At 51.9% G+C, this 140,733-nt stretch overlaps 3 protein-coding genes across 5 annotated transcripts in view; 1 reads left to right on the top strand and 2 right to left on the bottom strand.

The window, feature by feature from the left end:
* Window positions 1-6,278, top strand: part of TNNT2 (troponin T2, cardiac type) — a 9,835-nt gene extending 3,557 nt beyond the window's left edge. For 2 of the 3 annotated variants that reach the window (XM_054290674.1, XM_054290673.1), the window contains 13 exons: window positions 35-91; window positions 630-662; window positions 1,163-1,198; window positions 1,410-1,431; window positions 2,291-2,351; window positions 2,455-2,571; window positions 3,164-3,241; window positions 3,324-3,434; window positions 3,823-3,932; window positions 4,463-4,553; window positions 4,968-5,008; window positions 5,670-5,675; window positions 6,230-6,278. In XM_054290674.1, coding sequence (XP_054146649.1) covers window positions 35-91; window positions 630-662; window positions 1,163-1,198; window positions 1,410-1,431; window positions 2,291-2,351; window positions 2,455-2,571; window positions 3,164-3,241; window positions 3,324-3,434; window positions 3,823-3,932; window positions 4,463-4,553; window positions 4,968-5,008; window positions 5,670-5,675; window positions 6,230-6,278 — 812 coding nt within the window. The remainder of the gene's footprint in view (window positions 1-34; window positions 92-629; window positions 663-1,162; window positions 1,199-1,409; window positions 1,432-2,290; window positions 2,352-2,454; window positions 2,572-3,163; window positions 3,242-3,323; window positions 3,435-3,822; window positions 3,933-4,462; window positions 4,554-4,967; window positions 5,009-5,669; window positions 5,676-6,229) is intronic. The other variant, XM_054290675.1, reaches the window with a different exon arrangement.
* A 26,461-nt stretch (window positions 6,279-32,739) lies between these two features.
* On the bottom strand, window positions 32,740-79,941 carry PKP1 (plakophilin 1). The gene is made up of 14 exons (XM_054290666.1): window positions 79,740-79,941; window positions 72,045-72,145; window positions 59,613-60,034; window positions 50,437-50,581; window positions 48,217-48,424; window positions 47,367-47,544; window positions 45,203-45,317; window positions 43,892-44,047; window positions 43,611-43,787; window positions 41,128-41,281; window positions 40,495-40,681; window positions 35,385-35,469; window positions 33,963-34,062; window positions 32,740-32,986 (listed from the first exon to the last, which is right to left on the bottom strand). Exons 1-13 carry the CDS (start codon window positions 79,939-79,941, stop codon window positions 33,991-33,993), a joined length of 2,202 nt encoding a protein of 733 aa, XP_054146641.1. The 3' UTR covers window positions 32,740-32,986; window positions 33,963-33,990.
* Window positions 79,942-98,693: 18,752 nt separating this feature from the next.
* IGFN1 (immunoglobulin like and fibronectin type III domain containing 1) lies at window positions 98,694-125,691 on the bottom strand. Its single transcript, XM_054290685.1, has 23 exons — window positions 125,673-125,691; window positions 125,090-125,212; window positions 122,768-122,907; window positions 122,129-122,228; window positions 121,295-121,342; window positions 120,716-120,761; window positions 119,115-119,289; window positions 118,448-118,561; window positions 117,104-117,275; window positions 115,978-116,250; window positions 113,599-114,273; window positions 110,464-113,523; window positions 109,116-109,240; window positions 108,542-108,683; window positions 107,776-108,072; window positions 106,855-107,154; window positions 105,817-105,990; window positions 105,263-105,391; window positions 104,529-104,834; window positions 102,709-102,797; window positions 101,440-101,635; window positions 99,567-99,866; window positions 98,694-99,109 (listed from the first exon to the last, which is right to left on the bottom strand). The coding sequence occupies exons 1-23, from the start codon at window positions 125,689-125,691 to the stop codon at window positions 98,694-98,696; spliced, it is 7,419 nt and encodes a 2,472-aa protein (XP_054146660.1).
* Between the last annotated feature and the right edge of the window lie 15,042 nt (window positions 125,692-140,733).

Raw genomic sequence — 140,733 nt, 5'->3', positions numbered from 1 at the left:
ACACTGCTGTGCTCACTCTGCCCTCCCTGCACAGGTCAGGAGGAGCAGGTAGAGGAGGTGGAGGAGGAGACCACAGAAGCCAAGGCAGAAGGTGAGTGGGGACCATGCCAGGCTGGACCATGGTGGCTTGGCTGGGCCATGCTCAGCTCCAAGGCTGCCAACTGGGGGCTGGGATGTCCCAGCAGGGCTGTGACAGGGGCACATCACCCAGATGGGCTGTGCAGTAAGGGGGTGTCAAACTGAGATGCCCTTCCCTGCTCTGTCTGGGCCCTACAAACATGAAATTGTAATGAAATCCATGAAATACAAATGGTGTTTGCTGCTGGTGGCTGTGTCCAGCCCTCTGAAATAATGCCTAAAATGGGCCAAGCCTGGGTCACCTAGGGGTCCATTGCCTTAGAGGGGGTATCCCGAGCTGGGATTGAGCTCTGATGTGTCTGATCACCAAAAGAGCTCTGGGTTTCATGAGGTGGCTTTGGGGCATGGTGTGTGACCCTGTGCTGTCCCCTCTGCTGGGGCAGGCTCAGACCCTGGCTGTGGCCCCAAGTCAGGGTGCTGGGGCCCCTCTGTGCTGGGGTGTGGCTGCCCTCACCCAGGGGTGCTCATCTTCTCCCATTGCTTTTAAACAGAGCAAGAAGATGAAACGAAAGCAGCAGGAGAAGGTAAAGCAGGAGCAGAGGAGAGATGGGTTTGGCCATTCCAGTCCTGATCCCATTCCCCTCAGACACTGGGCCCTTGTAATGAGGTTTTGGTGCTGAATTTATTTGCTACCAAAGGGACAATCTGTGGTAAAAGGGGCAGAGCTGCCATGGCCACATCCCCCAGCAGGACAGGGGCAGCAGGAGGGATGGATTTGTGCTGCCTCTGCAGAAATTCACCCAAAATACAGCAGGAGAGGGAGGCACTGCTGCTTTTCCAGCCTGAGCTTCTGCAAAACTTGTCTGGATTCCTCCTGAGAGCACCTGGGGCTCTCCTGGTTCCCCTGTGAGTGAGGGGTGTGAGTGAGGGGTGTCCCTCAGGGGCTGCTGTCCCTCCCTTCATCCTGCAGGGATGGAGCTGGGGTTTGCAGTGGGGACAAGCACAGGAAAGAAGGGGACAGCCCCCCACAGTGTCCCTGGGCAGGACTGGCCACGGGGACACAAAGCATCATGTATCTCCACAGGTGGAGAGGGAGAGCGGGAGCAGGAGCCCGGGGAAGGTGAAGTATCACCCTTGTTCCTCTGCATGGGGTTCCAGCTGTGCCCTGCTCAGCCAGCAGCACCTGGGGCACACCTGGGGCACACTGGGGGCACAGGGCTGGCCCCTCGCTGGGGGGGTTCCCTGGGCAGAGGGAGGGCTGGGCTCAGGGTGTGACAGGAACCCTCGGTGACACTGACCTTGTCTTTCTGTGCTGCTCCCGGGACCTGCAGGGGAATCGAAGCCAAAACCCAAGTAAGTGTGGCAGGGTTTCCCCGTGGCAAGGTCTGAGCTGTGCCAGGGCAGAGGCTGTGTGTGACAGAGCCTGGTCCATAAGGGACAGGGCACAGGGAGCCTCCAGGGCAGGGTGGGACTGGGGCATGAAGAGAAAAGGGAGAGAAACGACAGCAAAACACAGCCCGTGAAGGACACCCTGAGAACGAGGTCTTTAGGCAGTTCTGAAGCATTTTGTGTGTTCGTTGGAGAAGCTCAGCTGCCCTGTGACCCTGCAGGTGGCAGAAGTATGGGTGTGGGTGTGGGTGTGTGTGTGTGTGAGAGCACCCCAGCGTGGGACACAGAGCCCAGGATATGGCTGGCATGAGGCACATGTGTCCAGGAGTGCCAGGGACTGACCCCAAGGGAGCAGGACTGTGAACCATTGCAGGAAGCCTGGGGGGTCCTCCTGGGCCCCTGGGACTCTGCAGTGTGAGAGGCAGATCTGCCTTCAGCCACCATCATCCCTTCATCCCTTTGTGCCCCTGCTGGGCATCTCCTGCCCTCCCTCATGCCCCACAGGAGGAAGGATCCAGCTGTGCCAGGTCACACAGAGCCCACAGTGCCCTTTGAGGGGACAGGGGGTGGCTGCCAGCTCAGGGGACTGCAGCTTGCAGGGTTATTCCAGCCATGCAGGCACCTGGGAGCATTTCCAGGGAATGCCACAGCTCTTCCTCTGTGGCTGCCCAGCTGGCACCTCCAGCAGGATGCACTGCACTCCCTCACCTCCAGCTGTGCCCACTCTGCACCCCGGGGGCTCAGGGGGTGGGATGGGTGAGGGGCACGGGCTGTCCCAGACCTGCTGCAGCCCCCTCGTGCTCTGGCTCCCCCTCCTCTGCAGAGTCTTCATGCCCAACCTGGTGCCCCCCAAGATCCCAGATGGCGAGAGACTGGATTTTGATGTAAGTTATGGCCCAGTTCCCACCCCTGGGGGTGCTGCCCTCCCTCTGCTCCCCCTCAGTGCCCAGCAGCTGCTGGAGCCCTGGCTGTCTGTGCCTGCTGCAGGACATTCACCGCAAGCGCATGGAGAAGGACCTGAATGAGCTGCAGGCCCTCATTGAAGCCCACTTTGAGAGCAGGAAGAAGGAGGAAGAGGAGCTGCTGTCCCTCAAGGACAGGATTGTACGTGTTCAGCCTTCCCCTTTCTGGCTATTGCCACCCGGTCCTGTGGGCACTCAGCCACTGTCCCCTCCCCACAGTGCTGGCACACCTGGGACACCCCTGACCCTGCAGGACAGCGCCTGAGGGTTGAACCAGATTTTTATTAACCCCAGTGCCTGCACACCATAAAATTCCCTGAGCTGGAAGGGACCCACAGGGACCATCCAGTCCAACCCCTAGCCCTGCACAGACCTCCTAACCATCCCACCCCATCCCTGGCAATGCTGCCCAAACACTCCTGGAGCTCTGGCAGCCTCGGGGCTGTGCCCATTCCCTGGGCAGCCTGGGCAGTGCCAGCACCCTCTGGGGAAGAGCCTTTCCTGCTCTCCAGCCTGACCCTGCCCTGGCCCAGCTCCAGCCATTCCTTGGATCCTGTCCCTGCTTGCTGGGATGCCCCCGGTGGTGCTGCGGTGCCTGGGGCTGATGCACCTCTCCCCGGGTCACTGTGCCCAGGCTCCCCTGGGGCTCTCGGGGCTCTCGGGGTCAGGTCCCTGGGAGCAGAGAGGGTGCCGATTCCCAGCGGTGTCCAAGCCCAGGTCCCCTCTCCGTGCAGGAGCAGCGGCGAGCGGAGCGGGCGGAGCAGCAGCGGATCCGCAGCGAGCGGGAGAAGGAGCGCCAGGCCCGCATGGCCGTGAGTGCCCTCTGGAAATGGGGCCTGGGACACGAGCTGTGTGTCCATCCATCCACTGCTGACCGCCCTCTGACCCTGGCAGGAGGAAAGAGCCCGCAAGGAGGAGGAGGAGGCACGGAAGAGGGCGGAGGAGGAAGCGCGGAAGAAGAAGGCGTTCTCCAACATGCTGCACTTTGGGGGATACATGCAGAAGGTGGGACCCTCCCCAAGGGGCTGGGATGGAGCCACTGCTGCCCCTGGGGAGGGCTTGGCCATGGGCTGGCCTCATCCATGTGACACTGGGGGTTTAGAGGCAGGTGGGACAGGGAACTGTGCTTGGGTCAGGAGTAACCAGGCCAAAGTGAGCTCAGAGCGGCCCCGAGCTCAGCCCTGCTCTGCAGATGTGCAGCTCCAGCCTCGCCTCAGGGACAGGGATGGGGACAAGGACAAGGTGGCTTGTCCACTGTTGCCAAAATGTCCTCAAGGACTTCATGAGCTTCGGGAGTCCCAAAAGCTGAGGGTGTCGGGTGCAGAACTGGGGATGGGCAAGAGCAAAGGCTGGGCAGACTTCCTTCTCTCCAGTGGATTGATGGTTTCCTCAGTCAGAGAAAAAGGGTGGCAAGAAGCAAACAGAGCGGGAAAAGAAGAAGAAGATCCTCAGTGAGCGACGGAAGCCCCTGAACATCGACCACCTCAGTGAGGACAAGCTGAGGTGAGCACAGGCTGCAGGAGGGACGGCCAGGGGAGGATCCCGGGCTGGGGACAGCTCCTGGGCAGGAACCCGGGCTGGGGACAGCTCCTGGGCTGGGGACAGCTTCTGGGGCTTCCAGCTGAGGAGATGGTACAGCTGGGGATGGGCTGTGACATCCCGTGGGGGCACGGGTGCCAAGGCTGTGCAGGGCTACCATGGCCAGGCTGCAACTGATGGCACCAGCCATGAGAGGGAGCCAGGGTCACACGGGTGGCACAGGGGTGTCCTGGGGAGCCAGGGTCACACAAATGGGACAGGGGTGTCCTGGGGAGCCAGGGTCACATGGGTGGGATGTGTGTCCCCATATGTACTGACCTCCCCCGTGGCTCTTGTCCTGAACTCACTGCCTGGATAACACATCCCTGTCTCGGAGCCTCCTGAGCCCCATCCCCTGGAGCAGATGAGGGGTTGGCACCAGTGCCCCATCCCTGCTGAGCTCCTTGGGAGCCACAGCCCTTCCCTGCACTGTCCCCAGCTGGCTCTTCCTACAGGGACAAGGCCAAGGAGCTGTGGCAGAACATCCATGACCTGGAGGCTGAGAAATTTGACCTGCAGGAGAAGTTCAAGCGGCAGAAATACGAGGTGAGCCCCAGGGCCTCTGTGATTTGTCCACCCTCTGTGTTCCTGACTGCTCCCCAGCAAGGGGATGAGCTGGGCTGTGCAAGTGATCTCCCAGCTCCTGGGGACGTGTACCTGGCACCACCACAGGGCAAATACATCATAGGCCAGGCAGGATGGAGCCCTGAGCAACCTGGGACAGTGGAAGGTGTCCCTGCTCATTGCAGGAGGTGGAATGAGATGGGCTTGGAGGTCCCTTCCAACCCCAGCCATCTTGGTATTCTGGGATTCTAAACCCCACAGAAAAACTGCTGGGGAAAAGAGAGCAGTGATGCATCTTCAGCCAGCCTTGCCCCCACCTGGGGCTTCTTGTCAGACCTCACTGTCCACCTGCAGCTTTTTCTTGCCAGACCTCACCACCCACCATTTTTCTTGCAGATCAATGTTCTTCGAAACCGCATCAGTGACCACCAGAAAGTGTAAGTGGCTGCCCACCCCTCCTCAATCTCCTGCCCTTCCAGCTCCCCAGTTCCCTCCCTGTGGATCTCCCTTGCTAAACCACCTCCTCCCCTTCCCCCTCCTGCCTCTGCTCTTGCTGGTGCCCGGCATTCCTGGACCTGCAGGTCTGTCCCAGGATCTCAGTCCCTGCCCCTCTGCTCCTGATGGACCTCCATGGTCCCACTGTCACCAGCTCCCCCCTCCCCAGAGACCTTGGCAGGGGATGGACCCCAGGGAGAACCCACCTCTGCAGGGGAAGCTTTGTGTCCTCTGGGGTCCTTCCAGTCTCCAGCCACCCCCTCCCTGCAGGGGCTCTGCCCAGCACCTCAGGAAGCTGCTGGAGATCCCAGCTTGTCCAGCAGGGGAAGTCCCACGGGCTGTGGGATTTGTGCAGGCCCACAAGGCCAGGGGAACCTTGCCCATGCCCATGGCCCCTGCAGGTGGCTGGGGAGCCCTTCATAGGAGGATGGGAGGGGCTGTTTGACCCCTACTCCCAGGAGCACCCTGGTGCTCTCACATCCCCATCCCACTTCCCCCTCATGTGGGAGGTGCTCAGCCCACCCATGTGTCAGGGGCAGCAGCTCCCAACCACTTACACCAGATCTCTCTTCTCTCCTGCCCCACCACGGTGTGATCCTGCAGCAAAGGGTGAGTACAGACATTTCTGAGGGCTGTGTGTGTCCCTGCACAGGAGCTCTGTGTGTCCCACTCCATGTGTGTGGCAGGCACACCAGGACCCCAGGGCAGAAGCAGGGCTCAGGGATGAGGCAATCCCAAGGATTGGTATGCCCTTCACTGCCCTTCACTGCCCTTCAGTGCCCTTCACTGCCCACCCAAACTCCTCCTCTGTGCTCCCCTGTGCTGGTTAAGGTGAGCCATGGGCTGGGTCCTGAAGGATCCTGCAGCTGCTTTTATCCCTCTGCAGCCACAGATGCAGCTTGTCAGTTCTTCTTGGAACGATTCCTGGGGGGTAGAAACAAGGGAGGGAAATGGTGGGTCCTTAGAATCACCTGGCCACTGCATGAGCTTGTTCCCAGGGGGTCCCAAGGCTCTTTGGCTCAGGTCCCAAGGTTTAGCTGGGGCCAGTGGAGACCCCAGGGCAGTTTCCAACGGGAAAAGGCTGCAGGACCCCTGACAGCACCTCCTCCTCTCTGTGTGGTCACTGATGCCTTTTTGCACGTGCTGTTCCTCTTCCCTTGCAGATCCAAGGGTGCCCGTGGGAAGACCATGGTGGGCAGCCGAAGGAAGTAGAAGCTCAGGGAGAGAGGAGCCTCAGGAGCTGCAGGGGCTGCACAGAGCCCTGGCTGCAGGAGTGGGGGTTCCAGGGGGCAGAGGCCTCAGGAGTGTCCCATTGCCACCCCCCAGTGTTGTTGTGTCTGTAAATAAAGAGGTGCTGAGGGGTGCAGGTGTGCTCTCCATCCTGAGGCTCTGATCCAGGCTCAGCACAGCTCCAGGAGTTGCCCACCTGCTGCCCAGGCTGTGAGAGGTCACAGCAACCACCCAAGACCCCCTAAGCCCTGTCCCTGTGCCTCCCAGCATCAGCTCAGCTACAGGCCTTGGCAGTTTGGTGGCACACCTCAGTGCTCTGAGCTGCTTTTCCTGCTGCACCTTGGGGCAATCCTCGACATGGCCACTTCTGTACCAGAGCCCCACTGGCTCCTCTCTGGTCCCCTGTGGGACATCATGGACAGGGCACTGCTTCCAAGCCTCTTGGCCCATGGAACAGTCACTAACTCACCTTCCAGGCTATTTCCAGCTCTTGCTAAAGGCTCTGACCAGCTGTGTTTGCCTCCTCTGCATGTTCCTGACAGCATGCAAGGAAGCCTTGAGATAAAGCTGTGTGGGGAGGCCACTGCTCTGTGCTTCAGGGGCAGATCTCTTCCATTTGGCTGGGAATCCATAGCATGTCACACGTGTGCTGTCCCTGGGGACACATCATCTGCAGACCCCCCAGTGTTCCTGGTGGATCTGGATCTGGTTTTGGATCTGGATCTGGACCTGAACCTGGGCTGGCAGCCAGCCCAAGGCGCCAGAGGCCTGGAGGGCTGTTTGCTGCCCTGTTATGTTATGACAGCCTGTCCCATGCTGTTGATAAAGCAAAATCCAGCATCCAAGGAGGCTTTCCTAGAGCAGTGGGGATGGGAGGATGCACAGGGTGGTGAATCTTGTCCCTTGGTGAGATGTTTTATGTCCCCCTTGCTGGAGCTGCCTGTCCTCCCCATCCCTTGCCTGGTGATGTGGGGGTGCCCTGCAGGTTTCTCCCGTGTGTTCCTGTTGGATGAGGATTTATTTTCCCTCCTTCAACACACACCACCAGGTTTTGGGGAATAAGGCTCTGGGAGGCTCAGAATCAGTGAGGCACAAGTGGAGGACAACCAGCTCCCCACCACCTCCCTCCTCAGAACCGAGGTGTGGAGGGCAAAGGGGAGAGCTGGGTGGGGTGCCACTGCTGGGACACTGGGAAACATCCAGAGGGTGGCTGGGTGATGGTCCAGCAAGGGACATTTCCAGCCTGCCTGGTGCATGGCAACAAGAGACAGGAGCACTGAGGGGAAATCAGCTGTGTGTGCCTTGGAAACACCTCCCTTGTGCAGGCCCTGAGATCCATTCTCCATTCTCCCAGGCCCTAAAATCCATTCTCCCAGCCCTGCAGATCCATTCTCCCAGCCCTGGAGATCCATCCAGGCCCTGCAGATCCATTCTCCCAGGTTCTGCGGATCCATCCAGGCCCTGCAGATCCATTCTCCCAAAGCCCTGCAGATTCATTCTTTCTCCCAGGCTCTGCAGATCCGTTCTCCTGGGCCCTGCAGATCAATTCTCCCTGCAGATCCATTCTCCTGGGCCCTCCCTGCAGATCCATTCTTTCTCCCAGGCTCTGCAGATCCATCCAGGCCCCACAGCTCCATTCTCCCAGACCCTGCAGCTCCATTCTCCCAGACCCTGCAGCTCCATTCTCCCAGCCCTGCAGACCCATTCTCCAGACCCTGCAGACCCATTCTCCCAGGCCCTGCAGATCCATTTTCCCAGCCCTGCAGCTCCATTCTCCCAGACCCTGCAGCTCCATTCTCCCAGCCCTGCAGACCCATTCTCCAGACCCTGCAGATCCATTCTCCCAGGCCCTGCAGATCCATTCTCCCAGCCCTGCAGATCCATTCTCCCGGGCCCTGCAGACCCATGCTCGCAGTTTTGCGGCAGGCGGAGGCAGGGCCGTAGCTCAGCCCAGCCCCGGCCCTGCTTTGCCCGTCCCTGCGGCTGGCAGCGCCCAAGGCGGCGGTGCCCGGGCACTCCCTGCTTCCCACAGCGCTGCCTGTCCCGGCAGCTCCCGGCCCTGCTCCAGCGCGATCCCGGCACCTCCCGGTGCAGCAGCGCTGGGGACCGGCCTGAGTCAGCGCCCGGCCCGGCCCAGCCTGGTTCAACTCGGCCCGGGCATCCCACTCTGAGCGCGCTGCTGCTGCCGGGCTCGGGAGAGGCAGAGCAGGAGCAGGAGCAGGGTGCTGCAGTCCCAGAGCAGGAGCACGGTGCTGGAATCCCTAGGACACCAGGCAGGGCAGAGCAGGGTGCTGCAGTACCCAGGACATGGCAGAGTAGGAGCAGGGTGCTGCAGTACCCAGGACATGGCAGAGCAGCCTGTGGTGCTCACTGGGGGCTCCCAGGGTGCTGGAAATGCCCCAGGTGCTGCACTGGCAGGGGTGGCTGCTGTGTCTCGGAGGTTGTGCCGGGGCTGGCTGGAGCTGGCTCGGGGCTTGTGCTGGTGCTGGGGAGCAGCTCTGCCCCCGACCCCTCTCCAGGGGCTGCAGCTCCTCCCGAAGGCAACTCCAATCTCTGCTCTCTGTGGGCAGCCACCAGAGCCGAGGGCAGGGTCAGGCTGGATTTCAGGAAAGGCTCTTCCCCAGAGGGTGCTGGCACTGCCCAGGCTCCCCAGGGAATGGGCACGGCCCCGAGGCTGCCAGAGCTCCAGGAGTGTTTGGGCAGCGCTGCCAGGGATGCCCAGGGTGGGATTGTTGGGGTGTCTGTGCAGGGCAGGGGCTGGACTGGATGGTTCTTGTGGGTCCTTCCAGCTCAGGACGTGCCAGGACTCTGTGCTGTGCTGCTGTCCCCACGTGCCAGTGGAGCACATGGTGAGTCTGGGGTAGCAGAGCAGGGCTGAGCTCAGAGTGATCCCAGGAGCAGCCTGGGGAGGGTCGTGCAGAGCATTCACAGCCTCAAAGTGCTTCATTGTGGAGATCTGAGCAGCCTGGCCTGTGAAGGTGTCCCTGCCCATGACAGGGGGTAGAACAGGATGAGTTCTGAGACCCCTTCCAGCCCAAAGCATTCAGGGATTCTGTGTTTGCAGGGCTCTGCTGTCCTCCAGCTCTGCTGTGTGCTCTCACTGTCCCCGTGGGCAGCAGCACCTCTGGCTGCCAGATTCAGGCACTGCCTGGTGCCAGGAGTAGGGAGCTCTGCCCTTCCCTAGCAGGGCACCCTCCCGGGAGCTGTGAGGTGAAACCTTCCCTGACAGGCTGCAGAGGAGCAGCATCTGCCACAGGACATGGAGCTGGGGTCGTGGAATTCCCTGCCTTGGAAGGGACCCAAGGATCACCCAGTCCAGCTCCAGTTCCAGCTCCATGCTGTGGCCCTTTGAGGAGCCCCTTGTGCAGCACCTCTCTGGAGCTCATGGGAACCATGTCAGCCTGGGCACGGCAGTCAGGCTGTGTCCCAGGGAGCCTGAGCAGAGCAGGCAGCCAGGAGCTGCTCAGTGACACTGCAGAGGGCAGAGTGTGTGTGCTCTGTGCACTGCAGGGCTCCTGTGGCTCTGCCCTCCCGGGGTGGTGCCAGTGTCCTGGCAGGAGCTCAAAGCTCCAGAGGCTGCTGCCAGCCCAGGGTCCAAATCCTTCTCCACAGTGTCCAGCACAGGTGTCCCAGCCCTGCTGAGGAGCCCAGCCTGCAGCAGACTCGTGCCAGGGCTCACAGCAGCTCGTGGTCTGTCCATGCATTCCCATGCCAGGGCAATCCCTGAGGTGCCACTGTCCCCATGGGGTGAGATGGATGTGAGGGAGGATGCATGTGGTACTGAGAAGGTGCTGATAAATGCTGGGGCAGTGTTTGGGGCTGTCCTGGTGCTAAAGCAGTGCTGGGAGTGAGGCAGCCTCGTGCTCTTCTCTGCCTGCTCGAGACCCAGAAGCAAAGACATGGTGAAATATTGAAGAGCTTGGTGCTGCCCCTGCATCCATGCAGGAACTGCCTGCTCATGGCTTTGGCCAGCTCCCCTTATCCAGGGCTGTTCTGGAGATGTGTTTAGATCTCTGGGACATATTGGGATTGATGTCCTGGGGCCATCTGGCCAATGCATGTCCCAGGGAACCAGGCTCAGGCCAGTGCCCACAGCATTACGGGCCAGGATGGGGCTGCAGGGGCTCACACACCCCCTGGGACAATGGAGCGGAAGCTCTTGGGGCTGGAATCCAGCCAGGGCCCCAGGGTTTCAGCAGAGGGGATGTGGAGCCTCTCATTGGGGCCATCAGCTGGGGCACAGAGTGAGGGATCCCCTCACCCCAGCTCAGAGATGGCAGATGGTGGAATGGGGATGCTGGGAGGCGCCAGGGGAGGTTTGCTAGGATGCAGCTGTGCCAGGGCAGGGTCAGGCTGGGTATCAGGAAAGGTTCTTCCCCCAGAGGGTGCTGGCACTGCCCAGGCTGCCCAGGGAATGGGCACGGCCCCGAGGCTGCCAGAGCTCCAGGAGTGTTTGGGCAGCGCTGCCAGGGATGCCCAGGGTGGGATTGTTGGGGGGTCTGTGCAGGACAGGGATTGGACTGGATGGTCCTTGTGGGTCCTCCCAGCTCAGGACATTCCACAATTCTGTGATTCTGTGATCCAGCCCCCCCTTTCTGCTCAAGCAGGGAGGTGTTGAGGAATTGTTTCCTGCTCAGGCCCATCCTGGGTGGGTGGGCTGCTCTGCCTCTCCTGCCTGTCTCCTTGGGGAGCCCATCAGCCCCATTCCTGCTGCAGGATGGGGAATTGGGTCCTGTGGGGCTGGAGAGGGGGAGGGCACTGCAGGATAACCCACCCTGACCCTGTGCCCATGGTGGGCTGGGGCCAGCACAGCCCCCACTGCCCAGGTCGGGGTTTTGGTGCCATTCAGGGTGTGCAGGGCAGCATGGGGCAGGTGGCACTGGATGCCACCACTGTGGGCAGCCAGCAATGCCTGTCATTTGGTGTGTCCTGTGGAATTCACAGCTTCCAGCACCCGTGAATTCATGTCCAGGGTGCCTGTGTTGCCCTGCTCCACAGTGCCGCTGTCCCCACATAGGCAATGGGTGCCCAGCCTCTAGCTCTAACCAAGGCCAAATGACAACCAAAAACTGCAGAAAATGGAGAAGTACAACCTTGGATTTCTTGCAGGTCAGGTCCAACAACCACCTGTAGATTAAAAGACAGGAAAAAGAACATAAATGCTGAACTTTGCAGCACCTTCCAGATGTGGAGCCCTGACCCTCAGAGTCCCAAGTCCTGGTATTGCTGTGCCATGTCCTCCTCACACAGCCCCTGCAGGGCAGCTCTGTTTGTTCCTGCAAACATCTGAGTTTGCAAGTTTCTCATTATTGTTTTTAAATGCCTTATAAAACTTCCAGTTTCATTGAGTGTTAGCCCTGTAAATCACTGCCCCTAGCAGCTCATTCACAGGTCTCAATTAATAGCCTTTAATTGGGTAAAGTCACCCATGGTTTCTGCTGATTCCACAGATGTGTTAAGTCACCAACGAAGTCTTTAATGCACCCCAAGCGAGGTTTGGGTTTGGCACTGACACAATGCCTGTGTCCACAGCCCAGCCCCGCTGACACAGCAGGCAGTGATGCTCTGGGATGGAAGGAAGAGGCTTTGGCTGCTGTCTAGAGCAGCATTTTATTGGCACTCGGTGGAAGGAAAATGAGCTTCCTGGTGATGTGTGAATCACTGCTTTGCGTGTGCTCTCATGCCCTGGTTTCAGTGTGGGGCCTGGGTGTAAACTCTGTTCCTGAGCACAGGCAGCAGCCCCTGGCAGGAGCACAGAGGGGTTGGGTCCTGCCTGGAGCTGGGACTGCCCTGTGCCCAGCACTGGATCCCTGAGCATCACCTTGAGAGGTGAAGGTGGTGCTGCCCTGTGGGCCCGACCTGGAGCTGAGCCCCAAGGGATCCCTGCAGTGGCAGGCACAGGCAAGAGATGGCACATCTGGAGCACTGCAGGGAACTGGTCCTGCTCAGCACAGCCCCCAACCCACCCCAGCCAAGGGCACACGGAGATGGGACTCACCCCATGGATCTGGGACTCACCCCGTGGGGATGGGACTCACCCCATGGATCTGGGACTCACCCCGTGGGGATGGGACTCACCCCATGGATCTGGGACTCACCCCGTGGGGATGGGACTCACCCCATGGATCTGGGACTCACCCCATGGATCTGGGACTCTCCCTGGCTGAGCTGCTCCCAGGGCTCTGCAGGAGCAGTGAGTGTGAGGCAGGAGCCTTTAGCAGGGTCCCCCTGGTGCCACCTCTGGCAAACCCCTCAGGGACAGGTCCCAGAACCCACCCCTGCAGTTCTGAGACCACGGACCTTCAGAACACAGACACACAGATACAGACACAGACTCACAGACACACACACAGACACACAGACACACACAGATACACACACAGACACACAGACACACACACAGACACACACAGACACACACACAGACACACACACACACACACAGACACACCGACAGACACACAGACACAGACACACACACACACACAGACACACACACGCACACAGACACACAGACACACACAGACACACACACACAGACACACACACTGACAGACACACACACACACACAGACACACAGACACACAGACACACAGACGTGTGCTGTCCCAGGTGTGCACACACACAGAGCAGCCTCCACACTCCCAGCACCAGTCCCTGTGGAGCCCCTCCAGAGGGAGGTGGAACAGCAGCACTGGGGAGAGGGGGCACAGGGGGCACAGGGACACAGGGGGTGCAGGGGATACAGGGGGCACGGGAGGGGCACAGGGGATACAGGGGGTGCAGGGGGTGCAGAGGGTGCAGGGGGGGCACAGGGGGCACAAGGAGCACAGGGGGCACAGGGGCACAGGGGGCTGTTCCCCTGGCATTGCCAGGCCCTGCTGGTGGCTGGGCTGTCCCAGAGCCCGGGATGAGGCTTTGGGTGTCCCCCACTCCCAGACCTCCGTTCAGAGCTGGGGCTGTGCTGGCAGAGGGGGGCCCGGGGGCACAGGGCAGGCAGAGGGGCACAGGGGCTGTGTTGGAGGCTTGGGGCCATGCTCAGAGTCAGTTTGGGTTTCTCTGGGGAAGCTCTCGGGTCCCAGCCCTGCTGGTGGCCCAAGGCCCCTCCATGAGCACGGTGAGGGGAGGATGGGGTTTCAGAGACCAAGAGCAAGGTCCCACACCCAGGGCTGTCACCGCAGGAGCTGCGAGCCCAGCTCCACAGCTGGGGGAGATGGAAATGCAGGTGTGAGCTCACAGGCTTTCCCTTCGGGCCTGAAGTGACCCAAGCCTGGGAAAATCCTCATTCCACAGCAATTCCCTTTGGATGTCTGGCTGTGAGAAATGAACATGGGAGCAGCTGCTCTGGTGCAGGTGATGGAAGGGCCTGACCCCGAAGTGCTAGCACACCTCCCTCAGCCCTGCCTGCTCTCTGGGGCTGCTGCAGCCTCAGCACCCGCACAGAGCACTGGGCTTTATCCCAGTTTGCCTCCGAGCTGAGCCTTAAACCATAAACAAAGAGGAGGAGGGAAGAGCAGAGGAAGGGAAAGCATCCCTTATCTGACAGCTCAGAGGGTGCAGCACTTGCTGATGGGGTGGAAAATGCGAGTTCATGTCCTTGTCTGACACAAACATGGCTTTGAGCTCTGGTTTTTAACCCAGCTGAGGTGGGGTTAAAAACTGCCGCACTCAGTCCTGGCTTTGTGAGGTGCTGGTTTATCACAGAATCCCAGAGTGGTTTGGGTTGGACCTCAGATCCCATCCTGTCCCACCCCTGCCATGGCAGGGACATCTCCCACTGTCCCAGGTTGCTCCAAGCCCTGCCCAGCCTGGCCTTGGGCACTGCCAGGGATGGGACAGCAACACCTGCTCTGGGCACCGGTGCCAGGGCCTGCCCACCCTCACCGGTGTCAGGAAAATTAATCCACAAACACCAGATGTTTATGCCCAAAAAGGAGACAGAGGAGTCCTTTCTGGCTTTATTCCAATAAAGGGAGAGGCCATGGGGCATCCCCTGAGGTCTCTCACATTTTTGGAGGATGAAGCCTCCTTTTTATCCCAATTTCTCGGCTGCATTTCCCTTCTCTCTTTCCCCATTGGCTGAGGTACTTGAGAGGTTCACACTTCCCAGAACACCTGATACCAAAGATTTCCTGTAATGTACAACCCTCCCTTTTAATTTTTAATTCTTATGGAATTTAGGGGTTTTCCTTCCTCATTGTTCATTTCATCTTTCAATGTCTAATTTCGTTAATTAGCAAACCTACAGTTTATTTGTAAAAGCAAATATCTTCTTCCATTCATCAATCAGTGGAATCCTTCCCATTGTTTCTTTTATCTCTCAGTGCTAGTTTTATCCACCAGCAGACCCAGAGGTTGTTTGGAAAGACAAATCTGCTATACCTCTCCCAGGGGAGATTTTCCAATAGCCAATCCAGATCTCTCCCTGTCACTGTCTGGGTTAGAAGCTGCTCTTTTTGAGCCCCCTGTAGGTCCCAAAAGGCCCTGAGGTGCCCCCGGTGGGTAAATCAGCGCTCCAGGCTCACGGGCACGCTGGGATGTGGCACCCCGGGATGGGATGGGATGGGATGGGATGGGATGGGATGGGATGGGAAGGGCTCCATCCCTCTGCAGCTCCGGGCTGGGAAGGGCTGGGAGCCGCTCACACCTTTTATCTGCCTGAAAACAAACACGGCAGTGCCTCGGCAGAGCAATAGATGCGGCTCTGATAGCATGACAAAGAGGGAACACTTTGATCCAGGGCAAGGCTTTGATCTCCGCTGTGAGTCAGATGCTGCTGATTAGCTGTAAAAATAGAGCAATTATGGGCACTCTTCACGGGGGGTGGCAGCGGCTGTGCCACGGGGGTTGTCCCTGTCCCCTGTCCCTGCCACACCTCGGGGAAAAGCGACAGGACACGGAATTCAACAGAATGTCAAGTCCAACTGAATATTAAAATCAACTAAGTCCTGTCATTCTCAATTTTTGGACCAGCATATCTGGAAAAGGAAAGTTTGACTTTGAGAGGTTTCCACCTCAGGGTTTTTGTTTTGTTTCAGACCCGTTGGTGTAATTATAACCTGGCAAAGACTCAGAAGCATCTCTGGGCTGGACGAGGACAGGTCTGGTCCCTCAGGCTGAGTATCTCCAGGATGTCCCTCCTCACTGCACATCCCCAGGGCTGCCACCGTGGGTTGGCTGCACCAGGCTCGGTGTGGAGCAGCTCTGAGCCCTCCTGGCTCCGGATGTCCCCGCTGGAACCCAGCCCTGGATACCCCCAGGGCTCAGCCTGACTCCTGCAGCCGCTCAGAGAGGATCAGGCACAGGAGGGTCAGATTGATCCCAGCTCTCTCAGAGCACGGCCTGATTGCAGCTCCAGGTCTCTCCCAGCAGTGGATACAGATAAACATCTCCAGAGGTGATTCAGTGCTGTGTGACTGGCAGGGCAGAGCCAGCACAGGGTCCTGGCTGGGATGGGAACCAGCTCCTGAGTGTTTGCTGGATGGGGCAATCAGTGCTGGATGTTCCTGAGCCCTGTGATTAACTGCAGCCTCCAAACAGCATCATTGAGGAAACCAACTAAAGGATTCTGGAGATTGCTGGAATTTCTTGAACCCCATTTGCAGCCTGACGGCCTTTGGGACACAAACACACAAACAGCTTGGAAGGAAGGAAGAGCTTCTCTTTTGAGAAGAAGGAAAATCAATGCAAATGCCCCCAAGGCTTCTGCCCACGAACCAGGGGAGAACCAGGGTAGCTCCAGGCAGGTGGGTACAGCATGAAACCCATCCCTGGATAGTTCCTGAAGAACCAGGTTCCCTCAGGCACAAAACCCCTCTGCAGTTACAGACCCCATTGTCTGGGACAGGTATTTTGGAAATCTGCCTCAGTGCTCCATGGAAAAGCACTGGGCCCATAGGTTCTGCCTCAGGGTGTGAGGGTGACAGGTGCAGAAATGTTCCTCTGGCTCCTCCAGGGGAAGCTGCAGCTCTGGCTGGGGCTTTGCAGCCCTCAGAGAGCAGAGAGGGACAGCAAGAGCACGGTGGCAGCATCCTCAGCATCCTGCTGTTAGAAACAGGACCACACTCCCAGTGCTAAAAGTGATTTCAGCGTGAAAGGAATGAGGGATTTGTCTTTACAAATGAGCTGTGGGTCTGCTGGTAGATAAAACCAGCACTGGTAGATAAAAGAAACAATGGGAAGGATTCCACAGATTGATAAATAGAACAAGATATTTGCTTTTACAAATAAACTTTAGATTTGCTGATAAATGAAATTAGACATTGAAACATGAAAGAAACAATGAGGAAGAAAAACCTCTAAATTCCATAAGAATTGAAAATTAAAAGGGAGGGTTATACATTACAGGGAAATCTTTGGTATCAGGTGTTCTGGGAAGTCTGGACCTCTCAAGTACCTCAGAAATGGGGAAAGAGAGAAGGGAAATGTGGCTGGAAATTGGGATAAAAAAGGAGGCTGCATCCTCCAAAAATGTGAGAGACCCCAGGGGATGCCCCATGGCCTCTCCCTTTATTGGAATAAAGTAAAAAGACTCCTCTGTCTCCTTTTTGGGCATAAACCTCTGGTGTTTGTGGATTACTTTTCCTAAAAAGCATTTATTATAATAAAAAGAAAGGCCCAAAGCAAGAGGGCCCAGGGCCTGAGTAGGAGCTCCCATTGAGGATGGAGCCGTGCTAGTGCTGGGGCTGCTCAGCAGGGACAGCCCCAGTGATGTCCCCAGTGAGGTCCCCAATGATGTCCCCAGTGATGTCCCCAGTGATGGCCCCGCTGTTCCAGTGGAGTGGCACGGATTCAGTGAGTCAGATCCCCCTTTTTAGCCTGTGTTTTCTCCCTCTGGGCTGGTTTCTGTTTGGATCCCTCCTTTGCATGAAGATTTAAGGCACTCAATGGGCCCATGACAGTTCTGCCCAGGCTGGCTCGTTTTGTTAGGGGTGGTGACTTTGCTCAGGTGTGTTATGGTACATTGAGTATTCTTATAACTACCCTTTTAACCCCTTTTACAATAACCAAACTAACAGTACATGCTTAACAATTATCAGCTATTTTACAGAGGTTTCTAACCTGTTTTTGACACTGCATCCAGGTGGGGTGGGAGCCCATCCAGCACCCCTGGGACTGGGGTGGTGAGATGGGGCCTGGCATGCCTGAAAGGGGTCCTGGAACTGGGCACCTCCCTTGGAAAGGCCCCTGCTCTTGAGCAAGCCCCACAGTTGTGTTCCCTCCCCACCGATCCCCCATAATCTGTGGGCTGGAATTTGCTGTGGATCTGGGGAAATTTGGTTTAATTTGAACTGAGGTTTCAAGGTTCTGCCTCAGAGACAGAGCAGGGATGTTTTCTGGTGGAAATACACACAGCTGGGCAGGAATCTCCAAGACAAAATTCTTGGCCTGAAATCTCTAAATTCTTCTGTAGGGCTGAGGCTCTGACTTCATTTATCCATGTTAAAAAACAATGTTCTCATCTTTATTTTGCCCAGGTAAATGTGACCCACGTTCCCCCAAAGCCAAGGACCTGCAAGAGAAGTAACATTCTTGTGGCATTTAAAAATTTGCCCAAAGCAAGGAATAAGAGCTGGGACTTAACAGAGCTCCTCCAGCTGGAGGAGCATGGACTTTGTAGCACCCAGAGTTATGTTAAGAAAAGCTAATTCTACACTAACAGACAGTGGAATAGAGTTCATTTGTGTCAGGAAAATTAATCCACAAACACCAGAGGTATATGTCCAAAAAGGAGACAGAGGAGCCCTTTTTTGGCTTTATTCCAATAAAGGGAGAGGCCATGGGGCATTCCCCTGGGATCTCTCACATTTTTGGAGGATGCAGCCTCCTTTTTATCCCAATTTCCTGCTGCATTTCCCTTCTCTCTTTTCACATTGGCTGAGGTACTTGAGAGGTTCAGACTTCCCAGAACACCTGATACCAAAGATTTCCCTCTAATGTTCAACCCTCCCTTTTAATTTTCAATTCTTATGGAATTTGGGGGTTTTTCTCCCATTGTTTCTTTCATCTTTCAATATCCAATTTCATTTATCAGCAAACCTACAGTTTATTTGTGAAAGCAAATATCTTTTTCCATTCATCAATCAGTGGAACCCTTCCCATTGTTTCTTTTACCTCCCAGTGCTGGTTTTATCTACCAGCAGATCCAGAGCTGGTTTGTAAAGACAAATCTGCTATTCCTCTCATTTAAATCCACAGTCCTGGGAAGGGGCTGTGTGCAGGCAGAGCCTCCCTGTGTGCAGCCCCCTCCCCAGCCCAGCTGAGCCCTGGGTGTGAGCTCAGCAGTTTCACCCAGAGCCTGCAGATTGAAAGGAGGAGCCCCACGTTGGGTTTGGGGCATTCCTGCCCAGGTGCTGCTCTTTTGAAGTTGCTTCTCCCGGGTCTGTCCCTGGAATGTGGATTGGGGTGACCAGTTGGGCCAGTAAAGCCCTTCCTCCAAAATGAGTTTTTACTGAAAACTGCAAGGAGCTGTCGTAAGCACATTGACTCACTTGGTTTCTCAGCTCTTAGTTATGAGCTTGTGCTCTGGACAATTAATTATTTGTTCTGTGGAGGCTTTGAAGATGCAAAGCAGGTTGGGAGAGTGGAGTGTTATTAGCTCATCTGCAATCCTTTTTATGTGACAGAGCAATGAAGTCCAGGCTCAGCCTGAGATGCTGAACAGCCCTAAAATCTGAATTGTCCTCACACCCAGCTCTCTGATTTCTCTCTGTCTCATTCAAGGCTCAGTGGATCCTCAGTCTAAAGCTCTTTAACACAACCCAGGCAGAACTGGAGGGCTCAGCATCCCAGCCCTGGCAATCAGCAACAGCTCCAGGATTGACCTTACCCCGACAGAACACCTGGAAATTTGGAACTTGGGCCATTAATTTAAATCTTCTTTCTACTTATTTCCACTCAGACACAAAAGGGGAGATTAAAGACAGTTTGGGGTTTTTACAATTTTCGCCCTGATGTGGGTGTGTTCAGGGTCAAGTTCAGCATCTGAGAACCTGAGATTTTTATAGAGGAGTAAAATGAAGCAGTCCAGAAAGCCATGAATGAGCAGCTGGGGCTGACTGAGGGGTTCTGACCAGCTCTGTCCACAGGAAGCAGCTCCTGTATGTCTGGCTCAAAGAACAGAACTTGTATTGGCAGTTTTGTTTGTGTTTCTGCCAAGGAGAACTGGCCAGGTCCCTGCCCTGGGCGCAGCAGCTCCAACAGCTCTGTCATAGCTCTGTCATCCACCTGCTCTGGCAATTTGGGATCTCACCAGAGGCACCTCAAAAGCTGGAAGGTGCAGGGATTTGGGCTGCTCCAAGGAATTGTGTGTCAGAATTGGTGCTTCACCTCTGCTGGCCCCATTGCAGTGGTCTCACAAGCAGAATGAGCTTCTTGCTGAATTCCAGACCATCCCTGAGCAGAAATATCCATGTGTTTCTCATGTGGGCTGTGCTGGTCACCCTGCAGAGCCCAGCCTGAGGCTGCAGCTCCAGGAGCAGCCCAAGCCCAGCCTGTGGGAAAAGGCTCTGCTGAGTGTGAGCCTCAGCCCTGGGCATGTGCAAGGGCCTGAACATAAATGGGAATTCAATCATGAGCTGCTCCCAGGGCTCACTCCTCACTGCAGGTTTCACTGATACCATCTCATGAGCACTCCTGAGACCTTCCCAGAGTCTGCTATGAATTTTGTTTCTTGGTGTTGCTGGACAGAAATGATTAATTCCTCTTATCCCTTGATACTAGGATGAATTAATGGTATTCCTTGTTTGAGGAACAAAATGTTTCCTTTTCACTGCCTTTTGTGGCTACTGGCACCAGTTCCCAATTTCCAGCTCCCATTTCAGTGCTGGCTCAGAGCCCCACGAGGGCAGGGCTGGACCATCAGGTGAAGCTTCCTTGGCTACCCAGCCTCCCTTTGCACTGCTGTGTCCGACCAGAGATAGGGAAAGCAGCCACAAATTGCCAAGGAAATGCAGGCAGAAGGGTTTCCACAGATGCTGAGCACAATGAACATGAGTCAGAGCACTCAGGATTTACAGAGAAATCTCTTAATCCTGGCCATAAAGATGCATTGCCCTGCAGCACAAGGGTGGTGCTGAGTGTGCCAAGCTTTTCTCTGAAGACTTCTGCTTGCAAAGAAAAGAAAGCAAATGTCCTGGGTAGCGTAATGGCTGCAGGAGGAGGGGATTTCAGAGGAATGGGGATGGCAAGGCAGGAGCTGCCAGCATTGCAGTGCTGGGAGCCCCTCAGGTGCAGCAGGAGCTGCAGAGCTGCTGTGGTTTCACCTCTTTGTTGGGCTGGCAGTAGTTTCAGCTCCTGCCATAGACACAAGGAATGTGCTGTTTGCCATCCCAGCCTGCCAGAGCTGGTGTGGCTACCTGGAAAGGAGATTGTTCCTCTGCAGGGAACACAGGCTGCCTGTGCTATAGTAGGAGTCCTAGTAAAATATATGTATTGTATAAGGATTGGCCTTGCCCCAGTCCTAGTTGTTCTAAATGGGCTGCAGCTGTGATGTCCTTAACTGGGTGGCAGCTGTGGCTAGTGAAGATAACTGGGATAAAAGGGGGTGGGCTGGTTGGGCAGGGAGAGCCTTTGAGGAGCCCTGCTGAAGAAGTAAGAATAACACTGCTGTGAAGAGGTGCTTGTGAGAAAACTGCTCAGAAGGTATGGGACTCTAGAAATATGAATACAACAATATGAATACAACAAGTGGTGACCCCAACGTGATAGAAGATAGGACAGCCGAGAACTGTGGTGAAACATGGCCTTTGAGCAAGGAGCTGTGGTGAAACATGGCTTTTGAGTAATGGGGAAATGTATGTATTGTACTTAAATATCTATATTGTATTTGAATATCTGTAAGTAAAAGAAAAGGGGGAAATATAGTAGGAATCCTAGTAAAATATATACATTGTATAAGTGGCCTTGCCCCAGTCCTAGTTGTTCTAAATGGGCTGCAGCTGTGATGTCCTTAATTGGGTGGCAGCTGTGGCTAGTGAAGATAACTGGGATAAAAGGGGGTGGGTTGGCTGGTCAGGGAGAGCTTTGGAGGAGCTCTGATGAAGAAGCAGGGACAACACTGCTGTGAAGAGCTGCTTGTGAGAAAGCCGCTCAGAAGGTATGGGACTCTAGAAATAGGAATACAACAATATGAATACAACACTGTGCCTGTGCTCTCCCAGCAGATAAAGGGTCAGGTTCCAGCCCTCCCGTGCCTGACCTCTGCTTCTCTTGATCTGCACTTCCTCAACCAGCAGCGGAAATAGAAAACTGCTCATTTGCCCCTCCATCCACCTGTGCCTGGCTATGAGGTGAAGCACATGCTGGGCAGTTTATTTCTCCCCACTGGCTATGAAGGGAACCCAGAACAACCATCTCAGACTTCAGTGTCTCATTTTAAGCTGTCCAAGTGTGGGTGCATTGACCCTTGGAGATTCCTCCTAACAAGGAAAGACCAATGAAGGCCAGGAAGGTGGGGAAACCTTCCTAGATGTGGTTGTTGAGCTCAGTTTGTGGACAGGCGTTGGTGACACCTTAAAAAAAACAACCAAAGAAGCTGCCAATGCTGCAACTCCATCCACAGGGGTGCGAGGGCAGGTGCTGTGGGCATCCTCTGCTCCCACACCTGGCACGGCTGCCCTGCCCTGCACCAGCACTGCTGGCACATTTATCCTGAATAAATTATGCTTGGAGACACCCCCAAGCTCAAAAATACAGAATCAAAGAACCACAGAACAATTTGGGTCAGAAAGGACATCAAGGATCATCGGTTCCAACACCCTGCCATGGTCAAGGACACATTCCATGAGTCCAGTTTGCTCAAGCCAGGTGTCTGAGGGTATCACAGAGCACCTGAGGTTATGTGAGGAGTTTTCTGCCAGGATTTCCAGGAAGGAGGAGGCACAGGGAACTCTGTGGGACGCCTGAGCTGCCTTTTCTGCAGGGATTTGTGGAGGCAGCTCAGGACCAAAACCCCTCCATGTTAATGGCCTGGGACTTTCCCAAACCAGCAGAACTGACACCCTGGGGCCAACCAGGCACCTGAAAGGAGAGAAACCCACTCCTGGCTGGGCCTTGAATGCTGAAGGAAAGAGGCTGTCATGGTGCCAGCCCCTCTGTGGCCCAGGGAAGGGTGACAGGGTGGTGGCAACACCTGGGCCTGGGAACCTCGTGCTCCTGGCCCTCCTGGGAAGGAGGAGCAGCCCAGTGGCACATCCATTACCATGGACAGAAACAGCCACAGTGCTCTCACATGGGGATTGTCCTGCAGCATCCACCCAAGCACAGCTGGACACACCAATGGTTTGGGCCTGGTTCCTCCTCAGGGCTTGGCCTTGGGCTGTGCCCCACTGGCGCTCCTGTGGTGAGAGCCCAGTTCTGCATGGGAGGGTGTGGAGGGGCTGCCCTTGAACAATTCTGGACATTCTGCATTCCCCTTTGGATAGTTCATGGTGGGTGCCTCTGGGTCTGCTGCTGCTGGATCACGGTCACCACCCTGTCCTTGGCACAGTCATGGGGCTGCAGGACACTGCACGTGTCCCCTGCCACAATCTGCTCCTGTCCCCCAGCTCAGGTGGAGGGGAAAAGGGTCCTTCCCAATGCCAAAGTCCAGGAGATGTGTGGGACAAACCCCAGCCCCAGAAATCTGCTGGCACTTCCCCCTGCAGGGATGGTCTGTGGCAGGGGACACTCATGGGGAAGATATTCCCACATCCCTTTCTCTTGGCTCTGTTAGCACTGGGCTCTGCTTGACCTGTCCCAGGGCAAAGCTGAGCACTCCTGCCCACAGGTAAAGGTGTCTGCCCATCCCATCCCATCCCCTTCCTGGAGACCTGAAAGTCACAATCAGCCTATCACTGTCTCAATCACTGGAGGAAAAGCTCATTCATCATCCATCCATCCATCCCTCCATCCCTCCCTCAGCACACGGCTCTGTCCCTGCTGCGGCCGCACTCTTGGGCAGAGGGATGGGATCGGGTTGGCTGTGCCCCGGCAGTGGGATGGGATGAGGTTGTTTCTGCCCCTCTCTGCTCAGCCTTTCCTGGATCCCCCTGGGCTCTGCCTCCTGCAGTCCCCACAGGGCAGGGCAGTGACTCAGCCCCAGCTGGGCTCACAGTGGCTCTGTCTGTGCTGCTGCTGCTGCTCTTGGGTGCTGGGTGTGGGATCTGCTCCCTTACCAGGCAGCCACCACTGCAAACATCATAAACATTCCCTGAGACATCTCCTGCTGCTCCCTCTCTCCTGGCTCCTCTTCTACTTTGGCACGTCCTACAGGAAATCATTGTGTGACTTCTGGCTTACCCTTGGGAAAAAAAAGAAAAATATTTGGGATAGGCACAGCCAGTTTCTCATTGCACAGCCAAGGATGACAGAAGCCATTTAAGAGATGTGCTGCTGCCTGGGAAATCCAGGGTCCCACTGAAATCCAGCCAGTGACCCTACTCCAATGATCCTTTCCAGTGTCTTTCTCCCTCCTGGCTGCATCTCCTCCCCTGGAGGGAAACAGGAATCAATTTTCTACTCAAAGGCTCCCAGATAATCTCCAATTCTTTCCTTTACATGTTTTTGAGCATTTCTTTCAGCCCTGGGAAAATCAGTGGGACAGATTTTCCTGTTCTGCTGGGAGAGATCCTCGTTGGTTGAAGCAGGAGTTACCTGCGCTTGGAGGGAAGGAGGCTTCCTGAAGAAAGAGGAAACAACTTTGGGAAGAAGGCACTGAGATGCACAAAGCAAATCTCTGCTGCCCTTCCCTGGACAGCAAAGGCTGGGGCGTCTACCACACCAAAACTTGGCCTGGAGACCCAAAGCAGGGACAGGGACTGCCTGAGCTCAGCTCTCAGTGAGATCCTTACCTTGTGAGGCTCTTTATGAGACAACTGCCAGGGAAAGGCCGGAACAACTCTCCTTCTCTGGGAAAGTATTTGGGTTTTGTAGTACCGGGAACAGCCAATAAGTTTATGACCTTTGAAAATTTCCACCTGCTTTTTTTCCCATGGCATTCCCTTGGGAAGCCAGACCCACCCTGGACATGAGGGGATTTTTCCCTGCTGCCCAGCCTGGGGGTTTGGCTGCTTTGCTCCTCATCTGCAGAAATGCAGCAATGCAGAGCCCCTGCAGGCTCTGCACACACACAGTGCTGAGCTCTGGGACTGCTGCAGGAACTGTACTCAGTTCTGGCCACCTCTGTCTTGGTTTGAAAGCCAGGTGTCTGCTAAGGGTAGGCAGGAGCCTCCCCTGAAATGGAAAATGTAAACCTCCCCCCCCCCTCCAAATTGCCATAAAATTTAAATTAGGGGGCTCTCATGCAAAAAATATGTGAGCAGGAATAACAGTTCTTTACTAGGGAAGAAAATAAAAGGATAAAATAAACAATGCAGTGCACCAGAACAACACTGCCAGAGTCAGAACCCAACCTGACACCCTGTGGGTCAGGGTGCTGGCAGCAGTCCCATTGGAATTGTGGCTTAGCCCTCCTGCAGTGTCAGGGCTGGTTCTGCTGGAGCAGGGATCCTGGAGAAAGGTGCAGTCTCTGCCTCTGAAGATGCAGTGGAAGAAGAGGCAGCTGCTGTTCCTCTGGGCAATCCAGTGGAGAAGCTGTGCTGGTGTTCCAGAATCTCCAGATTATATCCGGGTAGGAATGCTTGGCTCCTCCCTCTGGGCTCACATCTCCCAATGGGATGCTGTAGCTCTTATCAGCCATGCAGGGACATTCAATGGCCTCTTATCAGCAGATGTCTCCCCAGCTGTGGAAGAGATAAGGAAAACTGCCCACTGAACTGAATACAACTGCCATACAGATGGTAAATAGAATACAATTTGCTTGACAATCCAGGACAACCTCCCACCTTGGGGATACCCAAGGTCTCATTCAGGAGCTGAAATATTGGCCAAAGTGTTGATCAAGACCGGATCTGCTTCCTAAAAATGCCTGTTCCTCCTTCCCAATGGCATTCCCTGGTATCCTGCAAGGATTCCTGCTGTGCTCTTTTTGTGCTGGAACTCTTTCTTGGTCTCCATCAGCTGGGATGATGACGCTAGGAGCACCAGGGATCTCATTTCATTTCTGCCACCACATCCAGGAGGGGTAAGAGGGAGGAAATTACATCAGAACCTCTCATCAAAGCCTTTTCTGCATGAGAGGATCAAGCTGCAGAGAGCTGGGATGGGAGAAGCATTCCTGGGGCTTGGGAGTAGATGCCACATCCTGACAAAATGCTCTCAGTTTTCTTTGTATGGGAAATGTTGCTCTGGGTGTCACTGCCTCACATCCACTCTGATGGAGACTCAGGCTCAGTTTTCTGCATCCCAGCAGTGCAGAGGAAAAATTTCCTGGTGCTGGATGCAAGGGACATGGCCCTGTGCTTGGGATGCTTCCTGGGGGTCCCTCAAAAGGCTCTCCTGAGACAAAGACAAGGTTAGGAAATACTGAAAAAGGGCCCAAGAGCAATGTGGGATCTGCAACACCTTCTGTGCAAGATCCAGTCTTCAAGGCTGGGTAACTGTGGGATGGGAGAGGCACAACTGGGGGTGTGCAGGAGCCCAAAGCCCTGCCTGTTCCAGGGCAGGCAGGCAGGGACTGAGTCCCTGTGGGACCACAGGAGCTGCCCAGGGCTGGGGGTTCTGGGTGCCAGTGCCAAGCTCTGCCCTGGGGCGGTGGCAGTGCCAGCAGCAGTGTCTGTGCCTGGCCATGGGGCCACAGCACAGCCTGAGCTCAGGATGATCCCTCCCAGCAGGAGGAAACGCAGGCAGAGGGGCTTTGCTGAGCCAGCCTGTCCCATCAGGAGCTCTGTGTGTCCCAGCAGGGGCTCTGTGTGTCTGTGTGTCCCAGCAGGGGCTGCTGATGCTGGGGCTCCTCGGGGCTGCTCAGGTTCCTGCCCTGGGCTTGGTGCTGCCTGCACAGTTCAGGCTGGAGCCTGGGCCATGGAATTCTCTTGCATGGGAAGCCTGGGAAAGTCAGGCAGTTCTGGTGCCTGGATGGGATGGAATCCCACGGACCTGAAAATGCAGAGTGGGGTCTGTGATGCTCTGAAGCATCACAGGCAGAGAAAAGGATTCAGACTTTGTGCTGTGGGATGGGAAGGGGCTGTGCCAGGGGCTGCCTGGCTGTGGGATGAGGCTTTGCTGGTGGAGCCCCATGGATTATTGGGGATCCTGGGGCTGTAGGACCTGTATGTTTTCCACGGATTTGGTGCCTGCTCTCTTTGGGACACCGAGTGCTCTGTGGGTGCTCTGCACCCTGTAGTATCCATTTTCTCCCCTGGATCCTGCTGCAAGTCCCATTACACGTGAGCTAAATCAGTGCTGTGTGACTGTCAGCACAGCTGAGCCCCACCTTGCACCCTCCCTGTGCTCTCTGTGTGTCCACAGACTTCCCTATCCAAAACTGGGCTTTTGTCTCATGTCCACACACAGGATGCAGACCCCCAAAAGACCCAGTGGTTTCTTGGGATTCATTTCACTGGCTGCACATGGACAGAGATCCAAGCACGTGGTTGTGTGTTGGCTCCAAACGTGAGCAAGAATTCATTTCCCAGCTGGAGATGTGTTCTGAGCTACATTGTCATGTCCTGCCCTTCTCAGTGTCCAGGGAGCTACTCAGGACTGGGCAGCAGGACTCGCCTGCACTCCTTGTAGACACTCCAGACTGGGTACAAGGCAGCTCCCAGCCTGTCCTTGATCTGACCTTTCTTAGATGTGACTTCAGGTGGGATTCATGCCTGAAGAAGCTGCCTGCACACTGGACATCCCCAGCTGGTGATGTTTGTGATGTCAAATTTAATCCTCCTAAGGCTTGATGGATGTGCTGCTCCCTAATGGGCTTTTATAAAACAATTATTATGTACCACACTCAAGGCCAGTGACAAACACTGCTGCAGTGCCAGGGCCCAGGAACATCTGAGTGATCACAGCTGAAATGCAATCAGGTTTTGAAGGGCTGTTGGGTCCACCCAAAGCTGATTTAGACATTTGAGTTTGGATGCTTTGCCTTTGTGCTTAATCCTTTAGTGCTCACCCACCCTGAGCAGCCCGAGCAGAGCAGCAGAGGGTGCTCCTGGAAAGCAGCTCTGAGCCACGTGCAGGGAGTGGCACCTGTCCCTTGTCCCCTGCATGGCTCACAGAGTGAGCCCAGCCTGTCTGATGGGCTGCAAATCCTCTGTTCATGAGATCCTGGCAGTGGCAGAGGATATTCCTCAGCCTTGCCTTGAGTAAATGCCAAACACACTCAGAGCTGAGCTCATTCTCCTTTGCCAGGGGTCTGCTTTGAAAAGTCTCTGAAGGAGATCAAGAGGAGCTGTTCCTTATCCCCTGTGTGAGGCTGCTCCTGTGCTTGCCCACCCCAGCCCTGGGAGTACAGAGTCCTTTGTTCATCCTGCTCTGGGCTCTGGTTCCTGCAGGTCTGATGGAAAGACCAAATCCTTTGATGTTGTCACCAGCAATTCCATGGAGCAGGCTGGGGGTCCCCAAGGGGTGCAGGTGCAGCTTCCAGTTTGGTCCTGAGTAGCAGGAAAAGTCTGGGCTCAACAAAATCCCCTTCATATCCACCAGCACAGGCAATCCTCCAAAACAGGAACTCAGAGGGAGCTGCTTTTAAAGGGAAAAAGGAAAGGGAGAGTTAAAGTTTCCAGGCAATGTGGGCTGCATTCATCATCCTGAGGCTCAGCCCAGCACATCCCAGCAGTGAGGAACTCCCTGAGGAGCAGGAGATGGCAGCTGGCCTGGGTGAGCAGCAGGAGGAGGAAGTACCAGCAGGTGCTTTTCAAACAGCTGAAGACAAAAATAGGAAAGGCTTCACAACCTCTTCCAAGTTCAACATAAACTACACTAAACCTGCCAAAAGCAGTTGAAGGAACAACCAGCTGGGGTCAGAAGAATGAGCCAAAAATTCAGAGCATCTCTCAATAGAGGGGAAGGCCCTGCCAGGAGATTGGGGGGTCAGTGGGGATCACACAAAGGAGAAGCCAGGAAGGAGAGGAGCAGAGAGGAGCAGCTATTTACCTTTTCCAGTTTGTGATGCCTGTGAAAAATGGGGAGGATTCCTACAAGCTGCTCTGCCTGATACATCAGTGACATTCCTGAGGATGGAGAAATGTCTGTGGAATTTTGGGGAGGTAGATGACAGACAAACATCAGCACAGTGAAATGTTGATACATATGGGGTGAAATAATCTTTTCTTTTGTGAGATGGGTGTGGAGGTGACTCCATGGACCATTCATGGCCAGCCCATCCCAGTGACAGCTCAACAAAAGCTCAACCTGATATTCCAAGGGAATATTCCAAGGGGATATTCCAAGGGAATATCAGCTATTGTGGGAAGGGGCTAACAGCAATCCTGTTAGCTAAAGGAGTGAGAAGAAGCTGAGAGGCAAGAAGAAGCTGATAAAGAGCTCTCTCCAAGGCTGTAACCAAGAGAAGACACCAAGAGAAGTGAAGAATTGAAGAAAGATAAGAGAACTTTGCAGCTGGACGAAGCATTTTTAGAAAGTTAGTTGAAGTCACTGTAGCTTTTCACCAATAGTGTTATGTTGATTTATTGTAGCCAATAGTTAAGGTAGAAGAAGTATAAACAATTAGAAAGTGTATAAAAAGTCAGCTGTGTTTGATAATAGAGAGTTGCCATCTGAGACTGGCAGATGTGGTCTCTGTGTTGTGACCCCCCCAACAATGAGAAGGCAAGGGCAGGGATGGAGCAGAGATCAGATCTGTGATGTCCAGCACAGGCCTGGCCTCACTGCCCCTGTGCCCTGTGCCCTGTGCTGGCTCCTGGGCCCAGGAAGGAGCCATTCCATGGGGCAGGGCCCCGAGGAGGGCACTGAGTGCCAGGAGCTGCTGCGTCTGAGTGAGGAACTCTGAGCTGGGCCTGCCCAGCCTGGCCCAGAGGGAAACTGGGGAGGATCCCCTTGCCCTCACCTCACCTTTGAAATGTCAGAACCACAGAGCTTCAAACGCAGCTCAGGTGGGGCAGGTCTAGAGAAAGCTGAGGGGTTTTTCCTGCTACAGCCTTTGGATCCTTTCAGCAATGGCACAAATGACACCCATGGTAATTAACTTTTCCATGGACTGAAGTCATGGCTGTGAAAGCTCTTGGGAGAGAAATCCACTGAGGATGAAATCATGGAATCACTGAAATCCACTGAGGATGAAATCATGGAATCATTGAAATCCTGGGCTGGCAGGGACCCACAGGGATTGCTGAGTCCAACCCCTGCCCTGCACAGACCCCCCAACAATCCCACCCTGGGCATCCCTGAGAGCATTGTCCAAACCCTCCTGGAGCTCTGGCAGCCTCGGGGCTGTGCCCATTCCCTGGGGAGCCTGGGCAGTGCCAGGCTGGAGGAAATTGGATTTACAGCTTCCCTGCTCCTGTTGGCTAAGACAGATCAGTCCAAGCTGATTCCTGCTGCAGGGTAACAGGGTTTTTTCCAGACCTTTCAGACCTTTCTTCTTTCCTAACACTGGCAAAACAACCCAAATAAAACCATCCAAACCAGAAAGCTTGAAGAAATTTCAGCAATTTTTATTGATTTCAGCTTTTCCAATGAAGCAAATACATACAGTACAGCCAAAACAAAACTCTGAGACATTTTTCTCACATACCTATATCTTACAGAATACACTGTAGAGCTATGGACTGGTAAGGCTGAGTTGGTTTCACACTGGTGTGTGTTCAGAAAGGAATGAAACTGCCTTTGACTTGTCCATGAGGCTTCTGAAATGCTGGGGTGGGATTGTACACACACAAAATAAGCAAAGCATTTAGAAGGAAATAGACCAAAAAAGCTCTGCTGCGCCCAGGGCAGTGAGGGTGGTGTTTATTTACATGGCTGGGTGTCCAAGTGCTCCTGCTGCCCACACTCCTTCCTCCTCCTCAGGAATCCTCCATCCCTGTCTCTGTGCCCTGGCCCTGTCCTGGGGTGTGCCCTACCCTGGCTCTTCAAGGAGCAACGAACAGGAAACCAGCTCAGAGAGAGGATGTCACAGCTAAAATCATGCCTTAAAAAAAATACCTCCTCAGAATGAAAAGAATTATACTGGAGGTGAAAACAGCATTAATTTATGTTGGAGAGAACCTCACTGGGCTCCCAGAATAGCTGGTTATGAGCAACAGCAGTTACTCCAATGTCTGAATTTCCCTTCACTTCTCAGAGTTGGGCATCAAAGTCACTTCACTGACTTGGGTGTCCAGATTTTAGGGAGACTGGGAGGAAAACAGAGGGTATCAGAGAATTTCCCAGGGGAGATCCAGCCGCAGAACAGCCCTGGAACGGCAGGATGGTTGTGATTTCTGCAGCCCACAGCTCTCCTGAGTGGGCTCTGCCCTGAGGTTTGCAAGCAGTGACAAACAGCATCCTAAAACCAGCTCAGGGGGAGGAACCTCTCTGGTGTGCCCAGCTCAGGGCAGGGACAACATCCCAGCCAGGTGAGGCTGCTCAGGGCTGTGCCCAGCCACATTTGGAAGAGCTTTGAGCATGGAGACAGATTTTATTTTTAGCTTTAAAAAACCCTGTAATAAAAACAAATGTAACAATGTTTTTTGTAATAAAATGTATGTGAATGATGAATCTGCCTCCTGGAGTCCAATACTCACTAATGTGATCTCCAGCACCTGTAAATTTAATTGTGAGTTGATGATCATAATGCTGTGGCTCTTTGTGCCTTGTACAGTGACTCAGTAACTGCATTAGGGGAGAAAGCAGCTGCACTGTTTTAAAATAAATCCTAAATCACAGCCAATTAGAGTGAATTTCCTCAATATTCCATCATTCAATTTTGTAGTTGTTTCCCTAATTAGTTTTCCAGAGGAAAATATCTGCTCCCAGCACTTGTGTTGGATGTGTCATTACAGATCAAACCTGAATGCAAAATTGCACAGAACACTTCACACCCAAACTGAACCAACCCTGTGGATGCTGCAGCCCTTGGGGACATCCACAGATGGGTCTTGCCCAAAGCATTTCCAACATTTTGCATCTGGGAATCCACATGGAGCAAGGGAACTGCTGGAAGGGCTTTGCCCACAGTCTGGGGCTCTGTGCTCTGTTTGAACCCTTCTGGAACACTTCTGTCCCACTGGATCCTCCTGGTTCTGCCTCTCCACTTCAAAGGGGCTTTTTTCCCTTTCTCATTTGGCTGCAGCTCAGCACAGAAAGCTCCTGACTGAGAAGGGTGGCTGCTCAGTAAAGTGCACGAGATGAAGCCACTCTTTGAGGCCCAAGAGGAAAAGCAGCTGGAAATGACCTCTCCCTATGGGCAGGAGCTCCCTGTGCTCCAGAGGGGAACCAGCAAGAGACACCTGGAACTGCAGCAGAGCAAACCCAAACCTCACAGGGGGCTCTGTAGTGGACACAGATCACCCCATGGATGTGAACTGAATATCCTGAGTCCCACCAATTAATGAGCCTGACACTTAAAATGAGACTGCTTTTCTATTTCCAGGCTCATAATCCAACCTTCCCAAGCACCTCCTGTGCCCCTGATGTTTGAGAAACAGGGCCCTGTGGCCCTGCAGCCTTTGAGGAATAATAACCAGCACAGGCAGCAAAGACAGCCTCAGCTGCTCCTTCCCTGTGGGTCTGAGCTGTGTCCCCTCCATGGGAAGGATATTTTTCTTCTGGAGAGAGGAAGGTTGTGAGAATTGAGATGCTCTGAAATGAGCTCAGCAGTCCCTCAGCACAGGCTCAGCATCACAGGCAGATGAATGCAATTCAAGATCCCGAGAAATAAAACATTTCCAAACCTGACATCACACAAGTGCTCACATTCCTTTGCACATCAGTACCAGTTCTTTACATTGATCAATAAAAACAAAGTATGATTAAAGAGGACACATCCCTCCCCTCTTTCATTCCTGTGGCAGTCATTGATTCCAGGGGGAAAACACTTGGCCTGTCCTGCTCAGCTTCTCACATGCCACCTTTGTCCAGGCACAGTCAGGAACTGGAATTGCTTTGGTGCCCAGACAGGACCTGGGAATGTTCAAGCTCTGCAGCTGTTTCCCAACTGTCCTCTCACAAACAGCTTCAGGGAAGGGTGATGGAGGCCTGGGAGAGAATCTGCAGGTGTCAATTTGCTTCTTGAGATAAAGAGGTCATGTGACAGGAAAGAAAATGTTAACAATTATCAGAGAAAAATCCTAAGCAGAGAAGAAGCCCTTGTTCATAACTGTGAGGAATAACCAGCCTTGGAAAGAAGAGAATCCTTGTGTGTATCTGTTAATAATGGACAGATGCAAAGGGGGAACTTGACCTAAAATTGACTTTTTATGTGTTTGTGGACAAAACCACGTTGTGACAAAATTTTAGCATGGCAGTATTTGGTGCATGGATAGGGTGAAGTTGGAATAAAATCCTGCAAGGGGCTAAACTGCACAATCACCCTGACTTTGGGTGGAAAACAGGGGACTAAGCTGGAGGAAGATCCTGCTCCCCACGTGTGCTCTGTGTGCTGCCTGCACACACCTCTACATCACACCCAGAGTTACACAGACACACTCTTGGCAAAAAAATAATTATTGACATTGAGAAAGTATATAAAAGTCCCTTCTCCCCCCTAAAAAGAAGAAAATGCTTAAAAATATCAGTGTCATCCACATGAAATCCACATGTTTGGTTTGCTTTACAGTTGAGTTGAACTCAGAAACTCTCTACATCTTTAACATCCTCAGGAATCATGGAAGTGTTGCTCTTCCTGGACATGAACCAACTCCAAATTCTGAAATGGAAAATAAATAAAACAAAGAAAAAGCAAAACCCCAGATAATTAAAGCATTCAAGAGATCTTTTCATTACAGCAAACCCCAACTTTTAATCTTTTCTCTGAGCCTGGCTGCAGTTTTTCAGCTGCACAAACCTTTTCACCCTGGACTTCCACCCTCCTCAGAGTCCCAGTGCAAACACCCCAACAGAGCAGGAAGGGAAATCCATTCCTGGGCAGAGGGAGGGAAGGGGCTTTGGCACTGTTTTCCCTTGGTTTGATCACAAGGAAAATGCTGGGGAAGGCAGCAAATAATTCCCTCTGCATAATCTCAGACACTATCCAAGAGACCTCTGCTATTTTCAAAGTCCTTATAGCTTTTCCCTTCAGTGGGAATCATGAGTGAAAAGTGCCTGATGGGTTAAATCCTCATTTCTCACTGAATATAAACCCATAACAATGCCCTGGAAATTCTGCCCATGGTTTCTCTTCCCTGATTCTCTATTGGGATTTTCAGCTGACAGAATGTGGTTCTCCACTCTGACCTGAGGTTGGCAGGCAGATGAAGGGCTCAAACAATTAGTTAAGGCTAATGAAGCCATGGATGTGCTGGAATTCACTGCACATCACTGGCACTGTCTGGGTAACACTGCTCAAAGCTCAGCAATGAGGGCAGTGCCAGGGGGAATCCCAGAAGAGCCTCACCTGTGAGGGTTTGGAAAATGCACAAAATCAGTGATTGCTTGGCAAAGGAAGGGAGAAGCACAGCCAAGCTTTGTCTGTCTTGTGACATCTGTGCTGAGCATCTCCAAAATGCACAGCTGGGCAGTGGGGGCAACATCTGCCCTGGGCCCAGAGACAGCACAGCCTCTGACCTCTCATAGAAACAGACTGGGATGGAAATCTCACAAACACACTTCTGGGGTGATCAAAAGTAGCAACAATCTCAAAGGATTCCTGTGTCCCAAATCCACCACAAGGGCCATGTTCTCACCTGCAGCCTGAATGTGCATGGAGAGGCTCTAAAATCTGGAGGAGAGGGTCCTGAAGGTCGTTCCAGCTAAAGATCCCATCATGTTCTTATCAAACCCTTGCTAAAAAAGCAGAAACATAAAGTGCATATCAATTTCTACACTGAGAGCAAGAATTGAGCAAAGTGTGCTTCATCCTGAGCCAACCTCCTCTGTCAGCCCTCTGGGTACTCCTGTCACCCTCACTGATGAACTCCACAGAACCACAGAACCATGGGATGGTTTGGGTTGAAAGGACCTCAAAGCTCATCTCATCCTCCCCTGTGCCATGGGCAGGGACATCTTCCCCTAGACCAGGTGGCTTTTCCTTGCATTGCCTTCCACCAACCCAGAGCTGGACCCCTCCAGGTTTTTGGAGGGAACTTGTATTGACTCATTCACTGAGTATTGTTTCATTTAGTTCCTCATCCTGCAAAAAGAGCAGAAGCCTTCACATGGTGCATGCACCCCTGCAGACTCCCATCCTCCTCCCTGACAGGCACCTCTGCAATAAACCTGTGTGTGAACACCAGAGTGACTCAGTCACACCAAAATGAGCTGGGCTGTGAGCAGAGCCTGGCACAGCACCACCCCAGCTCCTGTGCAGAAAGGCCTCACTGTCAATGTGGGAACAGACTCTGGGTGCTCTGCTTTTGCCTCCAGGTGCTCCCCTTTGTAGGGATCCCTCCTTCTCTTTACTTTGGCCCTGTACTCCCTGCAGGTGCTGCTGCTTTTGAGTTGGAAAAACCCAAACTTGTTTAAAGAAAGCCACTGGGAGCTGGAGCTGGGAATTGGGAGCAGCTGGAGCTGGGGGCTGGAAATTGGGAATTGGGAGCAGCTGGAGCTGGGGGCTGGAAATTGGGAATTGGGAGCAGCTGGAGCTGGGGCAGGGAGCTGGAGCTGGCTCAGTGCCTGTTTGGCTCTGCACTTTCCCAGCTTCTGTTGCAGGGAGTAAAACAAATCCCAAGTACTCCTCTCCTCTTGGTCTGAAAGTTACTCTGACTGCAGGGGGGTGTAACCACAGGGCAGGGCTATGGACACAGAAGAAATAGAGGGGAAAGAGAGGAGGGACCTTGCCAGGCACCAGCTGGGACCCGATGGGCTGCAGTGAAGGAATCCCCTAAATGAGGGTGGAACAGCCCAGAGTGGGGAAGCTGTGCTGGGGACCATTCCAGCACCCAACCCAGGGAGGAAGGTGTCTGACACAGGCATGAAACCCTCTGCTTTGTGCCCAGAGTGAGTCCCAGCAGTGTCCCCTGCCACCTGCTCAGATGCCAAGTGCCCCAGGCTCCTCCTGGGCCCTGCCCTCCTGGCTGCTGGATCAGGGCCTTCACCAGCTCCCCACCTGAGCAGGGGAACAGCCCAGGGCTGCTCCTGACCCCCAGAAGCAGGAGTGCTGTCCTTACCTGCTTCAGCACACTCTGCAGCTCCCTGTTGGACCAAAGGTCTGTCAGGAGAAGTCGAGCAGCTTCAGCTGCTTTTGGACAGGAGCTGGGAAGGTGAAAGCAACAGGAGGATTATGGCAGGCACAGAGCAGCACCCACAGACACTGCTGAGCACTGGGACAAACCCCACAGACACTGCTGAGCACTGGGACCAACCCAGGCACTGCTGAGCACTGGGACAAACCCTACAGACACTGCTGAGCACTGGGACAAACCCAGCTCCAGCTGGCCATGAACAGGGCTGTCAGTAACACCCTCCTGCTCTCTCAGCAATGTTGTGTGACAATTGTCACCAGAGCAGGGCAAATGAAAGAGAGAGGAGGATCTGAGTGGGAAAATGAGCATAAAACTGAGCGGAGTCTGAAATTTGAGAGAGGGAAAGAGAAGGGAAATAGTGCCAGCCCTTTGCTGGAGTGTGCAGGGACTGCCAGCGTGGGTGGATCTCCTGGGATGGGGCAGAGGAGCGGGCTTGGAGCTGCCTGGAGAGGACAAGGGATGGGAGCCTTTGCAATAACAACATCTGCAAGCAGCCCAGAGCCCTTACTCAGCACAAGGGAACAGATACCTGCTCACGTAACAGCTCGAAACCGTGAGTCATCGCAGGACCTTTTATAATTTTGGAACATTTCATACCCAGATATGCCCTCCCTGCTGGCTCCCATGGCTGCTCCTCATCTCCTGGGCCTTCTTCTGGCTGTGGGAGACTCCTGCTCTGGGCTCAGGGCAGCAGTCCCAGCCTGTCCCACCCAGGATGATGGAGAGGAACAGGGCCAAGCTCAGGATCCTCTCTGTCTGATACAGCTCCATAAAACCTTGTGCCCTCAAAAACATTCCTCAAAACAGTCCCCTAAAGCCTACAAGAAATGGGACCAAAAGATCATGAGGAACCTGAGACATCAACTCCACACTTGGAGTGTGGCAGGACAGGGATGGAACCACATCCAGTAAATTTTGAGGCATTTCTCTGATATACACAGCAGCTGTTACCAAAGAAATGATTGAGTTTAACTTGGTCATAAACTTCAAAGGTGTTGTGCAGCTCCTAGTGTTGTGTGGAGGGCTGGAGGACAGCCAGAAATTCCTGAGCAATGCTTTGGGACAGAAAAAACAGGTTTTATTGCCAAATCTCTTCTGTAGTTATAAGCACACTATGCTCTGTCACCAGAATGACAACGTTTTAAAACATTTTTTGCCTGAAATGTTGTCTATGGCCGAAAAGCCATTAAATCCCTACAAACCCAAAGGTACCTGTGATCAGACAGGCAGAGCATGAACTGAACTCTCAAGAATTTGTAGTTTCTAGTTGTTTCTCTCTTCCTAAGCCAGAGTAATTCTCTCTTATTTTTGAAAAAAATTACTTCTAATGATGCTAAATATGTGCTTTTTGCCACTGTGTCTCCAGAGAACACCTCAGAAGCTTTGTATTTTCAAGCCAAAATTACCAGCATCAGTACCTGAGTCATTTATGAATTCAGGCAGAAGTTCTGAACTCTTCATTTAAACAACTGGCACTGACTGTTTCTTCCAGCATTGACTGCTACAATTTAGGTATAAAAAGCTCAATATGGGCTGGTGGAGCTGTGATGCCAACTTCAGTAGGTAAAGCAGCATACCCCAAACAAAACAGTGTGAATATAGTAGTGGGTAACACAGAGCAGAATATCAAGGACAGCTGATTTGGAGGGGAAATTCCTTAATAACAAATTGCCTGAAAATCAAAGTTGATTTTAATACCATCTGTCTTTTACAAATAGAATTATTCATGAAAAATTGTGGAAAGCCAATGAGGGAGATGTCCCCTCGTGGCAGTGGCAGGAGTCCTCCAAAAAGCTACAGATTTAAGAAAACATAAACAAGACACAATCAGAAGGAGATGGTGGGGAATGGGGAAAAACAGAATGGGGGCAACAAAGACAAGAATCTTGTCCACAGATATCAAATAATGGGGAGAAATAATCCTTCCTCAAAGGACAAATGTACAAAGAACTTAAGGTGTGTCACTGAGAATGCCAAGGAATTCCCAGAACAAGCAAGAGATTATGAAATTGATATCAAGGTGAAATCTTTGGCAGAAATAGGAAATTGGAAATCTGTGGGTAAGAACTCTCTGGCACAGGGAATAATCAAGGGAAGACCTGAGGCTCTTGAAAGGTTAATTTTGGTGAAATGCTGTGGTGCAATTGAACTGCAAAATAAAACTGCAATAGCAGAAGTGTGAAAAGTGAAGGAACAAAGAGAAACAGAAATAAGTCCATGGTAAAGGGATAAACTGCAAATGTTACACTCTAAAGCACAAGGAAAGATTTTGGGAAAAGCTTTGAATGCAGCCAGTAGAATTAATGAGGGGAATTTCAATTTAATTAGTGAAATAATGTTGCTTGAAAATGAGCAGAGAAATGTTTTTCAGACAGCTGGAGAAGAAAAATGAAAAGGAAACCAAACACCCTAATAAATCTGGTCCAGTGGCTTGATTTTCAGAAACACCATCAGAAATTGGAGGAAATATTCAATATTTTGGCAACTTCAATTAAAAATAATGAAGAGTGAAGGAACCCCATTTGACCATGAACTCCATGTCATAGAGGAGAGCATCTGCTCTATGACAATTACTTAATTGGGATGCTCCAGGAAGAAGAAGAAACCACATCCATCAGATAAACTGCTGAACTCTTTCTGCCTTTCTGTCAGAACCCAGCTATGAGAAACATGAGGAGAAAGAAACATGGGAAGGGAGGAGAACATGGGAAAGGACAAATGCATAACTCACTGGTCTGGAACCTGGAGTCTCTTTCTAAGCTATGCCCCTGAAGCTGTTTGAGCAGGTGGAGCTCCTGGTTTGCAGCTGGCAATGCAGTGAGAGCCCAGCTCAGAAGCACAGGGCAGGATCTGTGGGCGGCACAGGAGACACAGGGAGGGAGCACCCAGACACCAACCCCAGCCTGGGGCTCAGGGAATGTCCACAGGGCCCTGAGGCAGATTAACAGAGAAAGCTGCAAAGTCCTGACAGGGTGCAGGGCGTCCCTGGGTCCCCCCTGGTAATCAGGAACCCCTGAGCCCTCGTGCCCCCATCCCTGCTGCCTGCAGTGCTGGCAAGCGGCAGGTTGATGATGTGGGACTCACCACATTCAGAACCACAGTGGGGACCTGGGGGCTTCAGCCAGCCCCCAGGAGAGGTGGAAATTTATTGATTTCCAGTGGGGAGGGGAAGGCTCTTTCTGATGTAGGACTGGACAAATCCCACCCTAATTTTTCTTGTTTATCTTCACAGGTAGCATGTGACCCTGGGAAAATTTCACCTTGGACCCAGCAAGAGTCAAAAATCTCTCCAACATCTGCTCTGTTGGGACAGCCTGAAATAATACAGCCTGGACAAGTAAGATTAGTCCTGGCTGGAAATTGTTCTCTTTTTCTTTTTCCCTAAGAAGTGAACAGCATAAAAATCTTTGAGGACAAAAATGAATAATGGAGGCAAAGGAACAACTCAAGTTTTGGACATTGTAAGAACTGGGGAGTTTCTCAGAGGACTTTGTGATCCAGGCAGGACTGGAGACATCTCCAGAGTTTGGTAACTCCTCACAGCTCAGTGACTCACCTCCAAGAAAGCTCATCCCCAGCAGCCAAGGCAATTAAAGTGTTCCCAGCCCGGGTTGTGCAAGGCTGTGCTGGAGCAGCAAATTACTGAGCACTGCTCTGAGGAGCCACAGCAGGACTTCAGCACGAGTAAATAGCATTCAAAACAAGGAGGGCTTAGGAGAGGGCTGGGTTTCATGGTAATTGGGCTCATTGGAGAGTGGAAGCAAGCAAAAGCAGCAAATAGAGCAATGCTCCTTGGCCCAGGCCCAACCCAAACAAGGAGGCCCCGTGTAATGACAGAGAGTGTCTCTGCCATGGAACAAGAGGTGGATTGGAATAACTTTATCAAAGGATGATGAAGGCATGCAAATGGATTTTCACAACAGAAAACAATGGGTTACTTGTCTAAGGCATTTTAAAACAAAGACAGATGGCAGGAGAGATGAAAGACTAGGAAGGAGAGAACATGGTTGAAGATAATAGAAGTTTAACACCAGTTTGGCCAGAAATGAACACAGAACTTGGCAAGGCTTGACAGGCTTGTGCTGCAGGGAATACGGATAACAAACAGGACAGAATTCCTACCACCAAACCCCAAACCAAGTCCTAAAATAGAAAGAGGTAAAATATGATGAGATTGCTTAGCTGGTGTAAAATACAGGAGTACACCAGGAAGGTACCTAAAATAATTCCTGCCTTGTTCCCCCAGAGTTGCATCTTGAGGAAGATGATTCAACTAAAAGATGAACAGATTTGCCCATCAAAGTAAAGCACAATCCCTGAGTACCTGCAGTGTTGAACCTCAGACCTGACCTTCATGACAAGGTTTGAGGGAAGCCCAGGAGTCAGGAAGTCACTGACATCCCCTGCTCTGAGGGCTGGAATTTTTCATAGATCTGAGAACTCCAGAGTGGTTTGAGGTGGAAGAGACCTTAAAGATCACCCAGTCCTACCCCCTGCCATGGCAGGGACACCTTCCACTAGCTCAGGGTGCTCCAAGCCCCATCCAACCTGGCCTTGGACACTTCCAGGGATGGGGCAGCCACAGCTGCTCTGAGCAACCTGTGCCAGGGCCTCCCCACCTTCTTGGGGAAGAATTTATTCCTAACATCCAGTATAAATGTCTCCTCTTTTAGTTTGAAACCATTCCCTCTTGTCCTGTCACTATCTGCTTGTGTAAAAAGTCAATTATCCTTTTTTTCATAAGCTCTCTAAGTACTATTTTTAAAAGACTTTAAAATATTGGCGCTTCAGTTTTTAGAAATTCCTAAAATTCAGCCAGAAAGTTTCCAGAGGACCTTCTGCAAATCCACCTTGGATGGATTTGCCTCCATCCTGCCTGTTTCCAAGAAACCAGTGCTGAGGATTTCTGCCCACCAACACACCCAGTTCCTTTATTGGGAAGGAATAATGCTCCAGCCTGGCTCCAAAGGGTGCTGGGAAGGCTCTGGGCTCAGCCTGGCTCTGTCCCTGCCCCTGCCTCGTGCCCCACACTCACCCATTCCGGCACAGGCTCACTACATTATTTAGCAAGTTGCTGGACAGGTAAGACTTTCCCAGGTGGGGGTTGGACATGATGAGGTTCCTCAGAGTGTAACAAGCTGATGTCATGATCTCCCCATAGCTGCTGGTGTTTCCAGACTGGAACGACAGGAGACGGGACACATCTGGGAGCACCTGGTGAGCTAAAGAGGTGGAGGAATGTTCCAATCAACATTTAAACACAATCTGGCACAAGTGAATGATGCTATTTGTGTTAACACCAAGCAGAGTTATCTCTGCAGGGAGACACTGAAGTGTTGGACAGCAATGGCATCATTGTCATGAGTGGATTTTCCCAAGACAAAACGAGGTCTGCAGGCCTTAGGAAGGGCAGTGTTGTTGGCCACAGACAGTGAAGTCCAACTCAGTTCCCAAAATACTGTCACCCTCATGGTCCTGCAGGTTTGTCACTGTCCATAAAGCACAGCACGTGTCACACAGCACTGGTGACTGTCCTTGGGGCCAGAGGAAATGACACTGCTCTGCCCAGTCCTGGAGCATGGCTAGATCTCCTTATGGGGCCTACAAAGCAAGCTGGGCAGATCCCACAGAGCTGAAAGCTGGGATCCAGCACAGGGGAAGGACTTACCCATGGTTTTGTGGAGCACAGGATGCCTGGACATGTTGCTGAGCAGAGAGGCCCCGGAGCGCACGACCTCGGAGCTGTTGGACTGCAGCAGCCGCGCGATGCGGGGCAGCCCCTTCTCCTTCAGCCCGATCATCTGGCTCATGGCATTGGACATCTGGGGGACAACACAGGAGCCCATGGTTACAGTGCCAGGGGAAACAGCTGGCATGATGGTCAGGCCTGGAGGAATGTGACTGCACCATAAAATGAGCAGTCCTGTACAATCGTTTCTCCTGCTGCCGTAATCCCACTCTGTCAGTTTTACCTCTCTTCCCCACAGCTATGGGAGCCTGGAGAAAAGGAGGCTCTGAGAGGATCTTCTGGCTCTCCTCAGCTCCCTGACTGGAGGGTGCAGGGGGTTGGGCTCTGCTCCCACAGAACAAGGTACAGGACAAGGGCAAATGATCTCAAACTACCCTAGGGGAGGTTTAGATTGGATACTGGGGAAAATTCTTCACCAAAGCAGTTGACAAGCAGTGGCACAGCTGTCCAGGGCAGTGGTGGAGTCACCATCCCTGGGAATGTTCAAAAAGTACGTGGATGGGGCACTTGGGCACATGGGATAGTGGTGAACATGGGTGAACAGCTGGACTTAGTGATATTAGAGGGCTTTTCCAAGCTTAATGATTCCATTATTATGTGACATTTGAAAAGTCAGCCTCTCATGTGCTGTGATGCAGCTGGTGCTGTTCTTTGGAGCCCCAGTGGAGCAGTTGATCACTCAACTGACATTCCAAAAGCTGGAGAAGCTTTGCTTTCATGTCCATGTTGCCCTCACCCTTCACAACCCCTGGCAGCTCCCTGCCCTGGCCCTTCACAGCTCCTGCCATGCCACAATGGGCTGTTGGGGAGCAGGAACAGATAATGGATGCCTTTAAAAAACAGTCTGAGGACCAAAAATACTCATCTTAGATGTGATCTTGTGCTTGTAAATGTAGAAGGTCTCAGGATGCAGCCAGGGCAGAGGAGCTCAAGCACATCTCCTGAACAAACTGCCCTTATTGACAGAACTTAAACTGAACTTCTCAGCTGCCCCACCAGAAAGGCTGATGGAGATACATGTCCATCAACAGTGAGATAGAAGTGGAGAGGAGGGTCTGGAAAACATGCGCCCTGTTCCACATTCACACCAGCAGGACTGGGGTGTGAAAAGCACAGTTGAAGGATATTCAGAGCCATCCTCTATGAGCTGAAGGATCACAGCAAGCTCCATAAGCTCATCCCCAGATTCAGCTTCCATCAAATGACAGCAAACTCAGCAACTCCAGCTCCAGCTCTGAGCTGGAATGAGACCCTTGAGGGGAGGAGCCACTTCTGCACACCCAGACAAATTTCAGCCATTCCATGCCAGGAGGCTGAATTAAGTTGCTCCAGCACTGTCAGAGCTGGGTTTGGTTGTTTGTCCCTTGTGCAATGTTGTTGATTGCTGAAATTTTCTTTTTCCTGGAGCACAGAACTCCAGCCCCATTTCCCTGACCAGCTCTGCCCATGTGTGACAGCCTCTCTCCACCTTCTGGTTTGTGGCACTGCTTAGTTAAATTGCCAAAAGTCAAGGTTCCCAATTATTTAGCATGGAAATGGTTGTGACAAAAGGAGATCAGAGCTGGCAGGTTAATGCCATCCCAGCAGGGAAGGCTCAGAGTGAGTCACCCGTGTCTCTGGGTGGGACACTCCCCACACGTGACACGCCTCTCCTACCTATGGAATCATTATCTCTTTATCTCCTCATCCATCTTATTTAAATTGGGATTGATGGAGCTGGGCACAAACAGACAAGTCAAGGGCTGTCCCAGGGGAGCAGCCTGCGAGGACGTGCCCAGGGCAGTGATGTGGGCCTGTGAGCCATGGCTGTGACGTGTCCCCACGGTGCCACAGCATCACCCAGCCCCTGGCACCGCCACGCTGCGTGCCCACGGGTCAGGACATCTGTCACAGCTGTTTTACAGGTAGCGCTGAGGTGTGGACAAGCCACAATCCACAGCACAACCCACCCTGTCATTAGAGCCACCTCCCCTTGGAGCACACTCATGGGTGGTGGCTCAGCCCTTCTCCCATCTCTCATCACATCTGGCTGGGGTGCACATCTGGGCTCACCCTCACTGCCACCCTGGGGGAAGCTGCCAATACCAGCAGCTGCTGGCAGTGTGACCAACACACTGGGGAAACTTGGAACCCCAGAGTATGGGTCTGGGATAGATGCTGGGGATGCTGGTTGTAGCTCCCCATGAGACCCTGAGCTTGGAGTGAGGATCCCACTGGATCAAACACTATGGAGAGACTGGCTGTGGTGCCCTGAGGTTTAAGGAGGACATTTTCCTTTTTCATGGCTGAGAAGTGATGATGATCAGGGACCTTAGAGGTCTTCCCAATCTGACTGACTCTCTGGTTCCATGAAGTGCTGACACATTTGGGTGCACACATGTGGAGGGGAGGGAAGCTCTTACCAGCCCTCGGCTCGCAGTGAGGTTCTGCAGAGCTCCAGCACAAGCCTCCAGGGTGGCATCCTTCTTGCTCTGATCCATCAGGGACAGGTAGGTGCGGATGGCATCTGAGTGGTACAGCCAACTGGGGCCTTTGGGCTTGAAATCCTCCTCAGGAAGGGGAACCCCATACTCATCATTCTGCAAAGACATGGAGAAACAGGGAGTTCATATCCTGCTCTTCCTTTGCAGCCCCTGCCTGGGGCTGAACATCACATTCCCAATCCCTCTGCGGCACATCCTACCTCCATTTTCCCACTCCTGCTGTTGAAGCAGCCTGTGAGAGTTTTGTCCATGTAAACGCTCCGGGCCATGTGGTTGAGCTGGGTGTATTTGTTGGGAACTTCAGCATCCAGGCGGTAGGAGAGGTTGTGCAGGATGCAGATGCAGTTCTCCACAGACTGCATCACCCCCAGAAGACAAATGCAAACATCACATTAGGCAGAAAACCATGGAGCAGCACCAGAGAGGGCATGGGCTGGGCCATAATCTGCTTTTTAGCACCACAGACACTCTGTAGCCTTTTTCAGGGAGCAAGGGATGGGAGGGAAGGAGCTGGAATAGATGTGAAGGAGGGATCTCAGTGAGCTGCTGACCCAGAAAACCTTGGGAGGCCTCACTTGCCACAGACAAGTTGGCAAACAGGAAAAGAGAGTGTGAGAGTGGTTGGATCAAACCATGAAATTCTGAATCTTGAAATGCCTTTCTCTCACCAGGGGTAACTTCCAATGACTCTCTGAGTCACAGCTACAGATCAGGTGACACTTTTTACCAAGAACAGGCTTTAAGCCTCTTTTCCCTGGATGCCAGAGTGCCCAATGGGAAGAGCAAGAGAGAATTTTGGCTGGGTACCCATAACCAATATCAGAACCTGTGGTTACATTTCCAAAGAACTGTGTTTTGTGTGTGCTGCTGGAAAGGGGCTTCCTGCAAAAGCCATCCCCAAAAGAGGGTTTGCTCAATCCAGAGAGAATTCAAAATAACTCTGGTAACTTTGATGGCTACATCTGAAAGGTGTCTACAAACACTTTTTTTGTCCAAGGCAAGTGCTGCTCACACACAGCCATCAGTCACAGTCAGGGGACTGGCAGAGAGATGCCAACTCCTGGCTTCCTGCTGAACACGGTGCCAAGCTGGGGATTGTACACTTGAGTCCTGCTGGATGGCAAGATGTGGGGGTAAAGAGCAAGAGATGGAGACTAGGATGCTGGAATGGGGAGGGGGAAGGGGAAGGGGAAGGAGAAGGGGAAGGGGAAGGGGAAGGGGAAGGGGAAGGGGAAGGGGAAGGGGAAGGGGAAGGGAAGTATTCTGGGGACTCAGGAACCAAAGTATTTTACTGTTCCTCTGTGTCTGTTAAAATTTTAAAGCCCAGCTCTACTTCAGGCCCAGAGGCCCAAGGACTTACAACCCTCCAAGAGATCCCACTGTGGCTTGGAAGGACAAGAGCAGCCAGAGAGGCCAGCCACCTCTTGTGTTTGTTGGAAAGGGATTTTGAGGCATTCCCAGGGTTGCAATTGTTAACTGTGGGGCTGGGAGCCCAGGGCAGCAGCTGGTACCTTGTCATCAGGGCGGCTGGAGGCCACGCAGTTCTGGGTGTAAGTCATGACAGAGTCGATCAGGCCAGGGTAATTCCTCATGGTCTGGCGCCCCATGTCTGCAGAGCTCAGGTTCCTGAGAAGCCATCGAGAAGCACAGCAGGGGACAAAGAGGAGAGAGGGTGAGTTGGGCTCTGTTCTGGCTATGGTTGTCACTGGTTGGGGGATTTTTGAGAGGTTCAGCAAGGCTGAAGAACTGCTCCTGTTCTGGAGGCCTTTGGTGGGACTGCACCAGTGCACAGCTCTCTTGCTGCTCCTTGGGACTGATTTCACCTGGAACATGTCCTTCAAGGAATTCTGCATAGAAGACACCCTCCTAGGGACAGTCACCAGCACGAGGCTGCCTCAGAGACTCTGCATGTGCCACTACACAGACACCGTCTCCTGAGTGGAGTTTCCAAAGGGAAGACTGGCTAAAGACTATCTGGGCTTGTTGTGATCATCAAGAAGGTGCACAGGGTTGTAAGCACAGACCTACCCAGGGTCAGCAGCAATGTCTGTGTGGGAAATGTGCTGGAAATGCTGGAGAGCAGCAATGGCTCTTGCCAGAGGGACTGACCCATCTGTGAGGTCGAAATGGGTTCTTGGACACTGGCAGTTGTCAGGACAGGGGAGTTTTTCCAGTAACAGGATATGGGTTTTGTTGTTTTGCTCTGGTTTTTCTTTTTCCCTATTTTATTGCCTTACAGCTTGCAAATGAAAAACAAAGAGAGGCTGGCAGTGGTTGTGAGATATTCACTGCAGGCGTTCCAGAACTGGATCTGATGTTCACTGTGATTTGCAGCCTCCTCATTAACATGGATTCATCTGCAATCCAGAAATGCTTGAGCAGCAATGGCTCGGGCCCAGGGCAAACCCAGGGCTGTTCTCATCCCTGTGTTCTGATGTGGCAGGGCAGTGACTCAGAGTAGTCCTGGCTCAGCCCTAGGAGCAGGGGCTCTGGATCCAACCCCAACTTCCCTCACTCTCCCTGCTCCCCAGTCCTGCTCCCTCAGGCCTCTGGAGCTCCCTTGCTGACCTGCAGCTGCCAGTCTTCCTTGGGATGTTGGGCACTGCTGCCACAGGCTGGATCATTTTCAGGAGGTAGAGCCTACCTCTAGTTAAACTCCACAAGATTTTTACAAGCTGTTGCCATTGTCTTTCCCTCATTTTAATGGGATATTTTATGATGTTGTAGGCTGGGATGGCTTTAAAGCAGAGCAGCTCATACCCACTGTAACCCACACATCCCGAGCTGCAGCTGCTCGGGGAGCTGCCTTCCAGGACAGGCAAGGAGGGAGCAGCACTCCCTATCTCCCAGACACGGTTCCCAGCCACAGAAGCTGATGGTATCAGGTCTCCAAAGGCCCTGCCATGATCAGCCTCTCGTTTCATAAGCAGCTCCAGCTCCTGCGAGCTGCATGTCTGGGAAGGGCGCGGCCGGCGCTGCCTCCCTCGGGGAGAGCTTCCCTTGATGAAAGCACCTCATTATACAGGGCAGGTTTTCTGCCCCACTTGTTCCCATTGAGACAAGGAGCTCATATCCAAGTGGAGGAGGAAAGTAGGAGAAACAGCAAGTCAGGGCGAAGATCCTCTACAAAAGGACTCTGGTTTCCCGTGAACAAAATAAACTACTCTGGGCTCAGTCTGCACCTCCTGTTTCGTAGCTGAGTCTCCAGATGAAATGAGCCAGAAAAAGTCCTGTACTGCACTAAAACAGTTATCAAAAGAAGTGGGAAGATGCTTGTTTTCTCCACATAGAGAATTCTGTCTTTTTGTCACCTAAATCCTAAATCAGTTTGTTTTCTCTGAAAGCCTCAAAACTCTGAAGGCAAAGTCTGTCCAGTTTCCTGGTCTGAGCTAAACACTGATGGTGATGGGTTTCCTTAGTACACAAAACAGCTTCCATTTTTTTCTGAGAAGAGACTCAGTAAGAACAAAATTATTAAAATCAAAAGCTACTAGAAAAGTATTCTACATGCAAATTTTTTCTGCACCATCTCTTATTCAAGAAAACTTTCTCAAGGAGAACTTTTCGTAACGCAATTGTAATGAGCATGAATTCAGCTCATTGTAAGAGGATTTAGATGGCTTTAGCTTTTGCCCACAGACACAAGCTACAGTCAGTCCCTGCCTGGTGACTCACCTCAAACACCCTGTGGCATTGAAGAACACTTCTGGGTCGATAATTTCTCGTGTCCTGTTGCAGCTGCCATCAGACCAGCCCGAGAAAGGGATGATAACACAGTCTGTCAGCACAGGCAGAGCCTCCTGTATCAACTCTTCTTTTAGTTCATCAGTGGAAGAGAGGTTCCAGAGCAGTCCTAGGAAGGATGTGGGACACAAGCTCAAGCACAAGGTCAGGGCATTAGGAACTTTGTTTAGCTCAGGGTGATTCCAGCACCAAAATCCTTCTTCCCTTCACCACTCTGAGCTGAGGGTGCAGTGGCTGACTGAAACCTCAGTCCCTGTTCACCCCTATGGGAGACAGGCAGGATGGGTCCACATGGAGGTGGGCATTTAAGCATCCTTCCTCCTCCCAAAATTGCTGTTTATTGCTATTAGGTTGCAGGGGACAGCATCTCTCCAGGGAAAGAAAGGCTTGCACATAAAACTTGGGACAGAGTTGAGGGTGACCGGCACCAAAAAACTCCCATAACTCCTCAGGCAAAGGTGAGGCACCAAGGAGAGAACCCAGCCAACCCTACTGGGGTTGGCATCTCCCTCAGCCATTCCTGGGAACAGCACAGGGGCCAGAGTGCAGGGAGGTGTGGGAATGGCAGGGTGACCATAACTGGGAGGGGACCTGGGGCAGGTGCTTCCCCAACAGGCACTGAGGAAGTGAGGAACATGGAAGGGTCAGGACCTCCTCTGCTTTCTGATCTAGGTCCCACTTTGGTGCAAGAGGAACAGAAGATCCCCCTCTGTGCTAGGGAAGCACCAGGACTGCAGACCCCAGGCAAGGGGAACCTCATGGCTGAGCAGGCTCAGGGTACCTGTGAGCTGTTTCTGGATTTCAGTGTTCCCTGTCCTGCGGAGGAGGCTCACACACTCCCTGATCCCATTCTGCCGCCGGGTTTCGATCTTGTTGGTGGGGTTCTTGAACACCAGGTTCCGGAGGGCGCCGGCTGCCGCCCGCTGCACGTTCTGGTTCTGGCTGCGGAGCAGCTCCACGAGCTTGGCAATGCCCCCCAGCCGATAGACCTGGACAGGACAGACACGGGACAGACACGGGACATGAGCATGGAGCACCGGGAGAGACACGGGACAGACATGGGATGTGAGTATGGGGTACCAGGAGAGACATGGGACAGACATGGGACATGAGCATGGGGCACCAGGAGAGACATGGGACAGACATGGGACAGACATGGGACATGAGTACAGCACCACAACAGACACAGGCCATCAGCAGAGAGCACAGGACACTGCTGGGACAGGGACACCCAGAAGTGCCCCAGCAGTGCCAGGGGTCAGACAGCCCATCCTGGGGGAGCTGAAGAGGCAGAGCTGCCAGGGAATGAGGGACAGAGATGACAAGTCTCGTTCAGGCTATGGGTCACTAGCACAGAGCTCCTGGGCTGGAGGTTGGAGCCAAAAGCTCAAACTGCAGGAGTGGCTGTCTGTGAATAATGGCCATGGACAGAGCCGTTTGCTGATGGAAATGGGCTCCTGCAAACTTTCACCCACCTCCACAGTCTGCACCGAGTGGAAATGCTGCCTTGCCTATGAGCAGAGGCCATTTATAACCATCTAATGACATGCTGTGGTCATTTATCTGCAGCCCGAGATCACAGGCTGAGCTCAGAGGGACGGTCACGGCCGGTGTCACCACCCTCGAGGTCAGCGCAGGCAGTGGAGGGAGCCCAGCCCCGCAGGACCCCGCACACGGAGCTCTGAGGGCGGCTCCTGCAGCTGAGCTCTCCGAACGCTGAGCGCTCCCGCTGCGGGATGTGCTCTGCAGCGGATCCCGCCCGGAGCCCGTCCTGCCACAAACACCCTCGGCCGAGCCTGATGACAATGGACAATGAGCGAGCGCCTTTGGGAGGGAAGGAAAACAAGCGTGAGCTGGGATGAGTCACCGACCTGCTCTGGCACATCCTCCTGGGAAGGATGGCACGGCCCAGCGCTCAGAGAGGGCTTGCAACGGTAACAAAGGGTGTGGCCAGCCCACAATGGGGCACCTGAACGTGGGCTGGGCACCTGCACTCATCCAGGCACCGCCAGGGCACAGGGGCACAGCCCCACACCGGGGAGTGCTTCCAGCTCCACTGCTGTGCCAGCACAGGGAAAGCCACTTCTAAAGGGTTGGCATGTCAGTAAATCCAGGGTGGGGATAAACTCTGGTGACGTCCTTGCCACAGCAGATCCATCCTCAGTCTGCCTCCTTTGCTGCATGTTGGCAAAGGAATTGATGAGTAAGATCATCAGAAAAATAACCTGTGCTATAAGAAGGGTTTCTCTGTGGTCAGGTATCACAGAATCATGGAGGGATTTGGGTGGGAAAGAACCTTAAAACATCCTGTCCCACTCCCTGTCAGGGGCAGGGACACCTTCCACTATCCCAGGGTGCTCCAAGAGCTGCCCAACCTGCCTTGGACACTCCAGGATGGGGCAGGCAGCAGTATGGATGTGCAAAATTATCTTTGTACATGGTCACTAATTAGCCCATTGTCTCAGGTGGCTGAAATAGTCTGGAAAAGGGCTGTGGAAAAGGCTGGCAAAGGGCTGCAGGGTCACTGGCCAATGCCCAGCAAAGTTCACAGTGGGATTTAAAGCAGCTTTTATCTGGCTCTGACTCTGCAGCTCCGAGATAGTGAAAGATTGATGTGGAATTGGTGCAAGATTGATGTGGAATTGGTGCAAGACTGATGTGGAACTGGGTGCAGTTGCCCCCAGGAGAGGACACTGGATGGCAGCTTCCACACTGTCAAGCCCCATCACCCTCTGCCAGAGCAGTTCATGGTGACAACAGGAACAGTCTCCCTGCTACCCAGAAACTATTCCAGGCATTAAATCCTGACCAACTGCTGTTGTGAGAAAATGGCCATCAATAGCTGAAAAATCTACTTAATTAATACCTGGGCCTGACTAAAGAGGCACAAAGCACCCTCATGAAAACCAAGGGAACCTATGGGTCCTTGGCACTAAGGAAACCAGCCCCATCCCTCTCTTGTGCCATCAGCCCCAGTGTGGCACTGGAGGAGTCTGCTCACCTCCTGCTTGGCAGACTCATCCTGGAAGCAGGTGTGCTGCAGGTAGTAAGCCCCCATGGCTTGGTACTTGTCATCAGAGGAGCACAGGAGCTGGATGGCCTTCTGGATGGTCATGGTGCCAGCATCAATCTCATCACCACAGATCCTGTGTCAAAGAGAAATACAGAACTGGGTGAGTGCTCAGCCCTGACAGCTATGTCAGCACTGGGAGTTATTGGGAAGGAATCAAAAATAAAATATTATCACACTGCAACACAGACCACACAGTGCACTTCCAGTGCATCTCTCTGTCTCAAAAAAAGAGATGGTAAAAGATGGAAAACACACAGTGAAGAGCACTAAGGGTAATAAATTACAGATCCAGTCTATCCACAAGCAAAGGAGACAGAAAATGAAAGCTGGGTTGAGGTGGTGGATGTCTGATCATGCCCAAAGTGGAAGTTTAAAGAGCAGAGAGCCAGTTCACTGTTCCCCAAATAAAGGAGTGAGTGGACAGGAGTGAAACCATCCACCAGGTGATGAGGACAAGGTAACACAGGCAGGTGGTTTTCTCACAGCATGGGATTCTTTGATGTGAGAGGTGATGCAAGCAGAAATGTGAGTGCAGTTGATGGTCTTGGGAAGCTCAAGCAGATCCCTCAGGAAAAGGCCTCTCTGGAGTGATGGGATGGACAAATAGGCAGTTTATGAGATGCTAATAATAGCTCTGAGACATCCTGCTCCCAGGGGATGTTCACTCTGGCTGGCTCCAAGCTCTTATAAAAGCTGACCACTGTCATCATCCCTGTTAGAGGTAAAGAATGTGCCTGCAACTCAAGAGGAAGGATATGAATTCCTCTGGCTTGTGGCAACACTGGAATCTTGGGAGAAATACAAACATCTGGAGGTTCTCCCACTTGTTTAGAAACCTGAAGGTCCTGCTCTTTTTGGCTTGTTATTCAGTACCGTCTGTGGTGTTTTAACACAGAATTAGAAAAGGGTCCAAACTTTCAGGGGGGTCTGAACAGCAAAGCCTGTCTGTGCTTCCAGTTATAGAAATTATTGTCATTGAAGGTTCCTGTCTCCTCTCAGCACCCTTGCAGCTGAATCCTGCACAGGCTGCATGGGGATCTCAGCTCATGGCAGTGGTGGCTGCATTAATTTGCAAAGTCCGGGACTGAGGACTGAGTAAAACCCAAACTCCTGCTTGGTTTTCTGTCAGCAGTGACAGGATACAAATGAGAAAGGCTTCATTAGCAGTGGATGGAATCCAGAAGTGTGAGGGCTTTCCCAGGTCAGTGAAGTCGTGGCTGTGCCTGGCTGATGATGTTCCCGGGGACTGATGGGGAGTTTCACCTGGAGGTCAGGAAATCACTCCCTGATTGAACCACATTTAATTATACACATTTTTGCTACATGTCATACCAGGAGTGACTCTGTAGAGGGGCTGCTCAGCTTCAGACAATGCCACAGACCAACAGAACAGTGATTTTTAATAAGTTCTTTAAATGAACCCATTACATTTGAAGTGTTAAATTTCACCACAAGACAGTAGCACTTCCAGGCATGGGATGGACAGAGTTGCTTTGAATGTGCCAAAGCAATGTAAAGAATAAATGACATGTGGTCACCACCAGCAGCACTTACAATGAGATAAAACATTTCTCCTTATGAATCTAAGGGCTCCCCTCCACACAGCACAGAGCAGGGAATAATATGCACAATTCCACAGGGAATTTCACACAAAAGGCAGCATGAAGGACTCTGGTCTCACTGGCATAAAGTTACATTCAGCTTGCATCACTCAATCAAGCACCTGTGGAGTCAGTGGAAAGAATTCAGTGTTTTCAAAAACCACCTTGCCTTTGTGTCTTGGACATTTTTCCTAGGAAAGGAAGCCCTGCCCTCTGGAGACACCTCTGCCTCTCTTGGTATGCAGGAATGAAAGACAACAGTCTGGGGATGGACCTGAAGCATTCCATGTCTAAGACTGGGTAAACCTCATTCCACTTTTATTTCTACACTGCAATAAAACACCACTTCTTCATAAGACTTTCCATCAGTTTGAACCTCTACCAAAACCTGGCACCAAGGAACTTCCACTAAACTTGCAACAAGGAGAGACAAAACTGGAAAGACTAAGTAAACTAGAAATTATGGAGCCCCAGAAACCCTTGGGTTGGATCCAGGATGTGATTTTTTCTCAGTTTTTTTTCATGCTCCTGAGACAATTGAGCTGAGAACTGATGGATCCTGAACCAGGGAGGGGCTTCTCCTTTGGGAACTGGGACCTGGACTGGAGGTATGGGAAGAGAGGCAGATTGGTAAAAATACCAGGTCAGTGGCCATGTAATCATAGTGATCTATTTTGCTTTATAATTATTGAATCAAATGCACTTTTTCTGAGACAGAAGGATGTCCTCTTGATCCAGCTGCTCAAGGAAGGCAATTTTCTTCACATCCACTCCATAGAGGGACAAACCCTCCTTCAGCTGGGAAAAACTGGGATGCAGGTGCAGTTCTGTGGGAGAAAATGGGGAAGGTGCCCTTTTCCCTGCTGTGTCCTCAGCAGAAATTCACAGCAGCTCAGCAGTCAGGCTCAGTCACACTGCCCAGGAAGCAGCAGGGATTTCTCCTACCTGAGAATAAAATCACCCTGGCAAAGTCCAGCAAAGGGGAGATTGTTCCTCAGCCAGTCAGGGATATTCCCAGCCAGATGCATACTGTGGGAACAACAACCTGCTTCGAGACAAACTCTTGGACTGAGCCATCTCCAGCCTGGGCAATGTGACTGGTAGGAAGAGCTCCAAAGATTGTTCTTCCACAAGAAAGAAGCAGACTAGGAAGAGACCTCAGCTAGAAATTATTCAATGGAGACAAAGAAGATCAGATTCTGGAATGGAAGGCAAACAAATACTGAAGAGGATCAGAAGAGAAAGGCAATACTGAAGAGAAAGGCAATTTCCCTCACCTTTCATGAGCAGATTGTTTTGTGTTAATTCCCATCGAAGTTTCTGTCCTCCTTGTTATGGTTACAGCTCCCAAGAGAAGAGGAATTAACAAGTTCCATTGTTCATTAATAAAATCAGAGTAGAGACTCAAAGCAGTGCTCAGCACATCCCAGCATTCTATCCCAAATAAAAACAAACCAAAATGAAGGTGCCTTTCATTGTACTCGGTTTTGCTCTCACTGCCTGGCTTAGCCCTGAAGAATTAATGTTTTGATATTGATCAGTTTTAATTATCCCAAAAGACAAGAGATAGATCAGAAACCACCCTCAGCACCTTTCCTCTTTCAACAACTCCTGTCCTTCCCTCTGTTTGCAGTACTGCCTGAGAAGCTGAGCTCAGGAGGGAATGAATGGCTGTTGGGGACACAGTGTCCCTGAGCTTCAGGCACAGCACAGAGGCTGCAGCAGCTCAGCCAGGGCCAGGTCGGTGTCACCAGAGCCAAATGTGGCACCAAGAAATCCCAGAGGGTTGTCACAGTCTATACTGCCCCCTGCACAGCTGCCAGCTGAGGCATCCAAGACCTCTGCCAGAGCAACTCTGAGATGCTCTGGATCCCCAGGTGCCTGGACAGACACTCACATGGTCTCTAATGAGGCGTTTCAGTCTCCTCCACACTCAGAGGACTCCAAAGGGAAGAGCATCCACATCTCCCAGTGGGGCCAAAGGTAAGTGTGGGTTTGCAGGTGCCCATTAAAGACTCCTGATCCAGATCAGCAAACCTCAGCCAGGGTGTCTGCAGACACCCAGCTCCCCATTCCATGCTCCCAAAGGAGAAACCCCCTTCTCCAGGGGTGGGATGAGTCTGGGCTCTCAGCCATGTATCCAGCTCAGACATCTGGGCTTCCCTGAGAACAGCAAGAGGTGTTGGTTTGTTAGGGGGTAACTCAGGGACCTGTCTCTGAATTCAGCCCCACTGGCACTGGCACCTCAGCTCAGAGAGAGGCATCTCCTGCAGTGCTGTGACCAGCTGAGACCACTGCAGGGTCACTGACACCACGGCCACCGCCTTGCCCTGTTTGTGCCATGAGGCCCCTGGAGCACAAAGCACAACAGCTCTAAGCAGAGCTAATACTATGTCAGTCCCTGGTGGACACAGATTTCTTGCACCTCGGGTTCCAGTTGGAGGGGCACAAAGATTCCAAATTTCCCAGGAGAATTAAACATCCCATTGTTTGTTACTGCTTCTTACCACAGCTCCCTGATGACCAAGCAGGATGTAGAAACTTTTATCCTGAGTGGGCATAAATAGTATCAATAACATCAATAACACTGCAACATGTAATTTAGCCAAAAGCTGCCTGCTCAGGGTGCTGCCCTGTCACCTGGAGCATGCTGCAAGTGCCACCCAGCAGAGGAAATGGTTCCCAGTGGGCAGATCTGGGTGGTCTCCACCAGCTGCTGAAATCACTGCAGTGCTGCAGCTTCTAGGGTGAAGTACTGCAGCTCTGGGGGATGTCACAAGAGATCAGGAAGGGGAAGGGTTCTGTGGAGAACAGGGAGTCCTGGAACCAAGAAAATTCCTCCAACTCTACCAGAATCGAGAGAGCAGCATTTTGGCAAAATGTGAGTGCTGCTCATTGAGAGCAGCCTTTGGGCAGGAGCCACTGGAACACCCTGAATGTCTGATCCCAGGCCAGAGATGCTGAGCTTGGAAATGTTGATCCAGATATGACATAATGATTACCAAGGCTCAAGTCTCTGAGTGAAGAGAAGTATGTCTGGAATCCCGGAATCACTGAGGATGGAAAAGATCTCTGAGACCATCGGGTCCACCTGTGGCCAATCATCACCTTGTCACACAGCCCAGAGCACTCAGTGCCACATCCAAGGTGTTCCTTGGCACCTCTAGTGATGGGGACTCCCCCACCTCCCTGGGCAGCCCCTTCCAATGTTAAACAACCCCTTCTGTGAAGAAATTTTTTATGAAAGAAATGGAACAGACATGAGAAGGTCCCTCTCTGCTCACTGAGGCAGGATCATGACTGGGGCTGGTGGAAGAGAATAAACTGCATGAGGAGTTTTAAATAGTGTTCAACCTCCTGATCTGGCAAACTTTGCAAAACTCAGATTTCATCACCAGGGCCAACAGCAAGGGGTGAGTCAACCCCTGTGTCATGATTTAGTTTATAAGGGAATCATAGAATGGCTTTTCCTGACAAAGAGTTCAGTGTTACACTGCTCAGCAGGCAGCTGGAAGAAAGGGGCTGTGGTCAGAGTTGCTGCTGTAAGAGGGAGGACTCTGAGAGATATCAGTTATCAGCTGTTATCAGTTATCAGCTCTTCCCTGTCTCATACAGCCAAACCCAGTTCAATAAATGGCAGCAATCACACAATCAAGACCAGTTGTGGAAATTAAACAACTTTGTCACCAAATGCAGAGGGACTGCTTAGCACAGACAGTTTGACAGTTATTGCACACTCAGAATTTTGATACCTGCACACCACTGTTGCCACCTGAGAACACTCAGTGACCCATCCAGGGAGACCAGATCCACAGCAGAGGATGACTGAGAAGCACCACTCTGGAGCCAGTCCATGGGCATTACAGAGTTTTGTGTCACAGACAGACCCAGTGGAGCACAGGTCCCACTGCAATGGAAATCACCCCATGGATCACCTCAGAAAGCATGAAAAGCATCCAGCCCTTCCCTAGCTCTTGCAGGTTATTGGCGAACCTGCAGACAAGACATCCAACAGATCCCAAACCAGGAGATCTACAGCACAAAAACTGAACACAGAATTCTCCACATCAGAGAAGCACAAACTGCACCTGGAAAATGACCAGAATGGAAGGACAGAGCCCCAGACTGGGAACTGGCAGCAGCTGTGACCCAGCTGACCCCTGTCCCTGCATGGGGAGGTCAATAATGGGGTACCTGCAAGCAAAGCTCTCCTTACTCAACATCAGGGGAGCCAAGGGAAGATTGAAATCTCTAGGCGGAGAATCCTCCAGACACAGCAGCCCAGACACAATAGCAAGGAGAGTCCAGACATATTCCTGACCCACCTCAGAAGCCCCTCCCCAACAAGAGCACTCTGAGAGCAAGGCCAACATTGCCCTGCAAGACACTTGTGAGGTCTAAGAGTCATCCAAAAGAATAATTTTTCCAAAAAGGACAACTTTGTATGTCTCCACAGCTTTAAGGACAACCTCCTCCCCTCTGAACACAACTCCTGTACCAGTGCCCCCTGCACCAGCCCAGCTCTGCAGAGCTTCAGGCAGAGCAGGGGCTGTGCCACAGCCACATCAGATTCACCCAGGGGACACAGCCCCAGCTGAGCCCACAGCTTGGAGCCCAACTTGGAGCCTGAGGTTTCCACAGCAGAACCAGTTCTGCCAGATGAGCCGTGCCCCAAGCCAGGAGTGTGTAAATGGAGCCACTCCCTAACCAAGGGCAACCAGAGCTGGAGAGGATCCCTCTCAAAACAGCAGCTCTCCTCTCAGAAAATGCCATCAGTCTCCAAGTAACCTCTCCAAAGCCATGAGCAAGCCCTGACCGTGGCTTTGGCCAGAGCCTGCCAGGGCTTTTGCTCCAAAGCTGTGTCCTCCCTAGGAGAAGGCAGCTGCAGCCCTGAGTTCAGGCATTCTGCCATCCTTCCCACTACACTTTTCTGCTCCTCAGTGAGAAATTCCCTAGAACAGATCACTTCCAGTTTGTGTAACATCTCTGGATCCTGTTCCAGAGGATTTACAGAGCTGCTGACAGCAGCAAAACAAGGCTACCAGTGCTCTGGGCTGGCCAGGGCTAATTTGGCATGTGTCAAACATGGAGAACTGGGCACATGAGCCAAGGGCTCATGATAACTTTCTAATGGGGTAGTGATGTTTCTTGGCATCCATGCTCTGGGACATACCCTCCTACTCAATCCCAAAGCAGGGAGGCTTAGCCAGAGTAACCTGGGACATTCAGATGTGGAAAAGGGCACAGTGTAGCTTATGCTGCTGAAAGGGAAGGGGATTTTCTCAGTATCTCCATCATTCCTTGGGGCAACAACTCAACAGTTTTAGACCTTTGCTGGGAGTTCTGACAAAGTCTATGAGCCCTTTTAAACAGTCTCACACACATCCTGCAGTGGGAAATTTCTCCTTGGGACCAGGGACTACCAGGAATGAGTCTGGGAGCTTTTACTGTTTGTGTGACAAAATTCCCCCTGTCAGGGAGGTGTGAGAGCTTCTGGGCTGGTGCAGAGCAAGTCCTGTGTGATGGTGATGAGCACAGGAAGTGCAGTAACCCTGGGAACTCTTGTGGAAGCTGCAGCCCCTCCTTCTCCAGCTTTCACTGCAATGTTTTGCAGTTCAAACCACGCAAACCATGGTCTTCCAAGGCCTCCAAGACTATGGTTTGTGCAGATCAAGTCTCCCCCAAGACTGCAGCAGGACATGGTTGGTGCTCCAGAGCTGGAGGTAGCACAGGGCATTGGGGCAGTGCTCAGTCACCCCCCAAACCAGGTGATTGCCAGTGGGAACTCTGCTGCATTCACAGGTACAGCCTTGGGAGGGTCTGAGCTCACTGCTGGGATTTACACACCCTGTGCTTGTAGGCAACATCTACAAGAAGGGATCTGATGCTCAAACATGATGGGCTATCCTCCACCCTTATATATTTCCTATCCCAAATGGGACTGGATGCTCTGGACAGGAAAGAATTGAGCAGCTTCCACTGGCTCCTCTTTCCTGCTTAGTCAGATTATTCCACTTAGGATATTTATTTCAATTTATGACTCAGTTTTTTTTCTGGAACCAAAATCAGACCTTTTGGGCAAATGGAGCAGAGGCTGGGTGGAGAGAAGAGAGGGAAACATAACTGCTTAGCAGGCTCTCAGCTCTGCTCTGAGTCAGACCCTCAGGAAATGACTTCTTCCAAGACAGGTTTTTTTGGGTAAGTTTTCTGCCAGGCTGAAGCAATAAGACAGCCAGGACAGACACCATGACTGCACACCAGGCCTTCTGCTCTTCACCTCCCCATCCTCATATCATTGTGGGTTAATGCCACCACAGACACTGAGGGATTGTGTTGCCCAATATCACAGAGCTACAGCAGAGACATCTGCACTGAGCAGTTCCCCTCCACAGCCCAGGAAATGCAATAAAGCCCTGAAGAGTGACTCATCTGACCCACTTAGCTGCAGGATGTGCTGCTGAGGGCTCTGCAGCAGCTCCGGTGCCCGGCTCTGGTGGGCAGAGCTCCCAGCACTGCCCAGGCTCCCTCAGGGTCAGAGTGTGAAATACAAAGCTGTGTTTGGTGTCAGGTATGTATTTGTGACTGTGATATGTGTGGAGACCAACAGTGGGATAGTTGAGAATTCTAATAATAACTGAAGAAAGTAAAGCATGGAAGAAGGCCTTGGAACCTATCTTTTGTTTGCAATTAACCTGAGTTGATTTAGGAGCATTGGAATTAAAGTGTTAAGGATGTTGCATTTGCTTGTAGTTAATCCTTAAAGAGTTCTGCAATCATACTCTTTTGAAGTATAATTTTAGAATATTGCTTGTATCCTTGAAATTATAGCTTTGGAATATATATAAAGGAAATATGCTTATCTCACACCTTAACAAAACAGAGAAAAACAGCTTGAGAAAGGAAGATGAACATCAGCTCAAGGATTTATGGTTTCAACCAAGGGAAGCTGGACATCACTCTTAGGAGATTTGTAGTCCTTGTAATTAAAAGGTGGACTCACATCTGGGGAGCTGGACCTCACCAGATGGGATTCTTCTTTCAGGAACCGGACCAGCACCACCTGGGGATGCTCCTTTTGGGATACATCCTGAGAAATACTAAATCACAATATTGTATAGAATTGTGACGTAAAAATTGAATAGAAACTGCTGATGAGTAAAAATTGGAATAGAAACTGCTGAGAAACTTTATGAGTATCCCTGTAAATACCTGTAAGCCTCAACTATTGGTGTGCAGCTGGAGGGAACTGTACCCAGCGCTGTATTGCTCATACTTTACCATATTAATTAATAAATTGATTGCTGCTTGAATATTGGCCTAGTCAAGCTTCTTATTTATAACAAGAGGACTTACTTGGATATATTGGCCTAGTCAAGCTTCTTATTTATAACAAGAGCACTTACTTGGATATATTGGCCTAGTCAAGCTTCTTATTCATAACAAGAGGACTTACTTGGATATATTGGCCTAGTCAAGCTTCTTATGTATAACAAGAGCACTTACTTGGAGCTGGACTGGGCCTGTCCATAGACCCCGTCCTGCTTGCAGCTCATCACGGGCTGGGCATAGACCACGTCGGGCTTGTTGCTCGAGGGGCAGGACAGGGCCCGCGCTGGCACCTTTTTGCTGGTCCTGCTGGTTCCCTGCTGGGTGCTGCAGCTGCTGTAGATGCTCTGGCGGTTGAGGGTGGCCTTGTGCTCGGCGCGGCCGCCGCCGTGCGCCTTGCGCAGGGTGCCGCGGGGCGGCTCGCAGTAGAGGTCGGGCTCGCTGCGGCTGCTCTTGATGTTCTGCACGAAGCAGTAATCGCTGCCGGCCCGGGGGCTGCACAGCGCCTTGCTGTGGGCCCGGCTGGCCCAGCCCTCCATCTGGCTGTACGAGCTGTAGCGCCGGTTCTCCACGTCCCGCTTCAGCGTCCCGTTGTAGAGCTAGTGTGAGAAATGCATGTGTTTTGTGATATTATGATTTTAAGATGAATCAAAGATACAGTTTTGCAAAATTCCTTCTTTAAAATGCTATATAGTATCTTCACTGTTTGTCTGGTCAGTGCTCCTTAGACTGTGGCGCAGTTCATCTGAGCACATGGATACATGCATATATTGTATGTATTGTGTTAGAAAGTAATGCTGTATTAATGCTCTTAAGTACTGTGTGCAATGTAGTTTTAGGTTATAAAAAATGTTAAAATAGAAACTATGCTATGTAGGATATTTTTTTTAAAGAAAGGACTCGCTGCGAGATAGCAGCCACAGGACACCTGAATCTTTCAGAGAAAAAGAATTCATTGCCCTCTTATCAGAAGAAATGAACTTCTTCCCGCCTTGAAGGCACTGTTAGGATTCGAAGGAAGAAGGTGATGATGACCAGACAGAATCCTGTTTTTGAAAAGAATTTATGCATCATGTATGAAGTGTATGAATATGCAACAGGCCATTGCTTTTAAGGGTTAATTCTTTGTTAATGGGTGTCCTTTTTCAGGCTCGTGCTGCCCAGAAAAAGGTATCCGGACATCCGTAACTCTTTGTATTTATTGTCTCATATTGTCCTCATTCAATTTGTCCAAATTGTTCTTACTCTAATTGTGTTACTATTATTTTATAACCATTTTATTACTATTAAACTTTTAAAATTTTATAAACAAGTGATTGGCATTTATCACAGCTGCCAAACACAAACACGGCGTCAGGCTGAGCTGGGCACAGCCAGGCCCACCTGGCTGCCTGTTACTGCTTTCCTGGGCCTCCCAAGCCTTTTCGTGCCCAAAATTGATGGGAGGTTTGTTGGAATCCAGGACATCCCTCTGGCTGCCCTGGAGGGCTCAAGCCCCTGCCAGGGGGCTCAGAGACCTTGGCACAGAGCTCAAGACCCCTGTGCCTTTGATTTTGACCCACAGAAAAAATTACCAACCTTGTATGAGGACTTACAAGCCACGAAAGTTTAAGTAGAATGATAGTTAGTTTGTCACAGGGTGAAAAGTAGAATTTGGGGGTTTTTAGAATGGGACTCGGGGTCCCAAGATGGAGGAATTTGGGTGTGCCTTGTCCTTCTTTCTCCTTCTTCCTAGCCTCCATCTTCTGGGTGATGGTGGTACTTCTGGATTGGATTAGAGTAAGAATACACTGTCTAACATAGGTGCTAGGTATTGGAAAATAATTGTAAATAAAGTACAGGTAGTTTTTAGTATAAAAACACAACACCACCCCGAAGGCAGGCAGTGTGCCACTGACTGACCTGCTGAACGGACCTCAGCAGGCCAGGGAAAGAATGTTACCGATAACAGAAAATAAACAACCTTGAAAACCAGAGCAGAAGAATCCTGACTCCTTGTTCGGTTGCCAGGCTGGGAAAAGAGACTCTGACACATCTCAGGGTCAGCCAGGACCACAGAGACCCCTGAGAGAGGTTATCCAACCTGCAGCCCTTACCAAGGAGCCAAACCCCACCTGGGTACCAGGGACACTGAGGGACCAGGATGTGGCATCCAGGAGCTTTAATTAGAACTGAAAGCTGAAAGCTGGCAATAGAGAAAGTGCTTTATTCCCAACACACAGGGTCTAACCCACCCTGTAACTACAGGACCTCACTGCATATCTCTCACCATCATGGAGCCTTCCAGCAGTCCCTGCACTTACTTTTAATTTCCTTGTGCTCCTTTCTTCTCCATGCCATCTATTAGAATGAAAAATGAGTAAGAAGGGATTCTTGAATCTTGTTTCTTGAGCCAAGAAACAAGTGGAGACAATGAATATCAGCTTATGAGTTACAAGGCGTGTAGTATCTGCTCAGATAATGGGATGCTCTGGGAACAATGGGCAATAAGCAATAAAAACTGAGATGACTAAGACAGGAAATAAAAAAAGAAAGGATAAAAGATGGTAAAATAAACCATCTACAATTAGCAAAACAAAAAGATGGCTTTAGCTGCCCTGCTGTCAGTTCAAAATGCCTTCATCAGAAGTCTTCCAGATTTGCATCAAGTTTGCCACACCAGGATTGAATTCAATCTTCTGCCATGTTAAACCTTTGGGATGTCAGTGTTGCCTTGTGGGAGCCTGCAGGGTTATGCCCAAATGAGAGACAACTCATTCAGGTGTGTACTCAAGAAAGGAAAAGAAATTGTTTTAGAGCTGTTTGCCCCTTGATGCTGAGTTTGTGCTCTGCATCCCCTCAGCAGTCTGGCAAGGAGATCTCCAAGATATACAGCAAACAGGGATAAAAAGAACTAAGGAATAAAACGACCTTCCCCATGTCCCTTTGATTATCCTGGGAAAGCTCCTCCATGGTCTCCTGTTGGATCAAAGTGGTTTTTTCTCATCCAACTCTGAGCAGCGTCACTTTGGGTGCTGCTTCCTGCAACGGCCACTCAAGGGTCCCTTTGGCTGGGAGAGAAAAGTCAACACTGGCTCCTAATCATTTCCTTGGAATTGTGAAAAGCCTGTGTCTGGTGTAATAGTTCATGTCACTGAAAAAAAAAATTCCATATTTCCTAACCTAGAAACACTCTGTGATGGAGAAATGGAATCCTCTGCTGGCTCACCCTGGAGTCCCTCAGCTCTGCCCTAACTCCATCCCAGCCCCAGCACACTCAGCATCATTCCTGCCTCCAACACTCTGCAGAATTGTCATTATGTTAATTAATTAAGCTAAATATTTCCATTAACAAACTGATCTTCAGGAATGCAGGGAATCCTCTTGGCCGTGTCCCAGAGAGCTGCAGAGGTAACGGCTGAAACCCTTCCCTGGCACCACCTGGGTGGGACTAAGCCCTTTAGTCCAGCTCTGCTGATGCCCAAATCCCTATTATTTGAGTAGTTTTCAGACTTTCAGATGTGCATCTAAACAGGTGAAGTGCTGCAAGGGGACAAAAGGGGAGCAGCTTCTCTCTGTGCCTTCTCCAGAGGACACAGAACAAACCTGGTGCTGAGTGGGGCAGGGGCAGGTTTGGAGCTTCCTGCAGAGGGGTTGGGAAGGACAGGTTGCAGGTGGAAAGAAGAGCCACATCACAGTAGAATGTGATGAGTCTTGGGGGCTCTCTGGCAGTGGGACAAGCCCTCTGCTGCCCAGGATAAATCCAGGATCACCACCTACACAGGCTCTCTGATCCCATTGCTTGGGACGCAGCACACACACAGCAACAGCGAAGTGACCTTCCATGAAGTCATGATCTACCATATATTTCCTGATGTCATCCTCATTTCAATTTATTTTCCTGGGTTCAGAAACCCTGGGGACAGTGAGGGATGGACAGGGCTGCAGTGGGAAGGTGCAGGGTGGACTTTTTGCTCAGTGGAGCCGCTGGCAGCAGCCACAGGACAGAGAGCAGCTTGTCAGATGTGAGCCCTGCTGGTTTTCTTTATGAGTCAGTTTGAGCTGGGATTATTCTGCAGGGCTGTCAGAAGCTTGGCAGAGCTGTGGAGCCCCTGGGCATCTGCTGAAACCAGCTGAGGAAGCCTGGAAGAGGAACTTTGTTTATCTAAAGCTGGATTTGCTCTGCAGTGCACTCACTGAGGGGAGGGGGGAGTCTCTGTTTACTGAGACACAATCACAGGTTCTCGATTTCCTGCTGGGTTTTAGAGTGGCCATAGCGTTGTCCTCCCCCTTGGCAGCCCCGAGACGGGTGAAGCTGTTTGCAAAGACACCTCTCTGCAACACAGGAGCCCTGGCTGCAAGTCCGAGCAGGTCCCAGCAGGGCGGGGGAGCCTTTTGCAAACTCATGGGAAAATCGTTCCCTTGTGATGTGAAGCTCATTACCAAAGGCAGTCCAGGACTTTTATTGCTGATTCTACCAGATGCTTGGCTGAGCCCATTTTAATCTCTTTCAAGTGGCACGGACCTAATTGGTATCTCAGAATTCCTTTTTGCAGAAGGAGCCTGATCCAACGGCTCCAGATCAATGAGGATTCTCCTGCCAGCTCCAATGGACCTCAGACCTTGAGCCTGTGAATCCCTGCAGCACCGGGGCTGACCTGATCCCTTCCTGGTCCTGGCAAAGCTTCCCCACACTAAAATCGAAATCCCTGTGTTGAATTCTGACCCAGCTAAGTCAGGGACTGTCACTTCTAGCACTGGAGCAAATGTGGCCAAGAAAATGGAATTCCTGCAGCCATCAGTGAGACAGGACACCCAGCGAGGAAGAAGGGGAGCACTCTGTGTCTGCAGAGATGCCATCTCTGAGAGCAAAGGTGTCACAAAGTCTGTGGTTTTAAGAGCTACCAGACAACAGCTCCCAACTTCTGCTGATGCTACTCTGGGTGCAGGGAGCTCTCCCTGTGCTGAAGAGCAGCAGTGAAAGGAAAGAATCAATCTCTGGCCTTCAGACCTCATCAGTGCCCAGATTTCCCAATGCTGTGAATTGCATCTGCCCACTGCCCACAGGTGTGTGCATGGTGCGCCATCCACCCCTCTGCCCTTCAGGAGTCTGGGGAAATGCTGGGAAACACCAGGAAGTCCCTCACAGTGGGGTGGAGACAGAAGGCAATGATTCCCTGTGCACTGCAGGATCTGGGAAGCATTTTGAAGGGTTCAGGGTGTCACTGAGGCTTCTCCCCACAGGAGCTGAGAAGTCGGGACAGCTTGGACGGTGTCCCCTTCCATCACACAACTCCTTGGATTGCCAAGGAGCAGCCCAGAAAAGTCATCCATGTCCTAGGCTCATCCCCCAGTGTGGGCTGCAGGGAGGGAGAGAACTCTCCCATCTACTCTGCTCTTGTGACACCCCATCTGGAATACTCTGCACAGTTCTGGTGCTCCCATCATGAGGACATGGAACTGCTGGAGCAAGCCCAGAGGAACCCACCAAGCTGATAAGGGGACTGGAGCAATTCCCCATTGGAGACAGGTTGGGACAGCTGGCAATGCTCAGCGTGGAGAAAAGAAGGTTGTGTGGAGACCTCACAGCACCTTCCAGGATCTGAAGGGGCTACAGGAACATAGAGAGGGATGTTTCATCAGTAACTGGAGTGACAAGACAAGGGGAAAGGCTTCAAACTGCCAGAGGGCAGCATTAGATGGGATTTTGGGGAGAAATTCTTCCCTGTGAAGGTGGGGAGGTCCTGGCACAGGTGGCACAGGGTGCCCAGAGAAGCTGTGGATGTCCCATCCCTGGAAGTGCCCAAGGCCAGGTTGGCTAGGGCTTGGAGCAACCTGGGATACTGGAAGGTGTCTCTGCCTATGGCATGGGGGGAATGAGATGATCTCGAGAGTCCCTTCCAATCCAAACCTTTCTGTGACCCTGTGATCCTGTGATTCTGATTCCAGCCATTCCATCAGGCCCTGGCAGTCCCTGTCTTTAGGCTTTAGGATGCAGGAGGATGCTCAGGTGCAGCCAGGCCACCTGACATTCTGAATTTTAGTGTGAACTTCTCCTCCCCACTGTGAAATGAGTGTGTCTGTGTGAGGCCAGGCCTTGGGAGTTCATTCACAGTCAGACAGGGAAAGCAGGGAGGGAGGAAAGGCACTGGAGATGAGCACTGGTGGCTCAGCTGCTCCTGGCAGGCCCAGGAAGTGCTTCCCTCCCTGGCAGCAGCACAGATCTCCCTTCAGATTAATGAGCATTTGTGGATCTCCAGTTCTCAGCCTGCAGTATGTTCTTGGAACAACAACTGGAATACCCAACATGAAACAGGTAAATAAACATCTTTAACCTCTTATTTCAGCTGCAATAAAAGTGGTTCTAGAGAGAAAGTCAAAATGGCATTTCCCCAGCCATCAGCCACAAATCCTTTTCTGTTTTTTTTTCTTCCATAAACCCTTTTGCTTGGCAGGAGAAGTCTCTGTCCTCCCCCTAGTTTCCAGAGAAGAGAAGCACAGAGCAAGGTGCACCAGCCCAGGAATGGCACCCGGATCCAGCTCTGCCTTCCCACGTCAGAGCCCTCCCAGAGAACTGGGTGGTTCTGATTCCGCATCTGAGGACGCCATCAGTTCATTACCTGCCTGGATTTTTTTCCCTTGCAATTTGTTTGTTTCTAGAGCTGCAGACAGAGAAGTGAGGGCTCCGTATAAACACGTCAGGAGCAGGTTTCTCCCAGGCTGGAGGGCAAAGCACAGGAGATGCAACCTGAGCAGGTCCCACCCTGAGTGCTGGGTGGGGAGAGCTCCTCACGCTCCTTGCGAAACCCTCTGAGTGCTGCTCCCTCCATGGCAGGGAGAAAAATTGCAAAACCAGCAAATACATTGTTTATCTATTTCTGAAATGCTCCTTCCCACCTCTCCCAGGAGCTGCCTTTCCCTATGATTTTTCATCTCTTTTTTCTCATTCAGCTGAGATTTAGGTCTTGCTGGTTCTGTTTGTTCTGGCCAAGGAAGGCAGTGTCCAACCTGCTGCTCCAAAGCCTAAAGCCTCATGCAAACCTCCCAGGGACACTCAGCTCTGACCAAGCAATGATGTGCAGTGACTCCAAGTCTTTGTTTTCTCTGGCAAGATTATCCAAACCACTCTCTTTTGGGGTTCTTTTAAGCTTGGATGCATTGTCACAACAGACAACAAATTTTGATCTGAAATCCTTATGGAACAAAGCTCCCACTGACAATGAGAGGTTTTGTCCAAAGAGGCAAAGGCAGGCAGGGACAACAGCGACCACCTCTTGTTCAGGTAATGCTTTTCAGAGAGAAAGCTCTGGCACTTCGTCCCACAGAAGAGTTTTGGTTATAAATATTCCTACAGTCTCTGGTGCAGAGGGATCACTGGTGTGTGTTTCTCATTAGTGCCATAATGGATGTAATTACTACAGATAATTGCTTTAATCCAGTACCACCAGACCAGCCAAATATTCCTTGGTCTGGGAGCATGGCTGCTCCTAGAACCATTGTTAAAGTAACACCTGGGCCTCCCCTGGAAGAGAGAAACTGAGGGGCTGGAGCTTGTCCAGGTAAGGGAAGGGAGCTGTGGAAGGGACTGGAGTGGATGAGGGAGCTGGGAAAGGGGCTCAGCCTGGAGAAAAGGAGGCTCAGGGGGGCCCTTCTGGCTCTGCACAACTCCTGACAGGAGGGGACAGCCAGGGGAGGGTTGGGCTCTGCTCCCAGGGATCACAGACAGGACAAGAGGAAATGGCACCAGGTTGTGTCAGGGGAGTTTCAGGTGGGAAATCAGGAGGAATTTCTCCATGGAAATGGTTGTTAAACATTGGAGTGGTCAGCCCAGCGCAGCGGTGTGGTCACTGTCCCTGGAGGTGTTCAAGAAATGACAGGACCCTGCACTCAGTGATGGGTCAAAGGTTGGACTGGATGATCTCAGAGGTCTTGTCCAGCCTCAGTGATCCTGTGATCCTGTGAAAGCCCCAGTTCAACTCTGTGGGGATAAGGATCTGCTGGAGACAGGACACATCTGAGATTCCCTCCCCAGCACATCCAGGGTTTGTTTGCCCTCGCTGGGGGCAGTGCTGGGGGGACACACTGGACACATCCACATCATGTGGGGGATTTCCTTCTTGTGGAAGCAGCAGCAAGGAGAGCCAGGAAGGCTCTGTACCTTGTGCTGGTCCTGCCTCATCCTGGTCATGCTGTGGGACCTGGGAATGCCCAAACTCCCTGTCAGCAATGGACCTGCCAACCCAGCAGACCCAGCAAGAGCTGGGTGGGAACTGAGCCTCAAAGGTCTTTGCTGGTGGAACCCCACATGCTGCCCTCCATGTGTTTAGGATTTGGTTGTGCCTCTCCAAAGCTGTACCTGCAGTTGGGGTGAGCACCAAGGTCCCTCCAACCCATGGACCCATTTGGCAGTGGCTTTGCAACACTGCTGGAGAGACTCCATTTCTGGGGCGAACTGAGCTGTCAGAGACAAGGGTGTGGCTCATGCTGAGGCTTCTGCCATGACTGCACTGCTCTAGGTGCTCAGTTCAGCCTCCTTAACCCTCCCCTGGCTTTGTCTGTGTAAATCGTGGTCACCACTGCCCCTCCTGTGGGACCTCAGGTGTTGCTCACACCAGGACAAAGTTCCTGAGGCTGGAGGGCTTTGGGAACTGCTGGCCACTCTCAGCTCACAGTGGCAGTAGGGTGACAAATGTTTCTAAGGCTCCACAGCACCTGGGTTGAGGTATCACCCTGACACAGAGGGGTTTGCAGGCACAGATCCTCCCATTACTGCATCCCAGTGTGGATCTGAGCAAAGGGATTCCCAAAGGAATTCCCATCCTTGAAAGCTGTGCCAGCCCCTGACACATGAGGCAAGGAAATGCTGCAGCCAGGAGCAAACCCACTGCCCTCCAAGCGCCTCCTGGAGAGGCCCCACTGGCTCAGTGCTCCTTGCCCTGGCAGTGAGAAGGGGCTCACTGGGGACAGTGATGCTGCAAATGAGGCAGCCCACAAGGGGAATTAACAGAAAAAAATGTCATTTGTAATAATGGGTGAATTGGAGAGTTTAATCCAAAGTGTTAGAAACAAGGAATTATGGAATTATTAAATTAGAAAAGCCCTCTAAGATCAAAGAGTCCAATCATTAACCCAACACTGCCACATTCACCCTAGCCCATGTCCTCAAGAGCCACATCCACAAGTTGTTAAACACTACTGGGGCTGGGGGCTCCACCACTGCCCTGGGTAGCCTGTTCCAAACTGACTGATCCAGAATCCAGATCCATCATTTCTCTTACTCTAATATTTCAACATCAGTCTCACAAGACTGGGAAGAAAACACAGAAGTGAAAAGTTTGACACTTCCAGGAAGACACAAAACAAGACAAAAGCAGGAAGTCGGGGATAGCAGCTTTTAGGAGCTGTGGGTGGGAGAGGACACGTTTAGTGTCACCATCTGAGGCAGTGCCTTAGATCAGGGCACTGCAGTGTCTCAGGTACAGGTGCTGCAGAGCAACACCCTGGAAATGGATTTCCCACTGCACCTTTTTAACTCCAGGGGGACTGGGAGGCAGCTACTCCCCTGAATATTACACTGGGTCACTTCCCTGGAGTATCTGAGCTTGCCTGTGCACCTCAAAGGACTTTGCCACTTTTCAGACACATTCACAGCACCAGCTCCAGCTGGAAATAAGTCCAGCAGCTTTGCCTTCAAAAATAGATTTGCTTTATCTTTTGTTTCACATCTTACAACCCAGGAATTACAAACAGGAAACATTTTTTAGGAAGCCCAGAACCTGCACAGACTTCAAACAGGTCTGTAGACAAAAGCTGAAGTTATCCCAAGCTGGAGGCTGGTGGCGGATGTGTGGAACCTTTAATACTGTCTGGAAAAAGCAGAATGGAGGAGGCTGCTCAGTGTGGTTGGGGAGTCTGGAGTCTGTTGAGCTCCTTAAGCACATTTAGGTTTGAGGTTTTGTGTTCCAAAGTGCCAGTGGCTCCTGGGACTGCTTGCAGTCATCTCCCTGTGCACTCATCTCCCTGCTCCATCCAGCTCCAGTGGCAGAGATAGGGATCCAGGGGGGCTGATTCATCCTGACCTGACAGATCTCCCAGGTGGAGCAGATGAATCACTGCCCCTACCTCTGCCTTTGTTGGCCAGGGGAGGAGTCAGACAACTTGTCAGAACTAAATGGCTGATTCTCAGACAGACTCAGGTAAGACAAAGTTTACTGTGAATCCTTCACAGGTCCCAGTTCTTTTTGCTGAAGTAACACAGATCCTGAAGACTTTTATCAAAAATATCTAGAATTAAAGACTTGCATGACACTTAAATTTGGAGAAATACCTTCCCTCCTCAGTAAGTGCACAAGAGTCTCTCAGAGAACAGACAGAGCTGCCTAAATCCCCAGAGTGCCTGAAGGGACTGAAGTGTTGTGTCTAATGGAGGTCCTGAACTTTATCACCTTCATCACCACCTTCCAGCTGTTCCCCAGAACACCAACACTGCTGACTGAGATCCCCAGCAGCCAGTGGCATGCCCACCTACCCAGCATTTGTCCAGCTGCCATAATGATTGGGAACAAGATCAGGAACTAACAACAGGAAACAATAACCCTCACACCAGCAGCAGCAGCTGCAGCAGCACCTTACCAGCATGAGCAGAGCCAGGCCTTGGCTTCCTCCATCTTTAACAAAAAACCCATCTGAAAACCCTTAGAATGGCTGAAATAGAGCAATTTTGCTTGGACAAAGCACAGCAAATTCCATTCAGGAATCGCAATAGGCAAACAGCAACATATCATCAAAACAAAACATCCCAATTGTTTGAGTCGTGAAGCTCAGATGCTCCAACTCTACCTCGGGAACTGCCTCAGTTGCACTTTTCTAGTGGCCACCAAAACCCTGCCTGGTTACCATGGCTGGACCCTCTGCAGGGCTCCACCACTGTCTTAGGGATAGAGAAAGGACACCTGGATGGAGGGACCTGTGCTCTGACCCATTACAGAGTCCCAGAATGCCAGAATGGTTTGGGTTGGAAGGACACTCAAAGCCCATCTCATTCCACCCTGCCATGGGCAGGGCACCTTCCACTGTCCCGGGCTGCTCCAAGTCCTGTCCAACCTGACTTTGGACACTTCCAGGCATGGGGCAGCCACAGCTGCTCTGGGCAACCTGTGCCCAGGCCTCACCTCTCACACAGGGAAGAATTTCTTCCATCCCTCTCAGGGAAGAAAATCCCATCTAACTCTGCCCTCTGGCAGTTTGAAGCCATTCCCCCTTGTCCTGTCACTCCATCCCTTGAAATAATCTCTTTTCATCTTTCCTGTAGCTCCTTCAAGTACTGCAAGGCCACAGTAGGGTCACCCCAAAGTTTCTCTTCTCCAAGCTGAACAACCCCAACTCTCCCAGTATTTGCTCACAGCAGACTTCTCCATCCCCCCAATCCACTTGGTGCCTCCTCTGAACAAACTTTTCCCAGCAGGGGACAGGAGCCTCTCTGGCTGGGATTTAACCAGCTCAGGAAGGGACACTGAAATGGGCCAACAGACAGGCTGGAAAGGAATATTTCAAAGACACTCCAGTGCTCCCAGTTTTCCTACTGAACACCCAATGATGCAAACTCAGCAAGTGACACCACTGCCTTGAAGCCATCATGTTACAATGCCATTAGGAAAGACTCAGGTAAATCCTTCTGAAGCTGAGGAATGCTGGTGCTCTGAACAAGCAGAGGATCTGGCAACCACCAGGAAAAGCTGCAGCCCTGTCTGTGTGTTTGGAGCCACCAAAACCTTTCCTGGTTCAAACCTTTGATGGCTGACATGGAGCTGCTTTACAGTCCCAGGGTTGTTGAAAGGAGTCCTTTGCTTTTCTCATATTCAAATCCCAGATCTGTGAATTGCTCCTTTCTGCTTTAGAGCTGATGAAAAGCAGGGAACAGCAGAACACAGGCCTGAAATGGAGGGGCAACATGAGCACAAGTTGTCCCAGTGGACTGTGGAATGGTTGGGAGCGATTCCCTGTGTACCAGGGCTCTGCCCCAAGGACCAGGAGCTCTGTGGGATGTCCAGACTCACACTGCACAAAGACAGGTACCATCTCATCTGTGTTTTTTCTGGAAATCTACAATGATTTTTTTGGAAATCACTGTGGAAGAACTGGACCCACTTTTTTTGCAAGCAAAGAGAATATCTCTGAAGGATCTGCAGTAGCACTGAGGCTGGAACAGCAGCACAGCAGTTCTAATGCAAATCCCCTGCTCCACATTCCCCAGCCACATTCATGTCATTCACAGCCATGTTTTGGTGCACAGGAACAAAGATGGGAATCCCTGGATGTGCTCCAGGCTTGAACTGAGCCGTGATAGCCTGAACCCAACCCTGATCCCTCAGGCAGCTTCCAAACTCTTGTGCCACTGGATACCAACACACAGAGGCAAACTAAATCTTGTTCACTCTAAAATGCCCACAAAAAGCAGCTTGGGGCCCTCAATCCTCCTCCTCCACTGCACTGAATCCCTTTCTAGGAGAGCCAGGATCCCTCTCAGGTGAGTTTCTGAAGCACTGTGACCTCCCTATGTGACTGTGAGATGTCATTCCTGTCCAGGGGACCTCAGACCATGCCACAATCCCAGATCAAGGAGGGTCTTACCGGGTATCCCCAGTTGCTGTTCCCTGTCTGGGTTTTGGTGTAGTAGCTGCCCCGGGATGTCCCGTAGCCATAGCCATCAGCTAAACCATCATACATGGAACCTGCAAATGGAAAAGGCATGGTCAGCATGAGAAAGCATTCCCAGGAGAAAGGATTCCCAGCAGGTCCCTTTCAGAGCACAAAGCTTTTATAACAGCAAGATTAGTTATGGAAAAGTGACAGTTATAAATCTCAACAGGAACATGGGGAGTACAGGCAGGAAGGGGAGCCCTTGTCACTGCTGGGAACTCCAGCCCTCACACCACAGACCCCCGAGGGCTCCCCAAGGTTTGCAGCACAAATGCCCAAGTGCCATAAAACCTAAAGCAAAGGAGCAGAAAAGGTCAGAGTTGGGGATGGTGTCTGACATCATGGAATCACAGAATCCCAGAATGGTTTGGGTTGGACCTCAAAGCTCATCCAGTTCCACCCTTGCCATGGCAGGGACACCTTCCACTGTCCCAGGTTGCTCCAAGTTCCATCCAACCTGGCCTTGGGCACCCCCAGGGATGGGACAGCCACAGCTGCTCTGGGCAACCTGGGCCAGGGCCTCACCACCCTCACAGCGAGGAATTATTTTCCAATATCCCATCTAACTCTCCCCTCTGACACTGGGAAGCCATTCCCCCTTGTTCTGTCCCTCCAGGCCCTTGTAAACAATCTCTCTCCATGTTTTCTGTCCGTTCCTTCAGGTACTGGAAGGGCACAATTAGGTCACCCCAAAGCTTCTCTTCTCTAGGGCTGAACAATCCTAGTTCCCTCAGTCTTTCCTCACAGGCAAGCAGTTCCTTTCCTCTGATCAACTTGGTGGTCTCCTAGTTGTAGTATGAGAGGAACCTGATGATATTTTGTGCTACATGTCCCAGAATGTCTGGCCATAGAAGACTTGCAGTAAACAGAATTTCTCTCTCTGAAGGCAAAACCTACCCCTGACCCTTTCACCAGTTCACTCCATGTCTGAATCCTACCAATCCCATCAGCACAAGCAGCCTGAGCAAGGCTTGCTAAAATCAATCAATGGTCACTAACAAACACCATGGATAAAGAATGACCCAGTCTATTTAACACCTGGGGATCTAAAACAATCAAACACTTCAAAACCTCATTGCACTCTTTGAATTCCAGTCTTGTCTCTAAAAGATCACTTTGTGTGTCTATACTTTCTTTTCCTGAAAAAAATAGAGCTCCATCATTAATTTTGGGATGCTAGAGGAATAAATGAGACTGGATCTCAGATATGTTTTTTAAAGATGCAAATATCTTGGATCAGGAGGAACCCATCAGCCATTTTTTCTGTTTCTCAGTGCTTTAACCAGAGTTTGGATTTACCTACCCCAGCCCTTCCAAGAGCTCTCCCAGCAGTCTCTGGCACTGCAACTTTTGGATCCCTCCTAAAAGTATTTTACTCAATGCCACATTCATCACTACAAGACAAATGAAGTGAATCATTCTCTTTCCACAATGGAATTCCCTTAGCCCCCTCTGGATGGTCCAAAAGAGTTTAGGGTGATTTCAGCTTCATTTTCAGAAGTGCTCAATAATTGTGGCATCTCAGGTCCCGTTATGAGGAAGTGCAAACCCTGCACTCCAATTAACTTCCAGGGGAAGCTCTGAATGTCTAACAAAGTACAAAATCAGGACTTACCTGTCCTAACTTATGCACCTAAACTGGTGGGTAATGTCAGAAATATCCTAATCTCTGTGATTGTTTGATAAGACTCATCTCCGAGATAAACTGGATAAGCTCGACCACAAAGGCCCCGGAGCCACTCAGGTCTCCTCCAGCCACTGATCCTTGGAATAAACTTTATTTATTGCCCTGCCTGAGGCACCCAGAACCTGTTATGGTGATTTGGTTTGTGGCTAAAAATTCTTGCATTTTCTCAGGAAGATGATTCCTGTGGATGTGGTGTAAATAATGAGATTTGCTTTCTATTGTCAGCAGGACTGCACCTGGAGAACATCCCTGGATGGAGAACAGGCAACAGCCACCTCGGCTCCCAGCCCTGCCCCTGTGCAGGAAACCACAGGAGTTCCTTTTCCATAATCTGGAGATTTGGTGGGCACTGCTGTTCACCCAGATATCCCCAGCCCCAAGTGCCTCGTGCACAAAAAGCTGCACAGCACTTGCTGATAAGACAAAGAAACGGCCAGGGAAATTCAATGGGAGATTCAGTCATGCCCTTCACCTTGTTCTCCCTCTCCACCCTGGGATTTCCTTTCAATTCCACATCAGGACATCAGTGTTGGGCCTCAGCAGCAGCAAGGCAGTGCTGGAAATGGTGAGTTTGGGCCAGGTGATTCCCCAGGACACAGAGTTATCTGATAACCATAATTCCGAACACAAAGGTAAAGCCATTCCATGATAAATTCCTGGGAACTCCTTCTTCAAATCTGCCTCTTGTTCTCTGTAAACATTTTGTAACTGCAGGTGAGAGCAGCTGGACCATTTTCCTGAGTGAGCAGCTGTAAAAAGGGGTTCTGTACCTAACTCACAGGTCCCTCTGACCAGTCCTGCCTGGGGATCCACACTTTTCCTTTCGGGATCTATTCCTGCCATGCACTCCAGACTTTGGGGTTAGAGCAAGGAGATACCCAAAATAAGCCAGTTTAGGCACATCTGTAACTTTCTTCATAAATTCACTGCTCCATGGCCAAATTCAGGAGATCAGGCAGCTGGTTCAAGTTTATGTTCTCCAGCAGGGAAGGGTTGCCTTCACCTCCCAGAACTTGTACATAAGAGCTTATAAACACAGAATTATACAGAACCTCAAACATTCAAGGCATTTTGAAGTCACTCTGCTGGTTGGAGAAGATGTTTCTCCTGCTACCACTCAACTGGGATTTACTGCTTGGAGAGCTCAGTATTGAGACCAGGAAAAACATTTTCTGGTGGAGGTGGCTGAAGAAAACCTGATCTTTGTGCAGGTTTGGACACTTCTCTGCTTGGTTCATCTTGACAGAGAGCTTGACAGCCAGTATCCCCAGCCCTCAGGAACAGGAAGGAGCTCCCTCTTTTCAAACACCTCAAGAATAAAGCCCACACAACCTGGTCACAGGTCCTTGGAATTTGGGATAAACCCAGGCAATCACAAAGACCATTTGGGCCAGGTGGAAATGCTCTCAGTAGGAGGTGCCCCCCTTGTGCTTTTTTCTGGCTGGTCTGTGTCCCAGCTGCTGTTACCCCAGCAGCTGTTTAGGTTCCTGAAGGGCCCCTGTGCACTTGAGCAAACACACAGAGTCAGTAACACAGAACCAGGGAATCACAGAACCACTGAGGCTGGAAAAGTCCCCTAAGATCAAAGAGTCCAACATTCCCCCAGCACCGCCACGTTCACCACTAACCCATGTCCAAAGTGCCATATCCACACATGTTTGAACATTCCCAGGAATGGTGACCCCACCAATGCCCTTGGCAGTTGTGGCAGGGCCTGACCACCTTTTCCATGAAAAATTTTTCCCCCAAATACAACCTGAAACTCCCCTGGCCCAGCCTGAGGCTGTTCCCTCTCCTGCTGTCCCTGTTTCCTGGGAGCAGAATCCAACCCCCCCAGGCTGTCCCCTCCTGTCAGGAGCTGTGCAGAGCCAGAAGCCTCCTCTTCTCCAGGCTGAGCCCCTTTCTCACCTCCCTCAGCTTCTCCTCATGACAGAGGACCCTCAACAGCTGGGACAGAGTTGGAAAGATGTGGCAGAACCACCCAGATGTGGTGCAGCCTCTCAGTGACCATGTGGGGCAGAAAACAACCCTGAAGGCTGCTGAGATTTCCCCCTCCCCAAATTATCATTCCCCCATGACATCTCCTTTAAAACTTAGACACTTTAAAATCTCTTTTATCGTCAGTGGGACAATTCATGAGGGTAAAATTCAATTACAGCAGATAAGAAGTGCAAAACCTTGTGGGACATCTCTGTGAGCCCCCCTACACTGCTCCCACTGCCCTCACCCCCTCCTCCATCCCTGTTATCCATTATTGCAGAGCAAACTGAGAGCATGGAACCCAGTGTAGCTGTTCTTGATGAGTTATTTCCTTTCCTCAAAGGCAGCTCTGGCACTGCTGGCAGGAGGAGAGCTGTGCTCCAAGTGCCATTTTCCCAAAGCCAGCCGGACACACAGAGCCAACGTGGAGATTGTGGAAAAGGATTCTGTTAATAAATATTAATCTGTGGCAGGGAAAGGCAAGACAAGAACCAGTCACTGGCAGTGCAGGCTAGGCAAGTTAAATCATAAACTATGCACAGCTTTAAACAATAAGGATGATTAAACATAGGAAAAACACAGGGAGAGCAGAGGCCTGTGGGAGGCACAAAGCAAAGCCTGGGTGCCTTCTAGGAGAGAAGTGTCAGTGAAATCCCAGACATGGAGATTCCTGCGGGAATGACAAAGCTCCAGTTCTGCCTTCTGCCCTATGAGCTAATGGGGATTTTTTGTATTCCAATAATCTAAGATTTGTGGAAGAGTGGAACCTTTAACTAAATCATCTCATGCTGGGGGAGGTTGCAGAAGTCTTCAGAAGACTTTTTATCCCCCAAATCTCATCTTCACATCAGAGTCCTGATCCCCACCAAAGCCAGATGGGGTCCCATCAGACCTTCGTGGAATTACTCTCCTCTTAGCCACAGCCAGCACAGAAACTTCTCAATCCCAGCTCAGCCACAGGACAGTTGGATCTGACACTCCTTGGATGTGTCTCCTCAGTGACAAACCACTGGCAGAACCTTCCTTTAGCCAGAGGACTTTGTAGAACAGAGCTGATGGCTACAAGGAGCTGGGTCAGCTTGGCCTGGCCTTTTCCTCTGCCATGCTACTGAAATTTATTTTCCCTGGAAATGTGCATTACTCACAAATTCAGGGGGAGCCACCTAGTTTGGTATTGCCATGGGGAGAAGGACAGATAAGCCCTAGAGCAGAGCCCACAGACCCAACCCCCAAGGAGGAGAAACCCCACAGACCCCACACAACCAGACTCCAAAGCCACCCTTGGGAGCAGCTGCAGCTGCTGTGCTGAGCCAGCCCCCACTGGGCTCAGGAGTGTTCTGCTGGCAGCAGTTTTCTGCCCACTGTCCCACCCCAGTGCACACCAGTTTGAGCCCACACTGGCCACCTTGCCCTGGGGGACACCAGATCTCCAAAGTGGCCACAAGACCTTGATCTGCTGGACTCCCAATCACCAACTCATTTATGGTTCCATCAATCCCTGGGATAGTGAGGGAGGGTGTGCTCCCCCCTCAAGGAACTCCAGTGGTGGGATACAACACCCCTGCCCTGCTGTGTGCATGAGGGCTCCATGTCCATATTCCCCATCCTACACACACCAGGACACGGTTCCTGTAGGTGGGGGAAGCTCTGGGCCCTGCTCCAGCTCCAGCTCAAACCACAGCTCCAAACACAGCAACAAACCTGGACCAGGCCCAAGAGCTGCCCAGCCCTGCTCTGGGACTGTCTGGGAGCAGAGGGAACAAAGCACTCAGGCACTTGTGGGGGGCTTTGGGAATCCCCCAGCTTGTGCTGCCTCTGAGGAGCATCTCTGGGAAATCCCAGGGGATGCAGGGAGTTGAAGTTGGATGAGGGTTTGGACAGGCAGAATCCATGCTTAACAGACCCACACAGCCTCTCTGTAGGAAAAACTAATTTTTCTCATCAGGGCTGCCCACCTGATCTTTGGGCAAGAACAGCAAAACCCAACACCTGAAAACTGAGCCTGACCCACTCCAACACCAACCAGGAGACAGCCCTGGGAACAAACAGCAACTTCTCACCCTTCTGGGATTCCATCCAGGAATGCACTGGGATGAATCAGCCCCAGCACCTTTGCTGGCCAACCAGCCCTGGTGGAAACGAGGGGAGGGGGGCCTGGGCCCGGCACTTGGAGGCAGCTCCTGGGAGTGGGATGTGACTCAGCTTCCCCAGGACACAGAAACCAAAGCTGCACATTTCCATGCAATTCCCATTCCCAGACATTCCCCAAAGTGTCTGGAGGAGGGGTTTAGCTTGTTGAGCAGAAACTGGCAATTTGGGAATGTGCTGCTTTTTTTTTCCCTTTCCCAGAGGTTTCACCTGGGCTCCTCTCCAAGCTGGATAATCCCCCTCTGCCTCACTTCCCTCCTGCCTGTGGATCCCTCTGCCCGCTTCCCTCTCCATCCACAGCCCCTCAGCTCATCTTGCTGTGTATTTTATTTTGTCAGGTCTGTCACTGTAACACCTTAAGCAATAAACCCTCTGGAGGTGGGAGGAGATTCCCATCTTCCACTTTGGTGGCAGAGGAAAGCTCTCCTTGCCCCAGCCCCCTCTCACCTGTTGGAATCTGTGTTGACAAAAACAGAGGAAGCAGGGATTTGTTCCTGGCACAGCCCACCTGCCCTTGCCCTGGAGATGCTCCATCCCCTCTGTTCCAGCAGCTCCCAGAGCAGGGATGGCTCCCAAGGAAGCACCACCTCCACACTCCCTTCAGCAGCCTGCAGCCACCCAGCTTCTCTTGCTAATCCAGCCCCAAACATGTCTCTGGACCATGGCAGCTCACCAGCACAGGATTCAGCCTCTCAATGCAGCTTGGAAGAGCTGCTGGACAAGGCACAGCTCCTGAAGGAGGTGTCGGAGCCTGGCCCAGCTCACCCAACACCCCCCTCCATGCTGCTCACTCCAGACTCAGCTGAATGCTCAGTCCCAGCTCCAGCACCCCAATGGCTCCCAAAGCCTCGGGATTTCCTCTCCCTGGTAGACTCAGTCAGGCCAGAGCTCTGTGGCTGCTGTTAAAAGCACCTCCAAGAGCCAGAAGGTTTTCCACAGAAGTTGTCACAACCCTCTGGGTTTGCAGCTTCCAGCTGGGGAATGCTGGGCTTTAGCTCCAGATCAGCTTTCTCCAGAGACAAGGATGGCAGAGAGAACCACTGGCCAAGCCTTGATCCAAAGAGGAGAGGTTCCAGTGGGACACCTGGCTGCAGGACTCAGCTGATTGTTTCTGTGGCACACAGCCAGTGCACAGAGGTGGAGCGGCCACCTGGACCCCAACACAGCCAAAGTGAAGGGGGCTGTGAAACACCCCCACCAACCAACACCAGGGACACTTCTCCCAACTCATCTCCTTCCTACCACTCCCATCAGGGTCCCAGAGACCCCACACTTCTCAGCCTGTAACTGGGAGATGTGTTGGGAGATCCAGAGGTGAGTCCTGAGCTGAGGTTTGTGTCCCGTGTGTGGGCACAGCCTCCTGCTCTGCACCTGCCCCGCGCTCAGGAAGAGCAGAGCCCCAGCCCCAGCCCACGGCAGGGCGGAGGAGGAGCACTGTCAGCTTTGCCATCCACAGGAGGGGGTGGTGGGAAATTCCAGCCGTTGGGGCACTTGCAGAGGAAGGATTTGCAAAACCAGACAGCTACTCCAGCTTTAGAGCCAGGGAAGAATTAGTTATAGTACACACTGAAACGTCCAAGTGCCTCAGGGATGTGGAGCAGAGCCGCACTCCCAGGGATCAGCTCCAGCCAAAAAGGAGTTGACTCTCCCAGCTCTGTATCTTGTCCTAAACCCTTCCAATCAGTGCAGGAGATCTTGGCACCACCTGCCTGAGGTGAGCCAGGAGAGAAGCAAAGTCCCCTCCACAAACCCCACCAAGGCAGCCCCATCACCAGCCCTGCCCCGGAGGCTCCCTCGCTGCGGGACTTTACCTCGGTTTGAGTGGCCCACGCTTGACGACACCGACGACTTTTGCTTCTGCCTCTTGACCGTCATCATAACCTGCTCCTGGACGCGCTGCTTGCCCGTGCCCTTGGTTTTCAGCTTGTGGTCCGAGGGCAGGGCCAGCGTGGAGCTGGCCTGGTCCTGGAAGCACTCGTAGGCCAGCGCCGTTTTCAGCGGGGAGTGGAGCATGGCTGGAGGCCGCGGGCGCGGGGCTGCACTCGGCTCGCACGGACAACACGGGGCCACCGAACACCGGCTCTGCTGGGCTTAGTCCCCCGAAGCCCTCCTTGCCATACGTCCCCTGGCCCAGGGTGTCTCACGGCTGCTGCTCGCAGCTCGGCTCCCCGGCGTGTGAGCAGTCACACCCTCTGCCAGACTGGATATACAGCCCTGCCCGCACACACCCACGCCTCCCGCCAGCCCCGGCACCCCCGGGCCGCTGAGGGCCTGCCCGGCCCCGGGCCTGCCCCAGCCCCAGCCCCTGCCCAGCCCCGGGGCCGCGGCCGTGCCGGTGCCAGGGCGGGGGGCTCCAGGGCTGGGCATGGGCACTGAGAGGGGTCGGGCTGAGGCTCTGTGGGTCTGGGTGGGAAACGGTGCTCCCCGGGGCTGGAGCATCTCCCACACGGCTCCTCTTGGGCTCCAGTGTTTCCCTCAGCCCCAACTGCATCAGCCCTAAGAGATGGCCCTGCCTGCCGGAGCAACGCTGCCCACAGCGCCCGTTCAGAGCCCAACTCTGCAAGCACAGGCTGCAAATCCACCCCTGCAAGCCCAGGAGTGCAGGATTCCTGCAGGATTCCTGCAGAACACCGGCCCCAGGGGTCAGGGAGGGCCCTGACAGGTCCCCTGGAGAGCCAGGGACATCCCCCCAGAGGGTGTCCCCTTGTCTGAGGGACAGGCCTGTGCGGAAATCAGGGCACTGTTGAGGCAATTTTTGCACACAGCTTGGGGTAGCAGGGAGGAAAAGAGGAAATTTAGCAAGAAGAGGAGATAAAATGGCTGTGCAAGAAATGACACGCCAGGCTATGAATGGCAGCAGAGAGTTCTCCCTCTGCCAAGCCACACTGCAGCAACTCGTTTGCAGAGAAGCGAGCACCTCGCTGCTGGTGTGACCAGTTTCAGGTCACAGCAAGTGCTGACAAAGCTCCTGCCAAGCCACAGGAGGCTGATACAGGAGAAGAGGAGCAGTCCCCATCAGGAGGGAGGCTGAGGAGAGGATGCCCAGGGTAGAGGCTTCCTGGGTGCTCCAGGATCAGGACCTGGGTGCTTGTGCCAACACTCAGAGGAGCAGAGCCCTTTGTGCTGCCAGATGGATCAGCTGGGGGAGAAAAGATGTGTGGAGTTTCCCTCCAGTGAGAATCAGCAGTGCCCGGGATCCGACCTGGTGCTTGCACTCCCATCCATCAGGTTTTGTGTTTTCCTGGTGGTTTGTGTCCACTTTTCATGTTTTGTAGGAACAAGAGCAGCATCAGAAAGCACAGAGCAGGCTCCTGGGAAAGATGAGCTTTGTGTAGTGTCCTTTTCCATGCTCCAGGATGCTCCTCCCATGAAACCCAGGAGTAGAAAGCTGGGTTTTGTCAATATAACACAGGAGTGGAGCAACTGGAGGGTATTTATTTGCCTTTGGTCCCTTCTCCCCACCTTCCCTGACACCTCACCAAGGGATGCAGAGGCTTTACCCTGCTCCATCACCCAACCAGCAGGACTTTTAGACCATGCCCAGGCAAGGCCAGCCTGGAGGAGGGTGGGCGCTGCCCAGGGCCGGGTGGGTGATGCCCCGTGGGATGAGTGGATGGGGTGAGTGGGTGCCCTCCTTTCCTGCTGCTCCCGAGCATTCCCCGGGTGGGGATCAGGCCGTGCTGTCCCAGTACAGGCAGGAGCAGCACAGCAGCTGTGCCCGGCTGTTGTTTTCCCCTGCCCCACTTGTTTCTCTTGCAAGCTCGATATCGATGCCAAGCGGTGTTTTCGCAAATCAATGACAGGCTGTCAGCGTCAGGTGGCTCCTGCACAACAAAGTGCCAGCTCTCGCAAACCTGTAATGTCACTTGGCCCGGGGCGAGGAACAGCCCTGTCCCTGTCCCCGCGGGAGAGCCGCGTGTTTATCGCATCCCGTCACTGCGCTCTGGCATCTCCCGGTTTCATAACTCGCCCGAATTGCTGAGCTGGGCTGCGGAGCTGCGGACAGGGAGCTCAGGGAGGCTTTCAGGAAACAATGGTTTCTTGGGGCGAGTTCGCACGGTTTAGCCCAAGGGAGGGAATCTCCCGGGATTCTGCAACAGATTCCAAATCCGTATGTAGAAGAGCAAAAGATGCTTAAACGAAGGTTTGCATGGTAGTTCTGTGCAAACTGCGTTCTGGTATCGGGCTGGGGTGTCCCTGAGCGGGGCACGGGAGCACCATCCCGGCCAGCCCAGCGCAGCCCCGGCACAGCAGCAGCAGCAGCAGAGCTGAGCTTTCATCCCGCAGCGCCCCGAGCAAATTCCCTGTCTGCCTTTGTGTCTGGAGCTCTCGGGCACAGCGGGCAGGGCTGAAGGGACGCAGAGCCGTGCCGGCTCGGGCTGCGATGGGCAGGGCTCGGAGGGTCGATGCAGGCGGTGCCACAGGACGCGGGGCTCGGGGGTCCCGGTTCTGCCCCACAGCGCTCGGCGAGGCCGTGACTCACCCTCCGCACCCACTGCGGGACCCGCCCTGTGCATCTGGGCTCTTCAAAGCATTTTTGTGAGAGTTCCTGGGATTCCTGCCAGCTGCCTGATCGCAATCAAAGCGCTCGCTGGCCCAATGCTGCTCCCAGAGAGGCGCAGGGTGCCTGTTCAAACTTGTCGGGCGCTCCTGAGCTGCAAGTGTCTGAGGCGCGCTCGGATTCTGCTGGGGGGAATCATTGTCCCCGGTCCTGGTGACAGAAGTCCCGCTGTTGGGGGTCACTTCAGCACCGGGGGTTGATCCTTCCTTCGGACAGGTGGTGGCCAGGAGGGGCAGAGGTGCAGATGCTGGGGATTCTCGTATTTCCCAGGATTATGCTGTTTTCAGAGCAGTGATTCATCCCCGCCCCAGCACAGCTGAGATTTCCAGAGCCTGGCAAAGTTCTGCAGGAGGGAACCTGCTCTTCAGACTTGCACACCTTGGTTTCACTCTGCCTGCCTTGAAAGTGTCTCTTTTATGGGACCAGAGAGCACCATAGGAAGGGGGCAGATGGAGAGCTCAGACCCAACAGAGTAACAGGACACAGCTGGAAGGGAACGTGGAGCTGCCATGGTGAGGAAAGCCAGGCTGAAGCCTGCTAAGACTTGTGGCAAGGTTGTTCTTGAGCAAAACCTCCCCTCCACTCCTTGCACACCTGTGGCACTGAGAGGTTTTTGCGGTGGTGCTGTGGGAGGACAAGAAGGCAACAGTACCAGACAGGTGATGGGCTGGCCCTTGGCAAAGCAGGGACACTTCTCCAGCCCCAGAGATCTCCTAGTGTGCATGGAAGCTTGGAAAGAAAGGAAATCCCTGATTTCTCTCCAAAACAAAAGGATGCATCAGGCACAGCAGCTGCATCCAGCCAGCTGAAAGCCTGGGCTGCATAAGGGAGAGAAATGACCCAGGAACATCACTGAGGTGTTCCCTGGCAGAAACGTGGAATGTGTGAGTTAGGAAGGGGCTGCCCCTCTGCCCAAAGCAGGGCTGAACCAAGGCAGGACCCAGCTGCTCCAGATGTTGTCCAGTCAGGTTTGATGGAGATTCCACAGCCTCTCAGGCCTCTCTCCCAGCATTTTACTGTCCTCACGGTGAATTGTTTTTCAGGTATCTAAAAGGAATTTCCCATGTCCCAGCTTGTTCCCGGTGCCTCTGCTCTCCCCATGCACCTCAGAAGGTGTGACTCCACCTTCACAGAATCCCAGAATGGATTGATTGACTTGGAACTGACCTCAAAGCTCATCCTGTTCCACCCCCTGCCACAGGCAGGGACACCTTCCACTATCCCAGGTTGCTCCAGGCCCCATCCAGCCTGGCCCTGGCCAGGGATGGGGCAGCAGAGCAGTTCCTAATGATTTTAATGGGGTTACCTGTGCATTCCAATGCCAGCAGCTGCAGTGTCTGTAAAGCTCCTTGGTGCCACAGAGGGAGGAGCCTCCTCTGCAGCCTTGGCAGCTTCCACTGCCCAGCAGGAGCCTTGAGTTGGCAGAAATGGCAAAAAACCCCCACAATTAAGTCCCCAAATCAGCTGTGTTTTGCTGTCAGACCCCTCAATTCCCCCCTCTCAAATTGGAGTTTGCAGTCCCCTGGAGTTGTGAGTTTGGAGTTTAAAATGGTTCTACTTGGCCAGTGTTGGTTGCATAACGTTCACTCCTGGTCTGTGTATGGAAGCCCTGAGTCCATGGAGTTGTTGGTTAATTTGCTTAAACCCCCATTTTTCCCTTCTCAGGGAAGACCTTTGGCGCCAGAGGAAACCAAACCCAGTGCTGAGTGAGGAGGTGACTCCAGCCTGGAGAAGGAAAGGTTCCCCAAAAGTTCCTCAGAGATTCCCTAGAGGTTTCCTTGTCCCTCTGGGGAAGGCCCAGAGTCCCATGGGGTGCTCTGGAAAAGGACAAGGGACACTGGGCAGCAGCTGCAACAGGGAAAATTCCAACTGCCCATAAGGAAAAAGCTTTTCCCATGGAGCTCTGCAGCCTTGGGATGGGATCTTACAAGGACTGCAGTCACTGGAGTTGGCCTTGCACTGAGCCCTGCTGTGAACATGGCCTGGGGCTCAGGACTTCCCAGAGTCCTTCCAGCCTTTCCTAATTTCCCTGACCTGAAGGGCACTGACAGTTCCCACACGTGGAGCTCTGGGTCCTGCAGGGGACACAGGAGAGGGAGATGTCCCCTGACAATGACAATTCTCCCTTGGCCTTGGCAGCCTGGAGCTGAGTGTGGCCCAAGCACCACCTGCTCTCCCTGCCCCAGGACAGGGCTGTGTGGGACATTCCTGCACAGATGACTTGATCATTCTTCTCCATTCCAAACAGAGATGAGTGGCAGGAGGGCAGGGATGCACTCTGGAGCATCAGCCTCCTCCTCTTCTCCTTGGCTTTTGTGCCCTGCTCAAACACCAGACCCTGCCTGAGGACCAAATGCCTTCTCTGCTCCTGGCTCCCCTTTGGATTTGCCATGGAGTGTCACCAGTTCCCTCTGCAGTGCCTGAGGCTGCTGGGATGTGGAGCAGGAGCTCAGCCAAGCACCTGGGAGGTGGAATATCCCTAAAGAAGGGCCCAGGGGAGGTGACACCGGCCCTGCCCCGAGCTGCTGCAGCCAGGGGTGGGAGCCTGGCCAGGCTGTCCCAGCCTGGGGTGTCCATGCTCACTCCCTGCAGTGTGGAGCCACAGGGACAGGGGCTGCCCTGGCAGTGCTCAGCTTCCCAGAGCAGCCCAACCTCCCCTCACACACAGAAACAGCACTGCAGGAGTTCAGCCTGGGGCTTCAGCACATTTCCAGTCCAGAGGGAACTTTGCAAGGCCAGACCTGGCAAAATCAGCACCAATTGTGCAGGGATGACTTGGATGCTTGGACACCCCCTTGGATGTCCTTGCTTGTCTCTAGCACTGTTCCCTGATGATGTTTCAGGTTCCAGGTCATAAATTCTCTTGGAAAATCTGTGTTTTCCTGAAGTCTGAAGGTGAACATGTGGATAATTTTTCCACCTTGCAAAGCCAATCCAGGACAGACTGTTCCTGGAAAGCAGGAATGAAACAGAGAACCTCTTCAGGCCATGCTGGTTGGCCTCAAATGTGATCTCTAATCTCTGGTGCTGGGTTTCAGTATTAAAATAAAAGATACCCTTCAGTAATGGTGTCAGTAGCATGATTTGCATAAAGCTATGGAGTGGTTCAGAGTAGTTTTTATTTAACAGGGTTTCAATGGTTATTTAGAAAACAGAATGAGCTTCCAGGTTATCCTGTTCATCCTTTCCTGCTGGAATTGTTATCACCAATGTCCTTCCCTGCAGCCCTCAGTGGGTGCCAAGGGAGTAAATAAAACCTGGGAGAAGCAGCTCTGCCCCACACTTGGCATCCAGTGCCATCTTCATCCTCTCCTCCTTGGGTTTGCCCCCAGCACCACAGGACCCCTGGGCCTCAGGAGTGGGGAGGGCTGGAGGATGAGAGCCATGGGTCAGCCCTGCTCTGTGTTCCACCTTGTGAGTGACCCCAGAGAGTGATGCCACAGCCCTTGGCATCCAGAGCCTTCCTTGGAGGAAGTCTGGTGCTGCTCAGTTGGTGTTGGAAGCAACTTGGGACAGTCTGTGCTCTCTTCTCAGCCACCTCTTCTCCTCATTTTCCCAGGGCTCCTCACAGCAGCAGAGGCTCCTCAGGGATTGCAGTGGGATGCCACAGGAGGCACGTAGGGGGAGGATGGTCCCTGTCAGCACAGCCTGCTGCACCCACCCCAGGGAAGAATCAGGTGCTGCACAGGAATCAGAGCCTTGCCAAGGTGGGTGGAGAGTCCTGGGGCAGCTGCTTTTGCAGAGCAGGGGATGATCATGATCATGGACTCAGTGATACTGCTCTGCCATGGCCTGTCCTGGTGGGCAGCAGTGCCAGGCAGCGCTGGGGCCAGGGCACCAAGGGCATGGGGCCAGCCCAAGGTCTGCATCTGGCAAGGACTGACCTGTGCTGGCAGTGGCACCAAAATCTTCCTGGAATTCAGGAGGGCAGGAGGCCAGGCCTGGAGATGGCATCACTGCAAAGCTGTGATCCCAAAGCTCTGCTCCTCCCTGTGACAGGACAAACAGGGCAGTGCCACTTGGCAGCCTGTCATGGGGACACAGCCCTGCTGAGGGGCTGGCACGTCCCCATGGCAGCCACAGGACCCCAGGGCTGAGGGGGTCCAGCACAGGGCACATGTCTGACCCAGGCACTCAGAGCAGCCTCTCCCCTGAGCTCCCAGCAGGGCTCATTCCAAGGGAAGGCTCTTGCAGCCACCCTGGGTAATGGGGCCCCAAGAACAGGCTGCACCCCCTGACTGTTCCTCCTTGCACCATGTCCTCCCACATGTCCCCTCTGAGGATGTCACACCCTGCCACGGAGGTGGCACCAGCACCAAGGCGGTCCCTGGGACAGGGCCAGCTCCGGGGATCCTGAGCTGGGCTCTCTCTGCAGCAGCCTGGGCTCCATCTGGGTCTTTGCTCCCAGACTCAAACTCCACCTCAGGCTTTGCCCTTGGGCTGCTGGGCCGGGTCTGTAGCAAGGAGGGGCTCTGCCAGCAGTGTCCCAGGTGATATTATCTCCTTGAGCCAGGTCTTATGGGCTCTTGGAAAAATATATCACACCCAAGATAGCTCAGCTACCTCAGATGTCATGAAATCAGCAGGATGGCTTCTGTGGCAGCGTTGGAAACAGAAAAGTTTTAATAAAAGGCAAAATAACAAAGCCCTTTACAGAGAAAACCCAAGCCAGAGCAGGAGGTTCTTGCTCCTGGTAAAACACCTCACAAAAGTGGTTTGTTCCTTTGTTCTTTTCTTTTTCTAGTGAATTACTTAGGAGGAACTTTTTAGCTCCTGTTCAATTGGCTATCCTGAAGTTTGAGGTGAAGTCCCCAAGGTCCTATGAGGTGTCTTTTTACCTAATTGACGAGAGAAACTTCTGGGCTTTTTTCCCTTTTAAGGAGACAATGGATAATTTGGTCACTCTGTCAACAGGAGGCCCATCCCTACAAGTCTGGGTATGAACATGTCCCCCCAGTTCAGCTCCTTCCCAGAACTGGGACAGAGACAGAGCAGGGGCAGCTCCCCCTGGCCAGGGCACAGCCTGGGCAGAGAGGACTGGGAAGAGATGGGAGAGAGCAGCAGCTCCTTGGCCTGCTCTGGAGAGGCTTCTCAAGTGAGATGGGGACACAAGGAGATGGAAACTGGGTGGGTTGGTCTTGTCCTGGAGGGGAAGCAGAGATCCTTCCTGCTCCATCACCATCCTCCCCTCCCAGGGCACCTACCTGGGGCCTGCCCTTCCCTGGCACCTGCATGACCAGTCCTGGTGCCTGTTTCCAGTGTGACCTGCTGACCACGTCCCTTTTCCCTGCTGACCACGTCCCTTTTCCTGCTGTCAGGCCTGCACAGCCCTTGGAGCTTGGAGCAGTTCAGAGTTGTGATGCTGTTGCTCATCAGAGGTGGGACCTGTTTGTCAGGGGATGTCCAAGGATGTCCAGAGGGAACAATCTGTGTCCTCAGCTGTGATGGAGCTGAGTCTGGAGCTGCTGTCAGGCCCCTGCACTGAACTCCAAGGGCCACCCTGTCCTGCCTGGTGTCCCCCTGTCCCTTCCATGTGCCCTTTGCCACCAACAGGGGAGCCAGGACTTGAGCCCATGGAGATCCAACTGGCAAGGACAAGGGCTTGGCCTGCCCTTCAGCCCCAGAGTCAGGACTGGAGAATAGGAGACAAAGGAAAGGCTGGGAGAGCTGGGTTTGCTCAGATTGGAAAAGGGAAAATTTGGAGAGAACTTTCAGCTCTCTGCAGCCAATGAACAGGAGTTGACAGAGAGGCCATGGAGAGGCCATGGAGAAACCCCAAGGGCTGGAGCCCCTCTGCTCTGGAGTCAGGCTGGGAGAGATGGGGATGCAGACCTGGAGAAGAGAAGGCTCCACCTTAGAGCTCCTGCCCCAGTGCCTAAAGGGTGTCCAAGAGAGCTGGAGAGGGATGTGGGACAGGGGCCTGGAGGAACAGGACCATTCCCAAGGAGAAGGGCTTCCACTACCAGAGGATTAGAGGGGGTAGTGGGAAAGAATTGTTCCCTGTGAGGGTGGGGAGGCCCTGGCACAGGTTGTTGCTTAGGGGTGGCTGAAAAGGAAATCTCACATTGCTTCTGTAGATGGAAGTGCCTCGTGCTCCTCCTGTAATCACACCAGGCTGACATTTGTCCAGTGAGGGCTCTGGAGGTGGTTTCAGGAGTGACTGAGTAGCAGCTGTCCTGAATGGACTTTAATCTCTGATTTAACTTGATTGGACAAAATACAATAAAATTTAGAGCCTTCTGGGCAGAAATGGGGTTTAGCACAAGTTTCCCAGACACTTCTACTCCATATTCCACTTGAGGCCTCATGTCCTGGGAATTTCCTGCCCTTGTGGGGAACTGAACAAGAGAGGAAAGAGCCCCTTGCTGCAGCCCAGCAGCAGCTTTGGGAGGAGGGAGCCTCCTTGGGAAGAGAAACTTCTTGTCCTTGGCACAGCACATGGCATCCAAAGCATTTGCCCTGGCTGTGGGAAAGCAAAGAGGACAAATGTGCAACTAGGACACTTGTTCAACATGGGCCAGGATGAGAATTCCTGTCCCAGTGGCTGGGACAAGGAAATGCTGGCCAAGGGGATCCCCACCCACCCACCCCTGGGTGTCCTGAGGTTCTGCCTGATCAGCAACATTGGAAAAGTCATCACAACAGGAGGCACAGAGACTGATCTGGGGTACTTGGGTCATCCATCATCCATCCATGGATGGGATCCCAGCTATCCTGCCTTGGACACCCCTCCTCAGAGCAGGTTGTGTCCACAGATCCTGCTTTCAGACCCTCGTGGTGGTCTGTGACACAATTATTGTTCTCAGAGGGGTTTTTCCTGTGTCAGAAATAGCTGGAGGGAAGGTGAGGTGGCTTTTATAGCACAAGCCCCAGGCTTTGTCCTGGAGAGAGCTGGGTGGAACAGCTCAGGAAAAGGTGGGGAGGGAGCTGGTGGTGGAGGAGCCTGGGCTGGAGCTGCTCCCTGAAGCCTCCCTGCAGCACAGGGACAGCAGGACAGGGCTGTCACACACTCCAGGCACTCACACAGGATCCAGTGGGGGACAGGTTTCTCCAAGGCCACAGAAACCCAAAAACCCAAGAGAGCTGCTGAAACAGCCTGGGCAGCACCAGAGCCCCTTCCCTGAGTGCCTGGCTATTCCCACAGGGAACAGGAGTGTCCCAAGGGTGCTCCCAGAGTTTCACAGGCAGTGCTGCCCTCTGGGCAGGAGGCTGCACCTGAACTCTCCTTGTCCTGGATGCTGGGGAGGCTTCATGGGGACAGCAGTTCCTGGACTCTTCCTATCCCTGAAAAGCGGGAAAAAAGGAGCTGCTGATGATTTGGGGTAGGTGCCTTTTACCCATGGAGCTGCTGCTCTGGAGCCTTTCAGGAGGGGTCACAGTATCCTGCACTGGGGCAGGGAAAACACCCAGAGACTGTTTGTGCTTCCCTCCCAGCCTGGCCCATTCAAATCCTGCCCTTCCTCAAGCACCATGAGGTTCCCTCTGGCACCAGGACAGCAGCCCCTCCCAGCAGAGAGGGGGGGGCCAGGGGAGCTCTGCACTCTGCCCTGGGACCAGTTCGGACGTGCCAGCCATGCCTGAGGTCCCTGCTGGCTCCTCACGTGCGCCCGGGGCTCAGCTCTCAGGGCAGGGAGGAATGCTCAGGGGCCAGGTCAGTGCTGCCCACAGCTCCTGGGACCATGGGTGGGACTGGCTCACGTTTGGGATGCGCTAAAGGCAATGAGCTGTTCTCTGGGCGCTTCTCCAGAGCTGGCACAGGGAGGTGGTGCAGCCCTGCTGAGCCAGGTGCCCTCTGCTCAGCCTGGCGCCCTTTGGACAAGGCTCCAGGAGCTGTGAGTCCCTGGCTGGACGAGTTCTAAAATCCAGCTCTCAGCTCCTTCTCGCAAACACGTGTCCCTGTAATAGAGGAGTTTATCCTCTGCTGGAATGAAGCAACTCAACCCTCCCCTTGCATTGCTGAGCCTTTCAAGCATCCTTTGATAAGCAGCGTGAGTGCAGCTCCCTGGGCATTGCCACATCTGCCGGCGTGCTCTGCCCTGCCAAAGCCGATCTCCCGGTGGTTATAAATTAGCGCCACGCTGGGCTTTCATCTGCTCCCGAGCAGGGGCGGGGGCAGAGGCCACGCCAGGGCAGAGCAGCAGGGCGTGGGCAGGGGAGAGGCAGCGCCAGCAGGGGAGCGGAGCCCCGCCGCCCCTGCCAGCCCTGCAGCAGGAGGGAGCTGAGCCTGGGGCGCAGCAACAGCAGAGAAACCTGGGGCTCCCTGGGCAGGCCCAACAGCAGGAGCAGCCCCAGCACTAGGCAAAGAGGGAGGAGAACACAGGGAAGGGGCTGGAGGGGAAGTCATGTGAGAATTGACTGAGGGCACTTGGTTTGTTCAGCTGGAGACAAAGAGCTGAGCTCGAACCTCAGCAGGGAGTGCAGCTCTGATCGCTGCTCTCTGTGAGCAGGGACTGGACCCCAGGGAATGGCTGGAGCTGTGCCAGGGCAGGGTCAGGCTGGATTTCAGGAAAGGCTCTTCCCCCAGAGGGTGCTGGCACTGCCCAGGCTCCCCAGGGAATGGGCACAGCCCCGAGGCTGCCAGAGCTCCAGGAGTGCTTGGGCAGCGCTGCCACAGATGGGGTGGGATTGTTGGGGTGTCTGTGCAGAACAGGGGCTGGACTGGATGGTCCCTGTGGATCAATTCCAGCTCAGGGGATTCCTGATTCTCTGAGGCAGCACCATCCCATCAAAGGGACCACACAAAGGGCAGGTGGCTGTACACAGACAAAAAGGGAAGAAAGACAGAGCTGTGGGCACAGGAAAAAAGATGCTGCACAAGCCATCGTATCTGGAACCTCCAACTACTCCAAGGCCATCCTGGAGGGGATGGAATTGCCCAGACTGGAGCTCTGGGCCAGGTCACAGAGAGGAAATGAGAGGAAATGTCATGTGCAGGGTAACAGAACTTCCCAGGTCAGAGCCTCTGGGTCTGTCATGCAAATCTGCATCTGCTGCAGAGGCTGAGCCTGCCCAGGGCGAGGAGGAGCCCAAGCCACTGGAGGGATGAAGGAAACCAGTGTGAGCCACTGCAGCTATGGCACTTTGCTGCTCACAGTGGTTATGTGCATGTTTCATTTCATAGACTCCCACAATGGTTTGGGTTGGAAGGGACCTTAAATTCATCCCATTCCATGGCAGGGACACCTTCCACTAGCCCAGGTGGCTCCAAGCCCTGTCCAACCTGGCCTGGGACACTTCCAGGGATCCAGGGGCAGTCACAGCTGCTCTGGGCACCCTGTGCTAGGGCCTGCCCACCCTCACAGCCAAGAATTCCTTCCCAATATCCCATCTAACCCTGCCCTCTGGCAGTGGGAACCCATTCCCCCTGGTCCTGTCCCTCCAGGCCCTTGTCCCAAGTCCCTCTAAAGCTCTCTTGGAGCCCCTTTAGGTGCTGGAAGAGGCTTTAAGGTTCTCCCCAAAGCCTTCCTTTCTCCAGGCTGGATAGCTCCAATTTCAGCATGTTCCTTTCTCTCTGAGTTTTCAGATACCTCTGGCCATGTCATCATGGCCAGATGTCACCTTCACCATGTCATCATCACCTTCCATGTCATCAGCCCCAGAATTAAGATTAGCAGGAAATGGTGGTCTGGTAACACCTCCATGCAGCTCTGCTCATGGCTGACAGATCCACCTCAGGGCTGGACAAGCTCATTCATCCAGACACATTCCCTGCAGGACAAGTGTCGTGGGTGGGAAGGGCCCTGGGAGCTGCAGCTCTGCACCCACTACCCAGATCTTGAGAGGTTCAGCTGAGCTGGGCCTTGCTGTGCTCCCACCACAGCTGAGCCACAGCTGGGACACTGCAGAGGGCTTGGGAACACCCCACACTTGTCCAGGTCTTGTTGCCTTCAGTGCCAATGGCAGCACCTCCAGCTGGAGCCTTTGGGGTGGCTCAGCCAGGTCAGGTGAGCTGTCAGTGTCCCCCTCCAGCCTCCACAGAGCCCCTTTCCTGTGCAGGGAACAGAGCCCAGCTCTGGGGTTCACACCAGGACCCCCAGCCAGGGGGGCACAGAAAAGGGGCCCACACCCCCATGGCATCCAAACCCACAGGAGCAGAGAACGAGGACTTGGGGTAACAACAGAGCTTCCCCCCTTGGGAGCTTCATCCCTGCACAAGGGGGGCTCCAGGAGGGGATGGCAGCCAGTGCAGATCCAGGGCCAAGGGTCAGAGAGAGGCTCCATCATGTCCCCATCTTGTCCCCTGCCCATCCTGCCCACGTGTGCTGGAGGAAACCCATTTCCTGTCACTGCCCTGACCCTGCAGAGGGGGGGCTCCAAACCCTGCCCCAACAAGCCATAGAGCAACCCAAGACCCCTCTGGGCTCCCATTCTTCCTCCCCAGGGTGGCCACATCCCAAATCAGTCCCCTCCAGCACAGAGCATCCCTCCCTGGCCAGACATTTCCAGTGCGGGTGTTACAGGACACGGGCTGGGATCCCCCCTAAGGAACAGACAGTGCTGTACAATCAGTGCCAAATTCATCCCTCTCGTGTGGCCTAAGCAGCTGCCCCAGGACTGCTCAGGGGCCGTGCTGGCACCAGTGGCATTTAATGTCTTCACCAATGGCACAGGGAGGGATCCCTCAGCAGCCTTGCAGCTGCCAGGGCACCTCAGGTTTACAGCCTTTCCTGCCCGAGTCTCCTCAGGCAGGAGAGAAGAGCTCCAGGTGAGAGATGCCAATGGCAGCCCCTAAAGGAGGCTCAGGGGGGCTCCGGTGCCTGCAGGAGCTGAATTGCAGAGCACGGAAAGCCCCGTCAGGGAGGGCCGGGAGCTCCGCAGTCCTGCAGCACCGCTCCCTGGCCAGGGAGGGACGGGACGGGCTGTGCAGCCAGGGCGGAGCTGCTCCAGGGCCGCGCTCCCAGCTCCGCCCTGCGAGAACCAGCGGCCCCCGGTCCCCTCCTGCAGCTCCTGCCCCCGGACACGGTGCCAAACTCGGCTGTACCCGGACATGGTGCCGAACTCGGCTGCCTTTGCTCCAAATGCTGCCCAGCGTCAGTCCAGGCCCGTCTCGCTCTGCCAGGAGCTCGGGCCGTGGGGCCACAGAGGAGTTACCCTTCCCAAAGGGAAAGGGACCCAAAGTCACCCCCAGGGACAGCTGGGGCACTGACACCAACAGAGCCCGAGAAGGACTCCACACTGCGGCATGCATCGGAGATCCCTGGGACACAAAGGGGCGGAAGACACGAGCACAACTCCTGCCCCCACTCCTGCTCCCAGCATCCAAACTCCTCCTGGAGGCAGCAGCCGCTTCTTCCTGAGGGGCTCCAGCAAGAGCCGAGTCCCCAGCCCTGAGCAGCTCTGTCCTGGAGGGAAGGGATGGGACACACAATTGAACAGAGGGACATGGACATTCCCAGCCCACAGAGAGCAGGAACCTGCAGAGGGTGAGGAGGCACAGCCTTGGTCACGGTGCTGGATGGAGAAAAGCCTTTCCTAAGCAGGGCCTATGAAGGGAAAGAAAATTGCCGAGGAAGGAGGGTCCAGTGCATTCCTGAGTGAGATTTCAGCACTCAGAAACAACCTGGAAGAGCCTGCTGATTCATGGGCAGACTTGGTCTTGCTCTCCAAGTCACCAAAGATGAGATGGAGTCCAAACAAAAGAATTCGGGGGCATGGAGGGAGGAGGAGAGGGTGGTGGAGGAGGATTGGTGCAAATCAGCCAAATACCCCAAACCTGCTGCCCAGGGGGCTCCTGTGTGAGGAGCTCACACTTCCTGCCCCAGCAGGATCCACCCTCCCTGCTCGGGGGCTGAGAGGGGATTTCGCTGTAACGCTGCTGGAACCTGTTCCCCAGCTTGTCCACGCCAGGCTGGCACAGGCACTGACCTCAGCAGTGCCACCAAAGCCAGCCCAGGAACAGGGGACAGCTCAGCCCACCAGAGCACAGCCTGCCCTGCACGGGGTGGGAGCCCAGGCTCAGCTCATCCCTCCCTCCCAGCTCGGGTGCATTTCTCTCCTCGTGCTCACAAACTCCACCAACGAGGCATGGGAATTTTGGGAGTGGCTCCCAAGGACTCCCAAGCAGAGGCTGCAGCAGTGCCACCCCCCAGCAGCACCACTGGGACCCTGGTGACAGGGAGCCACAGGTCAGGATCCCTCTAGGACATCCTTTGGCCATTACAAATAGCTCCTGGAAGGAGGAGCAGCCCCCCAGAGTCACAGAATCTTAAAGATTTGGACTGGAAATTATCTTAAAGACCAACCAGTTCCACTCCCCTGCCATGAAGAAATACCTTCCATTAGCCCAGGTGGAAAAGGATGAAAGAAACATTCAAGTTACAAAAAAAAATTTTATTTATGTGCTATTATTAATAACTACTAAACTGAACTAAGAGCTGGAGCTGCTGGCTTGGACCCAACTGGGAAGGTTTTCCAGTTGTTTTGACAGTGAATAAAACAGGTGGACAAAGAGCAGCTAAGGAGATGCTGGCACTCAGGGAGAGACAGCAGAACCTGGCAGCCAGTGGGAAAAGGGTCCTGTCCACCCTGTCCCACCATGGCAGTGCCCAGCCCATGCTGGGTGTGCTCTGAGCTGTGCCCACACCTCCCAGTCCCTTCTCTGGGACAGCAGGATGGCAGGACAGTGCCACCCTCTGCAGCCAAGTGTGGCAGGTGAAGCCCCTCAGCAGCTGCCAAGGCAGGATGTTCCCGTGCCCACCCCAAACCCATTGTCCAACCCCTGCCATGAGGCCGGGCACCACTGCCCAGGATGTGCTGCTGAAGAGGAGCTGATCCCAGCCATGTCCAAGTCCTGCTCAAAGGGGGCTCCCCCCGTGGTCAGGGGACACTCACACTGTCCCTGCCTGCCCAAGGCAGCGCTGGGGACCCTCTCTGGTGGGACACACACCCCTGTCCCTGTGGGATCCACGGGGACGCTCCCAGGCCCTCACCCCATCCCCTGGAATATGGGACTGCCCTGCTGTGACTCCCCTGCTTCTCCCCACACCTCACTGGTTTACAAATGGCAGGCTGGAAAAGGAAGCTGCCGGTGTTGGAGCAGGACAGCGGGACCCAGGGAAAGGCCGGACCTCTCTGGGTGAGGAATGAACCCACCTGTGGGGTGGGGAAAATCCTACCTCTGCTCCCCCGAGCACGGCCAAAAACTTCATCCTTTATCCCCAGCAAAGGGGGAATTTCCGCTGCCCCCAGACTGGACCCAGTGCCCAGGACCGGGAACATCCCCAAGATTTATCCACGAACTGGGTGTGCAGCAGGTCCTGCACAACCGTGCTGGAACCGAAGCCAAGGAGCTGCGCTGGTGCCCCGTGCCCGTGCTGGCCATCCCCGGCCGTGCTGGGCATTCCGGGCCGTGCTGGGCATCCCCGGCCCGGGCGCTCGGTACCCGGTGACCCTGCGCCCGCTCCCCCGCGCGGTCACGGAGCTCCTCTCGCTGCGCCCCAGGCCCGAACCGCCACCTCTGTTTCTCCTTCTCTTCACTGTTATTTTCCCGCCCTCTCACCCCTCCCCGGCGCTGCTCGGCTCTCCCGGGCCCGGCCCGGCCCGCGCTGCCGCCGCTCCCTCAGAGACCGCTCGGTGCCCGCGCCTTTGCTCAGGCCAGAGCAGCGCTCGCCGTCCGAACAGCCTTGGGCAGAGCCGCGGAACGCTCCGCAGGCACAGACCCGGAGCCCAGGGACGCTCCGCAGGCACAGACCCGGAGCCCAGGGACGCTCCAGCGCTCGGGGCCCGCCGCTCCCCAGGTCCCTGAGGGGCAGAGGAGCCCAGGAGAGCACTCGGGCTGGTCCTGGGCGCCGCCATTTTGGCTCAGGGCAAGGAGGGCCGCCATTGGCTGGGTCGGGGAGGACCCCTAGGATCGACCAATCACTGACAGGGTTGGCGTGATGGACGCGGGGGGGGCGGGAGCTGTTAGCGGAGCGGGAGAGACCATCTACGGGCGCTGCCGGGGGGGCCCGGGCGAGCCCATCGCGCCGATGCTGAGGGCGGCTCGGGCTCGGGCCGCGCTGGCAGCGCCGCAGCCGGGCCTGCCCCGGGGAACCGCCGAGTCCCGTCCCAGCGCACCCTGCCACGGCCCGGGACACCGGCCGTGCTCCGGGGTGCCCCCAGCCCCTCCAGCCGGCACTGGGGGTCACGAAGGCGATCCCCGGCAGGGACCCGCCTGCGGCTGGGATCGCAGCTCGCGGGTAGAGCGGCAGCCGAGCATCTGTTGGAGCTGGTGCAGACACCTCAGGAATCTCCTGCTCCTGCTGTGCCGGGGCTGCCCGAGGGCCCTCAGCCCCAGTTCCAGCTTCCATCAATCTTGGCTCTTGTGCTCATCAGTCAGGAAGCGAGTTTGCCCTGCGGGTGATGTCCCGCTGCCTCCGGGCCCGCAGCAGGAGAAACTGAGGCAGCAGTTCCATGAGCGATGACCATGGGCAGCAGTGAGATGTGAAACTGCAGCAGACAGGGACCCAGGATTCCTTCTCCAGAATAAACACGGACTCGGGGTAGATTTCCCTGAATTGTGGTTTAATTTCATTATCTACTGCTGCTACATCTGTACCACATTGTACAAAATGTAATCCCAAGAACATTCCAGCCCCGCTGTTGGCTCTGCTCTCTCCTGTCACGAAGTACCCTTGGCGCTCTGGCTGTGACCCTCCCACAGCCACCAGAACATTCTGCTGTCCAGGCCCGGTGCTGGGAGCCCCTGGCCATGGCAGGAGGTCCCTGGGAGTCCCTTTCTGCTCACACAGGAAGGATTTTCCACCTCTTTTGCTCGAGGCAAAGGCTCCCAGCAGTGCCGTGACCAGGGGCAGTTGGGTGCACAGGTGATGCTGGGGGTGATTCAGGACTGGCACAGCCCTTGTGCAGCACATGCTGAGGGTCTGGGGAGTTGCTCTGCTCCCACCCTGCTTGTAGACTGCCAGTCCTTCCCACCAGAGCATTTGCACTGGGAGCCTCACCTGGCCCATGCCAGGATGGTCTGAGATTTCATCTCCTGCCCAGACAAAATGAGCAGGCAGATATCTTTTAAACTTTGAGGTTAGGGAAGATAATCTACTTAGCAGCTACTGGTAGTAGAACATATGCAGAGCTGCTTTTGCCAGATTTGGGAAACCTGCAGAGAATCACATGGAATCCAAAGTGATTGTTTTGGCTTGAAAAAGCATATGTGAAAGGACCAGAGATCCCTGATGTCCAGAAAGGTCCTTGTTGTGGGTAAGTGCTGTGGCAGGATGGTCTCTCCCATCCACCTGTGTTCTCCACTGAAAGTTTCAATTTGGCCAGTTATTTTTCCTCTCATTTTCCATGTTCCTGAAGCTTCTAAGCTGTGTTTTAAAGGTCTCATAGAAAGCCTGATTATTAAAAAAAAAATACAGTGCTCTTAAAGCTTTTTTCCCCCCAGTATTGATGGCAATGCAGCATCATGTTCAATATGCAATCACTGGATCTGAAAAATAACACCCTCAGACTGTGAAGAACATCTGACAATAAATGCACAGCCTTCATATGGACGAGTCCTCACCAAAACCTTCCCATCCTTGGAGCCAGGCAGGGATGTTCTCAGCAGGGCCACGCTACAGGGAGGAGTCTGAAAGTGAGAGTGAGAGAGAAGCAGCTCAGGGTTGTAGTGAGGAAGATCAGAAATAGTCTGAAAAGCCCCCTGGAGGGGCAGCTGAAATATTACAGGGCCTAAAAGTCTGCAGTGGGTGACAGGGGTTTAACTGACCCATTTTGCCACTCCTGTAATCCCAGCAAGGTATTTTGCATTTAAAGAAAAATATTTGACTCCAGGTAAAGGATATTTCACTGGGTACAGTCACCAACAATATTTACCCCTAAGTCTATCCAAGAGTCTATCTTCAGCCATCCCACTGCCCTTCCATCCACAGGAGGATCCCAATGCCCCTGACCATGTCACTCTCTTCTCCCTTTGTGTTGGCTTTGGCCAAACATCAGCTGCTCCCTCAATGCTCCCCTCACCTGGCACATTTGCCAGGGTCTTTATTCTGCAGCTTCTGCACTCAAGAAAAATCTAACCTTGACATTATCCTACCTAATGAAGAAGGGATTGTTCCTTCTAAAAAATTTGCTCAAGCTCAGCCAAAACCTCTGGGTCATGTAGCAATCAAGTGGTCTTTCCCATCTGCCTTTTTATTTCTGGTATTTGATCACGAGTACCATGATCAGGAATTCAGTTATTCAGCCCAGAGGCACCATTGCTTTGTCAGCAGGTGGAGCTGGCCGGGGACCATTTCTGAGGCCCTGGGCAGCAGGGACAGCCCTGGATCTGCCAGGGAAGCAGCAGTGCATTACCTTTGATGGCGAGGAAGGCTTTGCTGAAGGCACGGCCCACTTCATTGCTGGCTTCCACCATGTACTCGCCCTCGTCCTGCTTGGTGACCCCCAGCACCACCAGTGAGCACACGCCGAAGTCGTTGGTGCAGAAGTAGTTGGGATCTCTGGAGAGGTCTCTGCTGTCCTTGTACCAAGTGACTTTTGGTGGGGGGTGGCCTCCCACAGCACAGCTCATGTGGCACTCGCTGCCTGTCACCACCACATGGCACTTCAGCGGCACCAGGAACCTCGGGGGCTGGTTCTGGTTAACTCCCCTGTATTTCTGTGCTTTCACTCGAAATTCAGCTGTGAAATATAAAGCACCAAACACACACTCAGATACTGCTCCCAGCACTGCAGGGTTTGCTGGGGTTTGTTCGTGCAGTGTCTGGAATTCGGCAAATTACCAGAGATCCCATGCACCTATGGATTGTAACCTCTGCTGCTCCTCAGAACTACACAACATTTAACTTCAAAGTCAGAAATTTTGGTTTATACAATACTAAATCCTTAGATTTTGCTGGGAATTCGTTCTGGGGCAAATTGCATGTCATGATGGCTGGGAAGGAGGGCCTGTCTGCATAATGCCCCTGCAGAAAGCACAAACCTTCCCTGCCCAGCTGGAATTCCTCAGGGCATCTCTGTGCATTCCTGTTCTGGGCCACTGAATATTCCCAGGGGGAGAGATCCATTTGAGGGTGAGGTGTTAGAAGCAATGAAAGAAACAAAACACAACACAGAGAAATACTTGAAAATGTTTTACCCTTTTTTTTCCAGATCCTCCAGGGCTGCACAGTCTCTGATGGATCACTGGCTCCCACGTCATTTTTTGCCACAACTCTGAAGTAATAATCCCTGCCTGGGACCATCCTGGTGAAGGTGAACTTGTTGTTGTAGATCAGGTCCCCCAGCACATGCCACAGGCCCTTCTGGGACTCCCGTTTCAGGACAGTGTAGTACAGGTTCTTCTCCCACTGCTCAGAGGCTGAGGGCTCCCAGGTCACTGTCACTGTGTTGGGGACATTCTCCTCCAGCCGGATGGCTCCAGGGGGCTGAGGGACATCTGCCAGGGGAGGGCACACAATGTCACAGCTGTAGGGACAGGGGCACAGAACCCTAAAATCCTGGAGTCTGTTGCATGTGTGGGGCTCAGTGACCATGCTGGTGACTGGAAGGGACAAAATGCCATTCCTTGTGCAGGCACACAGCTGCATTTGCCATGGACTGAGCTGCTGCTGCACAACATCTGCACTGACAGGAGGGTGGTACAGCTGAGCTGCTTCTCCTCCTGGGGTCTCTGCTGGGAGAGCTGTGCTCAGTGTCCCACAGCCTGTGCTGACCTCCCTCATGCACTGTGGAAGGACAGTTTTAGTCAGTGGATTGCTCTGTCCTGCAGACAGGTGAGATCATAAAGTGCCTAGACAATCTCATAGAAAGCTGTTCCCTGCTTCTCCCTGTGCCTGCACAGACAAACTGCAGCAGAGCTCATGCTGCTAAACTCAGCTTGTGGCCTTCTGCCTACTCACAGTAAATCATGGGATCCCAGACTGGTTTGGGTGGGGAGGGACCTAAAAGTTCATCCAGTCCCACACCCTGCCATGGGCAAGGACACCTTCTACTATCCTGGGTTGCTCCAAGCCCAGTCCAGCCTGGCCTTGAACACTTCCAAGGATCCACGGGCAGCCACAGCTTCTCTGGGAAACCTGTACCACCCTCACAGGGAGGAGTTCCTTCCCAATATCCCATCTAACCCTGCCCTCTGGCAGTGAAAAGCCATTCCCCCTTGTCCTGTCCCTCCAGGCTTTTGTCCCCAGTCCCTCTCCAGCTCCCTTGGAGCCCCTTTAGGCCCTGGAAGGGGCTCTGAGATCTGCCCAGAGCCTTCTATTCTCCAGGTGAGCACCCCCAGCTCTCCCAGCCTGGCTCCAGAGCAAAGGGGCTCCAGCTCTCTGAGCAGCTCCGTGGCCTTCCCTGGAATTGCTCCAGCAGCTCCAGCTCCTTCCTTTGCTGGGTGTCCCCAGGGCTGGGGCAGCTCTGCAGGTGCAGTTCCACCTGAGGGAGCAAGGGGCAGAATCCTCCCCTGCCCTGCTGCCCACGCTGGGGTGTCACAGACATCTTTTGTGAAAAATCCTTTCTTTAGGATTTTTCTCCCTTCTGAGAAGCTGTGGCCTCAGCAACAAATGTAAACAATGGTTATCTGCCGCTGTGGAATGTAACAGGTGCACCTGTGATTGGTTTCCTGTGCATGTTTGGATTTACTGACCACTCACAGCAGAGCTGTTCTTGCTTTCTGTCTGGACACAGAACTTTGTTATTAATTCCTTTTCTATTCTTAGCTTAGCTAGCTTCTGAGAACTTTCCTTCTATTCTTTTAGTATAGTTATAATGTAGTATATATGTCATAAAATAATAAATCAAGTCTTCTGAACATGAGGTCAACATTCTCGTCTCTCTCTTCACCCTGAAGACCCTTGCAAGCCCTGTAACACTGGGGGATCAGCCCAGGGCATGCCCAGCTCTCACCCACCCGCAGCCCCAAGTCCTTGTCCAGGGCTGCTCTCAGTCCCTTCATGCCCAGCCGGGACTGGCGGGGAGCTGCTGGTACATTTGCATGTAGTGTACGGACGGCAGTGAGTTACCTGTAACTTGAACCTGGAAGCTGAAGGTTTCGCCTTTGCCCAGCCCATCCCCGAGCTCCACAGTGTAGGTGCCGCTGTCTCCGAGTTCCGCTGCCCGCAGCAGGAGCTGGCTGCTCCCCTGCTCGGTGCTCACGGCAGCGCGGCCGGGCAGGGGCAGCCCGTCCTTCAGCCACGTCACCGCCGGCTCGGGAGATCCCTGCAAACAACAACCACTCACTGCCACTTCTTTCACCTCCACACTGTGTCCTGTATCCTTACTTTCATTATCTTACCCCAAACATGCACCTCCTCAACACAGTAATGTTTAGAAGTACAGATCCACGATGGATCTGAGAGCCCTGATCTGTTCTACAGTTTCTTTATGAATTCTTTTTCCTTTTTGTCCTTTAAGGATGTAATTGCAGGAAAGTGTTCTTTTGAACTGTGTCAAACAGGCTATGCCAGATCAAGGACAGATAACTTCAGGAGAGAGTATTTTCTGCTTTAAAAAAAAGATCTGTTGGTTTTGGAAAGAAAAAACATCATCTAAGTCTTTATTTCCATTATGCCATCTTTGGTCTCCTCTCCCAGAGATTAGGAGAAAGGCCAGCAAATATACACACACTTCACTACCCTCCTCTGGTATCCCAGACTTTGAAGAATCATGGAATCATTTATGTCTGGAAAAGACCTCCAAGAGGATTGAGTCCAACCCATGCCCCATCCTCACCTTAAAGGCACTTTTACCCTTTTTACACAAAAGATGTTCTTTGGACACCTCCAAGGATGGGGACTCCAAACCTCCCTGGGCAGTCCCTTCCAAACCTGACCACCCTTCCCATGAGGAAAAGCCTGTGTTGTTCCAAGCCCACTCCAAAGCACTGAGGTTTCTGTCAGTGCCTGCCAAGCTCTCAAGTGCTGCTGCTTGGTGAGACAAGCCCAGTGAAGGTGCTGCTGGAAATGGTGCCCCAAGGCCTTCTGAGGGAGTCACAGGGAAATCTCTGATTTGGGCAGTCTGACAGAGCAGCAGCAGATGATGATAACATTGATAAGGCTAGGTGGACAGCACTGAGCCTTGTTGCAGAGGTTAAGGAATGACCACAATGCCAAGACTGACTGCTCGATTCTGGCTTGTGTTTTCCTCACCCTGAAAGTCTACACAGCACAGGCAGGCCAAAGTATTTGCCCTGTGACTTGTAAACAAAATTCCATAACATAAAACCAGTGGCTCAGTTTTCCTGTCTGCCATAAAAGCAGGCAGGGAATTCCTCCAAAGCCCTGAATACCCACCTCAAAGGGAATCTTCACCCGGATGGGATCCCCTGCTTTTATAAGCAGGAAGCTTTTCACTGTGTCATCTATCAGGAACCTGGGAGAGACTGGAAGAGACAAAGAAGGTGGATGTTGGTGCAGTCACTGGTGACAATTGCAGTGTTCTACCCCCCGGTGCCTCTCCCAGCTGAATGAGGCTGCTGAGGGACTCACAGTGGGAAAAAGCTCCCTAGTTCAGTCCCAGACTGTACACCTCTCAAATTTCATTACTATTTATTTATCACCATGACTAAACAAGGGAAAATGATGTAAAAATGCATTCACAACAATCTCTGTATTCATGTGATGTCTCAGTCACAGAGAAATGGGCTCTTTGCCACACTTTATCCTATCACAGGGATCATCTTTTGTGTTTAAATGGTGTCTGGAAAAAGGAAATTCCAATGGACACTTATAAAATATATGCAGTACAGAGCACAGAACATCCACAGGAAAGCTGCCAGAGTTTATCTAAAGTAGTATTTTTTAGCATTTAAAATATTTTCTTTTCTCTTTTCATCAATATACTACACCAGTTAGTATTTATCTAAGCATACCAAATACAGTAATGCTAAATTGCATTTAGTGTTCCCAGTGTAGAACTGAACACCTGCTTTAGATGGATTTATTTGATTTCCTTTATTTTATGTTTTATTGATAAATGGAGTCTCCAGGCATATGCCAAAGTACACATTTTCACTTAGGATCCAAGTTAAGGAAGATTAACCCCTCAGAGAATTATCTCTTACATCTGTAATTCTGCAATGTCCCCAAAGAGCAGGGAATAAACAGAGCTGCAGATTGTAAATAAAGATGGAAAAGTGAAAATGGTGAAAACTTTCAAATTAAACAATTAAAAAGTAAAATAAAATAAAGTATCCAAAACATATTTTAAAATGTGATTTAAGAGAACGAAATAAATTTTTTAATTTCAGAAGATTGTCTAAAAATTGAGTGGAAACTCTATTTTTCCCATGGAGGAGTGCAAGCAGGGCTAAGGCACATCCAGGTTCTGTCTGGTGACTGTGGAGTGGCCCTGGACAGGGGGCAGAATGTAAGTACAAGGAGAAAATGGAGTTCTGAGAGTTGTTTTATCCAAAGGAGTCTCTAGATGAGCTGAGCACTGTGCATTGCCTATCTGCTATCAGTTAATATTGAGACTGCCTGGCTGCGGTAGCAGAGAAGCCCGAGGGGAGCGGGAGCAGCGCTGCCCTGGGCGAGGCTGGGCCTGGGGGCGGCTGCTGCCGGTGCGCCACAGCCCGGCCGCTGCTGCCGCTGCTGCTCCGGGACAGTGCCCGGGGAGAGTGCCCGGGGAGAGTGCCCCGTTCCTGGGACAGAACCGGGGAGAGTGCCCCGTTACGGGACAGAGCCGGGGACAGTGCCTTGCGGGACAGGGGACAGAGCCGGGGACAGTGCCTTGCTGCCGGGGACAGAGCCAGGGAGAGTGCTCCGTTCCCAGGACAGGGCTGGGGAGAATGCCCCGTTCCCGGGACAGAGATCTGGGGAGAGTGCCCCGCTCCCGGGGCAGAGCTACAGGGAGAATGCCCCGTTCCTGGGACAGAGACGGGGAGAGTGCCCTGTTCCCGGGACAGAGATCTGGGGAGAGTGCCCCGTTCCCGGGGAGAGTGCCCCGTTGCCGGGACAGAGCCGGAGAGAGTGCCCTGTTCCGGGGACAGAGCCCGAGGGAGAGTGCCCCGTTGCTGGGGAGAGTGCCCCGTTCCGGGACAGAGCCATGGAGAGTGCCCCGTTCCCGGGAGAGTGCCCCGCTCCCGGGACAGAGCCGCGGGCCCCGGACTCACCCAGGGCAGCAGCAGCAGCTCCAGCACACGCCTCCAGCTCCGCGGCCTCCCCGGGGCCGCCGTCGCCGAGGGCCCTGACGCGCAGGAACAGCTTCTCCCGGGCCTGCAGGCCCTGCACCCGGCACGAGGTGCTCCCGGCAGGGAGGGTGAAGCACTTGGTCCAGTTGAGGCTGTTACAGGGCCTCATCTCCACCTCGTAGCCTTTCACATCATTCCCGTCTTGTACTTCAGGTTTGTTCCATGTCAGGGTGACACTGGTGCTGTCACTGCTGCTCACTTTAAGGTCCTGCACTTGGCCTGGAGATTCTGAATGAAGAAATTTTATTTAAACTATTTTTCTAGGATTTCTCTTCCCTCTTCAGTCACTGCCTGAGATTCCCAACATTCTTGCAGTGCACTGTATTTCCACCATGCTGTGTTGCCCCACATCTCCGTTTTTCAGAGCTGGATCTGGATCCTTGCTCCTACCAGCCCTGCAGTAACTCCACAACATTCCAAAACACTCTGTGGCTCCTCCTGAGTGTTCTCTACACTGCACATTTTCCCCCCACTGGGGACTGCCAAATCTTGACTTGGACATCCTACAGGAAATCCTTCCATTCCTTCCTCCAGCCAATTCTCAGCCATGAAACATTCCCCAATTACTGATCCTTGTCTCCACATGCTTTTACAGAGGATTTAAGAACATCTCTCCATGAATACCCTGAAAGCACAGGGCAGGGCAGGGCACTTACTGGTGGGGTCCTGGGCAAAGGCAGGCTCTGAGGGGTCACTGGGCTCTCCTGTGCCAGCAGCATTGACAGCTGCCACACGGAACTCGTACTGCACACCCTTCTTGAGGCCAGTCACCTTCAGTTTCTTGTCTGTGGAGAGGAGAGAGGAGAGAGGAGAGAGGAGAGAGGAGAGAGGAGAGAGGAGAGAGGAGAGAGGAGAGAGGAGAGGTGTTGCCTCAGGGAGCTGTTCCCCATCAGGAAAGGTGACACAACAAAGCTGTGCCTTACTTCAGGCAGAATTATGGACGGAAAAACTCTCAGGAGCCATAAAAGCTGTCACTGATTCCCCTGCCATTCCCTAGCCGAGTGCATGTGGTGTTCTGGGATGTGTTCATTGTATTCCTTTCAAAATCAAACAGCCCTTGAATCACAGAATCATTTAGTTGGTAAAGACCTCCAAGGTCATCCATCACCACCTTGATGTGAAAGGTGTGAGATCCAAAGCAGCTCCTAAACCCAGCTGACATTTTTGCCTTTTCAAATCCCCTGGACTGTTCCAGGAGTCAGATACCCACCTTTGACAGGCACGTTGGTGACGGGCAGCCAGGTCACAGTGCCCTTCTTGCGTTTCTGAACAATGTATCCCTTAATTTGGGAAGTGCCAGTTTTACAAGGAGCTTTCCAGGATATGGTGATGGTGTCCTTGCTGGCACTGATAATCTCAGGGCGATCTGGGGCACCAGGGGAACCTACAAAGAGACAAGGGCTTCATTATTAGCAGGTATGTTTTTGTGGCAAGATAAAATGGTGCTGTGTGGAATTTCTTCCAGATTCCCCCAGGTATTCCAATGGATGTGCTTTGAAAACCTGGCTGAGACCTGAAGCTGTGGATCCTGTTCCCCACACAAACTGGATCCAGCATGGACGCTGTTCCTTAGTTTGGATTTCACAAAAGACCTGCTGTCATCCAGACAATTCCTCTGCCAGTGGGGTGTGTCATTCCTACATATGAACAATCAGCATCATTCTTGCTTTCAACAACAGGAATTGGTAACAAAACAGATTTTCTTTGCCCTCTGCTAAAGTGTCCAAGGTACAGAATCATGGGAATGAGAATGGAGAAAGAAGATAATTAGAACGGAACATTGCTCTCTCTAGTACTGCATTTGTGCTCATAGCAAACCTGTTCTAGTATTTAAACTTCTTGAAAGACAAAACCAATATTTAGTTGTTTGGAGATTGGGGGAGTGGAGTGGTCATGCTGTGAAGGGCTGCACATTTAAGTTCTTTTGCCTGTGGAATTAAGGCCTCACATGTTCCCTTTGCAGCCACACTGAGAAAAAATTCTTTTGATCTTGATGCATTTCACATTTCCCCCATGAAACTTCCTTTCCAATCCAAAATAGAGCATGACCAAGCAATAATTACATCTCACTCAACATCAGCAGAGCCTACAACAAACTGCTGCTCCTGCTGGGCAACCTCCACAGCTTTGTGTGGAGACTGAAGTTGAGATCTGTAGCAACATCCACAATGCAGTGAGTTTCCTCTGACGTCAGCTTTGATAATGAATTTACCAATTTGAATTATGAATTATGAGAAGTTCTCCTCACCTTTACCAGCAGCCTTCACTTCCCCTGACTCCAGCGCATCGCTCACTCCCTCGGCATTCACGGCCCTCACCCTGAAGTAGTAGCTCATCTCTTCCTCCACTTTGTTTGTGGTGAAGCTGGTGCAGCTCCTGGGGGTTTCTCCCAGAGTCTCCCAGTCGTTCCTGCCCACCTGCTGCCTCTCCACGAGGTACCTCTGCACTGGTTTGCCCCCGTCGTCCTTTGGGGGCTTCCACTGGATTGTGATGTTGTCGGCGGAGCTTTCGACAATTTTGATGGGTCCTGCTGGAGGCTGTGGCTTGTCTGGAAAGATGAACAGAGACACAGCTGGCTCCAGACCCAGACCTGCTCCTGGGTTTGGAGCAGACACTGCCCCTTGCCCACCAGCTTGGAGACTGTTTGTGATGAAATGCAGGAACAGTTATAGGATGAGGGCTGGGCATGTGAATTGCCTCTTCCAAACTTGACCTCTTCTAACTTTTGATGGAGAAGACAGAAAGCCAGGCCCTTGCTCTCCCTGGGCCAATGTTCTCATAAGAATTGCACCAGTTCAGCTTGCTAAAACAGGCAAAACATAATTTCTGGTCTCCCAAAGGAGTCCAGACATTTATGGGAGGGCTGAATTGGACCTTGATATCCTATTTCAGATTTGTATGTTGTGTACAGTCACATCTCCCACAGTGTCTGAACACCCAAAACTCAGCTGCTTAGGCCATGAAAAACCAAACCAGGTTTGTTTTCCCTTTTACTAAAGGGCATGAAGCATGTTCAGCAATCCTTCCTTGTACCTGATTTTGGGGCAATATACAGAGTCTTGTTCCTTTCTAAATACCCAGTCACTCCAAACAAGGTTGTCACCAGTGTCAATGGATTCCCTGCCTAAGCTTTACAGTGAAAGCCAGAGTGAATGTTATAGGACCTTACCTATCACCATGAGCTTTAGGTTGATCTCCAGGACACCACTGTCGTTCTTGAGCCTGACTTTGTAATCCCCACAGTCCCTCCTGTCGCAGCTGGAGATGGACAGCGTGGTGCAGGTGTCTGTCTTGTCCACACGGATCCTGGAGTCATCGCCCAGCTCCATCCTGTCCTTCAGCCACGCTGCCCTGATGGGCCCCCGACCCTCGAAGGGGATCCGCAGCTTCACCCCCTCCCCGGCCTTGGCCACCGTGGGGACACTGGTCAAGTTCTTGAGGACAACTTTGTCCACCTGGGGAGGATCTAAGCAGGTGATACAAGGTCATTAAAAACCACAATTCAAGGAGGATAAGGTTCACCTTGGAGAGAAGGGAACCCGTCATGGTGCTGCCAGCAATGCTTAGAAGCTCACAACTCTTAGATATGAACCTTTAGTTGTACTTTGCTACAGGATAATTATCACAAAATTTTGTGGTATCACACTGTCCTTTCACTGGAGAATATTTCTCATAGGCAACACACTAAACACAAGAAAGAAGAGTCTGCCCTGGTAAAGTGTTTTGTGCACCCCAGAAATATTTGAGTTGCTGGCAGAAGGGTCCTTAGTTAAATTTGCAAATGCAAAATGAACCAACCTGTACAAAAAACATTTCCCATTTATCTTGTAATTCTTTATAACAAATTTATCTCAATAACCAATAACATGTCTCTGAGTAAATATATTACATTTAAAGCCCATCTCATGCTGCCTTGGTGGTTTGAGTAGACTCACCTTCAACAAAAATTGAAGCTTCAGTTTTTACATCTCCACCTTCAAACCTGTATTTCCCAGCATGAATATTTTCAACCTTGTTGATGATCAGTTTGTGGACAAGACCTTTCTTTTCAAATACAACTCCATCCATGCTTGTTAACTACAAAGTAAAGGAGAGAGACCCATCCTTTTAAAAAAAAAGTAAAAAATGCAATCCATACTAAAACTGGACAGACTACAATTTGAAATGCAGTTGAAAAGATTTGGGAATGTCATGCATATTTAATGACAATATTCTGGTATTCTGTTGCCCAGAGAAGCTGTGGCTGCCCTGTCCCTGGAAGTGTCCAAGGCCAGGTTGGACAAGGCTTGGTCTAGTGGAAGGTATCTCTGCCCAGGGCAGGGGTGGGACTGGATGACCCTTAAGGTCCCTTCCAACCCAAACCACTCTGGGATTCTGGGAACCCTTCCAGGGCCCCACTCAGATGCAGGTGGCTGTCAGGGGGAAGGACACCTTGACAGCATCCTTAGGAAGTAGAGCCAGAGAGCAGAGCATTGCTACCCAAAGCCAACACCAAGCTTAGGAACCCACCTTCAGGCCATCCTTGAACCAGGTTCCTGTCACGTTGTCCCTGCTGACCGTGCAGGACAGCTCAGCCGGGTCCCCCTTCAGCACCCGCACGGTCGCCAGCTGCTTGTTGAGGTAACAGCGCGGGACTGAACAGCACAAAGGAAGGGAAAGAGGCTAAGTCTGTGCTACAGAGAGATACCCAGAGCTGGAAATGCATGTGCATGTGAGGTGAAAAGAGCTTTTAAAAAAAAAGGTCCTCTGGTCAGGAGAGGCTTTTGTGCCACCTCGCTGTGGGCCAGCTGGATACACCCAGTGCCTTGAGGACCATCCCAACATCAACTGTATCCCAGTATCCACTTCATGGGCAATGGATTCACCACAAATCACATTATCCAGCTGTGGATTTGCTAGTTTATGTCTATGCTAATCATCTTGGCTCCCTCTACAGCCAGTGGAAAAAAACAGGCTGCTCGAGGGTGTGAATATACTGCTTCATCCTCCTCTTCCTCTGCACTGACCACACATGGGGCTGTCCAACATATCCCCCTAAACAGCCCCAGGCACACTGTTCTCCACCCTTGTATTCCTCTTTCTCTTCCCAAGTTCTCTCCATTACCATCACAATCTCCTCTCTAATATATACCCCACTCCTTCCTCCTGAACCCCAGCTTTGATGATTTTACTTCCTTGTTTATATTTATGATTTAGCAATGATAATTCCTAACTTGTGAACCATCCCATTAGGTCAATATTCCCCTCTTATTATACACCTGAAATTTCTAATGCCTACAATTTTCACATCATCATCTTGTTGGTGGAGCCACAGGTTTTACTCAAATGACTGCAAACACATTACTCCCCTCTTATTCTATGCAACACCTTACTATTCCTGATGTTACAAGAGAAAAGAGCTCTTTACATTATATAATCCCATATATGCAGGCACAGAATTGTTCCCAGAACTTAGAAAACACAATTCTTTACAGTAGGTGTTTGAAAAATAAAGTGAAAGCTTCAGTTTTGAATTAGAAAAGTGTCAAAGAAACATGATGATATTCCTTGAAACTTTATGGGAACTGGGATGTTTGTGAACTGGTCTGTTCCATGATATGTGAAACACAAATGAAGAGATGAGACCTGGTTCAGATCATTTAGACAAAGAAAGTAATTTAGACCTTTAAGGCAGTTTGATCAGAGCACACTGTGTACGATCAAGCAGCCAATCAGTGGGAGAATTAGGAACAGATCATGGGACAACCAGATTTCTATAGAGTTGTGTTTATCTAAACCATAACATCCAATTTCTTTTCAGGATTAGGGATGTGAGTATCAAAATGCAAAGACCAGAAGTCACCAGTTAAACACGTACCTTTGATATCATCCAGGACACTCCGTCTCTTTTGTTTGCTTTCCGTCTTGTTCAGGGAATCATTTGCTTTAAGATCCAGGTCAGGTTCCTGGTTTCTCTGGTTTGCTGAAGGAGGTCCACCGAAAGGACCTGACACCTGGCCATAACTCAGTGGACCTTGACCAAACCCACCTGAGCTACTCCCATCAACAGATCTGTCATGGGATTTACTCCCTGCCTCTCCAAAGGCAGAGTAAAGGGAGCCCAACTGTGTGAAATCTCCTCCCTCTCCCCTGGCTCCTCCTGGACCTGACAGGGACCCTCTGTCACCAGCTGAACCTTTGTTCCCTGGCCCTCTGACATCACTGGCAGCACCCTTTCCAGTTTCAGCTCTCAAAGATCTGCCAAGATGTGCATCCAGCCCATATTCTCCTCCTGGGCCACCAGCAGCTCCCACACCTCCTTTACCACCGACTGAATCCCATCCATCCCCTCCCAGCCTCCCAGCTCCACCTGCACCAGCTGTGGCTACACCTGACCCTCTGTCCTCGCCATAGGGAGACCCTGCACCCCACAGGGCAGAGCCTTCCCTGGAAAAGCCCTCTCCTCCTGCTCCACCTGCATACCCCGGAGCTCTGCTCAGCATGGCATCCATGCCACGGCCCAATCCCCTCGCTTCCTCACCTCCAAGAGGAAAATGGGCAGCTCCTGCCACAGCCCCAGCTGGGAGACCATCCTTTCCATAGGGACCCCCAACACTCCCTGCCCCACCAGCTACACCAACACCAGCTCCAACTGGGAGACCATCCTTTCCATAGGGACCCCCAACACTCCCTGCCCCACCAGCTACACCAACACCAGCTCCAACTGGGAGACCATCCTTTCCATAGGGACCCCCAACAGCCCCTGCCCCACCTGCTCCAACTGGGAGACCATCCTTTCCATAGGGACCCCCAACACCCCCTGCACCACCAATACCAGCTCCAACTGGGAGACCATCCTTTCCATAGGGACCCCCAACACTCCCTGCACCACCTGCTCCCACTGGGAGACCATCCTTTCCATAGGGAGTTCCAATATCCCCTGCACCACCAACACCAGCTCCAGCTGGGAGAACATCCTTTACATAGGGACCCCCAACAGCCCCTGCCCCACCAGCTACACCAGCACCTGCTCCAACTGGCAGACCATCCTTTCCATAGGGACCCCCAACAATCCCTGCACCACCACCACTCCCAATTGGAACACCATCCTTTCCATAGGGAGATCCAACTTCCCCTTCACCACCAGCCCCACCAACACCAGCTCCAACTGGGAGACCATCCTTTCCATAGGGACCCCCAACACCTGCTGCACCACCAACACCAGCACCTGCTCCAATTGGCAGACCATCCTTTCCATAGGGACCTCCAACACCCCCTGCACCACCAGCCCCACCAGCACCTGCTCCAGCTGGGAGACCATCCTTTCCATAGGGAGCTCCAATTCCCCTGGCGCTCGCAGAACCAGCAGCACCAACACCTGCTCCAAGTGGCCGACCATCTGGGCCATACAAAGCCTCTCCTGCACCAGCTCCACCAGCTCCAACTGGGAGACCATCCTTCCCATAGGGAGATCCAAATCCCCCTGCACCACCAGCCCCACCAGCACCTGCTCCAGCTGGGAGACCATCCTTTCCATAGGAACCCCCAACTCCCCCTGCACCACTAACACCAACACCTGCTCCAGCTGGGAGACCATCCTTCCCATAGGGAGTTCCAGGTCCCCCGGTACCAACACCACCAAAACCATCTCCAACTGGGAGACCATCCTTTCCATAGGGACCCCTAACTCCTCCTGCCCCACCAGCTCCACCAGTACCTGCTCCAAGTGGCCGACCATCTGGGCCATACAAAGCCTCTCCAGCACCAGCTCCACCACTCCCAACTGGGAGACCATCCTTCCCATAGGGAGATCCAAATCCCCCTGCACCACCAGCCCCACCAGCACCTGCTCCAAGTGGCCGACCATCTGGGCCATACAAAGCCTCTCCAAGTCCTCCTACACCAGTTCCACTAACTCCAGCTGGGAGACCATCCTTCCCATAGGGAGATCCAAGTCCCCCTGTACCACCAGCCCCATCAGCACCTGCTCCAACTGGCAGACCATCCTTTCCATACGGAATTCCAAATCCCCCTGCACCAGCCCCACCAACACCTGCTCCAAGTGGCCGACCATCTGGGCCGTACAAAGCCTCTCCTGCACCAGCTCCACCAGCTCCAACTGGGAGACCATCCTTCCCATAGGGACCTCCAACACCCCCTGCACCACCACCACTCCCAACTGGGAGACCATCCTTCCCATAGGGAGATCCAAATCCCCCTGCACCAGCACCAGCACCAACACCTGCTCCAAGTGGCCGACCATCTGGACCATACAAAGCCTCTCCAAGTCCTACACCAGTTCCACCAGCTCCAGCTGGGAGACCATCCTTCCTATAGGGAGATCCAAATCCCCCTGCACCAGTACCACCACCAGCAACAACACCTGCTCCAAGTGGCCGACCATCATACAAAGCCTCCCCAAATCCTCCTGCACCACCAGCACCTGCTCCAGCTGGGAGACCATCCTTCCCATAGGGAGCTCTAAATCCCCCTGCACCAGCCCCAGCACCAACACCTGCCCCAAGTGGCCGACCATCTGGACCATACAAAGCCTCTCCAAATCCTCCTGCACCAGCTCCACCAGCCCCAGCTGGGAGACCATCCTTCCCATAGGGAGACCCAAATCCCCCTGCACTACCAACCCCACCAGCACCACCAGCACCTGCTCCCAGCGCCTGACCATCTGGACCATACAAAGCCTCCATTTCTCCTGTGGAATTGCCACCTCTACCAGGTATAGCTCCATCTCCACCTGGAAGGCCTCCTGGCCCATACAATGAGCCAGATCTTCCTGTCTGCCCTAACTGACCACTGGCATGAGGAGTCAGGCCATCCTTGCCATAGGGAGTCCCTGTTTGTCTCTCTCTGTTTATACCTGCTCCATTCATATCACCCACAGTGGCATGCCCATCCTTGCCATAGTGAGACCACAATCCTCCTGCCATTCCAGCACTTGCAGCATTCCCCACAGCTCCAGTTCCTGGACCAGTCCTGCTGAACAGATCACCCACACTGGCTCCCACTCCAGTTGAATCAGGATCAAGCCCATCTGGCACAGCACTTCCACCACCCAACCTCCCAGCACCCCCAAAACCAGCTCTGTAATTGGCATCACCTAAATTCCCATCCTTGTCATGCTGAGAGCCCAAACCTTCTCCATCACCCATGTCAATGTCAACAGCACTCAGCAAACCTTCACCTCTGCCATCTACAGAATTCCGTTCACCTGCCCCTCCTCCTGCACCACCAGGACCTGCAGTGCCTGACACAGAGTCCATGCCATGGACAGCCCTTAACCCACTTCTGCCCCCTTTTAGTCCAAAGATGCTGCCATCATTGGCTGCTGAGTCTCCATCTAGACCTGCTCCAGAAAACTGCCCAGGCCCCATCTCTCCATTCATGTGGGTTTTGCGTAGCCCTTCTTTTCCCAAAAAAAATTGGCTTCCATCTCCAGAGTCAAGGGAGTGTGCTTGGCCCCTGCCTTGGCTGCTGCCTTGACCTGTTCTGCGCCAGCCACTTTTCTCCCCAGGAGAGGATGTGGAGAAGGAAGCACGCTCTTCAGCAGCAGCTTGCTCCTGGCGCCGAAGCTTCCTCGCCCTTTCGTTGTCTGCCATTGTTTCTTTCAGCCACTCAGATGTTTCCCTTACAATCTTTTCTTCTTCATCCTGACTCCTCTTTCCTTTGGCATCTGAAGTTGCATTGTTCCATGGCAGCAGATTTACAATACACAGAAAAAGAGGGGAACAAAATAACAGAAAATCAATAGGACATGCACTGCATCAACAACCAAAGAAAATGTGTTAGCACTTTTTGAATTTCATTTTAGGACACACACACACACAATATATTTAAATAAATTTAAAATAATTTCAAATCCTGAATTTTTCAATGCCACATTGAGACAATGAAATGTTAGTTAAAGACAATTATTTTTAGTTAAAACACATTGTTTTTTAATGGAAACATGCTCATTATAACAAACAAACAAATCAACCAAAAATAACAGAAAAAGAGACTTCCAGCATGGCAGGTCTGATTTAGAGGGGCTGAGATTGTATGTGGGATTCATTAATTCCATCTGCCTTCACCTTCCAGATATGGAGGAGTTACAGAATATTCCATGCACAGAGGAGTCATCAGTTCCCACCCTGGAACTGGGATTTCACTGCTCTGGAGGCAGCTTGCACATCTGGATAATGGCTGGTTTAGGGATGCCAAACATGAGGACTAAAGCTTTCAGATATGTGAATAGCTTTGGATTAATCTGAAATTCAGGCTATTCTGAGAGCAGGTCACTCACTGCTTTGGTTTCCAGGTCAGATATAATTTATCAGAGCTCACTGAAATCCACAGGAAGTTTCTTTGTTTCAGAAACCTACATTGCTTTGGGGAGGCCTTTGTGAGAGAGACCCCTCCTGCTGCTGCAGGAGGATCCCAAAGGAAACCAAAGTCAAAGGGAAGCAAAGGAACTACCCTTCATAACAAGCAAATGTAAACCAGGTGACTGTCAATATGCCTGCACTGTGTTCCCACCTTCCCAGCTTCCTCTGAGCTCCTTCCAGCAGGTTTAACTCTAACTGGGAATGAAAAACATTATTTAACAAGAAGAATGGTATTGATGTGTAGAACTGACAGTATCAAAAGCTCCCTGAGCCCCCGCCTGCTGCACTGTGATCCCTGGGACAGCTTCCTCAAAAACATGTGTGGAGATAGGGAGCATTTTTCCAATAACTGATGGAGAATGTTCTACTTCATCATAGCTGTAGAGCAAACAAGCTAATAGGATTAGTCAGGACTAATTAAAAGGGGAAAAGTTGGTCTCATATGAAGAGGAAAGAGGGTCTAGCCAGCCATTCATTTTTCCAGACAGGATTTAGAGTCATGGAATCACAAAATGGTTTGGATGGGAAGGGACCTTAAGACTCATCCCATTCCATCCCCTGCCACGGCAGAGACACCTTCCACTGTCCCAGGCTGCTCCAAGCCCCATCCAGCCTGGCCTTGGGCACTGCCAGGGATGGAGCAACCACAGTCTCTCTGGGCACCTGTGCCAGGGCCTCCCCACCCTCTCAGCCAAGAATTCCTTCTCAATATCCCATCTAACCCTGTCCTCAGGCAGTGGGAAGCCATTCTCCTTGTCCTGTCCCTCCATCCCTTTGTTCCAAAGTCCCTCTGCAGTTCTGGATCCCCTTTAGGCCCTGGAAAGGGCTCCAAGGTCTCCCTGGACTCTCTTCTCCACACTGAACACCTCCAGTTTTCTCAGCCATGATTTCGGAATTAGAGGTTCAGCAATTCATTTCCCAGCAGAGCAACATCTCCCTGAGCCATCATGCAGTGAGAAGAATGTTTTGTGCCAACACACCACGGGAGCACCCCGCTGCCAAGCACTCACACTCCACGAGGAGCCAGGCGCTGGAGGAGCCCTGTCCCGCGTCGAGCGTGTACAGGCCGCTGTCCGAGGGCCCCACGTTCCTCACGGTCAGCTTGTGGCTTAGGCCATCGGGTGTCACAGACATCTGGTGCTTGTCACTGGCCTGGAGGGGGCAGCTTTTGTGCAGCCACAGGGGCTGGTGGCAGGGCGTGCACAGCACACACTGGAACTCAGCGTCGCCGGCCTCGGCACAGCGGACGTCGGAGAGCGGCTGCCGGAACCGCGCCGGGATGGCTGCAGGGAAACCGAGAGCTATGGGAAGGAAACAGCTCCTGTGCTGCAGGGAAACTGTTACAGCTGATGGAAGAAACAACAGGAAGTTGTGGTGCCTCTGAGCATCGGGTTACTGAGAAAAAGGAAAAGCTCGGATGTGCTTTTGTGCCCAATTCCGCAGAAAAGCAGATTTTTGTCTTTATTATCTTCTGAGACATTTGTACCTCACAGCATGGATGTGCTGCCAGTCTGTTATAGTAGTAGTAAAATATCTGTATTGTATTTGAATATCTGTATATACACCTTGCCCTGATAAGCCCCGGATGTTCTAAATGGGCTGCAGCTGTGATGTCCTTAATTGGGTGGCAGCTGTGGCTAGTGAAGATAACTGTGATAAAAGAGGGTGTGCTTGGCCAGTCAGGGAGAGCCTGGAAGGAGCCCTGACGAAGAAGCAGCAACAAGCAGAAGAAGAAGTCTGTGCTGTGAAGAACTGCCCCCCAAGAAATATCACTGAGAAAGTAAGGGACTTTAGAAATATGATTGTGACAGTATGGGACTCTAGAAATATGAATACAACAGTCTGTAGTCTTTGATGTGTTCCTGCAGTACAATACTTGGATTGAATTTGTTGTTATTATTCTGAGCTCACACAAGCAAACTGTAATGTGGGGTAGGTTAAGGAGTGTGCTCGCTGTCACCCACAGCCACACTGGTGCTCGAGGTTAGGCCTGCTCCCTGGGACTGCAGATGCAGCACCTAAAGCATTTAATCACCCTCCTGCTCCTTTTCACCTGTGCCAGACAAGGAGCCCTTACTGGGCCCAAAAAACTTTTGTCACAGTTGCACACCAAAACCATCAAACCGAATTCCTTACCTTGAGCATCCAGTTCGGTTGAGAAGACAGGGACGTCCTCCACCCTGACCTGGTAGACGCCCGCGTCCTCGGGCTGCGCGTCGTTGATGGTGAAGCAGTACCGCCGGCCCACCCGCCGCAGGCCGTGCTTCCTGTACTCGTCCCCGGTGCCGTAGCGGAGCCGCTCGCCGTCCTGCAGGGAGGGCAGGGAGGGAGCAGTGTCCACAGAGCTCATCAGTGCCAGGCATCTCAAACACATCAGGACAGGCTGGTGCTACAATCCCCTTGTTGATATAAATGAGTGACCTCACCGTGCCCAGGGCTCTTTGCAGTACACAGGCACTGTCTGGGCAGTGAATCCTGCACTGAGCAGGGCACCAGGCTCTGAAACTCAGCAAAACAGCAGCTCTTGGCTACCCACATAAGGGTCTGAAGCTTAATTAATACACAGTCCTTGCAGCTACAAAGACAAAGCACTTTCTATTCTAGATTTCAGCATCCTCCTAGCTGGATGAGCAGGAGAGTTCACCACTTTCTGTAACAGACTTGGGTTACGTTGTCCCAACGTATGGCTCATCGACTTCAAGTCATATATTTGGTCCAGAAGATTCATAGTTAGTCTGCTCTCCCCCTCAGGGCATTCTGATTTCCCCTGGATTAAAGCCTCTAACCACAATTTGACTAAAAATTATCTTTCAGAAAAACACACCTGGCACTGAGCACCTGCAGATTCCATCTGTGGGACTATGGATCTAGAGGGAATGTTTTACATCTCTGAGATCTTCTTCCACAGAGGGAGTTATAGTGCAATAACATGCAATAACACACTTGAGAAAGTGAATAAAATTTATATGAAACTGCAGAATTTCTGCAGCCTGAAAGACACTGTTGGGGTGATGGTCTTAAACTGAAGGAGGGTCAGGTTAGATATAACAAAGTGGGTGGGGAGGCCCTGGCACAGGTTGCCCAGAGCAGCTGTGGCTGCTCCATCCCTGGAAGTGTCCAAGGGCACGTTGGACAGGGCATGGAGCAACCTGGGCTAGTGGAAGGTCTCCCTTTTGAATGTTTTAAGGTCGCTTGACCTTTAAAAGGTCCCTTCCAACCCAGCTGTTCTATGAATTTCCTGAAGAAACAAGGATGTCAGTGACTGCATGCTCTGTACTTGAATCTACAAATCCACAGGGATGTCCACCACCAAAGCTCACCCCACACCCACACTGCTCCCTAACCAAGCAGGCATCTGCAAAAGACAGACAACCTTAAGGCATTTATTTACTCTCAGCCACTGCCCAGCAGATGAAGCCTTTTCTGTGGAACACTGGAGGGGCTGCTCTGAGCTGCAGCTGCCCCACTCATGCCCCTCACCTTGAGCAGGTAAACGTTGCTGTTGCTGTTTTTCAGCTCCATCTCCAGGCTGAACGTAGCATTTCCCTCCTTGTTGACTCTGATGTGTTCAAAGTTTTTGAGACTGTGAACTAACTGCAAAGAAATATTGAAGAACCTAGTAAATGGTAAAGCTGCCATGACAAAAGTTCTTAAGCTGTTGAATTAACGTGAAATCTACTTTAATGGGCTACCTCTAACATTATGTAGTAGAAGTATCTGTAAGTCACAGTTCTGGTACAGTGAGTTGCAGTGTCTGTAAGTTGCCACAGTTTCCTCCTGTGTATAAATTATTTTTTATGTGTTGCCTCCAGGTCACTCCCACACTGTCCATCCAGGTCTCTACATGCCCCTGGTATGTGAAGACCAATTTTTACTTTTGGACATATAATTTTTAATTTGGCATCCAAATTCTCATCAGCGACAACTGCATAACCCTGTGGTAGTATCTCCTAAAATCTGTGAACTGAGCTTCAAAAAATTCATTAGCATTTTTGCCTGCATGAGTAAAAGAAGTGGAACTTCTTTAAAATATTGTCATAAATCACTGTCACATAACAAAATTTTCATCTCCAAAGCAATTTAGAAAAATATAGCCTGTTTTCAGAAGCTTCAATTTCTTAAAAATGAGTGGTTTCAGTTTATTTACCTTGTCTTGCTCACTCTCTGTTTCTTTCCTCATCTCCTGCAGCTTCCTCAGCATCCCACGGAAGTCAGCAATTCCATATTTTATACAGATTTTCTCATAATCTCTCCTATCTGCATTCAGCAGCAGCTGCCACACAGCTTCTTTGTCCAGGGGCTTGGGTTTTGGTGCTGCAGCCCTGAGAACCAGGGGGGAACCATTCAGACATTTTCACAGACAACAAGATGTCCTGGTTTTTTATCCCTAGTTCTCTTTCATCTCCATCATTCCTGTAGTTCACTTGGCCCTGTAGGTGCAGGCAGGAAAGACTGGGACTCTTCCAGAGCAGGTTTTCTGCATCTGTACTACAAATTAAATGGTGCCAGAGAACAACTTCCACCCTGCTGAATTATCACCAGAGGGTCTGGCACAGTATGGCCCAGGCCAGGTAACTGCCTAGCACAGCTCAGGACTCTCACAGAGATCATTATCAGCAGGCTTGGAGCTTCCCACCTGGGAAGGGAAGGGAAGGGAAAGGAAGGGAAGGGAAGGGAAGGGAAGGTTTGGGAAGGTTTGGGAAGGGAAGGGAAGGTTTGGGAAGGGAAAGGAAGGGAAGGTTTGGGAAGGGAAGGGAAGGGAAGGTTTGGGAAGGGAAGGTTTGGGAAGGGAAGGTTTGGGAAGGTTTGGGAAGGTTTGGGAAGGGAAGGGAAGGTTTGGGAAGGGAAGGTTTGGGAAGGTTTGGGAAGGTTTGGGAAGGTTTGGGAAGGGAAGGGAAGGGAAGGGAAGGGAAGGGAAGGGAAGGGAAGGTTTGGGAAGGGAAGGGAAGGGAAGGGAAGGTTTGGGAAGGGAAAGGAAGGGAAGGGAAGGGAAGGGAAGGTTTGGGAAGGGAAGGGAAGGGAAGGTTTGGGAAGGTTTGGGAAGGGAAAGGAAGGGAAGGTTTGGGAAGGTTTGGGAAGGTTTGGGAAGGGAAGGGAAGGTTTGGGAAGGTTTGGGAAGGGAAGGTTTGGGAAGGTTTGGGAAGGTTTGGGAAGGTTTGGGAAGGGAAGGTTTGGGAAGGTTTGGGAAGGTTTGGGAAGGTTTGGGAAGGTTTGGGAAGGGAAGGTTTGGGAAGGGAAGGTTTGGGAAGGGAAGGGAAGGTTTGGGAAGGGAAGGTTTGGGAAGGGAAGGTTTGGGAAGGGAAGGTTTGGGAAGGGAAGGGAAGGGAAGGGAAGGGAAGGGAAGGGAAGGGAAGGGAAGGGAAGGGAAGGGAAGGGAAGGGAAGGGAAGGGAAGGATTGTGCCCTGTGCACCTGGCAGTGCAGCTGGGCTGGCAGCCAGAGCCAGCAATGCATGAGGAGCTGTCCTTTGGACAGGGAGCCACTCGTGAGCTAAACACAGGGAAGCAGAGAAACACAGCCTCCCTTCAGAGCCTCGTGGTGCAGAGGAAATACCCCTCCAAATGAGGCTGCAATCTTGTGTTGATCTCAGTCCAGCTGGCAGGGCCAAGCTGTTCTGGCCTGTCTCTCCACAGGGAGTCTCACCACAACTTTGGACACAAGAAGTGTTGCCCTGAAGGTCTCTGGAGCTGTCCCCTAGGACTGAGAAATGTCCAGAAGTGGGAGCATGGCCCTCACTCCAGAGCCTTACCTCTTCCTCAGCCTCTTCCTGGAGTCCTGGAGTGTCTTCTTGAGCTCTGTTACAAGGGTGGGAGAAGCAACAGTCACACAGCCAGCACTGTGAAATAAATCTCTCCAAAGAAGATAATGCAGAATAGCCACTGACAACAGGTTTTTCTGCTGAGATCTCTGATGTTTTTTCACATTTTACCAAAAATCTGTCATGAAATTTAGTCAGTTCTCACTGCCATGCTCATCCTTTGAGTGCCAGTGAAGTTCATCTCTCCCTAAAGCTTTTCCCTCTTGAGACCCACTGTTTTCAGCCATGTTAACAAGTTTGATCCAGATGTGTTTAACATCCCCAAATCCCTTTTTCCTTTCCTAATGATTCCACAATCACTAATTAGAACAGCCCAAAACTGTGTCTAAAAGCATCACTTTAGCAAAAGGTAAAGAGCAGGCAGACAGAGATGGCAGAACATTAAAGGCTCATTAATCCTTCTCTTACTCCAGTCTTTACAAGTTTGGGGTAGCAATAGTGTGGCAGAGAGAGTATTTGTCTCTCTGCTCCCTCCCAGTAATATATTACACAAATAGATCTTTAACTTACCATCAGCAGCATGAACAGGAACATATTTTGCCTTCCTCTTAAAGCCAACTGATCATTTATAAAACAGAAGGAAAAAAAGCCACAGGATGAACAAGATTAGATTAACAGCAGTGAACCAATGAGCCATGAAACCACTGTATCTGTTACCAGTGCAAGAGGGAATCCCAGTTTGGATTTCTTGGTCAATCTGATGTTTGCTCCCAGTAAACTCCATCTATAAAGGTGATATTTCTATTGCCATTTACTCTGTGTTTGTGCAGACTCCACACAGAGAGGAGAGCATTTTTGCCCTACCAATTTTATGGTCTAAGCAATGGGAGGAAATATCAACATCTTGTGTTAGAGATGGGAAGCCAGGGTGGAAATGGCAACTGCAGATAGGTGCCTTCTAAACTTCTAACCTTGAAAGGCACAGAGGTGACAGGGACACTTCAGATATAATCCATCTTCTGCTCAAGTGGATCCCAAGAAAATCAGCTATATCTGACCCACCAAGTGCCCATTTCTCTGCACTGACTGTGACACAAGAAGGAATGAGGTGCAGAGACAGCCACAGAGGGATGGAACCCTCCCAAAGGGCTGATTCATTCAACACCATAGAGAAAGGGCTGGGGCAGTTCAGCAGTAAACCAGAGTGTCTGATTATGGACCAGTGCAGTGAGCACAATTCCACTTTCCTCCCCCTTGCCTTAAAGCTCACAGTGTTAGGGAGCCACCAAAAGATCTGCAGTCTTCAATGAGGAGAACACCAAACCTTCACACCAAGAATGCCCAGACAGAGTCCAGCCAGCCCAGGGAACAGCACAGCACAGCCTGTGGAGCTGCCAGTCCTACCTTGGAGGATCCTGAGGCCAGCAGAGCACGAGGCCTCTCCGTAGGCATTGACAGCACAGCAGCGATACAAGTCACTGTCACCCGGAGCCAGGCTCTTGATCTGCAAAGGGAGAGCACAGAAACCGCTCACACAAAGGGCTGGCGTTCAGTTCACCTTCAGCTTCTCATAAAGCAGCTACTCAGTGGCACCTCAGAGGCTTCTTCTGTTCCCAGAAGGACTCTAAAAAGCTTTGTTTGCTTATTTTTGTGATATCTCAGAGCTGGGGATGTGTAGAATCATGGAATACCCTGAGTTTGAAGGGAGCACAGGATCATCCAGTCTAGCACCTGGATAGGACACTCACAACAAACCCACCCTGGGCATCCCTGCCCAAACACTCCTGGAGCTCTGGCAGCCTCGGGGCCGTGCCCATTCCCTGGGGAGCCTGGGCAGTGCCAGCACCCTCTGGGGGAAGAGCCTTTCCTGATACCCAGCCTGACCCTGCCCTGGCACAGCTCCAGCCCTTCCCTGGGGTCCTGTCCCTGCTCACAGAGAGCAGAGATTGGAGCTGTCCCTCTGCTTCCCCTCATCCCACTGCAGGTTTTTCTTGTCCATTTCTCTCAGTTCCACAAGTCCTTTCTGAAATATTTGATTTTTACCTGCAGAATGAATTCATTTGTAGCACTATTGAAGGACATTTGATATTTGGCAGGATCATCCATTCCTTTCTGTGTACGTGACCATTTCACCTCAGGAGCTGGGACACCTTTGACCACAGCTCTGAAAATGGCATCTTTACCTTTGAAAAGAAACAAGGATTTAGTTATTTAAGACAGGCTTGAACATGAGGACTCTCAGGCCTGGCCCCTTTTCTTATCAAGAGTTATCCCCAGAGTGAGCAATTTCTGTTATTTTATGCAGAAACATTCTTCAAAACAAACATCTTTTGCACATCAATAATTCAGGTTTTGTGTGTATTCAATCATAAAAGGCCTTTAAAACGTGGCATTACCCTGCCAGATGTGGCTGCTGACATCTCTGACCATCACTGAAATCAGAAGCCTGACAAGCAACTTCAACCCAGACTTGCTTTTTACCCATGAAATGTCCAAATCCCTTCTCATCACACATATTCTTTATCAAATCCCACTGTTTCTCCGATCTTTAACTGGCACCACCTTGCACTCCAAACCCACCAGGCACTGCTGTTTGAAGAGACAAGGGAGGGAGAAGAGAAGGAGGTTCCTCTCCATCCCTGCTCCCCAGGAGCCTGAGCCACAGAAACCTCCAGCAGCTTTCCCACTGCCCAGAACAAACCTCTTCTCCAACAGGCTCCAGAACCACAGGGAACACTGGGAAACAAGTCAGAGAAGTGACTTGTGGGAGTGAGTGGGAGCAGGAATGGAGGTGAGTTATCCATGGAAACACCTCAGGGTGGAAATGATCACTCTCTCTTACTTTTTAATACTCTTGCTCTTCAGGTGAGCAACACTGTTAAAGATTCTCCCTGGAAAGTCTGGCAATATTTCTCACACCTTTCTGCAGTCACCAGCACCAAACTTATTTGATGGAACATGTTCCTGCCAGCAGATCCTTATCAAAAGACCTTTTCCAGCCTTTGAGATTGCAGTGCTATCTCTCATTGAAGTCTGATTGCAGTTTGTTATCCCTGTAGTACATTTTAGCCACTTTGGCTGCACTTTCCCAGGCTGGCCACAGACCACCCAGCCAGAAGAATCAGCTCAGCCATGCACTGAACACAGTGGGGTGATGGCAGAGTTAAAGGCCCTCGTGGTGCCTCTACACAGGCACAGAATTACAGTGACCAACATGAGTGCACAAAGAACCTGCTGGAAATGAAGTAACTTGGAAAATTTACACAGGTGAAAATATAGACAGGTGAAAACTTAGCAGGCTGAAACGTGCAGGTGGAGGAGGAGGAAGAGGGACAGGTTCCACTAGAGGCCACTGTGCTCCTTCATAAAACCTCAGTGGCTTCTGGAAATCCACAGGTCAGTGTGGAACACCAAAATCCAAGCTGCTGGTTCAGTCCTGGCAGGGAAGAGGAGCTACACGATGTTCTCAGGCCACTCCACACCAACAAAAAAGAAAACAAAAGGACTCTCTGCAGGTGCACAGAGACACCTCTGGGAGGCTCTTCACTGATTCCATTTATTGATTCATCAGCTGCCTGCTCTGTGCTCTATGCAAGATCCTTACCTTGTTCCTTACAGAATCATCACAGATTCTGTAATGGAATGACCTGGCTAGGAGGGACCTCAAAGCCCATCTCATTCCACCCTCTGCCATGGGCAGGGACCCCTTCCACTATCCCAGGGTGCTCCAAGCCCTGTCCAGCCTGGCCTCAGACATTTCCAGAGATCCAGGGGCAGCCACAGCTTCTCTGGGCACCCTGTGCCAGGGCCTGCCCACCCTCACAGCCAAGAATTCCTTCTCAATATCCCATCTAACCCTGCCCTCTGGCAATGGGAAGCCATTCCACTTGTCCTGGCACTGCAGGCCCTTGTCCATCTCTCCTGGAGTCCTTTTAGCACTGGAAGGCTGCTATAGCCTAAACAGCACCTCCAGTCAGCAGATCCTACTTTAAAAGCAGCTGATTTTAGTGCTGAGCACAAGTTCTTTCAACAGGAAAACAAAAGCAACAGCTTTTTCAATGTGCTTAATCTTTTGCTGCAAAATCCTTACTGTGAGAGCTCCCTGCAGAATTCACTGGATTTGCTGTGCACATAAGAGCCAGATGTTGGTCTTGCATACACATAGTGACAACTCAGGAGACCCTTGTGAGGACTGATGGAATTGTCATCAGTGTAACAAAGACCTTGGCCACACAACACTTTTTTTGTGGTCATGTCAAATCATTTTAGAAACTCACTTGATTTAATCATGACAATTTTTTCATGTAGGTGGGACATGGAGTCAAACCCCCAGATCTGTGGCTTTCCCTGTTTATCAAGTCTCACCTTCTTGCAGTGTCAGAGTGAGCGGTTTCTTCTCAAAATCAGGTGTACTGCATCCTTCTGGAACATCATTCACAAACTGAGTGACAACAACTCCTGGGATAGAAGATTTCTTGAAGATTTTTACTAGAAAATCAAGAAAAAATACATTCCATTTACATGTCTATGCTTCAGAAAGAATCTCTCAGTCTGCATTGCCTCCTGCAGAGCAATAACTGCTCCTGCTCGAACCACAAAGGTCCCACCCATTCCAGTGCCACAGGCTGTAAATGTGTCCCAAGGCTTGGGGATTAAGGTCTGGGTGGCTTTGGTAAAGCCACCTTCTGTCTTTGGCAAAGTTGTGTCCAAGTAGGAAATTCTGCAATCCAAGTCCTAACCCAGGACCACCTCGGCTCACAGCTCCAGCCACGGTTTGGCCAGGGAGAGCTTTGCATCAGTTCTTGTTCCAAATACAAAATCTGGCATGAGAAAAGCCCCAGTGCCAAGTCAGAGCCTGGTGGGTCCGTCCCTGCCATCTCCAAGGTAGAGAAGCAAGCTGGGGTTGTTCCCAGGGGAATGTTCCCCAGAGCTGTGTCTGTTCTCTCACCTGTCTGATGGCTGCTCATGATGCTTTGCTCAGCTTTCCAGGGTCAGCACAAACAGATTACAAATTCTCCTTTGAAAAAGACAAATACTTTCATTATTTACAGCTTGCAAGGGAAAGGACATACCTTAACACTGCTCCCTTTAGTGACACAGTTTGTCCTTCCTCACTTGCCACATCCTTGCAGCCAAGTAGAGGCAGAGCTGCCAATCAGCCTGTCATGCCCAGCACAACCTGGGTATGAGGATGATTAGCAGGGCTGAATGGAAAATGTACACATCCAGTGGCATCCCTCTGTGTCACCTGGCTTTCCTCTAAAGACCTCCTCTCGTGTTTCAGGCAAACATTCACCACATGGCACTCACGTGGTGGGTTCTGATGGATGGCAAAAGCAGTTGTTGAGAAGAAAACCACAGAGATGGATGTCTAAACTGGGGCATGGAGCAGAGGTACATCCTGATCTCATTTAGCTTGGTTAAATTAGCAACAGACCTGAGAGCAGACAAGAAGCCTTTAGAAGGGAATGGTGAAGTGTGAGCTTGGCATTAAGGAGTTATTGTTATGGATCATTCAGGGGACCTTCTGCCAAAAGAGTCTCTTTCCCTGTATTTTAAATTGGACAATGTGTAATGTAACACATCCCTGCCTTGCAGCAAGCTGGGAAAGCAGATTCTCTGTCATGTGAGAGATGCTCAGGAACTATAGAGTTACTGCAGCTCTGAAAGAGCAATTAGATTGGATTGCCTGTGGCATTAGTGCTGTGTCTCTGCTTTCCCTCTGCACTCCTTCAGTCAACAGTGGGACACAGGAACATGCAACTTCCATCAGTTTTGAAAGGCACAGGGACTTTGGGAGCACACCTACACCAGGCATTCATCCAGCTGAGCTCTGGCACCTGATGAACACATAAGGGTGACATCTCCTTGTCACACATTCAACTCCGAGCTGCATTGACTGGGTGAGAATTGGTTTCAGCTAAAGGTAAGAGACAACCTAGTGAGCAAAAATAATTTGTGCTGGATAAACCATGCCCAGGCCAAAGAGAGTGTCACTCACAGCACCTCTGGGTCAGCTTCTGAACCAAAATGTGTTTTGCCATTACTCAGCAGCTGCAGAGAGCCACAGACACCCCCCTACAAAAAATCACTGGCTCCACTTTGTCCTTACCACCAATCTCGTTTTGGGGCACTGCACACACGACAAATCTCAGCAATAATTGACATCTCTGAGCCTCCCTGGCCTCTGTGGAAATGCACTGAGACAACAGCACTGGGAAATGGGAGAGGGCTGTGTGAGCACCAGCCAAGCCCTCTCTCCTGTCCCCTCCTGGCCTGATCTGGATGTCCTCTGCTGCTCCCACCACACATCTGTGTGCTGCTAGTCTGGTACCTCACACAGTTACTTCTGTAATCCCCTGGGAGATGTCTTAAAACCTGGGAATGAAGGGAATGAGGAGCTTGTGGGAAGGAAAAGACACAAAATGGAACTGAAAAGAAGCTGATTCCAGGGCACCCTGTCGTGCCCCAGGCAGGGCATTGCACAGTGAATGGCTGAGATTTTTAGATGGATTTAATTTGTCTTCCACAGTACTGAACCACATTAACAACAAACATAATCCCCTATTGCCTCTTGTATCTTCCTAAACATGTCACCACTCCTGGAGCTGGAATGCCTGATGCTTACAACACTCACCAAACAGGATGACCTGACACCAGCTTGCAGCAGCTTTCCCCTAAGCTCTGTTTGTGCTACACTTGCATTTATTCTTTGCTCCTCCTGACTCCTTTCCTCCACGCTGGGCAGTGGAGACGAGCAGCTACTCTGAACCAGCCATGGGGTACAAATTCAGCTCCAAAGCCTTTCTTGGCATCTCCAAATGTTTCATGCCAGAATGTTTCATTCTCAGCCTGGTGTGACAGTGGACATGTGTTACCATAACAAAAACTGCTGAGAGAGGGCTAAATTCAAATCTAGTTTGGTAAAAGCCCCAAATACTGGCAATATTTGCACAGGCAGTAACAGGCTCCATCTCCCAGTGGACAACATGCACTATGTGCACTATGTATAAACTGCTGAGTTTACAGAGTCTTAAAGATTTCAGAAATTCACTTGGATTAAAAATAAGCTCCTGTGAGTCCTTAAACTCCTGTGAATTCCTGACTTCTGGAGAAGGAGAAGGAAGCATGCTAATGCCACACATTGATTGCAGGGTTAAAATAACAGTGCTGGATATGAAGGGAACATTCCTTCGGTGTAATGAATCCAACCACATTGCATTTTCCAGTGTCTTGTGTATTAAATAAGGACCAGAAAATAACACCCTAATTGGGACAGAGTCCCTAAAACCTACCCCTGCTTACTTTTAAAATTTTTACTCCCTTGTTACATGGATGATCATGGCTTTGTTCTGACTCCAGTTCAATTTAGAAAAAGAAATCACAGGATTTTTAAAATGAGACAGCAAAAGCCTTCTAAAAATTGTCATAGTGTAATTCATATCTTCACTCACAGGCGCTTGAAACATTGGTGTCCAAATGAGGACAATTTATTCAATGGAATAAATGCTTCCAAGAGGGAGTGACCCCTCCCCAGGTGAATGCTGCTGACACCCCCAGCACAACAGAGTCACACTGGAAGCAGCTCCACGCTCTCACTCCTCTGTAAAACACATCCCTGTCGTGCATTAGCCTTGTTCAGGTATCCAGTTGGCCATTCCTCATTCCAGGCAGAAGTCTGTCTGCTTTGCAGCTGCAGGGACATCCCCACTGGAGACACAGGGAAAGCTTCCATGGCTTTGAGCACAGGGCTGGAGCAAGCCCTTTGCTACTGACAACATTTTTAATGTCCCAAAATAAAGCTAGGAGCCTGGCAGGGTGGGAGGTTGCCCTTCATCCTGTGTGTTCATCAATCTGTCTGGATGAGACAGAGCAAGAGACCAATCCCTGTGAACCTGACTGGACACCAGTGCTGGGGCCATAAATCAGCTGAATGAATAAGCAAAACATTTGGGAGTCAGAGGATTTGTAGGTGTTGGGGGAGTCACAGGGAGTTATTTACAGGCTTCAGACAGTGCAATACACGGACAAGATGTGACATAATTGCTGGCAGACTGGTGAGCAAAATTAGCCAAAGCTGTAGGGAAGGCACACACAGTGAGTGGCCCATGGGGAGGGGATGGGTGCAGAGGCTGGGATGTGCCACGGGCATTGCACAAGCACAGACTCAGCGGGGACAAAGCCATTAGCACACACTTAAACCAGTGACAGTAAAGTAATCAGCAACACAGGCAGCATTTCCTTCATAGAAACATCACAGAATCTGCTGAGCTAGAAGGGACCCACAGGGACCGTCCAACCCTGCACTGACACCCCAACAATCCCACCCTGGGCATCCCTGGCAGTGCTGCCCAAGCACTCCTGGAGCTCTGGCAGCCTCGGGGCCGTGCCCATTCCCTGGGGAGCCTGGGCAGTGCCAGCACCCTCTGGGGGAGGAACCTTTCTTGAGATCCAGCCTGAGCCTGCCCCGACAAAGCTTTTCTCTTTGTAATTCTCTTTGAATTTCTCTTTGTAAATCATGAAAATCAGGGCAGTCCTGACACAGAAAATGTTCTAAACAAAATAGCAAATTGTTGTGAGCTCAGTCAAATTCTGGCTGTGCTTTACCCAGATCCAGATACTCAGTGAGTATATTTCACCTAAAAGTTCTCTTTTAGCTTTGGGTCGGCTTTCTGTGGTTTTTTGTTAACTTGAAGTCATATTTTGAGCTTGAGTCTTCCCATTTCAGATGAATTTTCAAGGAAAATTTCAAATGCTTTGGTTAGAACCACAGAACTGTGGCTTTGGTTAGAGCCACAGAACCACAAGGCCAACAAACTGCAGAAGGGAAACTTCATGAAAACTTCTGAGCAGGTCACAGAGCGGGAATGTCACAAGCTCTCCAGTGATGAATGGAGGTCTTGTGCAGAGTGGGGAGGAATGCCCAAGGATCAGATTTTGTGTGACTTATCCCTTTGGTAAATCTATACCTGACCTGATCTTCTCCTCTGCTCCAGGGATTATGAACACGACCTAAGTGCTTGCTCAGGATCCACAGAAACACAAACTAGATACCCTGCACCCATTTATGAAATGGGCACTGATACCAAAGGCCAAGAGGAGACACACACCATCCCTATTTTCTAAGGGAGCAAAGGCCATTAAGCCCCAGCAGTGAGCAGGAGAGTGAATCCATGTCCCTTTGGAGCAGCAGGGATGGGATGGCAGCAAGAGAACTGCTCAGTCTGTGCTTTCCGTGGCCACAACACTCCCATGGATTTTTCATAGCAGAAACAGACTTTGATACAGGCAAGAGATTTACAGCAAGGAGCAAACACAACAGAGTCTCACTGCCAGGAAGGAAAGATAACATATCCCTGCTCACTGTCCAGGATGAAAACCTGTAGGAACCCCAATGTACCTGTGCCACAAGTCCCTTGCCAGCTCCAAGGGACAATGGCAGCAGCTCTTCAACAGCCTGGCATCTTCCCAGGGAAATCCAGGGAAATCAGTGTACCCTACAGGAGCCCACCACTCCCAGAACGTTGACAACCATTTCCAGACCTACTGCAACACAAACCCACATTAAGTGTGACAACAAAGGTGTCACTTCCCAGTCCCAGCTCTGCATCACCCCCACACAAATCACTGCTGACATGGCCAAACTCACCACTCTACAGGCTGAGCTTCTGAGAGGATCCTCTGGAAGTCACTTCTGCGTCTCCAGGCCCACAGTGCCTTTGTTCACTCAGAGCACAGAGCTCTTCATAGCTGTCCAGTGGGTCCCCTGGTTCCAGGTATCAGTGACCTGTGGGAAGGAAGATAAGCCCCTTATCTGTCTGGTGTAAATGTCACTAAATGGCAAAAGAAGCAGCAAACTGCCGTCCCCCTCACACCTCTCCAGTCTCGCAGAAAGTGAGGCTGTGCCCAGGAGCTGCTGGGTGTCTCCACACTGAGCTGGAGCAGCCCTGGGGGCTCATTATAGCCCCACACTCCCCCAGCCCAGGGGAGGTGCCCTGGAGCCCTTGGCAAGACCGGGCACGGCCGGGGCCAGCCTGGCCAGATGCGACCATCAGTCAAGGCCAGGCTGCATCTCCACGGCAAGACCTTGGGCCTCAAAGAAGGACAAACACTTGTGCAGATCCCAGGAAAGGACAGGCTGTACACCAGGTTGTGTAGGACACACCAGAAGATGGGTGTGTCCTACTCAGAGGCCATGAGTCCTTAGGAGATACCACAATTCCTTAGCAGAGAAGGAAAACCGGTGAATTATTGCATCTGTGTGTGGGTCAACCATGCCTGGGCTTGGCCTTCAGCACAAGAGTCCCTCAGTCTGGGCTATTCCAAGAGACCTGAAAGAAATCCAGCTGCTCTAGAATAGCTCCATTGCTACAGCCAAAAGACATACCTCAGTTTGCTCCTTTCCTTCCAACACAGACACAGGCTGATCCCTTTCCCATGAGCAGCAAACAAGGTCACTTTATTCCACCAGTGGAAGGTTCCCTGCCCCTGGCAGGGAGTTGGAATTAGATGGTTTTAAAGTTCTCTTCCAACCCAAAGCACTCTGGGATCTCTGATTTCCAGGGACAGGAACCCAGATGTACAAGTTCAGTGCATTGTGACCTCAAATCTTTTGCTTCTGGTCTGCCCTTGAAGACCTTGTACACCTTCCTTCCTCTGCTCAGAAAGCTCCCCTAAAGCAGAGGAGCCTTTGTGTTAGTTCCTGATGTTCACAGAGATGGCCAGTCTGCAAGTTCCCTTCTCCCAGGAGCTCGACCTGCCTGGCCTGAAGGCTGCTCTCCTTCACTTCAGCCTGAGAGCCCATAGTGGTTGCTTTCCCTTGCATTGGGTGAATAAATTCATACTAAATCTCATGTTCAACTGGAGAGGAATGGCTGGCTCCAGAAGGTGGCAAGAGAAGTGCTTTTACTGTGATGGCCATGGCTCGTAGGCTGTCTGTGCTGGCAGAACCAGAAGAAGGCTTTCCTATGAGAAGATGATAATTTTAAAATCTGAGGCTAATGGGAAGGGAACACACAGAAAACCCTTGTGCCACAGCTTAGACTCCTGTTGGATTGCATCAAGACAGAAGAACCACAAAGAGCACCATTTCCACTAGCCTGAGAAAGAAGATTCTCACTCAGGTATCAAAAATTTCTCCCTTGCAGGGCTGGGAATCACCATTTCAACCAACAATTTAAAAGATAAATGTGAAAATTAAATTCTGGAGTTATTTTCTTTACTCTTTCTTTCTTTTCGACCGTTGCTGCTGTTGCCAGTGTTTACAGCTTCCCAGCTCATGAGAAAACAAGTCAACAGAGGAAAATGGAATAGCTCAAACTGATGCCTGGGCTAAGAACCTTCCTGCTACCTTTGCAGGCATATAAAAGTAGAAAGTAGAAGCAATTAAAAAGTGAAATATAAACCATTTGAAAGTTGACAAGCCGAGAAAATAAGACAACGAGGATCTGGGAAATCTGGACTGCTGCTGGACAATCCTCTCAGTAGCAGCCGCTGTTTTCTAGCAATGTGGGACTCCCACAGCATTTCACCTGCTTTGGACAATAATCATCCCAGAGCTGCTCCCTCAGACATCAGCCCTGCTGGTCCAGGACAGCAGTTTGTGGCTTTGCTGACTGGATGCTGCAGCTTTAATAAACCCCATTGCCGGCCAAGTGTCAGAGAGAGCGGCACTTTGGGTGATGCCTGGAAATGCTCCCACAGGAAGCATTTACCTGCCTCCCCTGAAACCTGAATTCAGCTCTCCTCAGCTGCAGCAGAGGCAGAGCTATCCCAGAGGCCTGAGCTATCCAGGACCTCAGGGATTTCCGCTGTTCCTCTTCCCATGTGTTCTGCCTTTGCCAGCATTTGCTCCCCACAGAAAAGTAACAATGCTATTGAGTCTCCAATCACATTTAGCTGCTGGGTCTCAACTGAGGAATTCCCAATTAGACAGACAGTGGGGTCTAATGGGTCTAACAAATCCCAGGAGATCCATGACTGCTGCTGTTCCACTGATCCCACAAAACTGATTGTGCTTTGCCTCATTTCCAGCCCTGATTTTATAGTTTTTGTGGGGCCTCTCCTCCAGGGGGACTGATAATTTAAAACCATCTGCAACAGAGCAACCTCCTCCAAGAGCTTGACCTTCTTCCATTTCACAGCTTGTTTTCCACCCGCCCACCCAAGGCCCTGTTAACCCCTGCGTGCTAGGGCTGAGCCACCAAGTGCCACTGGAGCCTGCAGAATGTCACCATGAGGCTGGCACGCTCAGTGGGCACTGCTTCCCCTGCAGAGGGAACACGTCTTTCCCTGAAAGTCAGGCCATTCACCCAAGGAAGGGCAGTGAAGAAATGTCCAGAAGCTGAAGGACAGTTATTTCAGATTGAATTTAAAACTCTGATTTAACTGGAAACAAGGCTCTTCCAATGTTCTGGTTTCCCTGTAATTCCCTTCTTGGAAAATTGGTGTCAAGTCTTCCTACTCCAACTGGTGATAACTGGCACAGCTCTTCCTACAGACTTTGGCACCACATGGCTCAGAAAGGGCAAGAACTCCACAAACCAAGACCTGGTAGGTCCAAAACCCTGTCTGGATTTTCAGTCTATAAAGAAATTACCAAGATCAAAAACCAGGCCAAGACACCCCATTTCCCTGCAGCCTGGTGGACAGTCCTGACTGCTCTAAGGGTGGCATTGGTGGCAGGGAGGCTTCTTTGGGGCAGAAATATTCACATATGAAACGGGTGAAGATGTGCAAAGCTCAGTGGTCGTGTTCCAAGTCCATCTTGACATAACAGCAATGAGAATCCCATAAAAACTATACAAGACAATGGGCATGGATATGGAATAAAGGCCCACATTCAGGGAAGATTACAGGTACCTGCAGCCCTCCAACCACCCAACACACTACACCAAATCAGGTGAGTCTGGCAGTGCTGGTCATGCTGGCCATGTGTGAGCACAGGGACATTGTGTGTTCAGACCAGGCCAGGGGCCAGCTGGGTGACAGAAGCACATTTTGGCTTTCCCAGGAGAATGTCCTGCACCAGGATGAGGAACAGTCACACCATGCATGAGAGTGCCCCAGTGAGTCTTCCATAGCCACAACATTTGAATTTAAGTAAATGTGGTGCTCCAGTTACTGAGTACTTGCTGCTCTATTCAGTGGGAGATGCCCATTCCCAGTCCAGTGCCTCAACACCAGTTCATCCATGTTGTAGAGTCCAGAAGAAATGGAAGGGACTTGTTTCAAGCATGAACATGTAGTGATTTTCCCTCCCCACATGTTCCAATATGTCCCTCTGTCACCTGCAAGATGAGGGCTGCTGTCCCTGGGCACACAGAGCCAGGGTCAGACCCTCTGCAGCTCACTGGACCTTCACACAACACAAGGAGCTCAGAACCAAGGGAATGAAAGCAAGAGGCAGCAGTGCTCTGCTTTCACAGTGCAGATCAGCTCCCTCATTCCCACACTGCTGAGGATTCCTTCTGTTCTCTTGCTGAGTTCTCTTCTCACTGGTTCAGTGTTTGCACCCATGACTGACTGAAGAGGTCTGCTAGCAGTCCAGGATGTAGTTGGAGCCTGGCTGCCTATGAACCCAACACCCCCACTTTTCCCAGTAATAGCTGCTCCCATGACTATCCTCCTTGCATGTTCCAGTCCCAGGGCTGGGATTTACTTACCATTTCCATCCACGAAACAAAATAGTGGACAACAGACATTTAATAAAGACTTGCCAAAGATGTGATTGAACATCAACTTATGACCAGACATATCCCTCCACCAGGACTTCCCATTCCCCTTGAGACACTGAAGAGAACAAGGGTTTAAGCCCCTCTGGGCTTTAATGAATGCAGAGAACAAGGGGTGCCTGTACAACTTCCATTTGACCTTACATGGCCCTCGGGTTTTGCCAAATGTCCCTCTCCAGCTAAAATTAACTCTGTGTGTTGGGAGCACCTCACAGACAGCACCCCTCAGGCAGTCAGAGGGTTAACAAAGCTCACTGCATGCAATATATTAAACAATAAAATGCAACCAGGGATTGAAGGCTCTATCTATGTCCCCCTCTCTGCTTCAAACCAAAGGCACAGCAAACCCTCCAGCTCTGAGTTCTTTATGTTGTTACAGGATTTATTTTGCCCCAGCCTGAAAGTGGTAACAGATGAAACAAGCCCCACCCTGGCCTGACCAGCTGTTTTAATGTTTCGTTCCCTGATGTGCTTGGAAGCTTCCCACTGAAACAAATGGTAAGAAATTATCTCTGGAACCTCAGGAGGCCGCAGCATGTGGCACCTTCCCGTTGTCTATGTGGGACAGCAGAATTAATCTCAACACTGACCTGGCAGTGCCTGACCTGTGCTGGCACCAGTGAATGTCTGGCACCTACAGAGGTGCCAGGGGACTCACATTTCTGGGAATGCTGCCCCAGTCCTTCTGAAGTTTGTTCACTGTCACACTCTCTTTATCCAGCACTAAAATATCAGAATAAAATTAGTGTCATCTTAAGCCAGAAAACTGTAAGAGCATATGTACAAGGAAATAGACATGTACTAAATGAACCAGCCTAACCTTCTAGAACTAAAAAATGAAGTCATCTTTATAGATAAAAAAGCTAGTATTACAAAAAGAAAAAAGCAACAAAAAAAATTACTAACAGACATAAGGGTGTCAACCCGAGTAAAACAACACATCTACCAATTAGATTAAGAAAGAGATGCGTGTTTACCTCGTAACCAAAATAAAACTACCGATCAAAAGATGCGTAGACAAAACAGAACTACCAATTAAACAATACGTGACTGTATAAACCAAGAGAAGTAAATATAAACAATGTTTAGAAGCACAATAAACAACTTTTACTTAATTCACATTGAATCGTACAAAGTCCTTTGTCTTCTCTCCTCAGAAAATTATGCCAGCATCCAATGGAGAAATAACCAAAATCACAGAATTATAAAGTCATACAATGGATTGGGTTGGAAAGGACCTTAAAGCTAAGCTAGGTCCACTCCCCACCAAGGGGAGAACATCAGGTTCCATGGACTCCCCTCCAGAAAACGGAACTACAGGGGAAAAAAACCCCAGAAATACAGAAAAACATGGAAATATAGAAAATCAGAGAAAGAGAGGGCATCTCTCTCCTTTCATCCCCACTCGTTCCATGAATCCTGTGGTTTTACAGAAGGGTCACTGAGCTCCCCTTTCTGCAGGAATGAACCTCCCAGGGTCTGCACCTCTACAGGGTCTGTCCCAGTGCGGGGTCTGTCCCTGTGTGGGATCTGTCCCTGCGCAGGGTCTGTCCTCCCGCAGGGTCTGTCCCTGAGCGGGGTCTGTCCTAGTTCAGGGTCTGTCCCCCTGCCGGGTCTGTCCCCCCGCAGGGTGTCCCCCACCTCCCCTGCCCTCGATCACACGGAGCTCAAACGCAGCAGAGCTCGCAGCAAATACGGCTCCGGATCCGGAGCAGGTGCCAGCACTCACCTGCGGCTCTCAGCCCGGCTGTTCCCTCTAGCCGAGTTCTGTCCCCTCCAGCCGAGCGCTGTCCCCTCCAGCCGAGCGCTGTCCCCCCGCAGCTGCACAGGGCGGGCCGGGCTCAGCGCCGTCGCTCCGGGCCGGGCCGGGCCGGGCTGGAGCCGCTCAGCCTCTCCCGTCGGTGCCGCCTCCCTCCCGCCGCTGTCCCGCGGTGTCGCCGCGGGCGGGGCCGCCTGTCACAGGGCTGTTAGCTTGCGAGACATGCAGAGGATTGGGATTGTTATGGGCACCCGGGCACCTGCCTCCTATTTGTTATTATTTCAGTCCATTCCAGTAATGGTGCTGAGCAAACTTGAGATGAACATAATTCTTCAGCATTTCACAAGTCAGTGGGATGGTGCTTTGTCTGTGGATTGTGTTTCCTCTCCGCAGCAACTTGTTACAAACTTTGACACAACTGAAGGGCTCTCAATGTTTTAAAGGGAACTGGAGTCTAGCTGGTTTGAATCCCACTTCAGGAATAAGTAGGGTCCCTAACAGAAGAGATAAATTGAATTTCAGATAGAAGTCAGTGGCCAAGCACGGTTAAAGATGAGGCTTCTTCACATACACTCTTTTTAAAAAATAACTCCTTGAAAAGTCAGATTTATAAGGGATGGACAGACCCCTCCAGAGCAGCAGTTCACAGTGTCAATGTGAATTTATCTCATAGTGTTAATGTGAATTTGTAGTGTACACTGAGCAGTCTGAGTCTGCACTCTTGTTACACAGCCAAGAGCAGCTGCTGTTACCTACAGTGCTTTGTACACCTTTGGATAAAAACAGCTCTAACAGGGAATTTGGAACAAAAAGGTCAGGGTGGAAATGGAGATCAGACATCTCAGCAAACTTGCAGTAGTAATTCTCTGCTGTGAGAGTTTATCCAGAGTCACCTGGAGTGAGGGAGATAAGTCTTGAGAAAAACAAGACAGAGGCTCAAAGTTAAAGACCTCAGGCAGGGAATGGAGAGGTTACAGGCACAGTTTCCTCAGCTTGCAGAGGGCAGTGGGCACCCAAGGGTCACCCAAAGGGCTGCAGGTTGCAGATGTTCCAGGTGTTTCCTTGCCCCCATTGCCCAGGGTCAGGGACATGCTGGGGGAGTCCCAGTCACAGTCATTTCAGAGGCCAATACTTCCTGGCAGACATGAGCACATCAGGGCTTCTAAAAAGCAGATTAGGATAAAGTTCAACTTTCTCTGCCTTGTCCCCTTCAAGGAAGCCAACCTGCCTATGGGAGAGGCTGTACCTGGAGCTCTTCCAGCCTGCAAGGTGAGCAAACCCCTGTGCCACCAGTCCTGCCCGGATCCACACCAGCCTTAGCCCATGAGAGGCAAGGACCTAAAGCAAACATCATTTCCAAGGGTTTTGCTCTTACCCAGTAAAAGCAATGTCCCCACAGCAGGCAAGGGGCCTGTTGTGCCCTGGATGTAACTGTACCTCAGGTGCCTTCAAAAGGGCTCATTGTACAAAGGAACAGCCAAGGCAGGAAGATGAACCAGGAGGAAAGCAGGTTTGCCTGTACTTTAATGTACTTTCCAAATGGGAATATAATTCCCTAATTTTTACTTTAGATTAACCAGATCTTTGAGTTCAGATTCTCAGTCCCTTGATACCACAGAAGCCAGCTGAAATCTGCTCAGGGTTTCCTACCTTGCCCCTCCATAGCTAAACATCTTTCCTGTGGAGGAGAGAGCTGGGGCACAAATTGCTGAACTTCTACTGGAACAGATTTAAGCCAGAAAGTGCAAGTGACACATCCCAAAGGATCACATTTACACACCTTTATGCACCTTTACTGTTGGCACAACACAGAAGATCCCATTTAATGTGGTAGAAGAGAAAAAACATCTGCTTTTAAAAAACAGAGAAGTACTGACAACTCATGAGATGCTGAAATCATTCTGATAGACTTGAAAATATGTCCCAGTTACGAGACCTTAGCACCCCAAAGGGCAGTCTTATGTAATGTGCTTTACTTAGCAATCCTCTGACATGGGCATTCCCAATAAAACAGTGCAAGGATTTGCAAGCCTGAGTATTCCCTTGCCTCTGACAGCCTCATAAAGATCATTTCCTATCAGACATGTGAGAGTCTCCACTGGAAACCCACCAACACGGCATCTGAGCTGACCTGAGCATTCAAATTCTAATTTCATCCCAAATCAGCAGGTGGTTATTGGTTGTCTCAACATGGCATTTGTCAGGAATGAAAATTCTTTGCCAAAATAAGCCTTTCAGTGTTATTTACGACACAGACAGATTCTGTTACTCTCCCATAGGGTATTGTGCTCAAGCACTGTTGACTCAGCCAGCCCTGGCCCTCTCCCCTCTTATGTTTGAATGCAGCCATTAAATTGTCTTTTAGAAGTTGTACTGAGGGCACAAAACCCCCTCACTTCTCCATTAAATGAGGACAAAACACAGAAATGACCCATGAGTGCATGAACACTGAGAATTGTTTGCTGTGACAGACTAAACACAAAGTCCCTCCGTGCTCTTCTCAAGCTTTGTGCTCAAGGTGGAGTCCCAAAGAAGTGGCCATGGACACCAGAGGCAGTTGTACCCATTGTCACAATTGTCACATCCAATGCAGCCTTCTGACCCCAGCATGCTGTGTTGACAGAGTGTCCCACACAGACACCACAGCATTGTTTGAGATCCAAGCACAAGCTCCACACCAACCCAGGATGCAGCTAGCAGCAGAGCACCTCTCTGAGGGGACAAAGATCTATTTTTGTTGACATTTTCCACCTCTCAAGCAGCCATCCAGTGTGACACATCAGAGTCCCTTCAGACACCTGAGCTTGTACAATGCAGTGTCCCTTTAAAGCCACACTCCTGCAGGGAGCACTGGAAACCTCGGCTGTGAGAGGCTGATCCAGAGGAGAAGCAGCCCAGCAGCTGAGTGACCTGTCCCAGCCAGGAGCTCAGCACACACCTGGATACGAAGGGAAAGATACTGAAATAGAGAAACTATAGCAGGGAAAGTGCAGGGGGTCCTTCCCCTCCATTACCCTCTCCCAAGGAGGAAAGCCAAACTCCTCTCCCAGCTGTCCTACAGCCTTGGACCAAGGGCTGGGAGACCTGTGGGGCAGAGAAGTTACTGTAAGAGCTGGGTGATGGGGAGCTGTTCCCTGGTGGAAGGGGCAGCCCCAGCAGGGGCAGGACAGGAACCTTACTGACCAGGTAAACTCAAGCCAGCACCTGAAGGGGGTGAGCAGAGAGGGAATGGTGACAGGCTCCATCAACTGTCCCCATCAATGGTCCTGTGATCATCAAAGGCCAGGGAAGAAGTCAGGTCCAAGGTCAGCCTGGGAAGGCCAAACAACAATTCAGGAAAGCCTGAAAACTGGTGCAGGAGAGCACAGGAAGGGGGTGAAGGCTCAGGCCTGAGTTTAAGCAGAGCCCCTTGGCCCCAGGCAAGGGTGCAGGAAGGGACCCCAGGTGAGGGACCCCAGGTGAGGTTGCTCAGGACAATTAGGCCCTAATTAGTGCCCTCATCCTATCCCTGAATTCCAGGAGAACATTTCTGTGACACATCAGCTCACCCAAGTCTTGCACAACTGGGCTCTCAGCACAACACTTCAAACTCAGCTCCCTCCCCTCCCACTCTCCATAAACTCTTCCGCCCCGGTGGTGGTTCTGCTTTCCTGCTGGTTTCCAGGCCTGCATGGTCTCTCTCTCCCCTCTGCCAGTCTGTGCCCTCAGGAACACTGGTGTGCCCATGTGCCCTCCCTGTCCATGGCTGCAGGGAAGGGCAGGAGCAGAGCCCTGGGAAGAGGCAGGGAAGGCACTCAGCAGTGGACAGACAGTCAAGCAAACAGGGATTTACCTCCCTCTTCTCTCATTCCCCAGCATGTGACAGGAAAAACTGCACCATTTCATGAATGTGCCATTCCCTAGTTTGGAACTGAAGAGGAAAGTCCTTTTTTGTTGGGAGTTTCTGTTGTTCTGAGAAATCCAAATGACATTTGCTCCCTTCCAAGCTCTCTCAGTCTCTAGAAAGAATCTATGAGATCCCACTGTCTTGACTTTCAAAACCATTGCAAGACTTTTCCCAAGGAATTTAATTTGATCTCTGTGCATATGCAGTGAATTGATCAATGCTCTCCAGCACAAAAGTCCTCATCCAGGCTCATCCCTGCAGGTGCAGCTTCTACCCTGCTTTCACACTAATGCTGACTTTCTATAGTGTCACAGGCAGCAACGCTTCTGTTTAGGATCAAAGTTACAGCAAGGAAGATCTCAGAAGTCTCTGCCTAAGCAGTTCCTTGCTGGGGCTGTGCTGTGAAGCTGAACCAGCTGTGAACCCAACCACAGGAGTCTCCTGACAGTTGTTTCTCTGCCCCAGGGATGAGCCAAGCCCAGAACTGGAGATGCCCAGGAAGATCATGGTCAGATGGCCATGTGGCCTGGCCCAGGCAGCAGGAGAAAATTAAGCCACTTCAAGGCTCCTGAAGATGCAAAACTTCATTTTTCAAGTGACCTCAGTTTGAAGCATCCAGACCTAAGAGGTA

This window comes from Melozone crissalis, unplaced genomic scaffold, assembly GCF_028551555.1.
Source record: "Melozone crissalis strain CALT ecotype California unplaced genomic scaffold, PUWL_Pcris_2 ptg000086l_1, whole genome shotgun sequence".
In the NCBI taxonomy this organism is placed as follows: Eukaryota; Metazoa; Chordata; class Aves; order Passeriformes; family Passerellidae; genus Melozone; species Melozone crissalis.
Note: the sequence above shows the minus strand (reverse complement) of the source record. Positions and strands in the feature narration are given on the sequence as shown.

Bases quoted from the DNA above. Each gene is read 5' to 3' on its own strand.
- PKP1 (XM_054290666.1), bottom strand. From the start codon at position 79,941: ATGCTCCACTCCCCGCTGAAAACGGCGCTGGCCTACGAGTGCTTCCAG. The intron at 50,582-59,612 runs GTAAGTGCTCTT...TCTTTGACACAG, and splicing joins CAGGCCCAGTCCAGCTCCAA to GATCTGTGGTGATGAGATTG. The intron at 43,788-43,891 runs GTAGGATGTGCC...ATGTCTTTGCAG, and splicing joins GCAGGAGTGGGAAAATGGAG to AATGATGAGTATGGGGTTCC.
- IGFN1 (XM_054290685.1), bottom strand. The intron at 121,343-122,128 runs GTAGGACTGGCA...ATAAATGATCAG, and splicing joins TGGCCTCAGGATCCTCCAAG to TTGGCTTTAAGAGGAAGGCA. The intron at 113,524-113,598 runs GTGTGGGTGATC...CTGGAATGGCAG, and splicing joins TTCAACTGGAGTGGGAGCCA to GAGGATTGTGGTCTCACTAT.